The 115,252-nt window shown below is 38.5% G+C and overlaps 9 protein-coding genes and 2 long non-coding RNA genes across 17 annotated transcripts in view; 3 read left to right on the top strand and 8 right to left on the bottom strand.

Moving 5' to 3' along the window:
- Window positions 1-6,120: 6,120 nt before the first annotated feature.
- On the bottom strand, window positions 6,121-26,400 carry LOC106930887 (uncharacterized). 3 transcript variants are annotated; one of them, XR_001420953.2, is made up of 4 exons: window positions 26,312-26,400; window positions 21,532-21,619; window positions 8,011-8,116; window positions 6,121-6,941 (listed from the first exon to the last, which is right to left on the bottom strand). It is a non-coding gene; the product is annotated as an uncharacterized LOC106930887 (long non-coding RNA). The 3 variants fall into 3 exon arrangements; XR_015762905.1 differs by lacking the exons at window positions 21,532-21,619; window positions 26,312-26,400 and adding exons at window positions 11,079-11,171; window positions 11,272-11,501; XR_015762904.1 differs by lacking the exons at window positions 21,532-21,619; window positions 26,312-26,400 and adding an exon at window positions 11,079-11,482.
- On the top strand, window positions 11,550-58,637 carry ripor3 (RIPOR family member 3). Of its 4 annotated transcripts, XM_088005859.1 has the most exons (27): window positions 11,584-11,673; window positions 13,813-13,913; window positions 22,519-22,591; window positions 30,869-30,967; window positions 32,290-32,442; window positions 33,093-33,171; window positions 33,253-33,276; window positions 33,369-33,422; window positions 34,814-34,963; window positions 35,506-35,569; window positions 35,651-35,694; window positions 36,344-36,469; window positions 36,979-37,124; window positions 38,443-38,569; window positions 39,027-39,181; window positions 39,545-39,724; window positions 40,032-40,122; window positions 40,500-40,724; window positions 40,792-40,937; window positions 41,974-42,139; window positions 52,693-52,822; window positions 55,606-55,770; window positions 55,852-56,016; window positions 56,948-57,150; window positions 57,885-57,968; window positions 58,038-58,128; window positions 58,212-58,637. In XM_088005859.1, the coding sequence occupies exons 4-27, from the start codon at window positions 30,870-30,872 to the stop codon at window positions 58,310-58,312; spliced, it is 2,967 nt and encodes a 988-aa protein (XP_087861985.1). In that variant the 5' UTR covers window positions 11,584-11,673; window positions 13,813-13,913; window positions 22,519-22,591; window position 30,869; the 3' UTR covers window positions 58,313-58,637. The 4 variants fall into 4 exon arrangements, with proteins under 4 accessions (XP_014864194.2, XP_087861985.1, XP_087861984.1 ...); XM_015008708.2 differs by lacking the exon at window positions 13,813-13,913 and having other exon boundaries at window positions 11,550-11,673; XM_088005858.1 differs by lacking the exons at window positions 11,584-11,673; window positions 13,813-13,913; window positions 22,519-22,591 and adding an exon at window positions 28,879-29,030.
- On the bottom strand, window positions 43,578-45,458 carry LOC148159786 (uncharacterized). Its single transcript, XM_088005862.1, has 2 exons — window positions 44,178-45,458; window positions 43,578-43,636 (listed from the first exon to the last, which is right to left on the bottom strand). The coding sequence occupies exons 1-2, from the start codon at window positions 45,136-45,138 to the stop codon at window positions 43,578-43,580; spliced, it is 1,020 nt and encodes a 339-aa protein (XP_087861988.1). The 5' UTR covers window positions 45,139-45,458.
- On the bottom strand, window positions 48,426-49,292 carry LOC148159785 (uncharacterized). The gene has a single exon (XM_088005952.1). The coding sequence runs from the start codon at window positions 49,290-49,292 to the stop codon at window positions 48,426-48,428; it is 867 nt and encodes a 288-aa protein (XP_087862078.1).
- LOC148159784 (uncharacterized) lies at window positions 49,344-51,456 on the bottom strand. Its single transcript, XM_088005861.1, has one exon. It carries the CDS (start codon window positions 51,051-51,053, stop codon window positions 49,371-49,373), a length of 1,683 nt encoding a protein of 560 aa, XP_087861987.1. The 5' UTR covers window positions 51,054-51,456; the 3' UTR covers window positions 49,344-49,370.
- Window positions 58,638-60,479: 1,842 nt separating the features above from the next.
- On the bottom strand, window positions 60,480-63,512 carry blcap (bladder cancer associated protein). Its single transcript, XM_015008718.2, has 2 exons — window positions 63,349-63,512; window positions 60,480-61,414 (listed from the first exon to the last, which is right to left on the bottom strand). Exon 2 carries the CDS (start codon window positions 61,270-61,272, stop codon window positions 61,009-61,011), a length of 264 nt encoding a protein of 87 aa, XP_014864204.1. The 5' UTR covers window positions 61,273-61,414; window positions 63,349-63,512; the 3' UTR covers window positions 60,480-61,008.
- A 3,742-nt stretch (window positions 63,513-67,254) lies between these two features.
- Window positions 67,255-78,226, bottom strand: podxl2 (podocalyxin-like 2). Its single transcript, XM_088005998.1, has 13 exons — window positions 78,201-78,226; window positions 77,630-78,026; window positions 76,249-76,594; window positions 75,485-75,588; window positions 74,676-74,886; window positions 73,965-74,117; window positions 73,731-73,876; window positions 73,581-73,655; window positions 73,168-73,324; window positions 72,136-72,197; window positions 70,923-71,102; window positions 70,116-70,277; window positions 67,255-69,375 (listed from the first exon to the last, which is right to left on the bottom strand). The coding sequence occupies exons 1-13, from the start codon at window positions 78,224-78,226 to the stop codon at window positions 69,316-69,318; spliced, it is 2,079 nt and encodes a 692-aa protein (XP_087862124.1). The 3' UTR covers window positions 67,255-69,315.
- Window positions 78,227-82,715: 4,489 nt separating this feature from the next.
- mcm2 (minichromosome maintenance complex component 2) lies at window positions 82,716-93,076 on the bottom strand. Its single transcript, XM_015008717.2, has 20 exons — window positions 92,443-93,076; window positions 90,693-90,874; window positions 90,118-90,290; window positions 89,917-90,047; window positions 89,305-89,443; window positions 89,042-89,139; window positions 88,809-88,930; window positions 88,329-88,536; window positions 87,594-87,728; window positions 86,967-87,158; window positions 86,787-86,880; window positions 86,631-86,709; window positions 85,872-86,043; window positions 85,654-85,780; window positions 85,452-85,564; window positions 84,588-84,752; window positions 84,430-84,504; window positions 84,168-84,350; window positions 83,922-84,077; window positions 82,716-83,060 (listed from the first exon to the last, which is right to left on the bottom strand). Exons 1-20 carry the CDS (start codon window positions 92,446-92,448, stop codon window positions 82,950-82,952), a joined length of 2,661 nt encoding a protein of 886 aa, XP_014864203.1. The 5' UTR covers window positions 92,449-93,076; the 3' UTR covers window positions 82,716-82,949.
- Window positions 93,077-95,307: 2,231 nt separating this feature from the next.
- lmcd1 (LIM and cysteine-rich domains 1) lies at window positions 95,308-109,634 on the top strand. Its single transcript, XM_015008703.2, has 7 exons — window positions 95,308-95,463; window positions 103,322-103,395; window positions 104,431-104,689; window positions 107,304-107,453; window positions 107,959-108,189; window positions 109,092-109,310; window positions 109,396-109,634. The coding sequence occupies exons 1-7, from the start codon at window positions 95,437-95,439 to the stop codon at window positions 109,507-109,509; spliced, it is 1,074 nt and encodes a 357-aa protein (XP_014864189.2). The 5' UTR covers window positions 95,308-95,436; the 3' UTR covers window positions 109,510-109,634.
- Window positions 109,635-112,470: 2,836 nt separating this feature from the next.
- The window catches only part of LOC106930891 (E3 ubiquitin-protein ligase TRIM35-like), a 3,090-nt gene continuing 308 nt past the window's right edge, over window positions 112,471-115,252 (bottom strand). Inside the window, exon 2 of the mRNA XM_015008720.2 lies at window positions 112,471-115,252. This exon is cut by the window's right edge and continues 61 nt beyond it. Within this exon, the coding sequence (XP_014864206.1) occupies window positions 113,907-115,252 (1,346 nt within the window). The 3' untranslated portion in view covers window positions 112,471-113,906.
- LOC148159783 (uncharacterized) overlaps window positions 115,179-115,252 on the top strand; it is a 2,275-nt gene continuing 2,201 nt past the window's right edge. For both annotated transcript variants that reach the window (XR_015762903.1, XR_015762902.1), the window contains exon 1: window positions 115,179-115,252. This exon is cut by the window's right edge and continues 72 nt beyond it. This is a non-coding gene — a long non-coding RNA (uncharacterized LOC148159783).

Raw genomic sequence — 115,252 nt, 5'->3', positions numbered from 1 at the left:
TGCAATTGATGAAGTACATTAAGATACTAGACTGGTTTTTGACTGCACCAAAAATTTAAAGTAAATGTTTTTTTATTATTTTTAGAGTTGCTTATTATTATTATTATTATTATTATTATTATTTTATTATTATTATTATTATTATTATTATTATTATTATTGTTGTTGTTATTATTGTTCTGCATTTGCTTTATTTTCTTGCTTTTCTGTGCATGTACATGCTTTTTATCATTTTAAATAACTACATGGTCCAGCTGAATCAATGTTAGTAAGTTTTTTCAGTGAAGCAGATCATCTTTTGCAGAAAACACATTTAAAAAAAAATCATCCACAAGAGAATCAAACACAACTACAGAGATCGATGAATGAATTTCATGGTGGAAGGATTTCAGAGGGAAAAACTGAATCACAGCAGACAGAATATTAAATAAAAACAGTGAAAGTTTAATGTGAAGCTGAGGTTAGACTCACAGTAACACTGCTGCAGTCACAGTGCAGCAAATGATTCCTGCAGACGCCGTCCCTGCATACATAATTAGCAAGGCAGCCATTGGAGATGTTTACCCGACTTTCAGTGTTTTGTGACTCTTCCGGATGAAGACGGAAAAGCTGCACCATGCAGGAAAAAAAACAACAACTTATGATTAAATGTGGATTTAAACTCAAAACTCTTATCTGAAAAGCAACAATTTTTTTTTTTGTTTTTTAGTTGTCCTGATCTAATTTACTGCATAATATTGGTGAAAAAACCAACTACCAAACTGTGGTGTTTGAAGATGAAATCTCAGGGAATACACTGCAAAAACTACGAAATCTTATCAAATAATTTTTGGTCTAGTTTAGTGCAAAAATCTTAGTCAACTAAAAATAAGACAAAACTAACTTAAAGTGGCTGCATAGGAACCTCACACCAACAGGGGGCCCCCAAGAGCATCAGGCTAGCATGATAAAACACATGTATAAATTTAAAATAACAATAAACTAACTGCCATCAAACATGGAAAAACGATTTCTGTTATTTTTACAGTTGGTACATATAATAGATTAAACTCTCCCTGCTGTTGCCACTATTGAGGAAATATAAGTTATCAAACTTGTTCACTGTAAACTTAGTGTTTATCGGCTGATGTTACCTTTCAGATTATCATGGATCAGTAAATTCTCCTGTTATGAGAGACCGTTTGTAATAATTTCGTTTCATGTAATATAATTTATTTGTTAGTAAACATGTGTTTTTAATTACAAATTTCTGATAATCATTGAGTGGATTTTTTTTTTATTCAATTGAGATAAGGGATTAACAGTAAATAAACGTTTACTTCTTCCTACTCCTTTTCAAACTGAAAAGTAGTGATAAGCTAATTATTTTGTTATTGGTTATGCATTTCTCCTGTCCTACTGGTGACTTTTTGTTTTTAAAAATCTGTTTGATATAAATGACTAAATGCAAATAATTAGAACAACACTTAAATACCACTCTGACTTCAACCTTATCCCTGCTGCATAAAGTAGCTTAGGAATGATGAAGAATCTGATGTTGACATGTTGGAGTGGGGGGCCCACAAATGAAACTCTATGGGGCCCCAAAAGGTTTTAGACCAGCCCTGCTTAGAAGAAACTTTTACTTCTAAGCAATAAAGAAATAGAAAAAAACATTAGCTTCTTTTAAGATAATTCCTTAAAATGGATTTTTCCTAAGGTAGAGATTATTTCACTTAAAACATGAGAAAAATGTCTTAAAAGGTAAAAATCAATATTAATAAATTGTTGCCTTAAAACAAACTCCTATTTCTTGCTGAAAAGCTACTAATAAGTTAGTTTTGTCTTATTCGAGTGTAAAATTTGCACTAGAAACCAGACCAAAAACATTTGGGAAGATTTTGTGTTTTTATAGTTTGGTCACTGGATTCATTGCAAAAAACACAAAATCTAAGTATTTTTTTTTCTAATATCTTGGTACACTTAAAATGAGACAAAACTAACTTACTAGTAACTTTTCATAAAGATACAAGAGCTTGTTTTCAAACAATAATTCAATAACACTGATGAAAATTGTAAGTTAGTTTTGTCTTATTTAAGTGTAATTAGATATTTGTACTAGAAAATAGACCAAAAATTCTCGGTAATATTTTGTGTTTTTGCAGGTTGAGGTGAAGTTTCTGTTTGATATTCATCTGTTATTAGTAAAGAACAATTTTCAGCATTGTTCAAAGTCATTTTTTGCTTATTTCCTAACCTTTTGCAGTTCATAATAGTTATCTGAAAAACTCAAAACTTCCTCCATATTTTTGCATTTTCTCCTTAAAGTCCAAAATCATCTCCTCCTCCTCTTCCTTTGTTCTCAAACAGAGGACAAACAGTTGCTCATAATTGCTGCAGCGCTGCTAAAAACCAGCAGGTGTTTGCAGATTTTTTACAAGATTTCACACTCTAAACTCTGATTTCCTCTAAAGTTTCTGAACAGAACAGTTTTCCTTGGGAACAGGAGACGTTTTAATCACCAAATTGAAGGAAAATTTAATCGTAAAATGGGGGGAAGCTAAGAAAGAGGAGATGTTCTGGTCAGGAAAGAGTTAATGTGCTCCTGCAATCCCTGCAGATCCTGTCTGCTTTCTCCTTCCTCTCCTCTTCATCCCTCCTCCTCTGCCTCCCGCCTTCCTTCCTCCAGTCGCTTTGGCCCTGAGCCCAGAAAGAGCTGGAAGACCCAGCGCCGTTTTTTCTTTCTTTTTTTTTTTTCCGCTCACCACACTCCCAAAAATGTCCAGATTAGTTCAGAGAGTTTCCTTTTGAATTTCCTCCTCCTCTAGCACAGAACTTAGCAGGACGTCCGCATAAACGACCAAATAAAACTATTTCTGTATGTTTGTGTTTGTAGTGGTAGTCGTCTGACCTCGCGCTGTAACACCTCGTGAGCTAATGATCCGCCATGCAGCAGCAAACCTCCTCCTTTCTCTCATTTTGTGGTTTTAAAGATGCCTAAAGCAAAACCCCACTGCCATTTATTTAAAGGTTTGAGTTTAAGACGTAATGTTTAAACTGTGAAAAATTGTTCCCCCACCATAACAACTTTTTCTGGGCTTTTTTATTTTTTGGCGAAAGAGCGCGTTTAAAATTTTAATATCAGGGGAAAAAATGCTGAAAATGCTAGTCTGATTATTTTATTAATGAAAAGACAAATTATCCAAATCTATCTGACTTTAAGCTAAATCACCAGTTATTTTCCCCCAGACTCTGCTGGGGTTGCTAGGTGATGAGCGGAATTCTACTGGGGTTGCTAGGTAGCGGGCGGAACTCTGCTATGGTTGCTATGTAATGGGCAGGGCTTAGCTGGGGTTCCTAGGTCTTTGAAACAGCTCATTTTCCGACAGCAAAAAACATTAACATATTGACAGTGTTGACGATGTTTTTAAAGTGCTTGGGTTGTTTTTACATGCAGTGGAAACCCAAATGTAAGTACAAAGACGTGCAAAAGTGAATTTTGCTTATTACTTCCCCTTTAAAATGAACATGTTTGAAAACATGAAATGGGCTTAAACGTCTTTAAAGGGGCAGCATGGCGTGAAATCAACTGTTTTTTAATCTTTCCATCATGTTATAACGTCATCTAAAACAAACCTGGAGTGTTGCCTTGATTGTTTCATGCATGTTTGAGAAATCCTTTAATCTCCATGGCAACCATTCAGCTGTGCAAAACGCCTTGGTGGATGTAGACACACCTTCAAGGCGCAGCTCCTCCCCCACTCAGCTCCTTCAGACTAACCAGCAGCAATTAGCAAACACCTGGTGGATCTTTGAATCTAATTATACTGTCCACTTTTCAGTGAAATGCTGGTAAAAATGTCAGTGGGTTAATAGAGGAGCCATGTTGTGATGAATTCTTGAAGGCAGTGTTCCTGTAAGAACAGGAGTTTTTAAAGAGTCCAAGGCCCAACTTCAAGGAGTTAAGTTACAAAGTTATATTTCTTTTAAGTCATATTTGATATTTAAAGCATTTTTATAACATAGTTTCTTGATTCTTGCTATGTCCCTCCAAAATACAAAATAATTCCCCTTTAAGAAACAACATATTTTGCTCTGAAAAAAAGATGTTTCCATTGCTAAAATATATTAAAAAAAACAAGAGTTTTTCTTTAATTGAGGTGATTCCATTCAGCAAATTTATGTTGGAAATGTCAAATTGTGCAACTATGTGGTGAATGAAAACACATCTAGTGAAAATAACCGAACAAACAGGATATGTAAGAAAACAATCAAGAACTGACTGAGACAGAAAGAAAACAGAAACTAAAAGTTGAAACATCTTTGGATGATGAGGTCCTTCATGACTTGCATAAGAAGTATAACATTGACATACATTTCTGCTCATTTGCTCCTTTATGCTGTTTCTGATGATGAAATTTAAGGAGGAAAATAAAAAAACTGCAAATGTCATTTGAAGTAATCCTCTATATGTTCAAGCGCATCGTGTTTTGACTTGACTTGTTACTTTAAACATACAACATCTCATGTAAATGTTGATTTTTCTTCTGTTTTTTTCCAGATTGAATCCTTTTGTTCAGTCCAAAAATTATACTGGATCAGAAATTTGCATTTAAGTTCCTCCTTCAAAGTCACAAACTACTTGGAAAAACTTTGGCTGAACAAGATCTTTGAGATTTATTACACCAGATTACTAAACTAACAAAAAGCAAAATTTATTTTCAAATATTTTAGGTGATCATTAAAATGTGTACATGTGTAATTTTTATGCAAAACTTGCACAAAATGCAAACTGGAGCATGTTATTCTTAAACCTTTTCATAAAATCTTGCAAAAACACATCATCTCCAAAAGTTGGACTTTTGTTAATTTCCAGGTATAACCAGTCATATTTCAGTGGGCAAATAACGGTCAGATTCTGTCATGATTTGTTCCTTATCATCAAAATAAGATGACTTACTAGAAAAACATAGAGGGATCCCAGCAATGGGGTCGATAAAGTTTCTGTTTCTGCTACAGCTTTAGCTAACATGCTAAACCTGTAAAGATGAGCTCTCATGTTCACATGCTAAAAATGTTTGCAGTATTTTTAGTTGGCTGCTGCAGCTTTGAGCATCAACCTGGTGGCCTACTTTATTTTTACTCTGCAGCAGGAGCGGCAAACTCCTTTTCAATTTGGGCCATAAATGTTCTCAAAGCGCTGCTTGTGATAAAACACAACAAACTGTTAAAATTTTAGTAAATAACGGTCTCTGCAGTTTGATCAGTACTTCTTAAAATTAAATTATATTGGACATATTTTCACACTGATAAGTCCCTCAAGGATTTTATATTTGTTTTGATGAGTTTTTGTGATAAAAATGTCTGAATTTGTTGTGCTAATTTAGAAATATTTGCAAGGCATTTTGTAATCTTTGCGCTCATATAAATAACAGAATATTAAACTCATTCTAGATAGAAACAAGCAAATTAAGTTTTCTAAAAAAATGTAAATTAAATTTCTGAGTTTGAAAAGGCCAAAATTTGTGAGATAATTCTGAAATAAAGATTAATCTAAAAAAAAAAAAAAAAAAAAAGGACATTTTTGAGTTTGAAAAGTCAAAGATTTGTGAGCAAAACATTCAAAAGTCTTTTAAATTTCTGAGTTTGAAATTTTTTGACTTGAAACTTGCTGAGGCAGCAGAGTGGTACAATTAAGAAATACTGCCACCTGCAGGTCAGAGTTAGCATCACTTGAACCCAGCGATTTTGATAATTGTGTAAAATTTGCAAAAACAAACTCAGCTGGGCATAGTGAGAAAAAAATCTGAGGATCTGAAAATTTTGCGCTAATTTCTATCATCCAGAAATCGTGAAAAACTGCAGAGCTTGGTTGATGTAATTTGCCGGTAAACAGATAAATACAACTTTGATTTGATTGATAAAATATTTAAGCTCACAGCGGTTATCTGGATGGTTTTATTTATTCGTCCCTTTAGAGTTCAGAGGGACATAAAAGAGCTGAAAGGACTAATAATATTAATCGTGATTAATCGCTTATTAAAACAGTCAACTAAATTAGTAATCGATCAGTCATTAACTGGAGAATACAACCTCAAAAAGCCATTTGGTGAAAAAACCCCCCACCATATTCAGAGCGTGTGAGTTTTGGGTAAGTTTTAATTTCACGCGGTTTAAATTCTGGAAAAAAACTTTTTCTACCCAATTATAAACCACTTAATACAAAAATAGTCACTAGATTATCTGAACAATGTGCTGATGCCAGATCAGCCAGGAAAGTTTTTCACAAGTTCATGTCAAGCGTTCACTAAAGCAATGCCAATGTCGGGTTTCAGGCAATTAAATGTTTTATTATTTAAAAAAGGAACTGAACTATTCCTTTATTTGCATATTTTAATGTATTTCTAACATTGTATGAAAAATCTGCAGAATGTGGCCATTTTAACCAATTAATTGTCAGAATAATTGATTAATCGTCAAAATAATTGATTGATAGCTAAAATAATAGATGCAGCCCTGCTTTTATTATTCTATATATTAAATAGTTTACTTTTAACTATGTCAGTGTCCTTCCCCTGTAAATGTCTTTATTTACCCCAAAGAAATGAAGCTCATTTAGTCTATTTGACATGTTTAGTTGACTTTAAATGGTGAAAACCAGCAGCGATGAAACTCTGGGTTTAGTTTTTCAGGACAACAGATTCCACAGGGACATGAAGCTGCATCGCTGCTGTTTACGGTGCGAATGTAAAATAATGACATGCAACGAGTTTTCCTTGTGTTTCTTTAACAAGCGGTTGGCAGTGAAGGCGGCCATGTTTCGTCGCTCCTGTCTGAATCCGTGCAGACAGATGCTGCTCCGCTGCTGCAGCTGCTCTCGGGGAACCTTGGCCTGGTCCACGGCTGTTGCCACGGCAACGGATGCTGATGCGCCGAGTCTTGGGCATGTCGCCATGGCGCTGCTGTGGAGGGGGATTGAAACGTGCTCAAAACAACAGCAGAGAGAGAAAGACAGATGCATTTCAGAGGAATATGCTGAAATGTTTTGTTTTTGTATCCATTTTAATTTTTTAATTTTCTTTTTGAGAACAGTTAGAGAACCAATTGTTCTCTAACTGTTTATTTGTCAATCAATACCTCTCTCTGATAGTCTGTAATGTTTCCTTTCTATGCACAAACAAGTAATAATAATATTAACTATTTCTCAGAGAAATCCTGAACTACAAATTGTTGCTTTGAAAAGTTTCAGAATAATTTTCTGAGGTTTGGGGATTTATTTCTATTTACAAACAATGTTTGAATCCCGAAACAACAGAATTTCCACCCTGAAATATTACAATTTTCACAAGCCTGTGGTGAAATAGAAGGATTCATGGGTAACCCGTTAAATACTCTGTCTTTTACAACATGTAATCAAAACCATCAACTGGCTAAATGAGCACCTACTCAGTTTTATTGGCATGTTTACTGTTGGCAGCAGCAGAAAGAGAAAACTATCAGGATGGCAAATTATCTCAAAAGCTGCAAATATTTGATGAAAATCTGGTGATTTCTTTAATAACTAAACTGTAGATAGCATCAGTAAGTCAGGACTCCTAAAGCATACTGCCTCAGTTTACGGAGGAATATTAGTGCCATGAAGAAGTTCTGACTTTAATCTCAAAATCAGAATATTTAAATTGTTTGTTACATCAGGAAAATCTAGTCTTAAAGCTCAAATCAACAAATACATTTGAGAAAGGCAATTTTTAATAGTCCAATTTTTTAACAGAACATTTCTGAGATTAATCTCTAAATGTGGATAACATGAAGGATTACAAATCCTACCACAAGGAAGAGACAATTATTTTCACACACTGGCAACATAGTTGACACCTAATAATGTTTGGTTATTCGTTTGGATTTTGACATAGATTGGCACAGAATTAGGATTCTGAGATTAAAGTCAAAATTCTGAGACTCACCTATTTTTATGCAAACTTGTTTAACTTAAATAATTAATAATAAAAGACAAAGTAAAGTAAATTTCACCTGGACTTTTGTTTGTAGTTTTCTCTCTTTGCCTCTGAAACCTTGGATCCTCCCTCAGCTTCTTCGTGCTCCTTTTAAAGGGCCGGGCCCCCCATGTTGGGAACCACTGACATGAAGACGAAGTGATTATGTCAACAAAATCTAAAAATAAAACATGCAGATCTAATGACATTTACAATGGATGCATCATTTCAGAAAGCCTCTAGGAGAATCTGACTGATTTCTGATCTAAACAGAAAAACATTTTCCTGTTTTTTTATGAAAATCAAAGTTTGGTCTGATGGTAAAAATGTGTCATTCAGTAGCTAACAGCAGAGGGCATCATGATACAGAGGTAGAAAATATGTTTCTGTTTCTGCAGCACAAAAAACATATCTACATCAAAAATGGCAATAAAAATTCATTTTTATATCATTAAAGGTTTTTATTGCTTTAACCAAATTTGCAGCCCGTGTTTTTTCTTTCTAAAGTTAATTTGACTTAAGCATCTATTTTAGACTTATGAGGTGAAAAATAGAGAAATTATGAATATGTTTTGGGGGAAATAAGATTTTTATTTCAACGAAGGACCAACGGTGCATTAATAATATGAGTAAAGTTGCTCTAAAAACATAAAACCAACTCGAAGCATAGTTCAAGTCTGTTTGTCTCTGATTTAATGAGTCATCTGATTAATATTGTTTTAAATTTAACTTTTTGGTTGTGGTTTTTTAGCTTAGTTTTTTAGCAAAAGTTGTTGAACAATTTTCTTAAGACAGGATATGAGATAAAGATGCAAGTTTACCATAAAAAATGTCTTAAAATTAAGAGTAAAAAGTTGCTATATTGAGAAAAAACTTGATTTATGAATACAACCAGTTCCAGTTGTTTACCCAAACTTTCTTTCTGACAAGTGGAAAACCTTAAAGGGGCAGAATAATCTAAAGCCGACTGTTTATCTTTCCGTCATGTTGTGACTTTTTCCCTCATCAGAAACAAACCCAGAGTGTTGCTTTGACTCTTTCATGCATGTTTGAGAAATCCTTAACTACTCTGTCTCCATGGCAACCATTCAGCTGTGTAAAACACCTGGTTGAACCTAGCTCTGCCTTCAAGGTGTAGCTCCTCCCTACTCAGCTCCTTCAGACTAGCCAGCAGCAATCAGCAAACACCTGGTGTGTCTGCTGAGCTCATTATAGGAGCTGCTTCTCAGAGTAGCGCTAGTAAAACCATTAAAGGGTTAATAGAGGAGCCATGTTGGGATGACTTCCTGAAGGCGGAGCTTCAGAAAGAGCAGAAATAGAGACACAATTTCAAGGCGTTGAATTACAACGCCTGAAAACACATAATACTGCAGCTTTACACTTCATTCTGGTCGCAGCAGACGTGCAGCAGAAACACGCCCGTATATCCGATCACCAGCTGCTGCGTGTGCAGAGGGAGTGGAGCAGCATAAACAGGATGCCGGCGTCTCTTCGCTCTTATCTGTGCCTCACATGTGTTGGTGAGGCTGTGAACGGGCCAGCTGATGCAGCATGTGTGAATACCGAGTCTGTGTGTGTGTGTGTGTAGGTGTGGGTGTGTGAGTGTGTGTGTGTGTGTGTCAGCGTCTTACTGACCAGGCAGATTTGTATATCTATATTTATGTGTGTCTGTTTTCAGTTACACACTGGGTGACACTTCTTTTTATCAAACATGGTAACATTGTAAGCAGATTTAATGTTGAGATGAATAAAACGTGTTTAAATCACAGAGGCGTTTTAAAGGCGTGCAGTCGCAACACAAACATCTCCTGTGAAAACTAAAAGGTGTGTCACGGTGAGTTGTAATAGAGAAATGGCTGCTTTCTCAGATTCAGCTTTACTGGCCAGGTTTGTGTTTATAAACCATGAATTTTATTTCACATTTTCACAGCATTCAGACACTAAAGGTGACCAACAGTACTTTCTTGAACAGGTTAGGGTAGATTTATGGGTTACAAAACAAGTTAATTACATTTATTGCATAAAGGTATTCCTACATAATCAGATTTCAGTCTCTTCAGTTTTGGAAGATGCGTAATCAAACAACTGTGTGTCTTTGAAAAGCAGAAGTGGAGCCTCCAGCACAACAAACAAGGATCCACTAAGTGGTTTCAGGATGGTAATTTAACAACAAAACACTTGTCTTTGCCAGCAGCCATTGTAAAACGCATACAGTGTTAAAACCAGCTGACCAAACGTGCTGGAGCTCAGCTTAGAAAATCCATGTAAACTCTGGTGACGTTGAATGTATATGTGAACCAAGTGGACCAGACATCGTCCCAAAAGCAGGAAGTGGACTACAGAGCAGGGCATTCTGGGTAAATACAACTAAAACAAACACAGTAGGTTAATGCTAGAGGGAGAAATGGCTTGAGAAATCTGCCAACCACCAAAAATTAACCACTTCATTTTTGTTTGCATTTCACAAAGGAAGTTGTGTTCAGCGTCTTCTTCAGAGGTTTTTGTGTATTCTCCTTCAGTGGTTCTTGGTGCAGCGCCCCCACAGGTGAGGAGGGGAACAGGTTTTTCAAAGGGTTTGGTTGGTTTGACTCAGTGCAGCTGAAAATTTGGCCTCCAATCCAACCAAACCTACTGGACTATCAGGACTGAAGACATCCTGAATGAGGCTGTCAGGACGGCTTTAATTTAACTGCAAGTTTCAGAGACTGAAAGTCTGGTTTTCTCAGAGCCAGAAGAGAGAAACGGGGCTGGATGTGGTGGCTTTTAACAACTCCACATTTTTCTCTTCATTCTCATGGGCTGCGCATTTCTTCAAAATGGCCGTGTGAACCACAAACACGACTGCAATTAAAGCAATGCATACAACACAAATAATTAGATGCCCAACAAACATTAAACTCCTTTGTTCTTAATAATTGGTCTCAAACGCCTCCCAGTCAGGAACTAAGCATGTTTTAGGTTATTTCCAAACACACGGAGGTGGTGACCCTCCTTCCAGGGTGCAATATTTATTTGGAGAAATGCATGGCCATCAATCAGATCACTGATGTATGAGGTCTGAGTCGGAGCCAAGTTCTGTAGTTTAAAGCCAAACATGATACTCACCAAGCGGAGCCGGGGGGAAGGGGAAGAAAAGAGTGGAGGAAGGGAAGAGTGGGAGACCTTTCTATAAAAAAAAACCTAAAAATGGGAGAAGAACTTAAAAAAGAGACAAACAAAACAGCAGTTTAAATGTCAGAAAGAGAAAAAAGAAATGTAGCTGCATGAATAAATGACAGTTTGAAAAACATTCACTTACAGAGGATGTTAAAATAAAAAGAAATATAAAATATCTGTGGATGACAGAGGGAGAAGTGTGGAAAGGGCCGAAAGAGGAGGAGAGAAACCCAGAAAAGGGAGTGGAGGGACAGCTGAGAGGCAGAGCTAAGGCGAGAGGCAGAGCTGGAAAAATAAACGTTTCTCACACAACAAATGAGGAGAAGAAGAAGAAACAGTTTCCACATTGTTCTAAAACCCAGCAGAGCTTCTGCAAGACCGAGCGCTATCAGGACTGAACAGGCGGCTGCCAAACCCATCCACACACACACACACACACGCACACACACACACACACACACAGGAAGCAGCATCAGATATGACTCCATTCGGCGTTCTGGACCAGCGCTGACAGTTGGGAATAACTGGTTCTCCTTCCTGTACGGTGAGTTTCCTTTGCTTTCATGTGACTCGTGTTATTATTATATCACTGATGTTTAATCTGTTTAATGTCTCAATTCAAAGTTATGCTGAGTAAACAGATAGATTAGCTTACAGCAGTCAGTATCCTACCTGCTACAGACTACTAACAATTGTTTTAGTTATCGATTATTCTGACGATTAATTGGACACAAAAAAGAAAAAAAATCACCACATTCTGCAAGATGTTTTATTTAACTCTTTTTTATACAGTGGTAGAAATATATTATAAGGTGCAAATAAACAAATATTCAATTACTTCTTGAAATAAGAAAGTTTTTTTTTTACCTGAAATGGAATTAGGGCCAAGCCAAAAAACTGAAAATATAATAAAAAAATTTGTATTACGAGAAATTATGTATGAGAAAGTCATAATATTATGACTTTAAAGCCACAATCAGCCTCTACTGACATCAAACAGAAGCATATTTGTTTTTGTTGGCATCCAAAGAACAAACAAAAAGACAAACAACACAAGACAGCCTGAGGCTGCAGCCGTCTGGTAATCCAATGATTTTATTTTCACAATTTTATTTTTATTTTAACTTATTATTTTGGCCCTAGTACTTTATCATAATAGCATAGCTACTGACCAACTCGACAAGTTTTCTGCCAAATAGAAATAGTTTTGGTGATTTTATCTAAGCTAAAACAAGAAAATTTTGTCCAGCTTTAACTTCAGACACTGAGAAAAAAATGTGTTTGTGTCTTTTTATTTAGTGGACATAAATATTACGGTTCAATTGTATTTGCAGACAGAGGGTTTTTGTTCTAATTGCAAAATGTATATATTTTTTGGACAGTTTTGGCTTTATTGCTGCTCTGATAATGTTTTTTTTTCAGCAAATTGTATTTTTTTCAGTCTGTTTACATCAATTAATAATTGATTATTAAATAAAGTATTTTTCTCAACACTGAATCTGAGGGAGCAGGGACAGAGCAGCAGAGATGTTGGTCGTGGTTTCAGACTGGCTGGATGTGATTTTCAGTTCATGTCATTTCTGTTGTAACCTTCTGATCCCCCGTTAGTTTTCATGGCCTGCTGCTGTGTTGTGCTTTTATTTTCAGATATCAGGTTTCATCTCTGCAGAAAAGCTGCATCAAGCCTTCACTTGAGTGGGAACTTTGGCTGAACTCGCGTTGTTTTGTGGTTCAATTTCACAGTAAATCTTCAGCTATGCAGAAGAGTTAACTTTTAAACCTTGCCACATTTATCAAACACTAAATGGCTTTTGAGGAAGATTTAGGATGAAAGTCATTCAGCCAGTTTGCTTTTCTGAAAACTTGAAATGAATTTCAATGGTTTCATATTCATGTTGTTAGCAATGTGTTGCTTGTTCTCCAAATAACACAACGTGCCTTACTTTTCTTTTGTCCTGCTGTTTCTAAGAATGTTTTCCCCACCTGATAATTGAGTAGACATTTGTTACATGTTCTGCTGCTGCAGCTCTCTTGCTGTCAAAGAAACCTGTTCCCCTCCTCGCCTGTGGGGGCGCTGCACCAAGAACCACAAAAGGAAACAACACGAAAACCTCCAAAGAAGACACTGAACACTACTTCCTTCTTTACAAAATGTAAACAAAAATGGAGCAGCATCAGATTTTAGTGGCTGTAAGATTTCTCTTATGCCTTTACTGAAACGTTTCTCCCATTAGCACTGGGCTAATTCTGGGTAAATACAACCAAAACAAACACGCTAGTCCAGCGCTAGCAGGAGAAATGACTCATGGTTTTTACTAAAAAACATAAGAGAAATCCTACAACCACAAAAATCTAACGCTATTCCACTTTTGTTTACATTGTGTGAAAAAGGAAGTTGCGCTAAAACCTCTTCTTCAGAGGTTTTAGTGTCGTTTCCTTTAGTGGTTCTTGGTGCAGCGCCCCCACAGGCAAAGAGGGGATCAGGTTGCTCAAAGGGTTTGGTTGGTTTAACACAATGCAGTGTGAAAAAGAACCACAGCAGCTGCTGGTAGCAAATTTTGGTCCCCAATTGAACCGAGTGAATGCACTTTAAGTTGTTGTGTGAATTACAGAAGCAAATTTTTAAGTTAAACTCATCTTCCGTGTTTCCTCTCCATCATTCCTCCCGTCTTCACGTCAGAAGTTTTCGCTCTCAGAGCCAGAGTGTCGCTTTCTCATGAACCCATCAGTGAGTGCAGCTCAAACTGACTGGCTGCCAGAAAAAACATCAACGCAACAAACCGGGTCAGAATCAGCGCCCTCCATTATTTATTCCTCCTATCCTCCGTTATTTATTCCTCCTATCCTCCGTTATTTATTCCTCCTATCCTCCGTTATTTATTCCTCCTATCCTGCATCCTTTATTCCTCCTATCCTCCGTTATTTATTCCTCCTATCCTCCGTTATTTATTCCTCCTATCCTCCGTTATTTATTCCTCCTATCCTGCATCCTTTATTCCTCCTATCCTCCGTTATTTATTCCTCCTATCCTGCATCCTTTATTCCTCCTATCCTGCATCCTTTATTCCTCCTATCCTCCGTTATTTATTCCTCCTATCCTGCATCCTTTATTCCTCCTATCCTCTGTTATTTATTCCTCCTATCCTCCGTTATTTATTCCTCCTATCCTGCATCCTTTATTCCTCCTATCCTCCGTTATTTATTCCTCCTATCCTGCATCCTTTATTCCTCCTATCCTGCATCCTTTATTCCTCCTATCCTGCATCCTTTATTCTCCTGTCCTCTGTTGCGTTTCGCTGAACCGTTGCAGTTCGTACTGCAGGTTTAGTGAAACGATCTCTGGGGAACGACAGCGCCTCCGTTGGATTCACACAAACTGGCTCAGACTCTTAGCAGCAGCAGTTAGAGGTGAGGGGTCTTTTTCAAAGCCCATTAGGAGGTTATTACTGGCTGCCATTGTGCTCTAACGAAGCGTGCAGGTCTTCAGGGCTGTTGTCTTGCTTTTATTGCCCCCCTGACACGTGTTGATTGTTATGTTTGTGGATGCATCCTTTGCACTTTAATAGAGTGTGTAACTGATGCTAAAAAGAGAGGAATGTCAGAAGGAGAGGGAAATGTTCAGCCATAGAGTTTATTTCTCCTGTTTTGTCCAGATTTTATGAAAAAAATGTTTCCGCAGGTTAATTTCTTAGTGCAGTTTTCTGGATTTTATAATCAATCTGAACAACAAACTGATTCAGTTTTCAAACAAATTTTCAATTCAATTCAGTTTATTCATAAAAACAAATGTTTCGAGTAAAAAAAGTTATTTATTATTAGTTTGTCTTTTATTTCCAATGTAAAATTAACAATTCAAATGTTAATATAAACAAGAGTTTTGAATGAAAAGGAGTAGTTGGAAGAAAAAAATTGTTTATAAACTTTTTTTTTATCAAAAAGGACATAAATTAGAGGATTATTTTATTTTAGTAATCGATTATTCTACCAATTACTCAGACGATTAATCAGATTAAAAATGGGCACTTTCTACATATTTTTCAATTAACTTCACAAGATTTTTAAAAAGTGCAAATAAACAATTCAATTCCTTTTCTAAATAAGAAAACAAACATTTTACAGTCAAAAATGCAATAATATAGCAGTCTGGGTGAAACTAAACTGTATCACAGTTTCAGGTAAACATAAAAATATTTTTATCTTAAATGCAAAACTTATGTATTATTTGTACAGTTTTGTTTTAATTGCTGCTCTGATTATGTCGCTCTTTCAGCAAATATATTTCTTTGAGTCTTTATAACCCAGTTAACGATTAAATGATTATTAAATTAGCTGACAGTTTTTTCAATAATCGATTAGTCCGATTAATCGTTTGAACTTTGCTGTGGCTGTGGTCTCTTTGGTTTTCATCAGAACTCCTGGAGCGTTTTGGATCAGCTGAAGGATTTAGCTGCATTGTCTGGACTTTCATTGTCTCAGTTCAGCTCTTTACAGGCTAAAGTCGGAGTGAGTTTTTTTCTATTGTCGACTTTTTGCACCGAGCCTCTCCACTCCCTTCAGCTCAGCTGGTGTGTAAACTGGTTTTGGTCAGGCGTGCCAATCATAAATCCACATGTTCAGCGTATATGGGGTTGGACTTTCCCTTCAGGATAATTTACATTTTATATAAGCAGTCAGGGAAACTCTGTCAGATTCACTGGGTTGTGTTTTATACGATGCGGTTCTGAACTCTCTGACACCGTCTCGACATCCTCCGAGGGGGTCCTGTCAGCTCTCCGCTGCACTGACTAATAAAACAAGAATGTCGTAAAAATTCCTGGGAATAAAACCCCCAGTTCAAGGTAAATAGACTTATGCACTATTGTTATTATTAATGGACGAAAAAAAGGCTTTCACACAGACTTCTGTTGTTGATCTCTGTCAGTTTTATGAAATTGGTTGGACTTTTTCTGTTCTGTTGAAGCCCGTTAGCCTGATGCCACATAATCAGAACCAGTTTTATGAATTTGACATTATTTTATTCAGTAATTGGACTCTCGCTTTTGCCTTTCGCTCCTCCTTGGAACTGGTTCAGACTCAATCCACTGTGTAGAAAGGCAGCCATTTTGTTGCGTCGTTCACCATGTTGTAGTTTTACATCCGCAACATGGTGTCACTCTTCCCACAAAAAGCTAGCTGCGTTAACCCCCAAGGACCACTCATAAACATTAGCTCTGCTAACGCTAACTGGCTACATCAACATAACATTTAGCAGAAGCTAATGCTAACGCGTCAGCCATGGTGATTCCTCACGTCATCTGCTGCACCACATCACAGGTGCAGAATGTGGGGAGAGGAAACGGAGCTGCAGTGTAAACAGATTTCAAAATAAAAGCATGAATATAAAGGTAGAACTACTTGACGAATTCATAACAATTGATAACCAAAACTTTAAGAAAAATGTCAAACTTTATTCAAGTGAAAGCTTACAAAACAGCCAGGTAAATTTGTGCTTTAGAATTTAATTTAGCAGATGCTAACTGTGCTGCATGCTTTCAAAGTTAGCAAAAGTGCTAAACAAAAAAATTAGCTGATTATTAGCATTAGCAAATTAGCGGTGTACAGTGAAGTGAGAGATGAATAGATAGATAAATATCAAGACTGCCATATTGGAGGCATCGCTGCAGTCTGTTGAGGTGAAGGAAAATCTGACCCAAAAGTCAGAAGTCTTTGCTCAATGGTTCAACTATCTGAAGAGAAAAATCTCTTGAATAATCTTCCTGAGCTGGGTCACCAGCCAAGTAAACATGTTTTACTTATTTTAAAAAATATGTTTCCAAAAATATATAGCTAATTTAGAGCTAAAATCTGCCTCAAATTAGTTTTACTTGTGTTGTTTTAGACCCTTTTGCTGACATAATGCATAAATTAAACAAATTGTTTATCAATAAATATGGAGTCTTACAGCGTCTCAAGGTATTGCAAATAGTAAAGAAAAGTAATGTTTTAGTAGCTCTGATTTTAGACATTTTAGTCAACAGAAAATTTGGCATCCAGCTGACATTTTAACAATTATATTTAAGCAACTGAACAAGGCGCACGTTGTACTTCACATTAAAATGACGGCGGAGAAAAGTGGCCAGGGTGCAAACTGCTGCTATAATTCTGTCATAAATGAGCGAAAGCAGAGCTCATAGTGTTCACTTACTAACGATCAAGTTTTATGGCCAGAAAAGACAGAGAAACGTGTGATTTCCTTGTTATTTTTAATGTGTCCGATGAGGCTCAACAGGCAGGTCTAAAGCAGTACATGTAGCAATTATAATGGGAATTCAGTTTAGAAAGATAATAAATAATTAATACTGAAGTCTAATTTTCTGGAAAGGTTTTTTAACAAAGTCTTGCTTTAAGGTTTTTGTGCAATTATTCAGCCAAGTTATCATACTCGTAAAAACATTTGGTACATTTTCCCATTAGTATATTTGATTTTTTCATGGCTGAATTTTTCAGATTAAAAATGGAAATCAGAAAATTGTATATTTTTTATAAACAAATGACCAGAAAATGAGTTTTTTTTTTTTTTTTTTTTGGGAAATTACCCTAGAGAAGTTGTAAATTTACTACAGTTAAGTGGATTTACAGGGGACCCGTTCTCGTTATGCAAAATTGACATTCCACTGGCACTGGGCCATCACCTAGCAACCCCAGCCCATCACCTAGCAACCCCAGCCCGTCACCTAGCAACCCATGCGGGACTCCGCTACGTTTGGTCAGTTAGTTCTACTGCTACAACATGGCTGCTTCATTTCTTTAACATTACTTTAAATTTTAATCAGTGATCTCAGCTTAACTGGCATCAAGAAGAGACTCACTTGGGTGATAAATATTTTTTAATAGAAGTTATTCTTCGCTAAGAAAGAAAAAAACGTCCCTGAACACGGCTGAACGTGGTGAAACGTTTTATTTCTCTGGCTCGACTCCGGACTGCAAACCTGACTTGGGAGAGAATTTCCATTTCACACTCGGGTGAAGATTCAGACAGACACACGGGCCTTTCATTGGCTTATATTATGACAAGTGAAGTCAGTCATGTGAAGTGGAAAAATGAACGTTTTGCAAATGGTGAGTTAAGAGCAAAATAAGAACAGGTTGCAGAAACCTGAACTGCTAAAACATGTGTGTAACTTTTGAAAATGTTTCAAACATGAGGCTCTTTTTTTCCTCAAAGGGCTTCCAGGAAAATCCCAGTAAAAAAAAAAAAACAAGCCAAAACCTAGAATAAATCTATTTAAATCTATTTAATTTCCCTTTGGGGTCAATCAAGTATTTTAGGATTGAACTGAATTGAATCCAACAGTGTAGATCCCCTTCAGCAGGATTATTTCTCAGAAAGCCACCACTGTTTTTTGCAGCATTGCTTCAGTCCCTTGAGTTTTCCAGACTTTAGTTTCTGTACATGAATCTTTTTCAGCCATTCTGCTGCTGTGATTATGAGCCAGTTTGGGCCAAACATCAGCATTAGAAACAAAAAACAAGATGGAGACAAAACAAGTCCAAATCATCAGCCTCCCACCACCATGGCTGTCAGCTGGTTTGAGGCTCTTCAACAATTCCCCAGCGGTTTTGTGGTTTGTTCAGCTGGAACAATGCAAAACCAAGTTGTGCTGACAAAACATGTTTGCTCAGTTGTTTTCTATCTGTCCTGTAAAAACTCTAACAACTACACACAACAAGACTTGTAGATTTTAAAAGGGACCGATTATGCAAAATTCACATTTTGCTAATTTTTGTACTTCCATTTGGGTCTCAACTGTTTCTAAAAGCAGACCACGTGTTTAGTGGTTGAGGGGGATGAATGTTAATAAATGTTAAAAAATTACATTTTGCGTGACGGAGTTAGCTTTGTAGCACCTAGCATACGTCAGTGAGGATTTAGTCTTTTCTTCTTCTTCTGCTTTTTTATGGCAGTTGGCAAGCAACATTTAGATGTGCATTACCGCCATCTACTGGATCGGGTGCTAAATATATTAAATCTTAAAAATAAATAATAATAAAACAAAAATAAAAACTATATTCTGTCTATTAATTTTGTTTTCTTCAGGTACTTTAACAAAAAAAAAAAAGAAAATAAGATTCAGAAGTTGAACGTATTTCCAAAAAGTCTTTTATGTTCAACTGTAATTTATTGTTGTGTAATTAATTTTCTCGTTTGAATATTTGGGACAAAACAATAAGTTTCACTGTTTCTTCTTGAAAACAAAAATCATATTTTCCTGTAGAATGTTTTTTTAAATTAAAGTTATCGAATTAAACAGCCAAAAGTGTTTTTAAATCTGAAATAAGGTTTGTTGTTGCAACTAATCGTGGATCTATTTGGATATTTTTCCCTATTAATTCACCTGGTATTGTCTCTGTAAAATCGGTTTTCTTTTTATTGTTGATTCTTGTTTTCTTGTATCACATTTGGACTCTGAGACACAAAGCTGCCTCCTATCATCCGAAGAGATTATTATCCAAACTGCAGAGTTAAAGGAAGCTGAATGGAGTTTAGGTCCGAATATGAATTAGGGAATTCCCAAATTCCTGACATCTTTACATAATCACACCCACCTGCACTGCTTGGGTTTGGAGTAACAGCTGTAATTTCTGTTGAATCTGTGCAGCTGAAGCAGAGTTTTATTCCAGATCCATGTGTGATTTTTCCAGATGCTGCGATAAGCTTCAAGGAAGTAGCTTAAAGTTTTGTGAACCATTAGTTTCCATGCATCCTGCAGCATCTGCCAATCGCCATCTCATTTTAAAAATAAGTCCCATAACAATAATCTAGTTTATTTTTTAAGCTTAAAACTGTTCTAATTTATAGCGATGTTAAAAAGTGCTGATCTGCTGGCTTCGCCATGTGTTTTATATGAAACAATACAAACTTTGGTTCTTGGCACAACTCCTGTTTTTGGAGCCTGATGTTAGATTTAGGGGAGGAATGGAGCTTTGTTCAAGTTTGATTTATGCTCTGGATTTTTAAAAAGGTCCAAGAGAAGGAATATTAAAACAAGATGGGATCACAAACTGAATATAAACACAAGAACTTGATTATTCAAGATGGATCAGATAAATAAGTCTTAGTTCAGTAACATGTGCAGCTGTGCTCAGAGCTCAGAGCAGAGGGATGTAGATTATACGCAAAAGTTTATGCAAACTTGACAATGACAGTCAGCTGAAGGCAGCTGAAATGGTTCGAGTAAATGACAGGTATGACCTGGAACAGGTGAGCAGCCAGGTACCAATCAGCTGACAGAAAACATATTCAATCACCTGCTTTCTATTTATTTAGAACAGTTTCCTGCTCTAAATCACATTTCAACAAGTGGCAAAACATCAATTCCCTCTGATTTAGTCCAATCGGTGCCCTCCCATACATGAAGAACATGCATGTCAAAGTAAGTGAGGTTTTTATTTAGGCTTGGAAGCCCCATCAGGTCTTCCCATGAAATGCTGTGATATATCAGTTTTCCTCTGGAACAAACATTACAAATGAGTTCAGGTATATTCTAACAACCCTCGAGTGTTGTGTAAAACATTTTCTGCAACCATCATTTCTTCCAAGCGCTGTTAAATCCTAAAGTGTATTAAATCAAGCAACTCCACTGCAGAGAGTAATTTATGCAGCAAGTGTCTCAGGAGAAGTTTCAAGGTGGTTAAAATAACTTTAAAGAGCTTTGCAGTACTTTGTGGTTAACTTACAGAAATAAACAGCAAGCTTTGCAGCCTCCAACTATTAGTTCAGCTTGTTGATCTGTTATTTAGGACAGTATGCTGATCAGGTTAGATTTGTGAACTTCCAGAAAACACAGGAGAAATATTTACATCATCCCTTAGTTTAGCTTGCTAGTTAGCGCTACATGCTAACACAAATCTAATTTGAGCTCAAGAAAAATATGCTTCAGGAACTGAACTGAGTGTTATAATAGACCCGTATGATTTGCTTTCACAAAAACGGTAACATTTCCCACATTTACCTGCTAATTGATTAGCAAGTTAGATTTGTGCTAACAGACTAATTAGCTCTCAATGCTAATTACTCTGCAGGTTTGTATCATTTATGCTGATATGGAACAGTGTTGGGCTAATGGCTACTTAAATTACTCCTGGTTTTATCCCAAATTTATTTATAAAGATTTAACTATGAAAAAATATTACAAATTTGACGAAATACTACCAAAAAATTAATTGTAGGGGACGATGGAAGGCCTGTTTATCTCCAAAACACTGAAACAGTTCTCATAAGTAGCCTGCTTTTTGTGGTTTATTTTAAGTTTTATTGTATTTTGTGTGTTCAGCATGTTCTGGGCACAGGTTAACTGTTGCTGACAGAGAGGTTAATGAAGAGGGGGTAGCTGTACCGCAGAGAGTTGGTGTGATTACAAACCCAGAGCTCCTCTCCTCTTCCTCTGCAATCCTCATCCTGCTGCTCACTTCCAAAAGGCAAATAAATCTTCATCACTTGTCAGCTATTCCTGTACAGAAAGGGGCAGGGAAGAACAGATGCTTTACTTTTTCTTGAGTAGAAAATAATCTGGGATTTGGATTGGGAGGTTATGACTGTTTACAGGGCCGGTCCAAACCTTTTTGGGGTCCTGAGCAGATTTTCATTTTTGGCCCCCCAAACCAACATTTCACACCAGATGCTTTATCATTCCTAAGATACTTTGTATATGTAACATGCATATTATCATTAGCATCATTTGTAATCCTGCTAGTGTTGGCTATTGATTTTAATCATGCAGGAGTAACAGATGATAAAAAGGGGAAATTGAAATGCAGAGTGGTATTGACGTGCATCATATCATTTTATTTACTTGAAAGTAACATCAGCTGATAAACACTACATTTACAGTAAACAAGTGAAATTTGGTATATCTAAAAACAATCTAGAAATTGTTCTTGCATGTGAAGGTAGTTTGTATTAGTCAATGTTTAAATTTATTACAATCAGCTATTGTTTTTTTGTTTTTGTTTTGTTTTTAGAAAGATTGCAGCCAACATTATCTTACAATCTCAGTAGCATTTTAGTCGGAAATATCAAACTTCTTCAAGTCAAATTCGTTTGCCTGTTTTTATTTTTATTTCTTGGGCGAAAAACTCTTATTATTGTTGTCTGGAAGATCTCACAGTTTCCTGGCACTTCATCTGATTCTCTGAAACATTTTTCTCAGACTCTTAAATGGTAAAAAAAGCTTATGTGTAATATATAATGTGCATTATATATACAGGAAAACCTTTGGTAGTCATGTAATTTTGATGAAACCTCTAGACAAATACAACTAAATTTAATTTGCACCAGAAAATGCAGTGAAAAAATTAGAGAAAGTTTTTGGAATTGTAATAGTGTAATTTCTTGATTTATTTTTTGCAGATTTAGAGGATGAAGTGACACCAAAGTGACTCTCTGAGCCCTGACATCATTACAAACGGAGCAGAAAAACGAGGTAACATTGAGAATTGAAAACATTTTGACTGAAATCGGACCAAACTGCGGATATGAACAGCTTTACGTTAGCAGCTCTGAGCATCTGGACGTTGGTCTGATAAACACAAACAGTCTGGTTTTAATCCACAACTGGATTCCAAAGCTTTCAACATTTTTCAGATTTTTTCCTCTATTTTTATTGATAAACACAATCAGACGAGGATTATCGCTATCGACTTTCAAACAGATGTCGCCGTGGCACGTTAGTAGAGGACAGAGATGGATGTTGTTTTGATTTGTGTTGGGGGAAAAAAGAACAAAAGGAATTCATTTGGTCCGATTCGAGATGTTTGGATGTTCAGAGATGGATTCTGCAGGAGAAAAAGTTTATGTAAATAAATTGAGAGATTTAGTTGTTTAATCTTTAGACTTGGTCTGAAAACACAAGACCAGGTTGTTACCTCAAACACAATGTACAGCAAAACATCCTGGAAAAATGGAAAAAGACAATAACAGAAGAAAAATTCCTGACATCAATTTACAACACCAGCAATGATGGAAAACTCCTGACTTTGTAAAAAAGTATATATACATTTCCTTTATTATATGGTATTGGTTAATGTAGAGGTATGAAAAAGGACATGAAGGCCAAAAAACTTTTTTTTTTAATTAAATAAAACAATCAGATTTGTTGTTGGGAATTCATGTTTTGTTTTACAAAATGTAAAAAGGATTTTACAAAAACCAAAATGAGGAATTATGTTTATTTTCAAGGTATAAAAAAAGAAGCTATAAAAAAAGAAGCTAATTTAGTCATTTCTGTTTAATAAATTTAAAAAAGCTGATTAAAAAACAGTAACTGGATGTATGTGGAGCTTGCAAGACAATGCAAAAATTCTGGATGTTTAAAGATGAATAATTTGTGTTGACAATATTTTCCACTGTAATATGTTTTATGTGATAATTTTGCTCCAAAAAAATATTTTAATAATAGAATAATAAATTAAAAGTAAAATGTAAAATGTAAGAAATAAATTGACAAAGTCTACACCAAACATTTTGTACCTAATCAGCTGACTGACCATTGAAGATTTCTTGAAAATCTGGATAAATGCTGATCAAGTCTCATCCCAAAGCTGCCGTCTAACATTTTGAGTTTCCAACAACACAACTTCTGTAAATAAATAAAACCATAAACTAAAATAAAGCCAAAAATTAACAGAAAAGACTTAAAACAATGAAAACTCAGTCAAATTGAAGCTGACTGGTTGTTTACAGTACGAAGCACGGCCTGCTGAATCCGCTCTTGGACGAATTGTGTGAGTTTCCATCTACAACAACATATTTCTTCACCCCAGAGACCATGAGTCATCTGTGACCTTTGACCTCCTCTAATATGAGCCAGCGAATCATGTTTCATCGGGCCCAGAACTGGAGGTGAAGAGTGTCTGAGATGATCTAAAAGCAGATTCAGATTTAATTAATAAAAGTTTCATTGGATTTAGATGAGGGGTCCTTCTCACAGACGGGCTGCCCCTGGCTGAGCCTGCTGAAAAACCTTTGTGGACAAATAATTGATGTTTAAGATGTTTGGTTTGTGTTGCACAGATTTAGACCAAATAAATAAATATAGATAAAGCGTCAGAGTGCTGCTAACGCCACAGAAACCCAGAATAATTATGATTTTGGTGTTAAACTGGATCTGAGCCTCTGAATCTGGGAAACCAGCAAACAATTAATGATCTGGATTAAATCAGAGCCACTAATGATGAAATCAGTTTTCTCATAAAACAAAACAAAACAAAAAAAATAGGTCTTGAATCCATGTGTGTTAATTCTTTAGTTTTTCAGTTTCAAAATAAAAGTTTAGTTTTTGTCTTAAGATTTGATTAGAAAAATGACAATTTCAAGAATAAAAAAATTACATTTTATTCCCTGCATTTTTATATTATTTTATTATTTTAAGGAATATTTGGTTATAGTATTTGGGACTTAATGGTGGAACCCCAAATCATAGTCTCAAGTGTTTGTTCACAAACATTAACATGTTTGTGAACAAACTCTTCTTCTTTGGTGACTTCTGTCGTTTCCTTAAAAAGTTCATCTAAAACTAAAACCTTAAAATGTCATAAATACATTTTAAAAAGTAAGTTAGCCTTTAATATGTTAAAGACCAACTTTAATATATGAAACTTGCTAACTTGTCTTGTATGTTCTGTGTATTTTTATTTATTTACTCAGACATTTTCAATGTTCTGTGACTCGAGTCAGTTGAGGCTACCGCTAACTAGCTGCTAACATACATAACTTTTTCTTTTTTCTTTTTGTAAATGTATTACCAGTTGGCTGAATGAAGTTCTTGTATTTCTGTGAAGATACTGGTTTTAAATTCCATTCATACTTTTCTTAAAAAGGTTTTAAATTGTCTTAATTCAGATTTTTGAGGTCTTAATTTGGTGAAACCTGCAGAAACTGTTTCTGAATTTTTATTTTGGATTTAGATAGGTTAATCAAAAATCAGTTTAGTTTGCGTTTAGTTTTTTTTATTCAGGTTTTAAAAACTGAGTGGGGAAAAAAACACGGTGCTTTGTGCAATTTTGTTTTGAAAGAGAATAACCAAAGAACAAAATACATGAATTTTCTTGCAACATTTCGAAAAATGTTTGGGAAACATGACTTGCAATCTATCTTTCTGCTTCAAGGACTCGGTAAATATTTATATTCAATCATTATAAATGACTTGGAAAGGGTTTTTTTTCCCCTTCTTTTTTTGGGACAAATGATGGTGAGAAAACAGTTTGAAGGAAGTAGATAAAAGGGACTTTATAGGCGATCAGACTAATTAGAGGAAGCTAATGCTAAAGCGTCTGCTGAAGACACAACTTAACGGCCCCATAGGCTGCAGACAGAGGAAGGAAAACGCCAGAGAAACCGAATTCCCTCCGTTTCAGTGATTTTTGTGTCTGGAGCCGTTGGTGTGCAGCAGAGCCTCACAAGGGACGCACAGATCATGTGGCAGCAACCACACATGGCCTGCAAACACATCGCTGGCGAACACACACAGCCCTGACCTTTGACCTCCACACCATGGGGGACCCTGTAAATCACTAAAAGGTCAAAGCTAATTTTTTTCAGGACCACACAAACCCCCCAGTTTGCTTCCAGGCAAACCGCCCCCCTCCTGCAACACTTTTCATCACCTGAGGAATGTTAATGTCTCATTTCACTTTTTGCATCGGTGAAAATCTTAAAAATTCTTAAATCATAAAACTATTTCCAGTTTTTGTAATCCATGAAATGCAAGTTATTAATTAATGAGTTAATCTGAAGTTGATCTTATCAGCATTTTCTTAAAACCCTTTTTCTCTTATATCATAAGGGCTGACTGTGAAGAGCTGAATTTTTCATAATGTGCATAATTTTAAAAGGCACATCATCTTTTAAAGTTTTTGTCAGCTGTGTTAAATACCGACTGAATAAACAGAAAAAGTTGTGGTTTTCTCACATTATTAAACCTGGACAAATTTATAAAACAGGAATCTTCGACAGGTCATTGTAGAGAAGAAAAAGGAGAACATTTCTGCCAAAAACCTCAAAAATGTTTAGAATAATTTCAAAATTTCTGTCAAAATGTGTCAATAATCCACCATGAAGAGAGATGTGTTTACTGCCAGTGATGCGGACCACATTGAAGTGGACAGAATCTGAGATTAAACTTTCTGCCGTCAGGTCAGTTTACCTTTAATTTGTTAGTTTTCCTTTTTATTCAGCTTCTTCTTCTTGTAGCGCCTCTGAACACGTGGTTATGGCTCTTGAAGGAACGTTAAAACTTTGCGATAGCCCTCAAAAATCAACCGTGCTACCTGGCGTTAGCAGGTGATCCCTCCGCCTTTCTCTCGCATCATCCTCGCCTTCGTAGCAAATCAGTAATTTATGCTTTAGAAGTTGACGCATCTCCGCCGTGAATCAGCGCCGATAAGATGATGGCATAATGAGCCTGTCGAGTGTTTGTTTTTCACAACAGAACAGCATAAAGTTAATCTTACGTCCCAAACCGATCTTTGTTTGGACCGTTTCTATTTACCACAGTTTAGCTACGGCCGCCATCTTTGATGCTGTACCAATCAGCGGTTCCGTTTAAGGACGATCAGCGGCGCCCTCTGCTGATTGGCGGTCAAACTACATCACTAAAAGAAGATCTAAGCAGACTTAATCTGATAAAACATTTGATAGACAACTGTAAGTTGATTTATTTTTGCATTTCAAATTAAATAAACTTTGACTCAACAAATGAGTCAAAGTTACTGAAAACTCAGTAATGGTGATCGGAGATTCGTCCGATCTGAACAAACACAAGCATGCTTTTCTGTTTAATTAGAAAAATTGACATTTGATAATTATAATAATCCATGTATTTTTTGTAAATACATCTATGATCCTTTCCATAGTTCCAAAACTCATATTTTAAGGCCACAGAATCTCAAATTTACCCATCAGATCATTTTATTACTGTCATTTCTTTTTTGCTGCGTCTGATGTATAGTTTGTTTGTGTTTTTTTTTTCTTTTAATCCTCTGCAGATCCATCCTTTCGTGCAAACGCGTCTCTGTCACTTTATTTCTGTGAAACATCTTCTGCTGAGGTTGGGTCGGCATGTTAAACACTTTGTTTTTGCCACATTAACTTGTTTTCGGGGATAAATCAAGTTCTACTGATCTTCGTCTTTCTTCCAAACAGTAGATGTTTGCATTGATATTTTTGCCAGTTGTCTTTGTATTCCTGTTTAATTTAGCTTCATCTTCTGCTGTCGACGCACCACAGCTCCGCCTCTCCTGTCTGTGCTGCTCTGCTTCAGAACCACATGGGGTGGTTTGCAGGAAATCCCCAAATTCCTTTTGAGAAACACAAAGAAAACAACACACTACGCATATCCTAAACAAATGAACTAATTAAAAAGAGTTTTAATTAAAAAGTCAACAGAAAGCAAAATATTCTGTTGATTATTAGATAAAAGTAGCTTCTCTAAACTCCAAATTGAAAGTTTGACTTTTTGTGGCGCACCACAATGCACAGTTCCTTTGAGTCTTCAAAACAAGAAAGACAAGAAAACATGTCACTCTAGCAAGGAAGATGTTTTGATTTGGGAGAATTATTACATGGTTGCATTTTTGGAAGAAGCACACCATACCTGGCTTGTCTGCATGTTCAATCAGAACAAATTCAAATTTATAACAGCTGAAACTGTGAAAAACAAACTTGGAAGAGTTTAAAATCTCACATAGCAAAGCTTGGCATCAAATCTTCATGGGAACCATTAGATTTCCTACAATTTTTCCAAAAAACATCTAAAAAGAAAAAGAGTAGGAAAGAGAAGTTCAGCAACTGAATTATTTTATGCTGATTGATTATTTGAAGTGATTTAACTTCAGTTTATTACTCAAATTAGTTTAAAAGTTTTCTAATGGTGAATTATATTATTAAATATTTCAGAAAAATCCTCCACATTTGGATACAAGAACGTAACTTGGCACAGATTTTCCCTGGAGCTGATAAAAAGATGAAAACTGATTTAATTTGGTTCATAAAATAATATTTAAGCACTTGATTGTTATCTTATGCGTCCATTTGAAGTCTGCAGGGCCACTTTAAACGCTATTTAAAGTGGCCAAATCCAAGTGGCCAAATCCAGCCCGCTGTATACAGCGGGCTGGATTTGGCCCCCGAGCCTCGAGTTTGATGAAGTTCTAAATAAACAATCATTAAAATAGGTATTTTATCAACATTTAAAGATGATAAATCGTCCAAACAAAGTTCGGTTCTGATCTCTCCTATTGACTACTTAAAACAGTTTCTGGCCTCCGGTCCGGAGTATACTCGGATTCTGGGTCAGGACTACGACCTGGGTTGCTCTGACCTACTTCCATTGACAGCATGAGGCATTCCTGCCAGGATGTTTGTTCTTGATTTAGTTTATCTGCTTATAAACTCTAAAATGTTGAAGTCGTTTCACAAAAAAGAAAAGCTGGAGCTTCAGGATGTTTGTTCAGACCCTGGATTGCAACAGTCCGACCCCGCGGGACAAATTCACGCTGCGTTTCTGCTGAACAAAATGCATGAGAAAACCCAACATGCACACAAATCATCTCTATATTATCGACCATCTGGAATCAAAATCACGTTTGTATAAAAATGCATCAATCACAGAAATCTGTTTCATTCCTTTACATGATGAAGACGACGCATAAACCTTTACATTTTTTATGTTTCAGCAGTTATTCCAAGGTTTTAAGTGTTTTATTTTTAATCTTCTGCAGGACATTTAAAGAAGATTTTCTGCAGAAGAACTGGAATATGTTTGAAGTTTTGGTTTGGATTCATTTAGAGGGAAAGCAGATGATTACAATTAAGTTTTAATGTTGTTTTGGCTCCAACCAAACTGCAACGACCCACATGAAAAAGTGAGCAGATGTCAAACAGATTGTCTTACACAGCTTGTTGTTTTCTGGACATGGACTTTTTCTACTTTTATGTTATTTATATACATGCAAAGTAAAACATTTAATATAATTAAGTGCAGATTTTGGCTTAATTCCAATTTTGCATTTTAATTTATTTCTCTTTATTTGTAATCTTAGTTTGAGCTCTTTCACGTTTTCAAACCCTCTGCTTCTGTTTTTTTTTTTGTTTTGTTTTTTTGCTTTACTGTCACAGTTTCTTCATCAAACAAACATTCTGTCAACACATTTCTGTTCGAGTTTAGTTGTTTTTTCACTGCCTTTTATTTTGCTCTTTAAGTGGGCTCTGGCTCATAGAAAGGAAAATGTGAAGGTGAAAACAACTGAAATCTTTGTTTTAATTTTTTTAAAAGAAGCACCTGTAGCACTGTAGTCATTTAAAATGTGCATTTCTGTCATTGTAATCTTGCAGGACTGGGTCAAAACCTTGACTTTGGTCACACTTTTGTGTTGCTTTTCCCATATTATTCCGTTAATGTGGTCCAGAGATGCTGTTCTGGATCATCTGACTCCAGTCTGGTTCTCTATACTTGAGCTTTGGTGTTTCTGCTGAAGGCAAATGAGACCAATGAGAAACAATTAGACCCAAAAAAGCAAAACATTAGGCTGAAAGCTGCAGGTTTTAACCTGATTTATGTAAAAGTGAATTATTTAAAGTGGGTCAGATTCTCTGCTGTGCAGAGTGGGTGGGATCTCTAAAATGTGGAAAAATCTTGGTAATGTTTGCTGGTTTTGTTTCTAAAGGTTAAAGCTGTTGGTTTAAACCAGAAAAGTTAAAAAGTGTGGCCCAAATTTGGCCTGCCACTGCAAACATTTAACTTTTACAGAAACATTTTCCTTTAATTTCATTGTAATTCAGACAACTTTTGTAAAAAACAAATTTTACTGAACCCAAATCTGCTTTTAATTAACATGTTCGGTTTGCTAAACACAGCAGGTGTTTTCAGACTCGTGTTATTGATGGGAATACATAAAATCTTTTCTATTTTTTTAAATTGAACCTAAAAGGAATTAGCAAACTGTTTACACATCACTTGACTACAAAAAAAAATCAAATTAAAATATTACATTCTGAAGTTGTTGTCAATTAGGGAACTGAGGTAATCTAAAAATAAAAAAAAACATTTTGGGGCAAAAAAAACTTTATCATCCTCCCCATCATCATCATCAAATCTTTCTTCCAGATGCATAAAAAGGTCCGTAATAAAACAGATAAACAAAATTGATAGAAGGTTTTTAAACAGAAAAAAAGAAAATTGAACTCCATTTTTTTATTTAGTTAATTTGTTGCATGTAATCAAATTAGGTTTTTCATGGTTAATTTATTTACTTTTGTTTAACATGACAGTTTAATAAACTTCAGTTTATCCAAGTAAATTTATTAATTTGACTACTTGTAATAAAATAACTTCTTTTTTTAATCTGTTTTCCTTTTTTCACTTCAGCTTTTGAGCTGATCTGGAATCTGTGTTTTTATTTAATATGTGTCAAACATGAGGCTGGGGGGCCAAATCTGGCCCAACATGGCTTTTTATGCGGCCCCCAGACTCAAAGCATCACATAAATAGATCCTTCAAGATAATTATTTATTATTTTATCAATCAAATAGGGTTTTTTTATGCTGCCAAATTACATAAAAGTAATTGGTTTTATCAACATTTTGTGCCTTTTCAGGACATTTTTGATGTTATGACCTAAAATGAAAATGAGTTTGACCTCTCTGATGCAGAATCTGAACTACTCTGACATTTTTTCCTCTTTAAATGGATTTTGTGCTGCAGGATGTCAGTGAAGCTGCGGTTCAACTCGCCGTCGGATGGAGGTCTGATCCACAGAAGCCGCTCTTTCACAGGTTTTGGCTCGCTGAGTGGCCGGCCGCGGTGAGTTACCTGAAGCTGAAAGCGTCTGGAATAAACACTCATTAATAAATAAATCCATCCTCTGGTGTTAAGGAAAATAATGACAGTTATGTGGTCAGTTTTTGATGCCTGGCCACAAATATTTCATGATTTTTGGTATGAGCAGAGATAGATTTTATTTGTGATAAAACTGAGAGAAGCAACTTTTAGAGATGAGATTGGATTGAGTTTCTGCAGTAAATCTTTTTAGAAACAATCGGTGTCTAAGTATAAATGTAAGTTGCAAAAACAAAAATACTCCTAGAAAATGCCATGAGTGGCAACAGGTGGGATGTTTCTGAACATGAATTAAAATAAGGTCAATAATTTCCTTTTGCATGATTTATCATTTTTTTTCTCTTTCTACCAAAAACCAGATGATAAAAGTCTTCAGTCTGGTGCTTTTGTCTCAACTAGCCCTTTTTTCAAAGGACAGTTTTGTTTAGAGACCTCATCATTGTTGTTTCTGCAACAATAAATCGCAAACTCAAGCATGAACTTAAACACTTTGGCTGTTTTTTAAAAGATGGAAGTTGAAAAACATAAATGTGGAATTTGCATAACGAGTCCTTTTTAAACTGTTTTCAAAATTAAACTGTTTTCAAAATTTTCATAATTAAATATGCAGATGCAGATTTTTAAACGTGTTGCTCAAATAGACAAGATCTGTTACAAATTATTTAAATTTCAGAAGTTCATCCTTGAGTTTGACTCAGTTAAAGCTTAATTTTTTTTCGGTGAAATTTCACCCCATTGAATTTGTATTTAAATTTTTTTGCCAATTTCTGTCCGTGTTATAGTTGGTCTGTTTGACTTGTCCATCTTTCAGTTACACTCCTTTGTGAGGGTGAACAGATTCAATCAATCAAATTTATTTGTATGGCATATTTCAGCAACAATGCAACTTATATGATAAAATACAGACATAGAACACAGTTAATCATTTAAACGTTACACTTAAACGCTTTAATAACAAACGCAGACATGCAAACCATCTGCCTCAGGAGGCACAGAGAGGTTTTATGTTCCAAAATCAAATGTTTAAAATCCCAGTGCTGTTAGCCACTTCCTGTGTGTTTTTATACTGTACACAAACGCCAATGTTCAGTAAAACCTGCTGCGTTTCTTCAGTCTGCCTCCCAGGAGCCATCATGTCGAGGCTTTGATGGGAAACAGGAACATGTCACGAACGTCACAAAACGCTAAAACTCTTAAACCCTCACGAGTTTCAGTTTTCCACTGGAAAATCTGCAGATTAAATACTTTTTTGTTTGTTTTTTTGATCATGTTGTTCTGGTTTTCAGGTCTTCCTCAATACGTGGCTCTTTCCGCTCCAAAGCCACAATGGGAAGTAAACCTCCCAGAATGCACCTCTCCCCCCGCCGAGGGTCGGCCGCTACCTGGTCGCAGCCGGAGCAGGTGGACAGGGTTTTCCAAGCACTTCGCAGCGGACTCAAGTATGTAGAAACCGACATGTTTCACAGTCTGTTATGGTTTAACACCAGAAATGCAACCAGCTGCTTAAGATGCGTAACTTTGATTTATTTAATTAGACATTAATTTACAGAATATCGTAAGTGGTTGATTTAATCTCATTACAATGACATTTTAAAGAAAAAATGCAGCAATACCCAAACTGTGGCAGCAGGTGGCGATAGCATCAATCATGTGCATGGCTGAAGCTGATCTGGGCAGTCTGCTATTAGTCTTAAATGTACCAAAACAACGAAGGAAAATGCACTCAAAAGGTCAAATAAACATTTTTAATAGCTGTAGAAGTTGCATTAAATCTGAATTCTGGGCTGAAACCAGATTCACTCAGTTTTATTATAAATGAGTTTTAAGAAAGTACCTAAGCAAATTTTGGCTTTTCAAACAGATTCATTTTTAAGTAATTTTTATGGACCTTTTAATCGGTGCGTTTAAAGCAAAAAGGTCATTTGTTCACTTCCCTACTTGTCAATTAACTGGTAAAATGTCCTTGAGCGAGAAACTCAGATCTTTAACAAAACTTAAGTTCTAGTTTTGACCTAATAACTAAATAGTTGACTGACTTCTGTGACGTCGTAGTGTGTACAACTTAGATTTTCACTTGTTTTGTGTGCAGGGAATATTTAGAGGTTCACCAGGCAGAGATGGAGCTCCTGTTGTCACAGCAGAGAGAAACCAAGAGGAACTCCAGACTGGTGAGAAAAACTCAAACCATTGTTTTCTGTATGGTTGGTAACAATCATGGTGTAAATAATGGATTTTCTTTCCATTTCCAGGCATTTCTATACGATCTGGAAAAGGTAAAAATGTTTTCATGAGTTGTTTACTTTCATGGTATTTTGATTTACTGGTAAAGAAGAAAATTAAGATAACATAAACTCTGTTTTCACAGGAGATTAAAGCATTGGAGAGGTACATCCGACGATTAGAGTTTCAAATGAGCAAGGTAAACTGTTCTTTAAAGGTGACCTATTATGCCTCCTTCAACAGGTTAGAATAGGATTATACAAAACAGGTTCATTAAGTTTTTTGCATAAAATCATCCTTGGATAATGAGATTTTATTCTGCTCAATTCTGTCTATTTTGAGCTGTTTTACTGCGTCTTGTCACTTTAAATCAATATAATCTTCTGCTGCTCCCCCAACTCAACGTTTACATTCACTTATGAAAATGGCTACAAACAGATTATACAACAATTATACAACCGTACATCTTTGAAAAATAGAAGTGGAGCCTCCTGCACAACCAGCAAGAATTCAGCAGTCGGAACCAGATGTAAAGGACTTGACTCTTTGAATACAACAAGACTTGTGTTTTTTTGGCTCTATTTCCTTTTAAGTCATGATGTGCTGGGATTTCAGTTTTGCAGTACTCACTGCTAATGCTACATAGTGATACTGGATTAGCCAGTGACTAATGGTTGTCAGATTCTAGATATTTCAAAATAACAAGTGCAATAATGATTAACAGCATGATATATTAAATGAAACTTAATTTCCATCTGCCTGATTTATTTTCTCTTTTCTCTCTCTATCACAAACTGGATGATAAAAGTCTTCAGTTTGATGTTTTGGTCTCAACTAGACCATCTTTGAAAGATCAATTGTTTTAGAGACTTTGTAACTTTATTTCTCCTGTTGTTTAATTTATTTTGGATATTTAAAATGACTTCCAGTTACAGTGTTAAATGTTCATGATAACACATTTCAAAAAAATATGTTATCCTGACAGGACTAATAGCGCAGCGTTTTAGTGAACATTTTGTGCTTTCCTGCCATACAATGAATACTATTTCTACAGAATTTTCCTCTAGCCTCTTCCTTAAAATCCCACTAAATGTTGTGAAAAGCTGCCCAAATTTTAACAACCTGCCCAACGCTGTTTTTTTCCCAACCAAATGTGTTTAAAAAGCAGCCAGATTGGTTCCCGCCCAATAAGTGTGATAGAGCTCAGCTTGGGTTGCTAGGTGACGGGCGGAACTCCACGGGGTTGCTAGGTAACGGGCTGGGGTTACTAGGTCAGGGGCAGTGTCTGCTGATTTGTGGCATTAAATTCACCAGATTTTTTAAATGACTCTGTTTCCAAACACCAAAAAACATTAACTTGTTGCCACAACATCAATGTGTTGATGTTTTTTAAACACTTGGGCTGTTTTTAAAAGTAAGACACCCAAATAGTAGAACAGAAATGTGAAAAATGTGAATTTTTCTTAATACAGCCCCCCTTTAAGTGTTCATACTTTATGTTTTTGTAAATTTTGAAAATCCATGTGATAGAAAAAAATGTCTGCTGTTGAACCGTCATGACTGAGGGGTGATTTCTGTTTGTCTCCGCAGGTGGAGGAGTTGTACGAGACGTACTGCGTTCAGTGGAAGCTGTGCCAGGGAGCAGTGAACATGAAGAGGGCCTTCTCTCTATCCCCGTCTACCAGAGCCTCCAGGGAGAGTCTGCTGGAGCTCGGCCGCAGTCACCGGCACAGCCTGCAGGTACTGCTGACGGTTTGCTCCTGATCTACGGTAGAACAAACATGCAAAGCGTTTATAGGAACCACGTAGTCAATCTGAAGCATAGAAGGGACTCACAAGTTTGTGTTGTAGAAAGAAATGCACACAACGTGCATTTCTTATGCATTTTATGTGCATTTATTGTTTTTGCTGGTCTAGAAAAACTTTGAAGCAACTAGAACAGGATATAGGGTTCCAGGGCTGTTACAAGTGATTGTTTTAGTAATCTATAGATTATTCTGAAGAGTAATTGAGCAAAGAATTGTCTTGTTCAGTAGCTACTTAAGCTAGTAAAAGATAAATTCTAGTAAAAAGTAATTCAGTTTTGTCTTTGACGTGTTGTGACAAAGGTATGATTAGATGACTGCAGTGTTTCTTTCCATATATGGGGATTAGAGTTTAACTGCAATCATTTTTTGTATACCTGCATGTACGTCTGACTGTGTTTATACGTTAAAACGAAGTGTAGAATGAAGCTGAACCTCCTGATTTTCCCTCCTCCTTCCTGCCGCTGCTCCGTTCAGGACATGTCGACCATGGAGGGAGATCTGGAAATCCTCCTCGGAGAGCTGCACATCAAAATGAAGGGTGAGTTCTGGAGCAGACCGCAGTTTATCGGCTTCGCATCGTCTTTCAGTCCTTCGTCCAAACACACGTTTCCATTTACAGGACTGATCGGCTTCGCTCGGCTCTGCCCTGGAGACCAATACGAGGTGAGATTCCCCCTAAAACACTGAACATCTGGATCCCACTGGCTTAAAGGGAAGATAAAGATCAATAATAACATGGGAAGGAGCTGCAGGAATTACATTCCCTCTGATTCACTTTGAAATTAGAGCTAAAGTTGGTAAATGTAGAAGAAAGTGAGTCAAAAGTAACATAAACAAATTGTGTCAATTTGTTGATGTGAAGTGATTTTTATTCATAAAGAATAAATTAAAAACAGTTGATCAGAGTGTTTTGCAACACACTAAAATGACATGGCACAAAGAAAAAGGATCAATTCAGACAGGTTTGAAATGGAGTATAATAGAAATATAAAAAAATATGCCATACCATCTTCCTCCTACCACCTCCTGTCATCTTCTTCTGCGTTTCTGTCAGTAGTAACATCTGGTTTTTGATCATCAAGCTCTCAAGATCTACTAACGTTTAAGACAGGAGAGTTTCTAATAGCTTAATAGCAACTAAATGTTTCATTAGGTTTAAATTTGCTTAAGCAAAACGTTAGGCTGGAATCTTATTTTACACCTTAAATTGTTGTTTGGAGTTCTGTGCATTTCTCTGCTTCTGTTTTGGATTAAATCCAGTTATAAACATGTTTTATTCCAAGCTGATGCGCTCCTGTCGTCACATGACCAGGTGGTGGTGCGTTTGGGACGGCAGAGATGGAAAATCAGAGGAAGGATAGAGTCAGACGACTCTCAGTCCTGGGATGAAGAGGAGATGGTCTTCCTCCCCCACGTGTACCATAACTTTGAAATCAAGGTTGGTGCTGAAGGACTGATCTTCATCAGTGATGAATATCAGAAACTCAGATTAGATGAAAACTGTTTGTGATTGACTTTAAGTTATGAAGTTGTTTTCTTGTTGAAAAAACCTTACTTTGTGAAAGGCGCGTCAAATGAGAGTGAGCAGAGGAAGAGTTTATCCGAGTTGAGTTTGTACCAGAGCGAATGTTTGTGTGTGCTCACATCAGTCTCACTGCTCTCTGGTTCAGTTTTTGAGCCAAACTGGAGGAAAACTGACGGTTTTTAACCTCACTGGAAAATGATGCCATGCTGTGACGTAATTATAAAAAAAATGCAATAGGGAATTGAAAAATATGATCTAAACAAAAGATAAATGTATCTATGCTGCATTCCTAGAAACTCAAAGTACACAACAAAATATATTCAAGAGATAAAGTGGATTTTGAATGATATGTACTCTTCAAGTTTGTGTGAAAGAAAATTAACTGTGAAACCTGTGTGCCTGTTTGTACTCCATCCAATCAGGTGATGGAGGCGAAGGGCCTGGGTTGGCTGCTGGTTGGCATGGTAACGTGCGCCAGCGTGGACTTCTTCGTGGCGCGGCCGCAGCTGATGTTGGTGGACATCACAGAGCTGGGAACCATCAAGCTGCAGCTGGAGGTCACCTGGAAGTACGCAAACGCCCGACACGCAACATGAATCAAAACGCCGCCCAGGTGGAAAGACACTCAATCTGTTCCTGATGTCAGGGGTCTAACGGGGAGATGGCGAAGATTCAGGTGGATGGAGTAAAATTTCAAAAAGGCAGCACAGATTGGTGGGAACAGCTGGCTCTTATTGTGGAGTAAAATATGTCAAACTGTTGTCAAAGTGTTTATTCTCACCTTATGAGTGCGGCCTGCAGCTCATGCAAGCGCAGCTACTCGACACGAGCTGCAGAAACATTTGCTTCATAGCAGAAAAAAGAACAATGAAAGCATTTAATACAAGCAAACAGGACCCTCAGAGAGAAGGAATATGTTTATATTCAGCCCGTTTCATAGATTCAGCCAAAGAAATGGGAATAAACTCCTGCAGGCAATGAGGAACCAAACAGAAAATGTTCAAGTACTGGACTGAAAATCATTGAAAACTCAAAACCCTTGAAATGTGACTAAGCACCCGTTGAAAGCAAACCTGCGCCCCCTGAATTTTGGGGGGGGGAAAAGCCCATAAAGTGGGCGGAGCCAAACACAGAGGGGCGTGGCCAAATGTGGGGCTGAACAGGGATGTGGTTACAAGTATTTTCATCTAGTTTGTAGTGTAAAAATCCTATTGCACATTATAAAGGACAAACCTAGCTTAACCTTCTCAGCAATATTAGGAGCTACATTTAAGTAAAAAAAGTTATTTTTACTGGCAGATTTTCACTTGTAACGTGACAAAAATGTCTTGTTATAAGTGACATAATCTGCCAGTGGAACTAGAACTTTACTTAAACAAACTTATATCTTGATAAAAAGTTATTTGTAACTTATTTTTAAAGTGTCCCAAGATATTTTATGCTATAAACTAAACAAAAATACTTGGTAAAATTTTGCGTTTTTGACATTACTCAACAGGTTGTTGCTAGATAACCAAAGAGTGGTGAGTTGCTAGGAGTGAGTTGGTAAATTCCACCAACCTACGGTATCTTAACTGACAGTGAAGTTGAGCAGCTAATCTCTAATCCACCATGTTTTACCATCTAAGTGAAGGATTAATTTGGTTTTAATTACTTCTTACACTTTTTATGATCGTTTCTTTGTTTTGTATTTGTGTATTGATTGTATTTTGTGTAGTTAAGTCATTTTAACCTTGTTCGTATAGCCTTTGTTTGCCTTTAGCAAGACAAATTGATATTGATCACATGTCTGTTGTGATATCAATCATTGATTATCCAGCCCTACTGTATGTTGAATATTTATGAATGACTCGGTATAATCTGTTTGTTTTTTTATTTATTTGCAGTCCGTTTGACAGCAGTGAGAGGATGAAGCCGCTGTCCGTTAGCAAGCAGTCGGTGTCAAGCAGGAAGGGTTCGGTTTACAGCTGGACGGCACCGAATACGCCTTCATTCACAGAAAAATACTTTATAGTGAGTACAACAAACAAACTACATGGGAAAATGAAAATATTATATTTCATACTGTTAAGAAACACGTCTTTTTATTTCATGATGTAATAATTTATTTCACGTTCCTTCATGAATTATAAACTGTCAGCTTCGCCAATCAAACTCAACTCAGTGGGCGGGGCTAGAAGAAATCCTGACGTCTGATTGGCTGCTTCAAACAGCAACTCAAGACAACTCCCAAGTTTTCTATTATATGTTAAAAATTAGCTTTAAAATAAAATTGATATATTTTGAGACACATACATTACTATATAAAATTATTTCTATATTTTCATTTTTAATAAATTAATTACATATTTAAATTATTTCACAAGCTATTTTTATTGCAATTTGGCACTCTCACTCTTACACAGAGGGAAAACTAAACATTTGCCTCTTGTGGTTCAACTTTGTGTGAATGTTACCTGATTATTTTCAGTCGATGGTTCGTGAGCTGCAGGATCAGGAGGGATCCCTCCCGTCTCTGGTGGCTAAAAGTCGTTCTAGCAGAGGAGGCGTGTCGCTGCTCAGCTACCTGTCCGACACGTCACACACCTCCGCCACATCAGGCCCTCAAAGTCCGTTCCTTCCCAGGTAGGCTTCCAGTAAAGAACAATAAGTTTTCTTGAATGTAATAAAGTTTTAAAGAAGACCTATTATGAAAAATTCAGATTTTACACGTTTCCATTTGGGTTTTTACTTCTTCTAAAAACAGACCAAGTGTTTAAAAAAACAAAAAAAAAGTTTTGTGGCAATAAGTCGTTTCAAAAACCTCCTGATTAAGCCTCATTCAAAGGAGACAGCTGCGTTACCTAGCAACCCCAGCAGAGTTCCGCCCGTTACCTAGCAACCCCAGCAGAGTTCCGCCCATTACCTAGCAACCCCAGCAGAGTTCTGTCAGGGTTACTAGAGTTTTCTGTGATTAAAACAACCTTTTGATGTAAAATCTTCTTTCAGTCTCACTCGCGCTCACAGCTACCCGTCAACCAGCCTGGCAGGAAGTCAGACTCAGCTTTCCTTTGAAGAGGAAGAGGAGCAGCGCATTGAGGGGAAGGTGGACGAAGAGGAGTGGGGAGGCGTGTCGGAGACTTCATCAGCAGAAACAATTAAAACGACGTCTCATCTGGCCTTACCCAGGTGAGAAGGGAAGGGATTTACACTGCAAAAACACAAAATCTTAGTATTTGTCTAGTTTCTAGTATAAATATCGCTTATAGTGATTTTTCTTTTACTTTACCATGGAAATTGTTCCATAAAATAAAATTCTTTAATTGAAATGCATCTTTCCACCATTGCCATTCTATATCTAAATTTTTAAGTCTTTTCAGTTGTATTTGCTTTCTCGTTTTACAAATCTGTTTTCAATATAAAGTATGCACTTTGTACATTTTAAAATGTTGTACTTAATTATGAAGTTTCAATAAGTTTGTGAATGTTTGTGCAGGTCCAGCACTCCAGACATCCTGAGGAAGAATCCATCAGGAGAAACCGACACCGAGATGCAAAGTGCTGCTCTGCAGCAGCGAGTACAACAGGTAGGTGGCGCTGCATCGCCTTCAGATCCAGCATGATGGTGTACTGGAGAGACAACAAAAGGAGTAAATTTCAGCTAAGAAACTGACATTTTCGAGAAAACCTGGAAATATTGAAAAGTCAAAAATTGGGTAGGAAAAACTTTCTAGAAAAAATATGGAATCCTTTTAGTTTCAAAAGTAAAAAAAAAAAATAGAAAAATTTAGATGAAGCTCAGATTTTTTTTTTTGGAAAAAACATGGAAAAGGTTAGAAAACTTCCAAGTTAGAAAATTTCAGAGTTTTATCCAGCAAATTTTCAACTTTTCAAATTCAGAAATTCTTTAGATTAACTTCAAGAATGTTTAACACACATTTTCCTTTTCTTTTGTCTCTTGCAGGAATCCCCCAGCATCCCAGCTGTCTCTGAAGCTCCGTCCTCTCCGTCCTCTCTGTCCTCTCCCCCGGTCCGACCCGGGCTGAGCGGCGCCCAGAGGAGATCACAGACCGTCCGGCTGGCAGTCCTAATGGCAGAGCTGGAGAAATCGTTTGGCAGGGAGAGTGACGCTGAAAAGGAGCGGAGAGCTTTGGAGCATCAGATTCAGCACCTGGGAACCATCCTGAAGGTAACAGAGCATCAGCACTGAATGATCTGGACCAGAAACAGGCCTGATGTTCTGTTTCCTCCTGCAGAATGACCTCTCCCTGCTCCGGAGCTCCGCATCAGAGGAAACACTGGCTGTCGAGGAAGTCCTGGGCAGCTTCGACTTCCTGTCCAACGACTTCAACGCAGATGACGACACTTCCTGTTTGGGCAGCGTGAGGCTAAAAGACAGCGGGTGAGTTTACAGACGGACAAAATTTAAAATAACGCCACATTTCATCTGACTAGAGCTGAAATCAACAGTTTGAGAAGAAATATTATGGAAAACAAACTTAGTTGGAAGCTTCACATCGAATATATTAGAAATAAAACAGCAAAAAATTTTAAAATAACAGATTTAATAAAGGTTTTGTATATTATCCGCTCTTTATTTGTCATATTGCTCAGAAATATGGGGAAATATATATAAAAACAATTAACAGATTAGTTAAGTTATAAAATAATAGGGTTTCTAATAAAGTGGGATATGGTGAACCTATTAAATTGAAATACATTTTATTTATAAAAATACTGGAAATTGTGTAAAAAGCATTGAATAAAAATCCAGAAATGATTTAAGTTGAGAGTAAATATAATTTGATATTAAAGTAAAATCTAGATGCGTTTAAGTTATCGGTGTGAAACTTAAATTTGTCACAATTAATCAATTAACTGCATTTTAAATTAAAAGAATCTCAATAATTAATATTTGCATGATTTTTTTTTTGTTTCTCCCTCAACCAAAACTGGATGATAAATGTCTTGATTTTGGTGTTTTGGTCTCAACTTGCTCTCAGTTTTATTGACAGAAACTTCATAATTCACTTTATTTGTTTTATTTTGTTTTGTTTTTGTTTTATTTTGGATATTTAAAATGTCTTCCAATTTCAGTGTTGAATGTTCATTAGAAATTAAAGTCTGTTGATCTTTGAATATGTTCTTCCATTATTATGCCATTATATTAACCTAAAATGGTCTCAAAACAACAATGTTACCGTTTATCGCAATAACTTCTGGGACAATTTATCGTCCAGCAAAATGTGGCGTAATGGATGTAGTGAAACTCAATTAAATGATCTTAAATTATGTCTTAAATTGTTAAATTATAAAAGTTTACACAATTATTCAATTCAATTCGAAAATACTTTATTGATCCCAAAGGAAATGAAATTACGAAAATGTAGATGAATTTACCTGCAGCTGGTTCTGAGTGTTTCCGTTTCCTGTTTCAGCATCAGTTCGTTCCAGCAGAGCACACTGAAGAGTCTGGGCCTCCTGTCTGCAGGCAGCCAATCGTATTCAGAGGACGAGTTGGTCCTCACCCCACTGACTTCTGGGAACTGGGGTCTGGACCAAGCGCTGGAGACACACCTGGACATCTGCTGCATCCTGCTGCAGGTACGGGATCCTAACCCTGCCGCATTAGTCAGATTAAAGATTAAATTAACCACCAGATAAACATAAACAATTCAAAAACTAAAGATCACACATATGGAAGGCTGATCCTGCCAAAACTGGCAATAAATATGGAAATAAATAAATGTTATTAATGTGCCAAATATGGCTTGCAAAAAATAATTTCCCAATTTATTTGATTACATTAATTAATATAAGTTGTTTAATATATTATACATTGTGTAATATAAATTATCATTTTCAACAGTATTAATTTAAAAATATTTCTTCAATTTTATTTTATGTTTCTTTTCTTTTTCAAATTTTTTTCAAATATATTTACTGTTATTTTATTTCATTATTTCCAGAAATTTAATACTGTTGAAAAAAAATTTAAAAATGTGAAAAATAAATAAGAGAAAACTTAAACAATAAGATTGGAAATAAAATAGAAAAATAAAAAGTGATATTTTTAAATTAATACAGTTAAAAATGAAAAATATTAATTTATATTTGTTTAATCAAAAGGTTTGGGGAATTTTTTTTCTTGGATCCAATATTTTAGTTATTGTAGATGATAGGTACTTTTCTCGAACCTACATAAAAAGACCACAGACAACGTATATGAATTTCATAGACAAGCTTTTGCAAAAGGAAAACTCTCCATCAACAACCTCATCAGCCGTTCACAGAGAGTTCTGATCTGCTTTCACGTGAGCTCCTTCTTTTATTGTCAAAGAAAAACAGTCACAGGGGGCAGTCAGGAAAACAACAGAGGTCGTAAAACATTTAACCTAAACAAACTAGCAACTCAGTTCCAGGTGTGATATCTGATCTACGGTCTGAGCCCAGTTAAGCTCTAGGTCAAACTGTCAACAAGGAGGGAGGATAAACAAGAGACAAAATACGACTGCTCACAGGCAGTTAGGAGGTATTCTGGTTGATAAGAATTAAAGTCTGGGAAACACAGAGTTAAGTGTCTCACATAAAGATAAACAGACAGTCGTAACCTCCAGGTCAGTTTATACACACATAAGGAAGAGAACACTTTAAACTCAAAATCACAATAATACTGATTAACATTAGACTGAATATGAACTAAAGTAATAATGATAATACCAAAAAATATCTAACATTCCCCCCTTTTTATCATTTTACTATGTGTGTAAACTTTATGCAAAAGCCAAGCATAGAAAATAAAAGAAAAGAAAAGAAAAGAACCAATAAATGCAAGGTTTTTTTTTTTTTTTTTTTTCCTAAGCCAAACACAGAAAATACACAATGAATAAATGTAATATAATGAAATAAATGAAAATAAAAGAAACAGCAAAAATCAAATGCAGTTTTCTCATCACTACACCACTTGTTTCCACATTTTCGGTGTAGGAATCATTCAGCAAATGAATTTATCTGTTTATTGATTACAGAAATTCATCATTGTTCAGAAAATCGTCAGAAACTTGGAACAAGTCTTCTTCAGTCGTCTCATAAGATGCTTTTGCCAGCTGATAGTTGATAACAGTTGTGTTAACTGTTTTAAACATCATATGTCGTAGACAAGGAATAATGCAACTTGTGAAAAGACAGAACAGAACTAAAACAATCAGAACAGGTGTCACGAGCTTTAACAGCAAGGACCACCATGGTCCAGATGTAAGCCATGAAAGCAAATCAAAAGAGGATGAGCCGCGTGTTCCGCTCTCCACATACTGTTTTAAATCTTCCAGCTCGTATAGAGCGTCAGAAATAGTTCCTCCAGTTCCTGCTTCATCTGGCACAAAAGTACAGCACGTCGGGCCAATGATTTTGCAGACCCCTCCCTGAGGGGCAGTGAGAAAGTCCAGGAAAACACGGTTTTGCATAACCATGTTTCTCAGTTCAGTCAGTTCTTTCATGGTGCCATTGGCCAGCTGGTATGTGATATTGATTAGTCGCAGTAATCCGTACCTGTTTATCTCAACGTGGTCCCGAATCTCTCCTAGACCAACCCATGGAAAAAGGCTTTGCATGAATTTTTCTCCGCCGTTCCAAATCCTGAATTCCCATGGAACTCCAGTATGTGTTGTTAGGCCTCCCCATCTTTTGACCTCTGACATAACTGTTCGTTTGGAGCGGGTGTGTGGATCATTCTGTGCTTTCCTGATGAACGCAATCGGGTTGATTAGAGGTACCACAGCACACAGTCCTCCCCAATTTTTCGGCAAGAACATGTACGCTTCATTCCCGCATATGAAGTACCAGTCTGCCAACATCCGTGAGCCATAATCTCCTGGCACTATGGCGCTACACAGTGTTGTCACTTGTCTCCTCTTTGTCTTATGCGTGATGTTGAAACTCCTCTCCTGAAGCAGGTTGTCACAGTCTGGGTTGTCCTTCCAGACTTTGCAGTGTGGAGTCGCCCTTTGACCCCTGCAGGCTGTGCAGTCGATGAAATCCTGTGTCGGTTCGCAGTAGGTGTAAACTCTGTTACACAAGTTCCAGGGCAACGTCCCTAGAACAACATGTCCATTATTATAAACACAGTTCCTCAGAGATCCTGCTTTGGCTCCTGCTAACGAAATGATCTCTGGTATTTTCCATATAGTTTGTTGAGATGACGGAAAAGGAAGTACATCGTCTGCGAGTGAACAATTTAAAGATTGAAACAGTCCTTGCACAGCCTCTCCCATCCGGAGGTCAGCTGAATAGTCCTTCTCACGTGGTCTGTCTCCTCTTAGGGGTGGGATGCGGCGCGGTCTGGTGCTTAGAACATAGAGACACATCTGTTTGTCGTCAGTAATGTTACCTGGTCGGAGACCTGAGTTGTGTATGGAAACCGGCAGCTGCGCACACACGTAGCAGTTCACAGCATGTCCCTCATAAGCGGTTCTGTTCATCAGTTTCCACCACAGATTGGTACTGTAGTCGTGTGGGTGGAACTCAGGCTCGCTTCCTCCTCCAAACATCAGACATGCTGCAGTCACAGCGCAGTAGAAGATCCATCTGGCATATGGAGTCCCCATTGCTGCTGGGCGTGCAGAGATGTCAGAACCCCCAAACTAAAGGAGTGAGAATCTTAGCGTTTCTTCACCGGGTTTGAGACGAGCTACTACTATAAAGTAACTCCCCTTTGTACACCGGAAGCTCTCAGAAGAGCTCTCCTTCCTCTCTACTCCGACTTTTAGGGGTTTAACACTCTCTGCAGCTTGCAGTGACTGAGATGTATCCAGCTGGGTCTTTCAGCAATCTTTACAGCTGTTGGTGTGGTCATCAGCACTTGGAACGGCCCTTCCCACCGTGGACTCGCCCAGTTCTTTCGTTTGATGACCTTTATGTAGACCCAGTCACCAGGCTCTATCGGAGCGGCCTCCTGTGCAGGAAGAGAATCAGAAGGCAGTAAATTTGCACTGGACACTTCCTTTAGTTTAAGAGTCCTGATCATATAATCTGCTAATGTCTGTTCTTCATCAGCTTTTTGTAAGTCTGGAGCAAACAGAGGCAATCTGTAAGCTCTCCCATGAATTATTTCAAAAGGTGTTAGACCATCAGCTGTCGGGGTGATTCTCATATAGAGCTTCACTAAGTCTAAGCATTCTGGCCAGGGCCGGCCAGTATCTGCCATGCATTTTCTTAATTTGCTTTTCACGGTACCATTCGTTCTTTCCACCAGACCTGCACTCTGTGGATGATAGGCACAGTGGTTTTTCAATGTCATTCCCAAGTGTGTAGCTATGTTTTGTATCACTTGGTTTACAAAATGTGGTCCATTGTCACTATAGACAGTCTGTGGGATGCCATGTGTTGGGATAATAGTTTTACAAATAGCCTTAGCTACTGTCAAAGCATCTGCATGCTTTGCTGGAACTATTTCAACCCATTTAGAAAAAGCATCAATCATCACTAGACAATATTTATATGGCCCACTTTGTGAAAGTTCAATAAAATCCATATGCATGGTTTGAAACGGATAAGATGGTTTTGGGAACCCGCCTCGTTTTGGCCTTATGTTTCCCTGAGAATTGTATTTCACACAGACTGGACATGCAGTACAAAAATTTTTTAAGTAAGAATTTAAACCATATGTTGTGAAATGTTGTTGTATTATGGTTTCCATCCCCCCTGTTGACACATGGCAGCGCCCATGTGTCACAATCGCTGCTGCTTTAAATAAAGATTTAGGAAGGACTGGTTTGTTATTAACTTCAAAAATGTTTTCATCATTAATTTTCGCACCCTTAGTTATCCACATCCGTTTTTCAACCTGCGGTGCGTTGTCCTGCATGTCTTTTAGCACTGCTTTGTCTATCATTTGTTGTTCTCCTTCAGTCTGTGTTGAGAAAGTTCCTTTCCCATGCTTCCCTGCTGCAGCTTCTTTTGCAATTTTATCAGCTAGTCTGTTCCCATTTGAAACTTCATCTTGTCCTTTTGTATGAGCTGCGCATTTACATACAGCTAGTTTAGTTGGGAGTTGTATTGCTTGTAAGAGATCTTTAAGCAAAGATGCATGTGTTACTGGTTTCCCAGTAGATGTTGTCATTCCTCTACGCTCCCATTGTTTAGCAAAATAAAACAACGTAGAGAAAACATACTGGCTATCAGTGTACACCGTCAGGTGCTTGTCCTCAGCCAGTTCGCATGCCCTAGTCAAAGCAATCAATTCTGCTGCTTGTGCAGAATGAGTGCTGGAAATTCTTTCTGCTTCTATTATTTCATTTGGCAAAGCAACAACAGAATAACCTGTTTGGTTTTTACCCATAGGGTCCTTTGAACATGACCCATCAACAAACCAGACTTCTCCCATTGCTAATGGGGTATCCTGTAGATCTGGCCTAGGAAGCTGCATGTGCTCTGTAGCTTCTAGGCAGCTGTGTGGTGTTCCATCACAAGGTAATGGAAGCAAAGTAGCTGGATTCAGAATTGTACACCGTTTTATTACAATATGTGGTTGTGACAAAAGTATTGCTGTGTACGAAAGGTGTCGTGCTGGTGAGAGCAAATTCATTTTGCTCTGCAAAAGTAGAACATCTACAGCATGTGGAACTAACAGCTCCATTTTGTGAAACAAAACTATGTCAGCCGACATGTTTACTGCCAACGCTGCTGCACAGACTGCTTGCACACAGTCTGGTAAAGACTGTGCTACTGGATCTAACCTTTTTGAATAGAAAGCTAATGGTTTTAGCTTATCACCATGATTTTGTAGTAACACAGAGGTCATAAATCCATTCCTGCAGTCTACAGTTTGAACAAAGGTTTTTTTATAGTTTGGAAGAATCAAAGTTGTTGCCTGCATTAGTGCTTGTTTTAATTCAGTAAAACATTTTTCAGCTTCTGGATTCCAAATTATTTTGTCAGTCATAGCCATTGGGGTGCCATGAATCAAATCCTGTAAAGCCTGAGTTTTTTCAGCATAGTGTGGAATCCAGGCTCTGCAGTAATTGCAAAGTCCGAGAAAAGACATCATTTGCTTTTTAGTTTCTGGTTTAGGTGCTTCAGAAATTGTCTCTTTTCTCGCTTTTTGTATCTGCTTTCCCTCAGCAGAAAGTGTATGTCCCAAATAATTTACTTCTTGTCTCACCCACTGCAGCTTATCTTTGTTTACTTTGTTTCCTGTCTTACTGAGGTGGTGCAGCAGAGCGAGTGAGTCTGCTCTGCATGCTTCCTCGCTTTCAGATGCTATTAACAGGTCATCAACATAAATCAAGAGTTGACTTTTTTCTGATATTTGGAAATCAGATAAACAGACCATAATTGCCTCGCAAAATAAACTTGGGCTGTCCGCAAAACCTTGGGGTAATCTGGTATAAGTATACCCCTGACCTCTGTAGGTAAATGCGAACCAGAACTGTGAATCTGGATGAATGGGTACAGAGAAGAAAGCATTGCTGAGGTCAATTACTGTGAAGAATTTATTGCTTGGTTTTAGTGAGTTTAACAGCGTGTGTGGGTCTGGCACATTTGGTGCTCTCGTTTGAACTGCTTCATTGACTGAACGTAAATCCTGAATCATGCGCCAGTCTTTTTTGTTTGCCTTTTGAACAGGAAAAATAGGTGTGTTACAAGGAGAATCTGAACATTTTTTGATGATTCCTCCTTTTAACAAACCCTTGATTACTGGTTCAATCCCGTCCAGTGCTTCTGGTTTTAAAGGATACTGTTTTACCCTGGGCCTCCAGCTAGATTTTGCTTTGATTTGCACTGGGGGAATTGAATCAAGTAAGCCAACATCAGAGGGACCTTTTGTCCACAAGTTATCTGGAAGCTCAGCTAATTCAGCTTCCTCTTTTTCTGTAAGAAATATGTTCATGTGTCACTCAAATGCATGAACTTGAGCTGTGCCTGTAACAACTTCACAAAGTGATTGTTTCCAAACATCACAACTGGGGCTGTAGCTCCAACCATCTTCACCTTCTTTAAAATCAGTGGCTTCAGAAGCCATTTTAGTTCTGTTACCTACATCTGCCCATGTAATATTATGCGGCTTAAAAAGCGAGATGTGTGGGTTTGCAGGTAACTTATACAGCTCTTTTTGACTAGTCGGAAGGAGCACAGTCACAGCTGCATATGACCTTCGGTCTGTGAACATTTCAGTCACAGCAAGTGTCACAGGATTTGTTTCTAAAAACTTCTGCACATAATCATCCTGTGGATCATTTAGGATGTTCATTGTTACATGCAACTGATTGTAGTTCATTTCTGTTTCAGGTATGTCCAGTTGTCCTCGAGCCTCCCTAAGAAGCTTTTCTGGGACAAAAGGATTGTCAGCTGGCTTTAGATCATAAGAACAATAGATTTTTTCATCCTTATGAACTGTGTACAGATCAGAGTGTTTTAGTCTGACAGCCCTCATGCCATCTTGTACAGGGACTACTGCTATCCCTAGTTTTGTCATTAGGTCTCTACCTAACAGGTTTGTTGGACATTTAAGTGACATTACAACAGAAGCTTTTGCTTTAATTCCTGTTTCAGGATCTTTAAAAGATGTATTTTTTGACATATTTTCTCTATGTGTTTGTCCATCGGCAGACTTCACCCAAATGGACTCGTTTGTGGGGTTTACGCCTTCTATTTTAGTTTTTAGAACTGTTTTGCATGCACCGGTGTCACATAAAAATTCAACTTCTTCCCCACAAACAATCAGTGTGATGTAAGGTTTTTCTTTTAATGCATTTAACATATCCCAGGCTGCACATATGTCCACTATTTCATCCATTTGATCTAGTGGTAATTTTTGTTTGGGTGTGGCAGAGTCTAGTCATGCTGAGGAGTTAGATTTTTGTTTTTTCTCCCATCTGCCACCTCTATAGTCCTTTATGTTCTTTGCTTTACAATCTTTTGCCCAATGATTCGACCCGCCACAACGCCAACAGACATCTTTGTCTTGTGGTTTACGACTTAGGGGTCGCTGCCCAGGGTGACCTCCTTTGCCTCTGTTTCTCCCCCGGCCTCTTGAGGAGCCGTGGAAAAAGACAGAGGTGTCAACTTCTCCAAAATCCTCCAGATGAAAAACATCAGATCCTGTTTTTGGTTTTTTGACTACTTTTTCTGCATGACGTGCCCACGTCATCAGCTGTGGGACTGAGGCAGCATCATATTCAACCAGGTGTTTTTTGATCCAGCCCTCAATTTCAGGGCGGAAACTAGACATTAAAGCGTTTTTTAGTTGTTGTTGATATACGCTTTCTAGTCCTTCATCATAAGTGATCCCACTGTGAACTTTGAACTCCTTCTCAAACCGCAGACGAAAATCGTCCACGTCTTCTCCAACTTTTTGTTTAATCCCTGACAGATGACTATAATTTGCCTTTTTACGAAAATTTGTTCTAACTCTCTCACACAACGGATCCCATTGTGCTTTAAAAGCATCAGAGAGAGCAGGGTTTGCTCCTGGAGGGTATGGAATTGGAGCTAAAATATTATTATCAATTGCTTTCCCTGTATAATTTCCCCTCACTTTTGCCCAATCTTTTCCTAATGAGGACATGGCTGCTTCTCCTGCTTCTACCCCATTTAGTCTATATGAATGGATTAATCCAGTCATGTCTTCTATCCACTTATCGGGGTCTTCTGTTACAGGTGTTATTCCTTCTACAGCTTTTCTGGCCTCTTTTAAAGTCCAGGGTCTGAAAACATAAATGTTTTGCGGCTGACCATCTCTAGGATTAGGATTTGGGACCTCAATCATTGGATATTGTTCTGTCCCTTCAGGACTGTACATAACTCGAGGAGTTCTGTACTTTCTCAGATTATATGAATGTCCCTGACCACTTGGACCTGCACTTTCTTCATTGTATAATGGTGGTGGAGAGATTGGGAGAGGTGGGTAAATTTTGGTAGGTGTGAAAACTGACTCTGGATCTGTGGTCAGTTTGGCAGGTGGGGATCGTGTTAGAGTGAGAGTTGGAGGAGTTGAGGGTAAGGTTGCCTGCTTGCTTGGGGAAGGAGTTTGAACTGTTCTAAATATGGGCTCATTTTCTTCTGGTACTAAGACAGGAGCAGACGGAGCTGCTACAGCGGCCGGCGGAGGAGCAGTCGGCCGTACCTGCCCCCCCTCCTGCCCCGCTGGAGCATTCCATCTGGTCAACACCATTTCATTGTCTTCTGGCCTTACAAATAAGTTATTTGATTCTACAAGCTTTTTGTCTTTTACCTTTTTAATTTGTTCTTTCCTGTCTATGGCTGCTTTTAACCATAATTTAGCACACCTTAATTCATCCTCCTTTTTAGCCTTTTTTATCCCCTTTTTTCTTGCTACACTACTCTCCAAAATTCCCACAATTGTTTGCCATTGATCAATTTTTAGTTTTCCATCTATTTTATATTTCTTTTTCCATTTTTTCATGTGTACAATGCTACCAGGAAATCTGGACAGCATGTACTTCTCATCCCCATCGGGGCCCTCAACAAGTGAGGAATTACAAGAATTTGCATTTCCCATTATTCAACTTACTTGCAATTTGAGCTTTTATTTATTTAAATTTAGTCCAGATTCGTTGACTCCTAGGGAGTCCTATGAACTGGAGATCTTTTCAGTAGGCCAGCAATTAAAAATACCTTGTTGTGGTATTCTCCACTTCAACTCTTTTGAGTGGGAGAATCTCGCCTTTGCATCCACAAGAGGTTTGCTGCTTACAACCCTACTGTGTTATATGAGGTAAAATACTGAGCAGTATTTAAACCTCCAATCACTCTTTCACGCACACACACACATCAAAGCAGCAGACAAACCAGCAATGACAAGACAGCAAAATTCAAACATCCTATCTACATGAGGATTTACCCTTATGGGGTTTCCTCAAAAAGAGAAAGGTTCTAGCAACACTTCTCCTCTCCTGAGTACAGATTTTTAGTTAAAACGCTGTTTAACAAGGATTCTTAAACCTCAGAGTTTTAGTCAAATCGCTGTTTAACAAGGATTCTCAAACCTCAGAGTTTTAGTTAAAACGCTGTTTAACAAGGATACTCAAACCCCAGAGTTTTAGTCAAAACGCTGTTTAACAAGGATACTCAAACCCCAGAGTTTTAGTCAAAACGCTGTTTAACAAGGATACTCAAACCTCTAAAATAGCCATTTTAATTCACCTACGTTTCTGTAGTTTTCGGGTTGTCCAGTCGGATCTCGTCACTCCGCCGTTGGCAGACAAAGTCGGACATGTGTCGCTGGCCCAGCGAAGAATTTTGCTTCCTGGGTCTTTCTTTCCAGGTCCTGTTGACTCTGGCCGTGCACGGATTCAGCGCGTCTTCCTCTGCCTGACAGCGGGCGGGGAGAGATCCCGGGTTTCGGCACCAAATGATAGGTACTTTTCTCGAACCTACATAAAAAGACCACAGACAACGTATATGAATTTCATAGACAAGCTTTTGCAAAAGGAAAACTCTCCATCAACAACCTCATCAGCCGTTCACAGAGAGTTCTGATCTGCTTTCACGTGAGCTCCTTCTTTTATTGTCAAAGAAAAACAGTCACAGGGGGCAGTCAGGAAAACAACAGAGGTCGTAAAACATTTAACCTAAACAAACTAGCAACTCAGTTCCAGGTGTGATATCTGATCTACGGTCTGAGCCCAGTTCAGCTCTAGGTCAAACTGTCAACAAGGAGGGAGGATAAACAAGAGACAAAATACGACTGCTCACAGGCAGTTAGGAGGTATTCTGGTTGATAAGAATTAAAGTCTGGGAAACACAGAGTTAAGTGTCTCACATAAAGATAAACAGACAGTCGTAACCTCCAGGTCAGTTTATACACACATAAGGAAGAGAACACTTTAAACTCAAAATCACAATAATACTGATTAACATTAGACTGAATATGAACTAAAGTAATAATGATAATACCAAAAAATATCTAACAGTAGATTTATTGGTAATTTCATTAGGATTAGTCCTCCATACACAACCAGATGCATACAAAAAACTTTTTAAAAAAACCACTTATAAACTAATGCCTAATACCACAAAACGTTTTTTTAAATTATTATTCTGTTTCATTTTGCAGATAATTAAATGAATGAAAACAACATAAAAACAGCAGCCCAAATTGTACATTTGGCAGCCAATAAATTATTGTTTGTTTCCAGATGATGAAAACAAGCGACTTCAGTCTGTCTCGACGGGAGCTGCTGCAGGAGATGTCCAACCAGACCGCGGTTCTGGACAGAGTCAGCGGTCTGCTGCTGGAGAAGAGCGACAACATCACACCGAGAAACGGTCAGAGAACACGAAATCATTCTGCTCACTCCGTTTATTTAAAGGGGGCCTACTATAGGAAATTCACATTTTACGTTTTTATTCTTCCATTTGGTTCTCTACTGCTTCTAAAAACAGACCAAGCGCTTGAAAAAACAGAATCATTTTAAGCAATAAGTTAATGTTTTTTTTGGTGTCGTTTCAACAACCTTCAGATTAAGTCACATTTGCGCCGTTACCTAGCAACCCAAGCAGAGCTCCAGCATGTTTGGTCAACTGGTTTTATCATTGTATGCACTGGAAGAGACAAATGTTTGTTCGACTTACCATCCAGTAGGGCTGGACAATATGGCTGAAATAAGCGTTTGTCAGTCAATATCAATAACGATTGATTAGTTTTTTTGTGTTAATTATCTGAAATCCTGCCAACCTGGTGGCATGACATTTATGGTATTATCTAGTTTTCACCCAACTCCGCTGTTTTTTATTCTAAGCAGTTAGGAGGAAAAACCTGAAACTGCTGCTACACAAGTTACTCAACAGGTTGTTGCTAGGTAACCAAAGAGCGAGTGAGTTGCTAGGTAACCAAACAGCGAGTGAGTGAGTTGATGCCTCCAACTTTTCTTAGCTAGCTAAGAGGTTGATTAGCTAATCCTGCGCCTACATGTCCCAGAATGCTGTGCAGTTCAGTGAATATTTTATCAGATGTATCATCTATTGATATTGATAGTATATATATATATATATATATATATATATATATATATATATATATATATATATATATATATATATATATATATATATATATAGCATCATAGCAGCTAAGATAAGCGGGCACACCAACCTGTGCACCGCTTGGATTGATTACAAGAAAGCCTATGACTCAATGCCACATACCTGGATCATTGAATGCTTACAGATGTACAACATCAACAGGACTCTAAGAGCCTTCATTGCAAACTCGATGGGGCTGTGGAAAACCCTTGAATACCCTTGAAGCCAACTGCAAACCACTTGCACATCGACTCACTGATCCACACCACCAGGATCTACAGCACTGACATTGGGATGTCATTCGGACTAGAGAAGTGTGGCCGGATGGTTACAAAGAGAAGGGGTCTCACTCCCAGAGGGAACGATAGCAGACATAGAGCACAGCTACAAGTACCTGGGAATACCACAAGCAAATGGCAACCTCGATGAGTTCACAAGGAAAGGAGCCACAGCCAAATACCTCCAACGAATAAGGCAAGTCCTGAGAAGCCAGCTCAATGGCAAGAACAAGATCCGTGCAATAAACAGCTATGCCTTACCAGTAATCAGATACCCTGCCGGAATAATTAGCTGGCCAATGGAAGAGATAAAGGCCACGGATGTTAAGACTCGGAAGCTACTCACCATGCATGGAGGGTTCCACCCCAAATCCAGCACCCTGAGACTGTACACAAGCCGTAAGGAAGGAGGCAGAGGACTAGTGAGTGTGAGAGCCACTGTCCAGGATGAAACATCCAAGATCCATAAATACATCAAGGACAAAGCCTCAATGGACGATGTGCTCAGCGAATGTCTCAGACAATGGAGAACAGAGGACAAGGTGCTGGAGGAACCATCATGGGAAGACAAGCCCCTACATGGGATGTACCACCGACAAATAACTGAAGTGGCTGATATCAGGAAATCCTACCAATGGCTGGAGAAAGCTGGACTCAAGGACAGCACAGAGGCCCTCATCCTGGCCGCCCAGGAACAGGCCCTAAACACCAGAGCAATAGAGGCTCAGATCTACCACACCAGACAAGACCCAAGGTGTAGGTTGTGCAAGGAGGCCCCTGAGACAGTCCAGCACATAACAGCAGGGTGCAAGATGCTGGCAGGGAAAGCATACATGGAACGACATAACCAAGTGGCGGGCATAGTGTACAGGAACATCTGTGCAGAATATGGACTGGAAGCCCCGAGGTCAAAGTGGGGAACACCCCCAAAGGTGGTGGAGAATGACCGAGCTAAGATCCTGTGGGACTTCCAGATCCAGACAGACAAGATGGTAATGGAGAACCAACCGGACATTGTGGTGGTGGATAAAGAACAGAGGAAAGCCGTTGTGGTGGATGTAGCAATACCAAGTGACCACAACATCAGGAAAAAGGAGCATGAGAAACTGGAGAAATACCAGGGCCTCAGAGAGGAACTGGAGAAGGCCTGGAAGGTGAAGACCACAGTGGTGCCTGTGGTCATCGGGGCCCTCGGGGCAGTCACCCCCAAACTGGAGCAGTGGCTCAAACAGATCCCAGGAACAACATCAGACATCTCAGTCCAGAAATGTGCAGTTCTAGGCACAGCCAAGATACTGCGCAGAGCCCTCAAGCTCCCAGGCCTCTGGTAGAGGACCCGAGCTCAGAGGATGAAAGAGAGAGACCACCCGCGGAGGGTGAGAAGGGAATTTTTATTTTTTATATAGTATATATGTTGTTTTATTGTCCAGCCCTACCATCCAGAAAACACTTGCTGCATTCTTGTTGGTTGTGGAGGAGGCTCCACTTCTTCTTTTCAAAGATGTACGGTGGAATAATTTGGTATCTGTTTTTAGTCATTTTCACATGAGTGTTAATGTTGAGTTGTGGAAGGCGTGGCCAGCAGCAGATTATTTGGATTTAAAGTGACGAGACGCAGTAAAACAGCTCAAAGTAGACAGAGCTGAGCAGATTAAAATCTCATTATCTAAGGATGATTTTGTGCAAAAACTCTAATGAACATGTTTTGTGTAAACCTATCCTGACCTAATGCTCTTTGTGCTCTTGCAGTCCTCCCCAAGGCCCAGAGGTCCAGAGGTATCCTGCTGTTCTGGGAGGAGTGTGTGAACACCAGCGGCTCTCCGTTCTACTGCAATGTGGAAAACTTCTCCAGGACGCTGAAGAAGCGCTACACTCACAAAGTGAAGGCCAAGCTGCCTGGACAGTCAGAGAGAGGTACAAACCTGGAGAACAAACTGGCCTGATGGGTTCGTGGGGATGTTTTGTGCATTTCTCCCTGTGTTGTTGCCTTTGCAGTATTTTCCAGACTCCTGCAGCAGCTGCAAGCCCCCTGCAGGCTGCTGCCCGGCTGCCGGCCCGTCTGCAGCCCTGACAGGGTCACTCTGTTCCAGCTCTCCGTTTATCTGAAGCGCTGGAGCTTCCAGGATCTGGGGGAGCATATCTCCCGCCTGTCCAGAGAAGGTACAGCTTTCCCTTCTAAACACTAAACATGGGTGGTTGAAATCATTTAAAACGCTTCAGTTTCAATTACAATACAACAGAAACAGTCTTTATTATCCTGCAAAGGAGAAATTCAGGTTTAACAGAAGCATTAGGTATAAAGGTTCACACAAGGAAAACGAGTATCAAAAATGATTTAGAGAAAACAGCAGCAGGAATGCAATGAAGATAAGGCTTTTTCAAGGTTTGGAACGTGCTTGATTTCTCTATTTGACATCCAAACTGCAGTTTCGTAATAAAGTTCAATCTAATGAACTTTATTGCATTATTAACAGTTGAAGCCAGATATCTTTATACACCTAATAAAAAAATATTTTTTTTTTCTCAGCATTTGAAGTTAATCAGACTAAACGTTTCTTGTTTTTGGTGAGTCAGAATGACCTAAATTATTTCTGTTTTTAAATGCTGGAGAACTTGAACATTTTTGCAGAGATTTTAGTTTGTAACTTTCTTTGTATTTTGTGTTTAAACATTTAATTTGTTAGCAGTTTAACCAGCTGACTGAATGTTCTGGAGCTCCATTTGGGTTGCTAGGTAACGGGGCTGGGCTGGCTGGGGTTGCTAGGTAACGGGGCTGGGCTGGCTGGGGTTGCTAGGTGATGGGGCTGGGCTGGCTGGGGTTGCTAGGTAACGGGGCTGGGCTGGCTGGGGTTGTTGTAACTCGTATAATATCATATAATTGTGAATTGAAACTCTTTTTTCAGTTCATTAAAGTGTGGTACTGGAAAAGTTTGAAGAACTGCCTTGAAAATTCTTGAAGTGAATTTTACTGAGAGAAAAGTGAACAAACTGAATAAAACGTCTTTTACTTCTGCTCTGCTCATTAGCTGATTCACCTAGCTTCACATTTAGCTTGTTTTTTTAGCTCATCTGTTTTATGTGTTGTTTTTAGAGTACATCCTGTCGGCGCTGAACGGCCCCAAACGGAGGAAGTGTTTAAACAAGCTGAGGGGGCGGAGCCTGTCGGAGCTCCTTCCACTGCAGAGCACGCTGCAGACTATCGCCGCCCTACTGGTGGACTCCAACCACAAAGTCTGCAAAGCTGCAGCCAGCTGCATCAGCAGAGCCGCAGGCTGCAAGGCCTTCAGGAGCAAGGTGGGCCCAGCGGTTCTGAAGAACCGGACCGGTTCACAGTTTCTGTTATTTATACTTTTATTCTCTTCAATTTTAAGGATCTAAACTTCATTGTTTATTTACTTTCACATGCATTTTTGCAAAATGCTTAAAATAGACATTTTAAAATAAAATGACCATTTTAAATTGGCCAGAGAAATGTTGCATTAGGTTTCTAAATAATTTATTTATCTTTTTATTTAAATATGTAATTTTCTATTTTTTCCTACTGAAAATAATTTTGGAAATTAACAAATTTGTAATTTTTTTAAATCTTTTTTTTTTATCACAAATCTATTTAGCTGTTATCGTGTCTTTTTTCATTTAAGTTTTACCTATTTTTTTTTATCAATTTCTAAAAATAGATTTGGAAATGATAAAATTTTTGATCTTTGTAGTTCTATTTTAATTTTTTTATCACAGATGTTTTGCTATCTATACCTATTTAGCTATTCAGTATTTTTTTTTTACTGTCATTTAGTTGCATAAGCTTTACAACGTTTATTTTATCCATTTCTTAAAACAGTTTTGGAAATATGTTTAATTTTAAAATTTTACTTGAATTAAAAACATTTATTTTGACTCAAAATTCTGTTTTGAAACTGAAGTTTTAAATAAAACTGATTAATTAAAACATCAGTTTCAGTTAAACTTCCCATTAATCCCAGTTTAATCCCAGTTAATCCCTGTTTGTGTTTCTCTTGTTTTTGCTCCAGTCGGTGGTTTTCTACACAGAGAGCCTGAAAAGTTCTGATGTTCTGATCCAGACGGGTTCCTGTCTGGCTCTGAAATGCCTCCGGGTGAGCAGAACCAGAGAAGAATCAAACAGTTCTTTTTATCCAGTTCTTGACTGACTTTGTCCGTTTCAGGCGACGGAGAGCGTGGAGCGGATCGCAGATCTGTGCAGGTCGGCAGACGAAGATCTTCGTGGCGTCGCCAAGGAAACTGTTTTATCGTTTGGTAAAAACCTGATCGATAATCGTTCATCACCTGGACGCTTTTTAAAGGTTTTTGATGTTTCGTGATGTGTTTTTTTCTTTCAGGTAAAAAAGGATTTGAAGCTTTCCAGAGGATGGAGCAGATGTTGGCTGACATGCAGGATGAAGCGTATCAGAACCTGGAGACAGAAATCACCATTTTATAAAAGTTCAGAGACAAACTTTACCAAACACCAGCAGCGGAGAAGAAGAACCGACATTTTCCTGCAGAACTTTGAGCAGAACTTGAATTTATTATTTTTATTTTTTGGTCAGAATCTTGTTTTAAGACACTATCTGTTGCAGAAACATTTATTTAACCTGAAAAATGCAGCTTTCTGATGGCTGGGACTCTTTCATGTTGGAGAAATTTTTTTATTTTCATCATAATTGATATTTTTTAGTTTGTGATGTGATGCATAATGAGTAAAAATAAATATTTGGTGCTTATGAAGCCCAGAAGGACTAAATAAATCCAGGGTGATCCCAAAACGAGTCAAGTTGCTTCAAAAGTTTAACCGTTATTGAATGAAAAATAAAATTATTAGAACTGAAGAAATTCACAAACTAACTTAGATCGAGTACAAACATTCTGAAACTCAATTAAATATTTAGATCTTAAAAAAATAAAAAAAAGCTCATCATGAACTGAAGACAATTTAAGAAAAATATTAGGTAATGAAAATCTCAGTCATTCTGGCCGCATTTATTTTATCAGTGAAAACAAAAACATCAGAGCTGAGCTCCACGAATTTATATTAAAACAAAAAGATTTTAGCCATAAACATTCAGAAATATTCCAAATGTCTACATTTTGTGTAAAATGATCTTTAACTTATTGAATTAATCTTCATCGAATGGTTTTAACATTTTTTTAAATATTCATAAATTTTAGAAAATTTAAGGAAAAATATTAAATCTAAACATTTAAGGAATAAAACTGAATTGTTGCTTGTTAAATGACCAGTTTATAAAGATATATGTATGATTTTGATGTTGAAATTGATTCCTAAAACAGCATTTTTCTAAATCTGCATGTGTTAGAATAAAGCCCACTTTTTATTTAAAAGTTTTTTGTTTAATAAAATTTTTCAAAATTTCAATTTATACAAAATTTAAAAATTTCAAATTCACTAATACTGACTTGAATCTATTCCTTAAACCTACTATGGCAATGTTTTTTTAAATATTGAAAATAACCTAAGTTTGAAATTCAAACTACTGGCCTTCCTCTGGAAAGTTTTTTTTTTTAATTACAATATTTAAATCTTAATACTGATCATGTATTTTGGATTTTAGAAAATCTCCAAAGATTTCAGGAGAATCTTTAATTATTGTAGACAAAATGCTGCCCTCTGGTGGCTCAACCAGGAAACTTAAGCCTGGAGCACAAAAGATGTTTACAGTTCAACTTTTTTCCCTGTTTTTATTAGTTTTATTTAAAATTATTGAAAATTTCTAAGAAAGAAAAATCATGTTCAGGTGTTCTGCAGAATCTGTTCAGTTAGTTAGAAAAAGGAGATATTAAAAGCAAATAAATGTAGACATTTGGTACCAGAACCGGACCGGACGTTGAAATCTGATTCATATTCTTCCATGACTTGAGAGATGCTGATTGTTTGTGCTGCATTGAGCTACAAATACGAGCGTATGACTGCGTGTTATGGCCAAAATACAAGAAAATAATTATTTCTGCCAAAAAATAAAAATCTGATTTTGAGATCTCAGAAATTACTTTGTAGAAAATTTCTAAAGTTGAGTTTCAAATGTCAGAAGTTTGACTTTAATTTTTCATGTTTTCTAGAAACTTTTCAAACTAATTTCCATTTTCAAAAAGTCAATTTGACTTGAAATTTCTGTTTCAGAGCAAATTACTGAGGTCAGTCAAAAATGGGCGAGAAATTTAGAATCTCTAGAAAAATAAATTCAAACTGAATTTGCTAAAAAAAAAAAGTTTCTGTTTTTCAAATTCAAAAAGTCCCTTTTTTCTAGCAAATTTCTGAGCTGAATATCAAATGATCTACAAAGAGCAAAGTTTTTCTAGATAATTTGAAAACTGAAAATTATAATTAATAAAAATAGCTAATTTCTCCTTTTCAAACATTTCCAAGCTTGAAAAGTCCAAAATTGGCTAGAAAAATTACATTTTCCAGGAAATTTAATGAGTTTCAAAAGTCAATTTTTGATTTGAAATTTCCAGTTTTTTCTAGTAAAATTTTGTTAGATTTCACCTTAAACTCAAATGTACTATTTTTTTAATCAGAGATTGTCTCTGTAAGGGCTGCAGCGCTTCGTCGTACCACCGGGTTGAACAGAAACATGCGGCGGCGCCGGTCCAGGTTGAACACAGAGGAAACTTTATTTAAATTAAAACGATCCCATTGCACATTCTGCGCTGCAGCAGGCGACTCTCTCTCCCCCAGCAGGAACGAACAGCGAAACACCTGGAGAAACGAGCCGTCTGCAGGTGAGGGTCTCACCTCCTGTATTGCTTATGGTTGATAAAAATGGCCGACTGTTTCCGCTTTCACACGTCAAGATGGAAAAAAAAGAAAAAAACTCACAGCGTTTTGATTTCTGTTGGAAAGTTTCAGCATTTTGTTCAGAATTCATTAAAATCTGTGAGAACGTTTTGAAACCAGCAAACCATGCACAGGAAAAAAACAGAAAAAAAAAACTAAATGAGGTCAAAGGTGAACCGCGGAGGAACTGGGAGGAAGCTCAGCATGTGTCTGATGGACAGGAAGTGACTCCAGGCGGTGATTGTCCGGTCGGTGTGCAGAGTCTCACTGGATCCCTTTGATTCCTCCTCTTCCTCCTCCTCGCAGCGTGGCAGTATCATGCTGCGGGCCGCCGCCGCCGCCTAGGTCCCTATGATGGCGGGGTCGTGTGCGGCGGCGGGCAGCGCGGCGTCCTGGCAGTGGTACAGGAAGCAGTTCCCCCAGCAACTGTAGCAGATGAGGAAGAGCGCAGCGAGGAAGACGAGGGCGCAGATGGTGCAGGGCTTCCTCTCCAGTAGGAAGCTGAGCAGGTAGAAGCCCATGAACATGGAGTGGTTGAACCACAGCGCCGGGTTCAGCGGCTTCGGGATCAGCAGCACCGGCAGCAGCCACTGGAGGCAGTACATCGTCGCAGCAGGGGGGAGGGACGGGGTCAGAGGTCAGAGCAGAGGTCAGGGGCGGGGGACGATAAAGAGGCGGTTCTAGCCAACAGAACCGGGATGAAGGACGAGAGCGAAGCTGCTAGAGGTTTCTGTCGTCAGGTCATCCCTGGAAGAAAAGAGCATAAATGAAACCAAACGATGGAAAATTAACATTCACAATAAAAATGTTTCATTGATTTAAATATCTGAAATACTGTGTGATTATCTAAATTAATCAATACTAGACCGGCAGTTAAAACCTGTATAACAAGGCAGTGGTAAAAAAAAACCAACCCTGCTGCAACTTACACCTGGGTTGTTGTTAGGCACCCAGAGAATTAGTGAGTTGCTAGGCAACCAGAGAGAGTGAGTTAGTTGATTCCACCAAACTTTGCTCAGCTGGCAGTGAGGTCGAGCAGCTGAAGCCTTTAGCATCAGCCCAGTTAAAATCAAGATTAAATTCTTGAAATTTATTCTAGTTTTTCAAATTGATGTTTTGTCAAAGAAACACAAACTGTGATTAAAAAATAAAACTAAGTCCTTAAGTAGAAAGCTGCTGGACTAGTTTGACCCCATTTGACCTTTTATGCATGTCACTAACACTACTACTGATCTAGAACTATAAAGCTTGGGTGAATAGATGGGTTTAAATGAAGATTATCAGTTTTATGGCACAATGTGGCAGTTATGGCTAATTATGTCCACACCGTTTTCCATTTATTTATATTTTTTCATAACCACTCAAAGTTTAACTTAACTTCTGCTTTCAGTTCCCTCTTCAGTAACCAGGTTACTGCAACAAAATTATCGAAGCCCAACATAAAAAAAATGGCAAAGATCAAGAATTAATATTTTAAAAACAACTTAAAATGTTGATATTTAAGAATTTTAACTTAGCATTAGTTTTTAACTACTTAAATAAGCACAAAGGACAGGAATTTATTACTGGGGAGAAAAACAAAAAAGCTATTATGCCCTGCAGTAGATATGTTTTATAGATGTGCATTTCTAGTAAAATGCACATCTATAAAACAAGGTCTTATAACCACAAATAATCAAAATGATTTTCAGAAAAGTAATAAAATTTGCATTATTGAAATATTACCATCTCAAAATTCTGACTTAGTACTCAAAATGTTCATTCTTTATATAAATAATTGGCATTAAAATGAAATCACAGGATTGTGCTCTTAGCTCAAACTAATCTGTAAAATATAAATTAATGTCTCACTTTTATCTCAATTTCAAAGTTCTGGCTCAGGCCCCATCCAGCTGCTGCCATTTTAAACCAGATTTAGGGAGCTTTATTTTAATGACATGAACAGTCTCAGCCGGTAAAATGTCTGATTTCAGCAGGAAAACAAAGACACTGCTGGCTGATTTATTTCAGGCAGAAGCAGCTGTTAGCTCTTCCCTGTCTGCCACATGACCAGATAGCATTAAATACCGCCTGTTGGTTGGATCCAAACCCGGCCTGAGTTCACTACCCAGCTATTTGGGTTAGAGAGATTCTGTGTCAGCTGAGGTCACAAACCCAAAGGAAATTAAAGTTACACGTCTTATTTACCTCTTAATAAAGGTTTAGATAAGCTACTAGCTTGATTAAAGCAATCATCTACGTTTGCCTTAAAGGCGAAAACATCTAAAACACAACCAGTCTAAATAAACTGCGACATAACATTTCAGGAAGTTTAATATCAAAGTCTAAGGTCCAATTTCTGTTTAGGTGAATTAATGGACTCTTATTACTGATTATCACCAACTCTTAAGGCTAACGCTACTTACCACAATACAACACGTTAAAATCTCTAGCGCCAGTTCAGAAATCCACTGCGAACTAAATACAGTGGTTAGTTTCAGTTATTGTTTGAATTTGGAGGTGTTAAACGACGATCCGAGGCCTTTAACGCTTGGAATAAAACCCGAAACAACAGCATGATGGAAAGCTAACAACAAGCTAACACCGATTCATAAATACTTTCCCGAACAAACACAAGAGAAACGTCCATAACAACACGTAAACGTGACACGGTGAAAGTTAGAAAAATAACATGAACAAACCTGACATCGGTAGGGTTCATTCTCAGCAAATGGAAACCTCTCGTATTTAACTCTAACTGCTGCTGGACTGCGTATGTAGCAACGGCTAACTAACTGCCAACGGCTTTAGTAGTTCTTCTTCTTCCTCCTCGTCATCATCTTTTTCCCCTTCTTCTTCTTGCCAAAAGGCAATTGCCAAACCAACTTGCCGCCACCTACTGGACTGGAGCCTGAAACAAGCCCTTAACAGAAAAGTATATTCTGATTAGGTTGGTTTGTGTTTTTTTATTTTAAATGTCATTAATCGAGCAGATATTAACCAGGTGTGGCTTAAAGTCCTCTGTTTTTTAATCACTTTGTTTATTTCTTCATATGGAAGTGTTAAACTACTACAGCTAGCTGGAACACAAATAAAAGAGCAGAATCTTGCTAAGACGAGAAATTTATCATTATATTGACATATACAACTCGTTAAAATCAGAAGATATTGCTCACTTTACTTTACGATCTGGTAAAGTGCAATGCTGCCAGCTAACTTACTGAAGTGTAATAACAGTAGCCAATGAAACAAATGAAAAACTAAAAATACTATTTGCACCAAATTGATTTCTGTTTGGAGGAAAATAAGAACTAAACTAACCTTGAATGTTTTCCTCTGGAGTCTTGCTGCTTCTGGTTGGTATTGATCACATTCATTATTCATTATGCTGCTTAGTAAAATAGTTGAGAGCTTAAATAGCAGAATATGAAATATATGAAAAACATACTTTTATTCGTGTTATCCCAAATTTGTGTCGGTCTGTTGCTGTAAAACCAAATAAAATACAAACATATTTGTAATTATTAATTTTAAAACCTTAGAATCAGCAAAACTCCAAAACTGTAAATAAAGTGGATCTAAAATCAAAGGAGCTTTTATTTATTTTTTATTGTTTATGTTGTATCATGTACTAAATAGACAACGTAAAAACAAAATGTGTTTCAACACCACCTTGTAGTTTTTTACACTTTTACTGGCAATGAACAGGAGAATGATTGGCAATCGAAAATATCTATTAAACACATTATTAAGAAACCAAAATTACAAATAAATAAAAACAAAATGTTTAGTAAAAAAAATGTTTGTTGCTACAACTTGCACCTTTAATCCCATAAACTGCAAACATCAGCGAAAATCCTTACACAGTCAGAATAAAACTAGCAAGAGAAAACAGCAACATAAATTATATATAATGTGTTTTAAACATCAAAAATCAACTCCAGTGGTTTAGTTTATTTTGCTGCCGCTCTGAAAGCTACATGCTAGTTTGTTGTCACTTAGTCAATATCATCAACATGGCCGCCTGAGCTGAGAGTAGTGCTCTCAAGATGGCCGACCTTTGCTACAGGCGGCTGTACAAACAGGTTCAAACTGCTTTTACTTCATAAACACCTCACTGATCCCGTTTATCTGACAAAATACAGCCAGAATACTGTGGTATATATGAAAATAAACATGAAAACGTTAAGCAGTATCTGCCAAATGGAGAGTTTAAATAATTAGAAACAACATAAACATGAGATTTAAGGCCATGACAGTTTGATAAAGGGTCGGTTTTTATCTTCGAGGACTCAGTTTTGACTTAATGTGACCAACATAGCAGAACTGCACAAACATTTTAAAATCTGCCTAATTTATTTCTATTTTCCTTCCAAACATCCAAACTTTAAGTTTTTTTTTTTTAAAGTCTGGGTGAAGATTTTATTCAGTATTTCTGAAGGATTGGATTTTGAATGCTCTTCACACATCATACCATTTGCTCTAAAAGCTAAAAAAAAAAAAAATCTACAGCCCACATTTATTCATATCCCTGTTAATATTATATTTTTAATTATTTTCAGTTTTAAAGGTGAGGCAGGCATCTATCAACAGGCAAAACAAACATGTACAATGAGTAACAATTCTGAAAAAATACAATTTAATTTTATGTACCATCATTTATACCATTTATGTCATTTTTTTCAGCAATCCAACCCTTCTTTTAATTGCCCTTTGAGATTTCAATTTATTATTTTTTTCTTCTGCTATTTTGACAAATTCTCTTTGCAATTCCTTCAGATTCAAGATGTTTCTTGCTCCAAAGCAAGAATATTACTTCCAGTCAAAAGAACCATGTTTGTAAAAATAAAAACATTATTAGCCTGAATCTGGTTGCCATGGATTCCATGGGAAGCATATATATGTATATCCATGCACCACTGCTGCAAATCTGATACAAATGTTCCATAAATGTTGCAGTAATAACTTCTAAGTAATGTCACTTAATCTCTTGCTAAGCTATGCAGACACTCAGTCTGTGCAGATGAGGAACCTCTCACCTTAGCATGTCGAATGTTTGAAGTGACTGACTCAGCAGGGAAATTGGATGTATTTTTGAATTAATAATCTTGTAATTAATAACACACAGCCTTCAAATACATGAATGGACTTAATGTTTTAATAGATGTTCTCAGTTAATGGATTTAAAAACGCAGCCAAATTCTAAAGTGAAAGTTTGAACGACCTAAATAAGTTCGGATTAGTACTGATCAGGACCGCTACCTTATTTAGTGATGTTTGAGTCAGAATTGTGCGCAAAATTAATTTTTAATATCCAGATTGATATCAGTGCTTAAGAAATTGCATTTCAAAAAAGTGATCCTTCAAAGGCAAAACCCATTGGCTGAATAAAACATATATGTATTCATACAGTTTAGACACAATAACCAACAGTGATGCCATCTAGCTGTGTTTTGGTTACGCTACAGAACAACATTTCCTTTGGTCCTACGACTGAAGTGGGACTGGAAACAAACAAAATAGCGTACCAAACTGCACCGACCCGTGTTGTATCTATACGGTACCATTTGCGAAATTACAGTCAAAAATGATGAGAGATAAATTCAGTTATTTATTCTGTCATAGAAAAAAATGGAGGCTCTTTTCTCAGTCATATTTTAAGCCTCTTATTCATTCATTCATAAATGTTACAGTTTCAAACTAAATATTTAGTTAGCAAGCTAAGTTTTTAGCGCCAATCTAAATGTTTCCTTAGCAAGCTAAAAATTTAGCTAACATGCTAATTCACTTCAAACACCTGTTGTTTTAAGCTGAACTGTTGTACATGTGAAGAGGAAAATTAATGCAGAGATGACATGAACTACAATCCAAGCCAATCAGTTTCACCATCAGGAGTTTATTTAGTTTTACAAGACTTTTATTTTGATAGTCCAGTCTATGTCATTGGTAAATTTTGCATATTAGCTAAATATTTAACTCTGACCTAAATATTTAGCTGAGGACAAAATATTTCATTTGTAAACTAAATAGCCTGGTAGCAAAATATATATTTACTTAGTTTATCTAAGTATTTAGCTTAACTAAATATTTAGCTTGAAACTAAATATGTGGCTTGCTAATTAAACACTTAGATCAGAACTAAATATTTAGTTAGCAAGCTAAATACTTAGCCACAATTTAAGCAGTTTACAAACTAATTACTCTCCTAGGTAAATATTTAGCTCATCAACTAAATATTTAGCTAGAAGCTAAATATGTAGCTTGTTAACTAAACATTTAGCTTGTAGCTAAGTATTTAGTTTACAGGCTAAATATCTAACTCACTAGCTGAGTATTTAGCCTTCAAACTAAATATTTAGCCCATCGATTCAATGTTTAGCTAAAAGCTAAATATGTAGCTTGTTAACTAAATATTTAGCTTCGAGCTAAATATTTAGTTTACAGACTAAATATTTATCCCACTAGCTAAATATTTAGCTTCCAAGCTATTTAGCTTATTAACTACATATTTAGCTTCAAGCTGAAATGAATATTTACCTCCTTAAATATTTAGCTTGCTAATATTTATTTTTAAACTGTTCATTTTATGATTAGTGAATAACAGATGATTTATTTCATTTTTTATGTTCTGACTGGCCAAATAACCCAAAATACTGCTATACATTTTTGACCGTGTAACTTTGCAAACAGCTCCACAGGATGGCTTTGCTTGATTTTTCCCACCAGAGCAGTCGCCCCCTGCTGGCCGGCGGTATAAAGCACAGTGGCTTTAATGTTGGCACTGAGGCGATGTTAGTGATATTACCAAATGAGATAATATGACCACTGTGACTCAACTGTAATAAAGAGTTAGGCTTTACATTTCTAATGGTGAGATGTAAAAATAACTGCAACGTGTCCCGGCTGAGTTCAAATGATATAAACCCAAAACTCGAACTAAAGTTAGGTGACTCAACCTGGATGTTACAGCTACAGTACATATATATGTACACATAGATATATTCATGCTTTGGACCAGAATGTTGCCCATGTGTCACAGCCTCAACAGTAAGTCAGGAGCAAACTAAAGCGACCATTCCAGCACTATTTATAAAAGCACATCAGGCTAACAGAGCACAGGTAAAGCTTCATGTGAAGTGTTGCACTGCAAACAGTAAACTTCTTCAGCAGGTAAAACCACTACTAAAAGCAAAAATAGTGATATTCCAGTCTCTGTGTGTGGCTAAGTTCAACATGATGCAGCATCTCAGAGGTCGTCCTTCCAAAATGAATCAGTAAAGTGCCAAACTTTTCTTTCACAGTTGATAGAGGTGAAACCTGCTGTTCGGGGAGAAGTCACTGGTGTCGCACTTTAAGAGACGTTCCTGCTGGTGAAAGTGATGCTTGGCTAGCAGCAAATATTTTACTCTCAGTGTAACATTCATTTCAGTGGTAAAATCACTGTAATAAAACAACATACAGCAGAATTACAACATAATAGTGGATCTAAAAGTTTGCATCCGCTTGTTAAAATGCCAGAAGTTTGACGTAAAGGTGAGATTTAATTCACTTGATCAGTTAGAAACTTTTCATGCCTTTAATGTAACACACAATTCAACTAATAACTCATCTTGGTGTTGCTGTTTCTGCCCAATCAATCTTAACATGTCTCAGATTGGAGAAATTTGGCTCTAGGCTTTGACTAGGCCGTTCTAAAACTTTGAGTTTAGTCTGGTAAAATCGTTGTGGATCTCTACTGTTATTGCACACACAGTGTCAAAGAGCAACATATCGGACATTAGAGAAATTATTGTCACAACAGAACTTTATTTCTGGTTAATCTGACTGCATGCAATCATGGGAGGTTTGGACAGAAACAGACTAAATACTGAAATGTTTTTTTGAAAGTTGAAAGTGTGCATACTTTTTAGAACAGAATTTGAGTCACATTAAAGCTGAAAAAAGTTGAATAAAATTATTTGAAACAACCTGGCATTCAAACAGGGAAGGTTTACTTTCTGTATCCAGTCTGTTCACTACAGCGACAGCTTTACAGACGGTTTGCTGTTTTAAACTGTAACAACAACGATCCATACATACGACAGCGCATTAGGGACGCGTTGTAGACAAAAAATAGACAGGAGTAATTTTTTTTTTGTCTAAAAACTCTTAAAATTTTACATTAGAATCAGAAAGTTTCTAGAAAAAAATGATAAATTTCTGAATTTCAGAAGTTGAAATATTTTTACTTTTGAAACTCACAAATTTTCATGTTTTTTCCATAAAATTTCTAAAATTAATATCAAATTTTTTTATTTTTTTAGTGGAAATTTCCTCTTTTTCTGGCCCCAACACGCCGTCGTAGATACAGGTACATTCTGTTGCAGGTAATCAAACATTTGAGCTGCTAAAGCTTGCAGGAGGAGAGGTGATTGGTCGCTAACTGTGAAATTGTTTCGTGCAGCTTCAGTCCGGAGAGCTGAGAGCTTAAGGCACACCAAACAGAAGGGCTCTGATGTGATCTGGATAAATTTGCAGCGATTGATGAAGCTTCAGTGTTTGATTTTGACCTCAGTGACTCCTCCAGCTACAACCCTCATATTCCCAGTCGCTGCTACTCTTCTCCCCTCTGTCATCACAGTGATCTTTCTTCTAGACTCTTCTAATAAAATAAATCTCCTCTTCCTCAATCAGAGATGTGTGTCCTGCTCCTCTTCATCATCCTCAGTTGCTGCCTGGTTGACGAACGCCTGAAAAATAAAGACAAGAGATTGAAATGAAAATCAGCTGAAAGCATCCTGATTGCTGTATGCAACATAAATACAGTAGTAGATGTAAATATTAATTGATCCATGATCCAGTATGTCTGGATTTTCCGCAGAAATATATATATTTTAATTTTAAAATGTCTGACTTGAGGTTTTCAGCCAATTTTATGGCGTTCTCTTATACCAAAACTGCAATTTATGGTCTAGTTCTAATGCAAATATCTTCTTACACTAGAATTAAGACAAAACTAACAAACAAATAACTTTTCAGCACAATATAAGAGCTTGTTTTAAGTCAAGTATTCATTAATATTGATGAAAAAGTACTGGTTCCACTGTTTATTTGCATGAGGACAAGTGTTAAATATGAACAAAAACTAAGCTCTACAACATTTATAGCCTTAGCTAATTCGCTTTACACATCCACAAATGGGCCTCCGACAACAACAAAAAATCCAGATTATTTGTGGAGAGAATCAGGCTCAATGATTAATTTGATAAAATTACAACTTTCAGAATTTTCTTTAACCAGTTATATTTCATGTTTATGTCTTATTGCTCTATTTATTTAATGATTAAAATATATTTTTGAGATTTCAAACTGGTGGACTAGACCCAAATGTATCATGTTTTCCTCTCTTTTCTTTCATAAAAGTAACAGACATTAGATAGAAAAACAGAAATAAGTAGTTAAAAATAGTCTAAATCCATCATCCAATCACCTGCCAGCGACTGCTATCGTCCCCGCCCCCTCCTCCCGCCCCTGTGAGCCCATTGGTGCTCGGCTTCTTCTCCCGCATCTCAGCCTGGCTGTCATTGGTCACGTCCAGGGTGGGGTTGTCGTGGTAACCATTCTCCACAGAGTGAAGCTCCTCTGCAGGAAACTACCAGAATAAGGCAGATTTACTTAATATGACAGACTTCTGACTCAACTGAGCTTTTATCACATTTCAATCTGTATGTGGTCTAAAAAGAGAGGAAAGAAGAAACAATAAAACACCAGAAATAAGCGAGAGAGCTCAGATTTTATTATTCTGAGCCCATCCATCCATCTATCCATCCATTTTCTTCCGCTTATCCTGGGTTGGGTTGCGGGGGCAGCAGCTTCAGAAGGGAGGCCCAGACTTCCCTCTCCCCAGCCACTTCTTCCAGCTCCTCCGGGGGAACCGCAAGGCGTTCCCAGGCCAGCCGAGAGACATAGTCCCTCCAGCGTGTCCTGGGTCTTCCCCTACTCCTGGTGGGACATGCCCGGAACACCTCACCAGGGAGGCGTCCAGGAGGCATCCTTACCAGATGCCCGAGCCACCTCAACTGGCTCCTCTCGACCTTTAAGGAGTTTAAAGGCTCCTTAAACTGAATCAAGTAAAGTTGAAGATTGGTTTTTAATGTCTTTCTTTAATTGTTCCCTCACTAAAAATGATAAAAATCCAACAGATTTAATCTCTTATCTCACTGGTCTCATTCCAGATATATAATATGAATATTTAAAATAATTTATGCATCTATTTAAAACCACATTCTTGACCTACCATGCTCTTCATTCCCGGCAGCCGTCTCTGCCAGCAGATGTAGATGAAGCCGGACGTGATGATGACCATGCAGATGGAGCCGATGATGACCAGAACCACGAAGAGTTTTCCGTAGTCGCTGCGGGTCTTACTGGGCCGAGACTGGCAGCTGGTTGCTGCGCTGTAGTTCTGGATCCCCACCTGACAAACCAGTCAGGGAACGTTTTACTATCCCGCAGAACTCAAACGAAACAAATATCAACATACCAGACAGTGGAAGAAATCACATTTGCCATTTTTACAAAAAGAAAACTAAAAACTTATTTTTTATTTACAGAACTTTGATCAGTAACACGTCGTTTTTAATTAAAGGTGACCTATTATGCTTCCTTGAACAGGATGTTATAGATCTATGGTCTATTCAAAACATGTTCATTACATTTTTTTTTATAAAATAATTCCTAGTTGATGAGATTTTAGTCTGCTCAGGTTGATCCATTTTGAGCTTTTTTAGGGCGTCTTCTCACTTTAAATCCAAATAATCTGCTGCTGGCCATGCCCCCCCAACTCAACATTTATACTCGCACGTGGAAATGGCTGCCAACAGAAGCGCAATTATACAACCGTACATGTTAGAAAAGTAGAAGTGAAGCCTCCTGCACAATCAACAAGAATGCAGAAGTGGTTTCTGGATGGTGAGTCCACAACAAAACACTTCTCTTTTCCAGCAGCCATTGTACAGCACATACTGTGGTAAAACCAGCTGACCAAACGAGCTGGAACTCCGCTTGGGTTGCTAGGTAATGGGCTGAGCTCGACTGGGGTTGCTAGGTAACAGCGCAGTGAGTGTTCATTGTGACTAAACAGTTGGGAGGGTTTTGAATTGGCTCATTTTGAAAACACCAAAAATGGCCCAGTGGTTTTTTTTTAAAAGTCCACTGCTTGGACTGTTTTTAGCAACAGCTTTTAGAAGCTTCCAAATGGAAGAACAAAAACATGCAGAACGAGAAATTTGCACAACAGTTGTCCATTAAATGTCACTGTAAGGACTTAATACAAACATAAAGGGCGATCTAAAAACTGACTGCAGAGTATGTCAGCTGATTTTGAAGAAGTGAAAACCAGACAGAGCAAAACATCTTTGAAAAATTACAAGAAAGTCTGCTTGCTTAGACAGGGAACAAACCAAAGCTGTGAATTTATTTTTTACCAGATAAAGAACCTGTATGTTCACCTTATCGAGGCCTTTTTTGATCTCTCCCAACATATCCAGCACCTCCTGAGTAGCAATGACTCCTGAAAGACATCAGATGACGATCAGCAGTATTTACAGTCAACGTGTCTCTGACATCCGAATGCTTCAAGGCCCGACATGCTTCATACGAACTGAACAAAATCCGTTCTCACTGACGTAAACATGCGACGTCTGGCTAACAACTCACAAATTTAAAAGAATAATTTTACATACAAACAAGAAAATTTGGATAATCCTGAGCATCTTCTTCATGAGTGAGTTCAGTTGCTGCTTTTTATGCTGTCATCAGACTACCTTCTGTTTATTTGGGTCACTGAATGCTACCTTGAACATCTTCGCAAATATAAAGAGGCGTTCAATGAGCCAAATAAATGTTGTAAATTTCTACATTTTCACCATATTTTACAGTGTCCTAAGTCATAAATCGGCATTTTTGCGTGACTTTTAAACATGCAGTAAAAGTGGAGATTTGTGTCCACTCTGGTAGCAATGCTGATGTTTCTCTTCAACTTGTCTGCCGCCATAACCGGTTTTTGGATTTGTAGGTGATACAAAATGTTTAACTGATGCAGTGAGGAATTCTTTATCTTTGTACAATTCATAACTACTCTAAGACTGATGAATGGTTAAAAATTCATGGACAGAAATTGTAGTGTCAGTGTTTCCAGAAGAGGCTGCCTGCAGAAAAGTGTGGCAACAGCTCTGTGACTGTTTTTCTAGAAGGAAAATAGAGGATCCAAGCAGGGAAAATGTCTCCTATGGAAGACCAGAAAGGACACAAATGCTTGTTTGTGTTGTTGGATTTTTGTCATATTTTATAGAGTTCCAAGTCAGTGTTTTTTGTGTGAATTTTTAGCCAGGGTTGTAGTAAACGTGCTGATTTCCGTCCTTTCTGGCCTTCCGTACAAATGTACCATAACAATGTGACTGCGCGTCGACGGTTCAGATGAACCATGAAGGGCCGTTAGGCTTCAGGTGAGTCGAGCTTCTGTGAGGCTCGTATGTGTGTACCATGTGCAGACGCAACGTTCATCAGCAGCTGGTGTTGCTGGTGCGTCGGCTTGCTGAGGTAAAGTACCCATGATCCTTCAGGGCTGTTCATTCTGCGTGCAAACTCGCGCTCCAGGATCTTCAGCAGCTGGACGCCACCGCAGACACGAAACTCCTCCTGTCTCACAAACAAAACACGCTTTTTCTGCATAATTTTCCACCTGGAAACTCAAACTGATGAAAAGTGATGCTTCTCTAAAATCCATCGCGTTATTATGGCGACCGCTGATACACTGCAGCAGCGGTTTTGTTGCTTCCATGGCAACAGAAGCAACAGTGAGGATCCCTGATCTGTTCCTGACATAAAAACAGATCAGGGTTTTTGCTGAAACGTCGTTACTTGTTGATATTTTGGTACTTATTTCGATACTTACACAGTTCATGTTCTTCGTCATGTTGAGGACGACATAGCCCCGTCCGGTCAGCTCGTTCCAGTTCACACAAACCACCTGAACATTCACAGTGGAGATGTTTTTAAGTGTTCTTGTGTTTCCGGTTGAATCGTCGGGTTTGAACCAACCAACCTGCCGCGGCTCCTCCAGTCCGGGATCAAACCCGGTCGCCGTGAATCCAGTCGTATGGGACGGGTCTGTGGTCAGCGGGATGATTCCTCTGAATCTGCTTCCCTCTCTCTCCTCCCTCTCATCCTCCAACTCCTCACTTCTGTTTTCTGATCCAAAACAATAAATAAATGTAAAGCTTACTTTACGTTACTTCTCAATCCATTCCAAACTGGAAAAGAGTCGATGAATGCTAACCTTTTAGGTCATGTTCCCGTTCTTCCCAGTGTTCGTCCTGCTCCAAACTGGGCTGCAGAGGTCGTCTGCTGGGTGCCAACCCAACCTCTGGAGCTGTGGGATTCTGGGTAATTACACCTGCATGTGGCAGACCTGCTTCCTCCTCATCATCATCTGAAGTCAAACCAGAGATAAGAAACAAGCAGCTGAAACTCTTAATGTGGCAAAGTGGCACTGCCTTGGTGTTCCTCAAGGCTCAGTTCTTGGGCCACTTTTATTCAAAACATTTAACGCTTAAATTACCATTTGTAAAACAAAAAAAAAAATTAAAAGCAATAATTTGGATTTTATTTTTCAGTGTCATATTTTCACCATGTAATTTATTAAATTATAAATGTCATAGTTTCAAACCAAATATTTAGTTAGGAAGCTAAATGTTTTATTTGAAGCCAGATATTTTTGCTTGAAGCTAAATATTTAGTCTCAAACTAAGTTTATTCAACTCAAAGTTTACAGAGCCTCCAAGTAAATTAATGCTTTAGAATTTATCTAGAAAAGTTCATTTAGGGGAAGCTAAGTGCGCTTAACGTTTTCAAAGGTAGCTAAATGAAAATTTAACTCTGCTATTAGCGAATTAGTTAAAGTTTCCTCACTGCAGTCTGAAACATTTACGTGTAGAAAAAGTAACAAAAGCAAGAGAAAATGGGAAAATACTTTTTGTTTGGATTCTACCTTTTGTATAACTTCCCAGAAGTCCAAAGTCGGTTCCGGTGTCGGTCTCTGGTGTCGTCGTACCGTCAGAGTCTGCAGAAACGGCTGGGTCAGCAGGAGGTGTCGGAGAGGTCTGAGCTGCAGCGACTGAGGAGCGAAGGACGCCGTAGCCGCTGGACTGAACGTCTTCGTCCTTCTCTGCTATCCAAAGATCTTTCTCTGAAGGACTCAACTGGAGGTTGGTTTGAGAATAAAGAAAGAAAAAATGGATGGTGTAAGACGATGACATAGTTAATGTTTTAGTTGATTTATCATTGAAAGTTCTATAAGCAACCGTGATTTAACACATTCTAAGATGCTAGAACAGCCGTGTCCAACGTGTGGCCCAGGGGCCATTTTTGGCCCTCTGAAGGATTTTCTTAACTCTAGAATTGAGCAAACCTGGGCATAAAGCATAGTAGGCTCGTATTTTAAAGCGATCTTTTTACAGCGTGTCAACATGTTACAGTTGTCAAAGTCAAGCTAGCATACTTCCACCTCCCTCTCTATTTTTCTTTATCTTTCTAAAAGCTTTTTCCTGATCTTGTAGTGTTGACAATTAGTAGAAAAGGACTGCGTCCTTTTTTCTTTTATATATCATAGGCACATTTTAGATTTAGCGCATTATGTTGATAACCAAAGCTAGTCATCAAAGGCGAGCAGCTTATTGCCCTCCAGAAGGAAGATGGGGTGGGATCTTGCAAGTGTGTGTCACTTATAAGATTTATTGTTAAGATTTATTTCTGTAAAAACAAAATACTAAAACAGAAGACACATTTCTCTGTCTTTACCTCCAAGACTGAGGGACCGCGATGCTCTTGCGGCCTGAAATCGTGCTCTTCAGACAGGAAGGACCTGCTGGGCTCCTTGGACGGATGAAAGAAAGACCTGTAGTCTGTTTCAAAAACATGAGTGTCAAAAACACGTTTCTGGTTTTCCTTTAAAAGCAGTTGCAGTTTGAGACTATTCATAACATTCTTATGGGAAATCACATCTGTTGATAGTGCTGATTCAGAACATTAATGTCTGACTGGTTCCTGTCAAAACTGACCATTTCTCCCAGCCGTTCTTTAAAATGGGAAGTCTTTGAAGGGCGAATCCAAGTCAAATCTACAGTCGATTGTGAGTGTAAGTCAAATCTCACGTTTCTAAATCTAGAAAGGATGAGTCAAAGTCGAGATAAACATCTCCAAAGGTGAGAATCCAAAGACTCTGTCAAAATAAAAGCCCTTGAAGGATGACTGTAAGTTAAGTCTAGAGAGAATGACTCCAAGTCAAATCTCTCGCTTTGAAAGTTGAGTCCAAGCCAAATCTTGAGTCTTTTAGGAGCAAATCCAAGTCGAATTTCATGTATTTGATGGGCGAGTCCAGATCAAGTCAAAGTGGAGTCTGGTGACCATCAGACAGAATCTCTGTTCTGCTGGTTGAGCAGAGAAATAATTTCCTACAATCTGGATAATGTTGTCTCTTTTGTTGTCTTGCAGCAGCAACAGAAAGTTCTCTATGTTGGTTTCTGGGTAAATATTTGGCGTGAACCAGCATGAGCGTTACTAACCGATCAGAGCGTAGAGATCTGGAGTCGTGTGATTGACCTCCACGGCTTCTGTGACGCCGCGTTCGTCCGTCTCTCGTCCCGTTTTGTCCTCCTCTCCCCGTCTCTCTCTGTCCTCCGCTGCGTATCTCTCCCACTCGTCCTCCCCTATTCCTCCTCTCCTGTCCTGGTCCTCTCCTCCGTCGTCTCCGCGGTCTCTGTCCTCTGTGTCCGTCCCGTCAAAGCCGGACGCTTCCTGGGAGGCGTCGCCAGCTCCAAGCCCGCCGTGGCGCTCTGCTTCTGGCTCTGTGAGCTCCAGGTGTCCCCCGGCGCCGTCCGGACCCAGCGGCACCGCCAGGTGGACCATCCGCTGAAACATGGGACACATCAGGTAGCTTCCAGGAGGATTAAATTAAACTGTCTTAAACAATAAGAATCCTCTGTCAAATGAATGTTTTAACACGTTAAACTTTAACGTTTTGCACATCAGACTTTGTGCTTTTAATATAAGAAACAAGTCTCATCGGAAAATATGGACCCCCTGCACGTCGTTTACATCTGAAAATTTGGCGCATGCACAACACTGGAGGGGAAAAACATGATCAATCCATTAACAAAAGGAAACCTGGAGATGTAGGTATTATTTATGTAGTGCCGAGCACAATATTGTTGTTTTATGACCTTTTTCAAGTAATGCAATGTAAGAACACATTCTCAAAGATCAATAAACTTTAAATTCTAACTGGAAAACATATTAAATATTCTAAAAAATAAAAGAACAAAACAAATAAAATTAACTATGAAGTCTCTGGAAACAAAATTATCCTTCAAAAAAAGATCAAGTTGAAACCAAAACACCAGACTGAAGACTTTTATCATCCAGTTTTTAGCGGAAAAAGAGAGAAAAGAGAAAAACAATAAATCATTCAAATGGAAATTATTGAGTTTGTTTTAATTTATGATGCAATTAATTTATTTATTGCTTATTGTGACAAGCCTAATAAGAAAAACTCTTCCAGTTCCAGTGTTTAATGTTCATTAGAATTTAATAATGTGTTTTTGTATTATTGTGCTATTAGCATCATATTACTGGAAATGGTCTCAAAACAATATTATTGTTCATCACAATAACTTCTGGGACAATTTATTGTCCAACATTTGTTATAGTGACAGGCATAAGCATCAGAATGATTGACAGCGCTAAATCCCGCCTCCTGGCTCTGATTGGTTGTTTCTAGTTTGCTCTGGGAGGAACTGAGAAGAATTATTAGCTAGATTTTTTCACACATTAACTCATGTTATTCTGTCATCGTGACATAACAAATATGTAAAAAACAATTTAAAAAAATATATAAGTTACACACTGCAGTTTTAAATCATTTATATATTTGTTTTGAATCCTCACCTCCATCACTTCTTCCACATCCAGGCTTTCATCCACGGCAGCAAGGGTCCTGGCTACTTCCTGGTTCATGGCGGGCGGCGGGCTCATGGCGGACGTCGGGTTCACGGCGGAGGGATTCACCGGCTCCTGTTTGCTTTGTGAGCCGGATGTTTCGTGGATCTCCGGCCAGCCCATGTCATGAACCAAGTGAGGCTGGGCGCGGACTAACTCGCGGGCCGAGTGGCGCTTGGTTCTGACTAATTCCTTGATGAAACGCGACTGGCCTTGGACCTCACCCGGAAGCAGAGGAGCTGGCGGAGGTCCGAGCGGGATGACCCGTTGGGTCGAGCCCCGTCCGAAAGCTTCAGAGCTGGATAGAAGAGCTGAGGGACGGAGGGACAAAAATATACCTGAAGAACTAATTTACTTCGTCAAAACCTGACATTTTGGCCTTGTTTAATATTTATATGTAACGGGGTTTTATTTAAAAATATTATAGAAGTGATTTGTGTCAAAAATGTGTTTATTTATTCTCTGAATTTATTTCCTTTAGTTACGTACCGTAGTTGCTTCTCCAGACATTTATGGTTACGGCTCTTGACGGTTGGTGGTTACCATAGCAACTAATCGACAGCTCCGCCCCTTTTTTCTGTTGCCTCAGTAACATCGATATGTATTGGGATCATCTGTTTTTTTTTAAGTATTATGTTTTAACAAATATTTCAGACAAATTTAATCATAGTGTTTCGTGAGTAATTTTGCCATTTTTTTGTGTTTTCAACTCATTATTGTAATATTAATACAACTGCTAGCTGTTGCTAACTGATGTTAACTGCTGCTAAGTGCTAACTGGGAGATATTGCTCTGCAGTTTGTTTAGAGTTGTGTATTTTATTTAATGTGCAGGGCAGAAGCTGCTGAACTGAAGTTAACCACCAACTTGATTTGATCTTTTGTTAGAATAAACACAGTGAACCTCGGTGTGTCTGTCAGAAAGTCGACCTACTGGATCAGAGACGAACATGTAAATGTTGCTTTTACACCGGGCTCCTGACAGGGCCGGGACTAGCGGGTCTATTGTCCTGGGCCAAGGCTGGAGGAGGACCAAAACGTTGTGAACGTTTCTACAAGATGTGCCCATAAGCTTAATCATTAATCTCATATCTGTGGTCACAGTTCTGCATCTGAAGTCGGTCTCTGTCTGGGAACACAGATGGCTGTCTGAGCTTATTACACCATCATGTCCAACATGTCTGACACACGTTAATCTCTCAGGTCCAACACCAGAACCACAGGATCTGAGGGTGGAAATGATCCAAGAGTCTTCTTAAACTGGTTAGTAATTAAATTAAAATTAAAATATAACAGCAGAGCACTGTTGTCTTGCAGCTAGGAGGTCCTGAGTTCGATTCCCGGCCCAGGGTTTTTCTGCATGGAGTTTGCATGTTCTCCCGGTGCATGCGTGGGTTCTCTTCGGGTACTCCGGCTTCCTCCCACAGCCCAGGAACATGACTGTCAGATTAACTGGTCTGTATAAATTCTCCTTAGGTGTGAGCGTGTGTACGGTTGTTTGTTCTGCTTGTCTCTGTGATGCAGAGATGCCCTGTCCAAATCACCTGTCCAAATCACCTGGACAGGTGATTTGGGGTCACCTGTCCAGGTGACCCCAAATGTTTAGCTTGACACCACAATATTTAGCTTCCAAACTAATACTTAGTTAGGACCTAGCAAGCTAAATAATTAGCTCAAAACTAAATTCACTCATACATCCAAGCTTTGTAAGAGATGCAGAATGCTGATAGTAGAGATAAAAGAAAAAAACTCAAAAAGTGTTTGTAGCCAAATATTAAATTTTTAGATTGCCAGCTAAATCTTTAATTTGTAAACTAAATACTTAGTTTGCTAATGAAATATTTAGTGTGGAAGTCTGACATTTATAAATGTTTGGTAAAAATAAGAGTTTGAGAAACGAATCCCCATTTTTGTCTATTATGATCAGCTAAATAATCCAAACTGACATGTTGTTCTGTGGGATTGGTTCCGTCTCAGACCGGATTACTGGGTTCTGCAACCCTCCCCCAAATAACTCCCAAATCTGCCAGAAGAATTCATCCCCTTATCTCCTTTAGGCCCTAATCAGGCATTTCTACAATGTCAAACACATTTATGACATTAATTTAATCTTTTTACTTTAGTTTCGCAACACTAACTTTGGAAATAGGATTCCGATTTTGACAAGAACATGTTCGGGAAGTATGCAACAACTTCAGGTTTTACTGTTTTTAAAGTCAATGCTTCAAAACCACTAAAGTCTTGCATTACTCAGTCAAACCTCATGAAAAGAAGAATGTGGGATTCCTCATTAGGATTATATTGTAGTGGTTTTTCACAACTATTCAATTGTTTTTTACTTTACTTGATTGCATTTTTAGCAAAGTTTTTTATTCACAAAAAAATTCAATAGAAAAATCCCTTTCTATGTGACTTTTAAAAACTGATCTACTTAATTACTTTCAGTTTATCTCATTCAAAAACTGTAAGGCAACTAAAACTGTGTACGATATAACTTCAATCTCTGTACATTACACCTGGTTGATGTTGTTGCTACTATTATATGATATGCTGTCTCTCAGTAATAAAATAAAACTGGCATTTCAGCATGACAGAGCCCATAAACATTGTTTGCAATCACTCTGACAAACATAATTTTAAGCTTTACTTTCCACAAGCAAATACCACTTTTAGTTTACAGTTTCAGGCATAACACATAGCGTTGATATTAGCTACATTTAGAAGACACGTTTCCACCATTAGCTTGCTACCAATGATGCGAGGAGCGGCCATCTTGAAACGTGAGGACCCTGTTTCCCAGTAGGAAATCCGACTTCGGGGGTTGTTCCAGTTGATTTATCCGACTGGGAAAGTAAAAATTTTCCAATTCCAACTACAACTGGCGCAACTTCACAAAACAAACAAAAACGGAGTAGAGTCAGACTTTAGTGGCTGTAGGATTTCTCTTTGTCTTTGCACAAAGTCATTTCGCCGGGTAGCGCAAGCTTACCGCGTTAGTTTTGTTTGTATTTCCCCAGAATGCCTTGCACTGTAGTTCACTTCCCAAATGAACCAGACTTGAACAAATTGAAGCAGACTAAGCAGGGCTGGTGTGAATGCAGTGAATTACTAATCTCAATAACAAAATAAAACTTGAACTTGAAGCATCAATTTACAAAATCAGCAATGTGAACAAAAAATGTAAACATTTTATATCAAATCATCAAGATATGAGGATTGGGTTCAGTTAAACTGAGAATTTACTGGGTAGCTAGTGAAAACCAAGTGAAAAATTTAATCAAGCTGCTGAATTTTACCAGAAAGGACAGCTTCTTCCTCTTAATTAATAAGGTGCAATGGTTAACCAGACAGGAAGTGCAACAAAAACACACCAAGAGTAAATATTCCCCACAAAACACAACAGATGGCACATTTTTTAGAGAGGCTATTAAATGTAAATGTGTTTGATCTAAAACCATGCGTCATTTCTGGTTAATGCTGCACCACTGATGCTCTTTAATGCAACAGTTAAAACTTGCATGTCAGGTGAGATACTGCAGTGTGTGCTGCGTCCACTGTATTAAAACACTGCAGGCTACACCCTCCTCATTTATAACAACACAATGATTTATTCTGCACCATCAACATTAAGATTTAAAAATGTAAAGTTATCCGCATTTGATGCTCAGTAGACATTTTACGGTTCTCTGTTGTGCTTTTTAAAGATTTTCCTGCCGCATTTTTTTGTGTTTTTCTTGTAATAGTAATAATAATAAACCGGATTATTTCCTGTTTTTGTCCAAAGCATTAGGAGACAGAGACTGACCGATGAGCGTGATGATGAGGCCCGGCATGTCTGCTGCAGTGCTCTCCCTCCGCCTCCGCTCCGGTCTCTCGGGGGAATCAGCTGCGGATGCTCTCTGGATGTTCAGCGGGAAAACAGCGCCTTCACGGCCGCTTCATGTCCTGGCAGTGTGCGGGGAAAGGCTAACGTCTGCCAGGCTGCGGGCGGGTCACGCACACGGACGGGTTTGATTGTTCGGAGCTGCGGTCGGAACCAGAATCAGATCTGCTGCAGAGAAGAAGGGGAAAAAAGCTGGTTTGCGGTTGGTTGACGTTTCCGGACGTGCCCGCTAGATGTCGCAGTTTTATCCATGAATGCAAATATTCAAAGTTTGCTCCACTTTAACCTAATAAATTAACCTATCCAAGTATTGGCATAGCATCAGTTAAAATTAAAATTTTTATGTAATCAAAGTCTATATGACTTTACTATGATAAACATGTTTCCACCACAGCTTACTACTGTTGATGTGAGGAGCGGCCATATTGAAATGAGAAGACGAGGAAAATTAGGGGGATTGGATAGAAAAAAATAGTGTATTTAAGCTAAAAAAAAAATAAAAAAAAATCAGACATTTTCAAGAAAAAACAGAAATTTGAGTTTGAAACGTGTAAAATTTGCTTAAAATTTTTTTAATTTTGAGTTGATTGCAAATTTTCTAGAAGTTTCAAAAGCCAATTTAAACTTTTGGAGCTCAGAAATTTGCAAATTTTTTCTAGGGAATTTCTTAAAATATGGTTGACTAAAAATGTATCTGGCTGCAGTCTGTACTTCAAATTTCAGCTCATAATCATCTCCCATAGTCAGACAGTGTGGGAATATAAGACATTTTCTGAATCCTTAGTCTGTTGAGTATTTCAGTTAACTCCCGTGTCCCAGGATATCACTGGGCTAAAAGAAATGTATTGTTTGAGCAAAAAATGTCGGAAAATTTGCATAATTTCTGGTTTAACAAGCTCTAGTAAAACCTCTGATTTTGTCCTTTTAATATGAGTTAAAAGGACAAAAACTCTCATTGTGTTCAAGAGTGAAGTCCTTCGCAGTCCCAGTGGGATCTGGTTCTAGTCAGAAGTTCCAGCTGATTTTTAAGTTGTTTTTGGCAACCCTGGCCTCATTTAAACAAATGAGCCTTCAGAAAGTTCATAGGGTTACAGCAAAGTCTGCAACCAGAAAGACTCATGCAAAATCCTTTAACAGCTACAATCAAACAACATTTTAACTTCTTTAAATTCAGTTTTTATTTTTTTTTCCAGAACAACTACAGTCAGAAATCTTCATAAAACATGTACATGTATTTACAAACAGTGATGAACGTCGTTTATTTGGACATTTCAGCTTTTTTAAAGGCTCCATTCAGCGAAATGCGACGGTTTCCCATTACAAACGTGACTCAGCTGATGGGAGAACCAACACGCATCTCGGAGTCCAAATGTAGGACAGCCGGGTCTCAGAACTGCTGCAGGATGAGCTTCTTCTTGCCGTCGTGGCTGAACCTGTTGGAGCGGAAGAGCTCGCTGTCGTAGAAGGCCGACAGGTTGTGGATGTTGATCTGTCGCGCCTCGAGAAGGAAAAAACAGAAAAGGAGATCAGCCGAAGTCTTCAAAACGTTTTCTTCACAGGTTTCTGTTCGTCTTTCACACGAAACCCCAAAAATGACTTTAAAATGAGGCCTATGATCATTCTGAGTTTAAAAATCTACCAGATTTCCATGTTTTTATTTAATTCTAATTTTATTTTTTCTGTAGATACTTTAATATGTAGTTGCTTTACATGTATAGTTTTTTTATATATATATTTTGTATGTTTTTGTTATGTGCTGCTGTAACAACAATCTTCCATTGTGGGATTAATAATGAACTGCTCTAATCGTTTTTGTTCTTCCATTTGAGTTTCTACTGTTTCTAAAGGAACATCCTAAGACTTAAAGTTTTTTTGGCCATAAGTTAAAGTTTGTTGGGGGTTTCTGGAAAATGAGCCATTTCAAACACCTCCTGAATGTGAAGTCACATTCCAAAGACACTCCACCGTTACCTAGAGAAATCTGCTGAAATCTGACGCTCCTCCATTTTTACTAACATGTTGTGAAGAAGGATGCATCGTCTTCTTCAGAGGTTTTTCTGTTGTTTCCTTCAGTAGTTCTTGGTGCAGCTCCCCCACAGGCGAGGAGAGGAACTGGTTTTTTCAAAGGGTTTGGTTTGTTTGACTCAGTGCAGCTGAAAATGTAACTCATGGTGCAAGTTTGATCCTCAATCAAACTGAGACTACTGGACTATCAGGCGGGAAAACACCCTTACCATCCAGAAACCACTTGCTGCATTCTAGTTGATTGTGCAGGAGGCTCTACTTCTGCTTTTCAAAGCTACACAGATGTATAATTGCGCATCTGTTTGCAGACATTTCCACGTGTGAACCTCCTTACCTTGTCGTGCAGATCCTTCTCTGAGATCTCGATGGTGTCGTTCTGGACTCCGTATCGGCTCCTCTGGTAGGCGACCTGCTCGGCCACCAGTTGCTTCAGGATGAACAGCAGCAGCTCGTTGTTGTCCCTGCGGAACGCCAGGTAGCGGGCAAACGTCTGGCCAACAAACAGGAACCAGAGAATAGGTTAAGTTCCTCCTAGAAACCCGTTAAATATTGTGTTTCCAACTCCAAAGCAGCAGCAGACCTTCCTCATGCTCCTCATCACGCTGAACTTCTGCGTGTCGATGAAACTCTCCAGCATCACCCTGATGGCCATGTTCACGTCGTCCTCCAGGACATAGTCCCTCAGGTGCATCTTGGCGTGAGCCTCCGCCATCCGGATCATCGACTCGATGTGGCGCACAGTGATGGGGATGCTGCCTGTGGCCTGCAGGGGGCGCCAAAACAACGTCAGTTTCTACACCAACATGTCCAACATGTCTGAAACAGGACAGCAGAGGACTCACCATGGACTCTTTGCGGAGGTCGCTGTAGATGCGAGCCACCTTGTCCTGATCCATCTGATTCAGTTTGGGGTGAACCTGTGCAAAAAAAAAAGAATAAATACCAAAGATTCCACTGGAGTGGATCAACCTGGAGGTTCGCCGGTGGCGTGTGTTCGGACCCGCTCTTTGGCGTAGATGATGTACTTCCTCAGCAGCTCCTGAGGGATCGATGGGACGTCCGACGAGTTGGGCAGAACCACATCCTCCAACGCCACGCCCCCTTCCTTGTTGCTAGGGTGATGCTTGATGTGGGAGCCGACAACGAAGCGCGCCAGCATCTCATCCTTGGTTGACAAACAGCAGCAGATCAGACAGAGTTCCTCGACTTTCACTGATACAGCAGATTCAGCGCCACAACTAAGACCAGTGCACACCTAGCGGAGGCTATTCCAAAGCTAGCTACTGATCTGATTGATAAGCTAACACAGCTAACTGAGCACCTAGCGCTGGCAAATGGGGAGAGGAGTCACTTTGTGAGCTTCGGAAAGGCTCGAGACTAGATTGCCAAGGTAGGTCACCCACTGGATTCCCTACTTCCTCCAGCGTCCATTAGCACAAAGAGGCTAACACTGACTTTCAAGAAGCTAGTGCTAGCTTTCTAGAAGCTAATATTGACTTTTGAAAGGTTAGCACTGGTGAAGCTAGCATTCTCAGAGTGCTGGCATTCCAGAGGGTAGCGCTGGCTTCCCAATCCATTGTTACATCAACCATAATGCCTAAGGAAAAAGAGTCATGAGTGGCTAGGCATGCTAATCCTAACGCCAGCTTATCTGTGCTAATGGACAACACAGACAGTGAGTAACCAGCCTCTCCAAAGGTAACACCAGTGACTCTGTTGCCGGCCTCTTATCAGTAACTAGCTTTGGAAAGGATTCATCATCCTGCAATTAGCATGCTATACCCAATAGTCTTAATTTGATCACCAATAACACGACATGTTTCATCTTTTAATATTTTTATTAATAAACATGAAACTGCGGTACCTGCACAGGATCGACGGTGTCTCTAACGACGCACAGCACGTCGAAACGTGACACAATGGGCTCCGTCAGATCCACGTTCTCAGAGAAGGTGAGCGAAGGGTCATACCTGCCGCCTGGAGACACGGGGGAAAAACGGTTAGGAAAAAACGACACACCACAGGCGGCTGAACTGAACCTCCTTCGTATTAATTGGCATTCGCACCGATGGGGTTGGCAGCGGCCATGACGGTGCACCTGGCCTGCAGCGAGGTGACGATGCCGGCCTTGGAGATAGAGATGCTCTGCTGCTCCATCGCCTCGTGGATGCTCGTCCTGTCGGCGTCGTTCATCTGGAGGTCAAGACGAGATTAAAGAACGGTTTTATTATGCCTCGATCAGAAGTCGTAGTCCTGGTTGGGATCCGAGTGCATCTCGCCTCACCTTATCGAACTCGTCGATCAGGCAGACGCCGCGGTCGGCCAGCACCAGCGCGCCGGCCTCCAGCGTCCACTCGCGGCTCACCGGGTGCCTCTGAACGTACGCCGTCAGGCCCACAGCGGACGCCCCTTGACCCGTGGTGAAGACGGCACGGCTCGCCACCTTCTCCACATACCTGGTGAAGAAAACTCCTCCGTTAAACCGACTCTGGTTCGGATTAAACACAACTTTTAAAGGTGATCTGTTATGCTTCCATGAACAGATTAGGATTGGTCCATGGGCTACAAATCACAAAATCATTCTTTATTCATCAGATTTTAGTCTGGTCAGTTTTGCCAGATGCACCATTATACGACAGTACATCTTTGAAAAGCAGAAGTGGAGCCTCCTGCACAACAAACCAGAATGCAGTAAGTGGTTTCTGGAAGTTAAGTCAACAACTAAACACTTGTCTTTACCAGCAGTCATACAGTGGGAATACCAGCTGACCAAACATGCTGGAGCTCAGATTGGGTTGCTAGGTAACAGGGCAGGGCTTCACTGGGGTTACCAGGTTACAGCACAGCACCATTGAAGGTGATTTAATCAGGAGAATTTTGAAACAGCTCCTTTTCCAGACACCAAAAATGCCAAAAACCAGCGCGGTGTCTTGTTTTTAGAAACAGTAGAAACCCAAACAAAAACGTGCAGAATTTGAATTTTGTGTTGTAGGTCCCTTTAAACATTTGGACGCTGCAGGAAAACTTGTGAGTCGACTCTTACTTGAGGAACTGAGACTTGGCGGTTCCCGGGTCTCCACACAACAGAACGTTGATGTCGCCACGCACCTTATGTTTCCCACCTGCAGGAGGGAGAGACTCTCAGTTCATGGATGTTTATGAATGAGATTCAGTCGGGATCTCAGCTGGGAGTCGGTACCTGGGTTTTTAGGCTCTCCTCCGAACAGAGACAGCGCCAGGGCTCGCTTTATGTCCTCGTGCCCGTAGATGGACGGAGCGATGCTGGCGAAGATCTGCAGGCAGGAAAGTAAAGATTGGTGGTTTATTTAAACCAACAGAAATCAGTTTCAGTCTGGAAGGTGACGGCGTTCCTCCTCACCCTCTCCCCGATCCGCTCGTCCTTCGACAGGGCAACGATCGCCTTGACGTCCTCGTCTGTGAGCTCCGCCACGGCGACGCCCTCGTCCCGGCGGGTGATGTGATTGGCCAGGATCACAGTGGCGAACACCGGGAAGCCGTTGGCCGTGTTCAGAGAGCCGTCGTAGTTGTTGTGGTAGATTCCAGTCAACTCCTGACCAGACGAAGAGACGGACAGTTTCAGCAAAATGTCCTTCCATCAAGAGTCTCTGCCTTTATTTAGGGATCAGTTTGGATTTCTACACATTTTCATAAAGTTTCCATCAAGATTCCAGAGTTCTCAGTACCCTTTTAAAGGTTTCTTCTGCAGAGGTTAAGATTTAAATCAGACTGGAAATGGATGGATGGACAACAGGATGCGTAGACAATAAATGAGCAGATGCAGAGACTGATACAGAGATGATGAACAAACAGATGCAAAAGATTTATTCTTTCTGAATTCAGATATTTTTCCTCTCATCCAGGCCTGAAAACTTTAAAAACATGAAACAACTAAAGTGTAAAACGTCCCAGACAGGAACCTCATCCTTCCTGCATGCCAGGCTACGTTCTGCCACTTTGATCATTTCCTGAATGGAGTTGGACTCACGATCTCGTCTCCAGGCTTGCAGCTGTCCACCAGGTCGGCCAGCAGGACGGCGTCCTTGGAGCGCGGCAGGCGGCCCGCCGCCACCTTCCCAGGACTCTCCTGGATGGTGATCCTCTGGTAGTTCTGGTACACCGTCTGGAGGAGGGAGCGGCTGGTTAAGTCCCCTCTGATTGGTCTGACAACTTAAAGGGGCAGTACTTTGTTTTCCAGGCACATTCTGCCATTTTATAGCATAATAAAGTAACTGTGTTGCCTTGAGTTGTTACAAAAATATTAAGTTAATTATGACTTTAAAGAAATTTCACTTTCTGACACAATACCTTTAAATTGAGTCTCTGTCTCTTTAAGAAGCTCCGTCTTCACAAAGTCACAACATGGCTCCTTTATTAACCCTTTAAGGTTTTTACTAGTGCTGCTGTCAGGTAGCTCCTATAAGGAACTCAGCAGGTGTTTGCTAACTGCTGCTGGCTAGTCTGAAGGGGCAGAGTAGGGGAGGAGCTGTGCCTTGAAGGCGGAGCTAGGTTCAACCAGGCGTTTTCCTCAGCTGAATGGTTGCCATGGAGATTAAAGGATTTCTCAAACAGGCGAGAAAGAATCAAGGTAACACTCCAGGTAAGTTTTTGATTAAGGAACACAATTATAACATGATGCAGAGCTAAAAGGGTTGATTTTACATGATGCTGCCCCTTTAAATGCAGTCTGGATGTTGAGTTGGCCATCGTGGCAACAGCTCACCTCCTCCATGTTGACCTCGAAGGGCCCCTGGGACTGACACTCGGGGCAGGAGCCCGGCTTCACCTCCTGGTTCTGGGACTGGAAGAACGGCCCCAGAACGAAGCTGCACTTGCTGCAGTTGTACTTGACCATGCTGAGCTGCGGCAGAACGCCGGTGCAGCTGCTCACCACGCCGCTGGTCCGGATCAGCTGGTTCAGGTGGAGCTGCCTGAGGAAGAAGAGCGAAGAGGAGCAGACGCTCAACTGATTTCACTGCAAAAACTAAACATTACCAAGTATTTTTGGTCTAGCATTAAAGGCAAATATCTTACAATAAGACAAAACTAACTGATGAGATTTCAGCAAGAGTTAGGATCTTAATTCAGTCAATAATTCTGGTTCGGTTGGCAGGTTATTTGACTTGTAACAAAACAATTTATAATCATTAATTTTAATGAATTTCAGTTGTAATAAATGAGAAAAGGCGGTGAGAGGCGTTACCTGAGAGCCCGAATCTCCTCGACCAGAGGCAGGTTGCAGATCCGGACGTGGATCTCGTGAGCGATGCGGTCGTATTTCGGGTACATGGCGAGAACGACTTCTTTGGCCGCTTCATCAAAAATCTGAAAACAAATTTAGTCACGTTTACCTCCAAGATCGTCATTCAAACTGATAAAAGGGTTAGGGGTAACCCTACCCTACAAAAAGGAAGGGAAAAAAAACACACAACTCACCTTGAGCATCTCGGTTGGGGCCTCAGGCAGGAAGTAAGCCAGAACGTGTTCCCTGGCCGCCAGATCTTCGTAGTTCACAACCAGACTCTCCCTGTTCTCTGCACAGACCCGGAGAACAGGATCAGGACAGGAAGTGACCAGCGACTCATCGATCAGGACAGGAAGTGACCACACAGCTCATCGATCAGGACAGGAAGTGACCACACAGCTCATCGATCAGGACAGGAAGTGACCACGTGGCTCGCCTCACCATCCCCGCCTACCTTTGCACATGTCGCTGATCTTCTCCTTGAACACGTTGTGGCCGTTCTCGTCCACGTGGGTCCGCAGGAAGTTCTTGAAGCGGTTGTAGATCTCGAGGCGAGGTGCCGCCATGGAGACCCACTCCCTCACAGTGTGGCCCTGCAGGTCGGAAACCCGTTAGAAACCCGGAAAACTCAGAGAAATTCAAGCATTTCCAAGGTAAGTTTCCAAACTTTGACAGCACCACACTGCTGGAAGTGATAGCTTCAATTCACTGTTATATCACATCGTTTAAGACAGTTATTAATGAAATATTGTGGTAATACCACACATCCTACAGCAGGGGCAAGGTCGACATAAAACACTAATTTAACAAATAAAATCCCCAAATTTTCCATTTGGTTTTCTGCTGCTTCTGAAAACTAATTGTATATATTTTATTTTATTTTTTTGTCACATTTATCACCATCACAAAACATCATCATTAAACTTTCAGTGCACGTCGCTCCCCTCTAGCTGCACTTTATTACCAAACTGTACAGTTTGAACACACTTAGCACTTTCTAAACCTTGAACACATCTAACTGAAATTCAAGGATTTTCAAGGATTTAAGCACTGTCCGACCACAAACCTTCATGTCTTCCAGGTTCTCAATGCTCTCGATCATCTCCTCTTCATCTCCATCGGTGATTCCCTCGGCCGCACGCTCGGCGATCCGCCGCCGCCGCGCTCCGGGAGGACCGTCATCTTCATCTTCGCTGTCTGGAACACAAAGTTAAGCGTCAGTTTGGTCCCGTGGAGGTTCTGGGTCATTCTGAGCGGTTCTGCCCACCATAAAGCAGTCCTCTCCGCAGCCTCCCGCTCAGCCCCTGCTCCCGGTCACGGCGCCTCATCGCCTCCTCGGCGGCGGCGCGGGCTCCCGGAGACAGCTCCGACAGATCCTCGTCATCCAGGTCCAAACCTTCTGCCTCGTACCGATCCAGCTCCGGGATGGCGCGGTAATCCCTGGAAGAATAGCAAAATTATCTGGGATTACAACGAAACAAACACATCAACTGACTCCTGAGTGAACTAATGGAAGACAAATTGTCCCAAAAGTCGATAATGTTGTTGTTTTGAGACCATTTAATGGCAAAATGAAACATTCTCAAAGAGCAATAAACTTTAAATTATAATCAATATTTAACACTGGAACTGGAAGAAATTTTAAATAAACAAAAACAACCGAAGTGATCCTTCAAAAAATAAAAAATAAAAAAAGGGGTGGGGGGGATTAGTTGAGTCCAAAGCACCAGACCAAATGCTTTTATCATCCAGTTTAGAAAGAGAGAAAAGAGAAACAATAAATCATGCAAATTGAAATTACTGAGTTTGTTTTCATTGATTTATTGCGACAGGTCTAGTCACCTCTCCATCCCGTCCCCGATCAGTTCCTCCCCATCGTCCTCCTCCGGCAGGGGGCCGTCGCCCAGCAGCCCCTCGGACTCGTCCTCGAAGGGGGGAAGGTCGCGCCCGGGGCTGGAGGTCAGGTCTCCCCTCCTGGAGGCCCGGCTGGGGCTGGTGGCCATGTGGAACGACTCGGAGGAATCCTGGAAAGCAAAACCAGCCTGGTAACTCAAAACAAAACGCTCAAACACTGAGACTAGACCTTCACAGTCACATAAAGACGGCTACAAAGTCAGCCTTCCATCACCTGAAGGACATTTCCAGGATTAAAGGCTAGTATCAAAGCAAGTCCTAGAGAAACTCATCTGTGTATTTATTTTTGTGTTCTGCATCTCCAGAACCAAACATGGAGAAGCTGCATTCAGCTTCTATGCTCCACAAATCTGGAACAAACTTCTAGAAAACTGCAAAACAGTCGAAACACGGAGTTCCTTTAAATCAAGACTAAAACCCAGCTGTTAGAGCTGCTTTTGATTCATAGTAAATTAACCAAAAATATAAGACATGTATTGATTATTTTAATCCTGCAATCATCAAAATGTAATGTTTCTTACTGGTTTTCACAATGACTATCAGATGCATTTGATGTTTATCTAATTTTTGAGTCATTTCAAATTTTAAGGTTTGTATTTCAAACATTTCTCATTCTTTTAGACAATTACATGCTGACAGACCTAGTCATTAGTATTGAAGCAAAAATATAAAAAATACAGCTTCTATAACAACTTTAGTATTCGTTACAGCTTAAACTAAAAGCTAAAGTTGATTTAATGTTTGCCTGACATCTTTTAGATTAGTTTGGGGGTTTTTTTCTCTCTAATTTGGGACCTTCATAGATCATTTTCAGGTTTTATTTCTTCGTTTTGCATCCATTTGTGTTCATAAATGTGACTGAACAGAAAAGAACACAAAGAGCAGAAAAAGTCATATTTTGGGGGTGTGCAATATAAAGTGCATTTTGTGTGACATGGCTATTTATAATTTTGTCATTATTTCCTGTCTTTAAGACTAATAAAGACAGAACCTACTGAATAGAAGGAGGACAATATTTATGTGAAATAAATATTAAGTGGCAACTGATATTAGCAAATAGAAATAAGGGTAAAAAAGGAACTTAGCTTATGGAAAAGAGCATTTGAGCCTTAATTATCTCTAACTTTACCATTTTTATTCAGATTAAGAAATTTCACAAATACCCAAATAGGTTTGAAATATTCTGCTAGCACTGCAAAATAATCTAGTCCGGGTTTGAAAAGTCTAAGTATTGTGGTTTTTAATCTAGAGCAGATTAAAGATGAAATTAGGTGGAATCGCCCTTTATTAATTTTTCAATTCAGAAGCCAACTTCACCTTTGTTATATTCTAAATAAAAAACCTCAACGGCCACATGGCAGCTAATAACAGTCTAAGAGTTACTTAAATGCTCCATTAAAACCAACATTTACGAATTAAAACAAAAAACACGAAACCTATCTTCCAGAATATTGACGCTAGACGGATTTTAATGAGGATTCATTAAAGAAATATTATTTTTCTAACTGTAATAACTCTCCCCATCAGTGTCAATGCAGAAACTACAATACAGCAACACAGAGAAAAACTCAATTACTGCAAATAACCCTGAATTATTTATCTTTTATTTCCTTTTATTTTTTTACAGCGAACCCCAAACATTAGCTAATTTACTCGGTTTTAGCTCGTTTTCACTCACCGCCATTGATGCGCTGCTGTTTGTCTGCTGCTTCTTCTCCTTCCTGCCGGGAGTCACTTTTCGCGCGAAAACAACCACGTGACAGTCAAAGCGCGCGAAAACTCATGAATATTGAAAATGATCGTTGACGTCAAGATTTTCTATTGGGCTATTGTCTTCAATGAGGCGTGGTTTTGAGCTGGATTGGGTTTACTTTCATGAACAGGCGCAGTTGTCTGTTTAATGCGGTTGCAGTGGAAAGGAAACGGTGTACGCCTCGCAGTTAAACAAACGCATCTTTTTGTCTCATTTTTCAGTCCGGGCGGAGTTTATGACGCAACACGACCCCGGGAACCATTTTTTTTTGTCTTTCTTTTTTTTTATTTTTTATTTTTTATTTAAAACATCCTGTAATTTCTAACTTTTTTGTTTACTTTTTTCTGTTAAAACACTTCATAATATATATTTTTATTGGAAGCTTACGTAATTTACCAGAACAAAGAAGTGCATAATTATGAATGAAAGAAAATGACAAATACTCAAAGGTTTTGTAAATAAAAATCAGAAAATCTGACACCCATATTTAATTTTCACGCCATACTAATTGCCTAATTTGTATAAATAAATAAATAAAAAGGTAAATCTGTGTAGTCTGATGGCTTCAACCGTTTTTTCTAAGAGACTTTGGTGTGTCTTTCAGTGCTGTACACGATGCGAGCTACGATGCTAAGGGGTTTAAATGTGTATGGTTGATTTATAAATATATATAAATATAGTTTATATATTATTAGTGCAGATAATCTGTGATGTAAACAGAAAAGAAATATAAGCAAATATCTCAGTCTCTAGAGTCCAGATGTACAAAACTGGTGGAAGACTTTCTACAAACTATTTTCTGTATCACATAAAATCCAAATACAATGAGACCTGGAGCTGCAATTTGACAAAATCTGAACATGTCTAAACATGTGTAAATAGTTTTGTATGTCCAATGAGTTAATCTTAGACAGTTCAACTCAATGTGAAAATTTATTTTGTTTTTGTTGTGCTAATCCCTTTATTGAAGTAGAAAGCAAATTATCTCTTTACAATAAACTGCTGATTACAAAGAGCATGTAATATTGACATCACACTGGTTTACTGACCTTTTTATCTAACTGTTGCATTGAATCAGAGTTAAGTGGGTTAAAAAAATAATAAAAATAATCTTCAATGATAATATAGAGAGTTGAAAATGAATTAAAAAGCAACTAAAACCCAAAGAAATACTCCAGTAAAATCAACTTGCTAGAGATTTTTGCCTGGAAGAAGAATATAAAGAAAAGCAGGATGAGTCAAAAATGTGTGGTGCATAGAAGCTGAATGCTGTTTCTCCATGTTTGGTTCTGGTTTTGGGGATGGAGACCAGAAACAGAAGACCTGAAAGGTCTGGAAGGTTGACACAAGAATAGCAGAACTTTAATGTATTTTGATGGCTGGTGCGTTCACACCAGCCATGTTCAGTCCACTTTAATCAAACTCCAGTACTTTTATCTGGTTTAAGTTCAATTCTGTTGTTGAGGTGTGAATGCTAATTGAACCCTTTTCTCCTTGGTCGGTTGAAGTGAACTCTGGTGCGGTCTGAATACATATGTGAACACCAAGTGGACCAGACACTGCTCCACAAGCAGGAAGTGGACTAAAGTGCAAGGCATTTTGGGTAAATACAACCAAAACAAATGCTAGTGCTTGTGGGAGGAAAGGCCTTGTGGTTTTTACCAAAAGGCAAAAGAGAAATCCTACAACCACTGAAATCTGATGCTACTCCATGTTTTTTACATGTTGTGAACACAAAAGTTGCCCTCATGTTTTCTTCAAAGGTTTTTTTGTCGTTTCCTTCAGTGGTTCTTGGTGCAGCGCCCCCACAGGTGGAGTCAATGTTTGACTCAGTGCAGTGTGAAAGAAAACCACAGCAGCTGAAAATGTAGCAAATGTTGCCATTTTGGTCCCCAATCAAACCAAGTCTACCGGACTATCAGGTGGGGAAACACACTTATATAGTAACAGAAGAATAGCGAGAAAGCTGGCAGCCGTGTTCTGGATCAGCTGCAACTGTCTGATTGGTTTTTTAGGCAGATCTTTGAATCAATGCAGTAATCAATGCATCTAAATATGAACACAGATGTGTTTCTCTAGATCTTGCTGGGACATTAGTCCTTTAATACTGGAAATGTTCCCCAGGTGAGAGAAGGCCAACTTTGTAACTGTCTTTATGTGTCTCTGAAGGTTCTGGTTCATCACTACATAGAGATCTAATTAGTTTCTTGTTTCTCTGCTTCTTTCTTCATCAACTTTTCTTCTCAGTTGAACTTAAAACCTACTGAATAGGAGGAGGACAGATTTCTCAAGCTCGGATTGGTTGAGGAGTTTTTTGCTCTGTTCTGATTGGCTGTAATAGTTTTAGATGGAGTCATTCAGTCTTTATTCAAAACACAAACAGTCCAGTCCTGCCTCACTGCCCCAGGTAGTCCTGCAGTCCAGCACAGGGCCACTTTTAAAACCTTGCTGGTTTGCAAGTCCACTAACGATACGGCAAGCAGTCACTATATTTAACAGAGCAGCGCAAAGCTTTATGTTTGACTTTCCCCTCTGCATGTTGGAGCAAAATCAGGAGGCGAAGAAACCTGCTGGGTTCATGTTGCAGAGGGTGGAGAAGAAGAGCTGGCAGCCGGACAAATCAGGAGTTTTTTTGGGGGGGGGGGGGTGAACTAGAGCAAAAAGGTGGAAATCACAGATAAATACAAGAAAGGCAAGGTTACTGAGTTGATTTGAGTTTCCAGACAGGAATTAGTCAAAAAAGAGACGGTTAGTCAGAGGTAGTGAGTGGATAAAAGAGCAGACGTCTGAAAATTGCTGCAGGGCAGCGGGAGTGACTGTGGGCGGGGAGAGAGGAAGTGTGGTCGACAGGAGAGGAATTTAAAGTCTCATTGTTCTGCAAGAGCAGAGGCAGCGAGAGCCGAGGAAGAGGAGGACGACATGGACGCGAGCGCAGCCGTGGAAAAGGTACGGACACCTTCAGGCACGGCCAGATGTGGAGGTCAGGGGTCAGTCAGGCTAGTGGGATGTAGCGTCTCCTCCTGCTGGTGGAGATCCTTTTCATTATGGCCAGTAAACTTTAATCTTATTTAAAGGTAAAAATATTTAGCTGCTTAAAAATTCATGTAGCACCTGTTTGTACTTCCATTTTGGTTTCTATTGCTTCTAAAAACAGCTTAAGCTCAATAAGTTAATATTTTTTGGTGTCTGGAAAACGAGCAGTTTAAAAAAACCACCAATTGTTGTGCAGGATACCTAGCAACCCCAGCTAAGACTGTTACCTAGCAACCCAAGCTGAGCTCCAGCATGTTTGGTCAGCTGGTTTTACAATGGCTGCTGGAGTAGTTAACTTTACATCCTGAAACCATGTCCTGCATTCTATTTGGTTGTGTAGGAGGCTCTACTAATGCTTTTCAAAGATGTACAGTTGTACAAAATAGGCAAAACTGACCAGACTAAAATCTCATTATCCAAGAATGATTTTGTACAAAAAATGTAAAATATGTTTTGCATAGACCATAGACCGATCGTAACCTGTTCAAGGAAACACAATAAAACCAAGTTTACCTTCTGAAAACAATAAAATCCAGTCAGTTCAGTATCCTGTAATTTAAATAAACACTTGTTTTAGTTACATTTACAGCTAGAAGCTTATGTCCATTCACCATCTGCAGTAATATTATATTAATTCTGACCTTTTGCTGATGCATTTTATCCATTAATTTATAATTAAACAACAAACAACTTAAAAGACTTTTTAAAATAAGAACTGCATGCACACATTTTACCTTATTGTGGATTTTCTAATCCATAATAAGGTCATAAGGCTAAAATATATACAGTTAAGTAATCTTTTAATTTTATAAACATTTTTTTGACTGGTAGTAGTATAAATGTTTTAGAGTGGCCACTAAAGATTAGGGTGATGGCAAGGAGGCCTTCCGACACTAAAGAGCTCAAAGGTGCAAAAAGTTGCTAAGCAACTATAAGAAGGACTTCATAGATATAACATATAGAATGAATAATTTAAGCAACATGTTAATAAAACAGATTCATTATGAAAATGGTTGCTACACTGGAATTATTTTATCATCTTTTGAGAAATCTGTGTTGTTTCCTGTCAGAAACAAACTTCTTTTTTGATTAAAAATAAATTTTAAATCTAAATCTGAATGGGGTGTGAATAATTTTGGACTTAACTGTTCATATGTAGCCAGTAAAACGTATTGCCAATACAAAGCTATCAGGAAAACCTTGAGATTAATAAATGCAGCGAATAATAGTTAACAAGAAAATATGCTTGAACTTATTAAATATATTTTTATGTACTTTTCTCACAGCAACATTATGTCTTGCACATTTTAATTCATGTTTGTTTTCTTTAAAATGGAAGCAAATTAAAGTTACTCTGAATGGATGGTTGTTTAAATCTTACATTTGAAAAATAAAATACATATTTTTAATGGATATCTTTAAAATAAATCAATACATTTGTAAATTTGGCAGATAAAATCCTAATTTAATGGGTCTGTGCAATAATTAGAACCATCTTTAATCAAAAAAAAAATTTCTTCAGGGAAAACTTTTATTTTCCACTTGCTTTATGCTAAAATAAGCTAAGAATAGAATAGAATAGAATAGAATAGAATAGAATAGAATAGAATAGAATAGAATAGCCCTTCATGTGTCCTTCATTGTTTTTATTGGCTGGAAAACCCAGTGGGCCGATGCAGGAGCCAGGCGGTACACCTGGAGTAATCCTGAAGCTTGTTAAAGATACAACTATTATTTTACATCTCTGTAAATAAAATGGTAACAAAACATTTATTAAGTTTGGAAAACTTGCAAAATAATTGAAAGTCACAGGTTAAGATATTTTGTTTTGCTTTTCAGAAAAGACTACGTAATTAATTTATTAGAAAATAAACAGAATACATTAGGATTCAGGAAAATAACTTTTGTAGACTCATTTTTCTGGTGCCTTTTAAACGATGCCACAGTTTAACGTTGGAGCATGAAGCCTGTCAATGGGCCAGCGACCCGGCCAGAGGTCAGTCATCTGAAAACCAGAAGGATCAGCGCCACCTGTTGATGTTTATCTGTTTGTTTAAGCCCAGAAGCTTAAAAATCTTCCACTGCCATGATGGAAATAACTCCCAGCACTCCCAGCAGGGAATGCTCCGCTGGACCAAACTAATCCAGAGGTTTCCAAAGTGCGGTCTGGGGACCATTTGTAGTCCTCAGACTGATTTTTTTGTGGCCCCTAAATGAATTTTCAGAATGATACAAATTTGAGCCATTCAGTACAGGTGGCTGGTGCAGATGGAGACTTTTTATTTTTAATTAGGGTAAAATTATTGCTGACATAATTTTCCTACAATGGAAAATATTAAGTACAGCAGGAAATATTTGTCTTTAATAATAAGTAGAACCACGTTGATCCAGAAACTTTCTCAAAAGTCGACTTTACTACACCCAAATCTGCTTTTATTAAATTTATAAAAGGGTCAGTATTGTAATTCAAGAATTCAAGGATTTTTTTATTGTCAAACCATCTTACAAATACCATATTATGTAATATCATACCAAAATACCATATTATGTGTTTTCCAGGCACATAGTGCCATTTTACAGCAGAATCAAGTAACTATGTTAACTTCACTTGTGATAAAAGTGCTACATGTATATATATCAAACATAACATAAAAGAAATTTTACCTCTTAATTTAACGCCTTGAAATTGGGCTTGTGTCTCTTTAAAAACTCCAGGTTTTTCTGAAGCAACGCCTTCAAGAAGTCATCCCAACATGGCTCCTCTGTTAACCCTTTATCAACATTTTTGCAAGCGTTGCCCTGAGACGTAGCTGCTGTAATGAGCTAATTGTTGCTGGCTAGTCTGAAGGAGCAGAGTGGGGGAGGGAAAGTAGCTCTGAAACTGCAACACTGAGGAGGAGCTGTGCCTTGAAGGCGGGGCTAGGACCACCAAAGCATTTTGCTCAGCTGGATGGTTGCCATGGAGATTAAAGGATTTCTCAAACATGCATGAAATAATTAAAGCTGCAGGAATCACTTTTACATTTTAGATCCCACAAAAAATGAAGAAAAAAATGGACGATTTTATTTGCTTGATATTATTTTTATTTTTTGACTCATCAGTTTTGTCCCATGTGATGAAAGGTTTGAGCTCTTCTACTCTAAGCTGGTTTATTATTTATATTTCAATAGCTGTTGGAAGGAAACTGGTTAGTTTCTAGGAACAAATACTTACAAAAGATCACCAAACATTTAATTTAAAATAGGTTTTAAGTCAGTTTTTTAAGCTAGAGGCTACGAGCTAGTCCCCCACTAGGACAATGCCTTGACCATTGTCTCTATCTAGCTTTAAAATAGCTGCTGGAAACTCTATCTGGGTTTTGTTTTAGTTTCAGACCAACATGAAGCCCAGAGGATCTATGACTGCTGTCCCGCCTTTCCTGTGACCTCTAGCCTCTTATCTCTCTGCGTTTCCTGCGTTTTCCCTCCTCTCATAGCTGACATATTCAAAATAACTTGGCTGAGAGTGACCCCACCTAAATGCTCGCCTTATCTGATTCCTAAATATAGAAACGCTGAGCTATTTAATCCAGAAGAGAGGTTTTTATTTCCCTCTTTTTTGTTTAACAACGTGCTTATAAAGCGACAAAAACTAAATAAAATCTGCCAACATGTGGGAGGACGCGGCTCCATCGCCCAAACTGTTGAGACGTCCTAATGAGATGCAGCTTTTATTAAAAAACATTTCACATTTAGCATGACTTTTGGTCAAGAGTTTCTCCATTTCTGACATTTTTATTGTCTAAACAGTTAATAATAAAGATGATTTATTGACAGAATTTCCCAGAATAACACAAGACAGTATTATTATGATAAAGTGACTGTGCCGCTGTCAGTAAGCCGACTCCAGAGGAATGTAATTACAGCCTTGTTCTGCTGGAGCTGTTTTGACAACAAACCTTCACCACTGAACTTGTTTTATTACGGGCTGATCATTCACACCCAGTTTCAGAGACACTAGTCTTGTTTTGTCCCGATATGATGGAGAATTAGTCTTGCTTTCTAAACATTAACCCGCCGAGTAACAGCAGGAAGGAGAGAAGGCTTAAAGCAGGGAGTGGCTTGCTAGGTGACGGGCAGAGTTCTACTGGGGTTGCTAGGTAACGGGCAGAGTTCCGCTGGGGTTACTAGGTAACGGGCAGAGTTCTGCTGGGGTTGCTAGGTAATGGGCTGGATCAGTAGATGAATGATTTGTGAGGTTACATTCCTCAGGTTTTTTGAAATGGCTCATTTCCCAAAAACAAAAGAAACATTAATTTATCTACAAAAAAGGTCTTGGTAGGATTTTTTTAAAGCGCCTGATATATTTAGATATAATTCTATGTTTTTATTTTTAGAAGGTTAAATCTAAGTATGGAAATGTCTGAGGAGCGTTAATCCTGGAGCAAATCCCTCTGTCCAGGATTGGTTTCTATTATCTGAGAGCTCATGTTGTGTCCGTCGTTATGTAGCCGCTAACACCAGAGATGGACCCGGTAATACCTGGTGACAGACGGACAGGTGCGCTGACTCCCAGACAAAAAGCTGCAGATTGTTTTTCCTGTCGGGTTTCCTGCCAGAGGCTTTAAAGTCTCTTTGTCATTTCACATGTTTAGGTATTTCTGGAGCTGCTAAGAAACCTGATGACAGTTCCTATTTTTGATTTATAAGTAGCACATCAGCTTCTAAAAACTGGAATAGTCCAAAGTAGAGGGGCTCGGTCATGGCTTAAGGAGAATGATGTGATCCAGGAATAACAGATTATGTAATCTGGCAAAAAATGTAAATTCAAGTTCAGTGAATGTAATCTCTGTCACCAGGGGAAAATTCAAGAGCTTGATTTAAACTTGGTTTAATTCATTTTGGCATTAGATTATAATTTTGTTTTATTTTTCACAATTTTTGAACTAAAATGTAATTTTTCAGTCATATTGTCTGATCTGTAGTCCTTTTGGATGTGATCCAGATCATTTCACTTAAGAAGCCTTGCTCTCTCACGTTTTCTCTCAGCTTGAATGATCTGCAGACATGTGTGGACATCTTAAATACAGAAAATTATCACTTCTGGATAGTTTGCTTTGTTTCGGAAAACTAAATTTGCTGTAAATATAGTCAACATAAGCACAAAAGCAGGGAAGCAGGAATGTTTTAGACACTTGAATAAGATAAAAGTCTCATTCAAAACAATTTTATTGTGGTTTTAAAATCAAGAAAAAAAATTTTCATAGCTTTTAGTCAGCAATTCAAGAAAAATGTGGAAAAATTAGCTTCATCCTTAATTTTTACTAATTAGTCATGTTGATTTTTATAAAATAAGACAAATTCAATTTCAATTGACTGAAATTGAAATTGATAACCTTTGGAAAAATTGATCCTTAATCTATTCTCTGCAAAAAAACTAAATCTATTACAAAAGTATTTCTGGTTTACTTTCTAGTGCAAATATCTTTTCGCACTGAAATAAGACAAAACTAACCTACAAGTAACTTTTCAGCAATACACAGGAGCTTGATAAAAAAAAAACAGTGCTAGGTCCACTGGTGGATTATTTCACTTATAACATGGGAAAAATGTCTTATTATGAGTTTAATAATCTGCCATTGGAACTAGTATTTTTTAAAATCAATGTTATGGAATAATTGGTTAAAAAATGCTCCTATATCTTTCTGAAAATAAATATACTTACAAGTTAATTTTGTCTTATTTCAAGTATACAGATACATTTGCACTAGAAACTAGACCAAAGATACTTGGTAAGACTTTTGTCTTTGCGGTGTTAACCAGTTATCAATAATTTCATAATTATAATACCAAGAAAAGTGGATTAAATGGACAGATAATATAATTTTTGCTGTTTAAATGAACTAATTTAAATCCAAAATATCTTAAATAATAATACTAATTGTCTACTGCGGTCAGAAAATAGCTATTCTCTGGCTACTTTAATCTTATAAATTTAAACAAATAATCAACCACCTGCTGAAATTGAGACATTATATATAACACTATCATAATTAAGTATTGTTGATTGTCAATAAGGTAAAAATAAAAAAACATCCCTCAGTTTTTTGCACCTAAAAACATTGGTTGTGAAATCATGAATGGTTGAAATGAGTGTAGGATCTGAATCATGGGTTAATAAAACACAGTCAGCGCTGCAGACGGGGATCAGTGATGTTAGCAGGAACAGTCACTGGGTGGAGCGATGAGGTCATCCGCCCTGACCGCGCCGTTTGTATATGTGGACTCGGTTCTGGTGCCTCCACACCCGGAGAAAACACTCACCAAACAACCCTGTCTGTCTCAGCTAACACTCCTGCACACACACACACACACACCCCCCCACACACACACACACACACGCACACACACACACACACACACGCACACACACAACTTTATCAATGTGGCCTCAGGCTTTGAAGGGAGTCGGAGTTGTTAGTACGTCTAATGGCCAGAGGAGTCCTGACGTTTTGTTTGTGCTTGAGAACAAAAAGCTTTTGAAACAAGCAGCTTTATCCTGTTCTCTCATTTTAAAAAAATCACATTTTGCACAATTTTATATTTCCACTTGGGTTTCTACTGTTTCTAAAACATCATGTAACTTATATAAAAAAAACACCCAGCTGTTTTCTGGCAGTAAGTTTATGTTTTTGATGTCAGAAAAATGTGTTGTTTCAAAATCCTCCTAATTGTTTTTATGTTTCCCCCCCCCATTTTTTCTTTTATATTTAGGTTATATCTAAATTATTTAGAGTTTATATATATGTTTACCAATATTTCACACTTTGCATAGGAGTTTCTTTTTAACAAAGAAATTTCCTCTTGGGATCAATAAAGTATATTCCGAGTCTGACATAGGACTGGCACTGCGCCGTTACCTAGCAACCCCAACAAAGCTCAGACCGTTACCTAGCAACCCAAGTGGAGCTCTGCCCATTTGGTCAGCTGGTTTTCCTGCTGCATAATGACTGCTGGAAAAGACAAGAGACCCTTCAACAGCTCATTCTGAAAGGAAATGAGCAGGTTTTGGTTCTGTTTTACACCCAAATAGCCGTTCATGCAAAACGTCTGGAACCTCAACTATTGAAGAACGATTGCTTGAATCATTTGTAAGAAAGAGAACTGCAGCAGCTGAAAATGTTACAAATGTTGCAGCTTTGGTCCCCAGTTGAACCAAATCTACTGGACTATCAGGCAGGGAATCACTCTTATACAAACGTTGTCCACTTCCTCTGCTGCCATTACCAAACTACAACCACAAGCAAACTACAATTAAAAAAACAGAAAAAGCAGAAAACCAATGATATTTTCCACAACTCCTCCTTCTGGTCGCTGACTGGCCAGAATGAAATTGAAACCAATCTCAATAGGAGAAAGCGCCAAAGGGAGATGAGAATCGATTTGTGCAGAAATGTAACGGTGAGGCTACAGCCTGTGGACTTTCTGTTTAGAGCCAATGTGTTCATAACCAAAGTTACAAGTCGAGTTGTTTTTGTGTTTCAAGGGATTTTTATCTCACGTTCTGCTTTTGGGAATACTCTCCTCAGTAAACAAACTTTGTTCCTTTCCAGATGTTTGGCCTTGTTATTCCTTGCTATGCTGTTTTGTTTTTACCCTGTTCTGTTCCCAAATCTTTAAAACTCTGAATATTTATGCTGATGTTTCTAAAACATGTATATAGTCAAGCAAACATTCCATCTCAGAATGTGGGGTGAGGTTTTGATGTTTGTTTTTCTGCGTCTCCTCTCAGATGTCTCTCAGAGGTGCTGGGGCGTGTCTGGTTTGTAAAAGCAGCTGCTCTGGATTTCAGCCTCATTCCTGGAGGTACAGTTGCTTCATCTTATGCTTTTTTATTTTACTTTGCCAACAAAAAGGAAAAACAGTGAAAGGAATAAGAAAATCACAGCAACAATCCGTTGTTGTTGGCAGTCGTTTACTCTACAAACAAACTGATCAACACACAAAAGGAGTAAACAGAGTTGAGCAGTAAGAAGTTGCATTTACTCAGTAACTTTTTGAAAAAAGTTAGGCTTAGGAGTAATTTTACTTCGCTGAACTTTTTACTTTTACTTGAGTAATTTCATCACAAAGTATTTCTATTCTTACTTGAGTACAACTTCTGGATCCTGGTTAAAACAAAAATGTTTTCCTGGTTAAAACAAAAATGTTTTCCTGGTTAAAACAAAAATGTTTACCTGGTTAAACAAAAATGTTTTCCTGGTTAAAACAAAAATGTTTACCTGGTTAAACAAAAATGTTTTCCTGGTTAAAACAAAAATGTTTTCCTGGTTAAAACAAACATGTTTTCCTGGTTAAAACAAAAATGTTTTCCTGGTTAAAACAAACATGTTTTCCTGGTTAAAACAAAAATGTTTTCCTGGTTAAAACAAAAATGTTTTCCTGGTTAAAACAAACATGTTTTCCTGGTTAAAACAAACATGTTTTCCTGGTTAAAACAAAAATGTTTTCCTGGTTAAAACAAACATGTTTACCTGGTTAAACAAAAATGTTTTCCTAGTTAAAACAAACATGTTTTCCTGGTTAAAACAAAAATGTTTTCCTGGTTAAAACAAACATGTTTTCCTGGTTAAAACAAAAATGTTTTCCTGGTTAAAACAAACATGTTTTCCTGGTTAAAACAAATGTGTTTTGACCAGAAACAGACACACACCTGCAGTTTTTGTTAAAGCTTCAGAAGTTTTTTCATTTGTGAAATTTGTATAAACAATATTTTATCAGATGTAGAGTTAGTAAGGCATCTCAATCTTGTTTTTAAATAAATAATGAATGAAAACCCGTAAATTAAACAAAAGCCTGCGTGGAAGATGATGACCTCACCGCCTGTGTGGCTCTGTCCAGGAAAGCCTGCGTGGCGTGCGGCTGCAGCACCGTCGACCACGCGGCTCCGGACGGCGACGCGGAGGACGATCAGCGGATGGGACGCCTTCTCGGAGACTCGCCATGCTCCCACCTCACCGCAAAGGTCAAAGGGGGCGGCGGCCTTCGTGTGTACAAAAGAAACCGAATGATTGTGACGAACCCGGTGGTGTCGCGCAAAGACCCGACTTTCAACACCACCACGTATGACTGGGCGCCGGCCGGACTCAACCAGAAACTGGTGAGACGCAGCATGAAGCAGGAATCCAGTTAAAACTGTCGGTTCCTTGTGTTACATAATCATAACGTCGTTATGAAAAATTATTTTTTTTATTTGTTTCTGTTGAAAATGTTTTAGCATTAGCTTCTGCAAAATACCGTGTTTGTGGAGCATTTCGTGCTAGCAGAATGAATGTTTATGATCAATGATCTGAACTCTAACCCGAACACTTGTGCAAATCTTGTGCAATTTGCACAAGATGCTAATTACATTATTTACACACAGAAATTCACAACACAACAAACCGTACTTAATGAATCTCCTTTAGATTTATAAGGTCAGTGTGTGTCAAACTCGAGGCCCAGGGGCCAAATCCGGCCCGCCAGAAGTTTTTATGCGGCCCTCTAGACTCACAAATAGAACCTTTAAGATGACAGATGTGTTTTTAAATATTTTGTCAATCAAATCAGCAGTTTTGTATGTAGAGTACTAGATTACACAAAGGTAAAAATGTATTTCATATAATTTAGGGTAAGACTTTATTTGAAGGAGTGTGCATAAGACAGATGTAACACCTGTCATAAGTCTTCATAAATGTTTATGACTTACCATGAAGTGTCATTCAGTAAATAATGACACTTTCAATACAAAGTGTATTGAAAGCAACTCCGCATTAGAAGTGTTATTATTTACCAGTTAATGCAAAGTTGATACTTTCAATGCCCTTCATCTAAAATTTTAACTCATTTAATTTCAATGGGAACTTAATCAAATTTTAACAGTTTTTTGAAACTTTGCTTTATCAATACTTTCTGCCACTTAAAGACATTCTTGTGGCCCAAAATAAAAATGAGTCTGACACTCCTGTGTTAAAAGAGAAGTAAATTAAAACTGTTTGAGTGTTTTTTTTAACTCCTATCTTCTGTTGGAAGCACTAAAATGTATTCCTCAGCCGGCTCTTCTTGTCTGCTTTGCATTAAAATCAGCGCAGCCTGTAATTACATGACAGACATTTCTGCGGCTGAGAGGTGGATCCAAACCCAACAGAAACACCAGGTCTGCCTCGTCCGGGTTGGACTCGGCTTGCTAACTCCAGGCTGTTAGTCACCGTCTGTCAGCAGCGAAATAAGCTGACGACGCACAGCTGTATCACAGAAAAACACCTGGAGAGAGCGAAACCGAAACCTGCTGCTCAGGTTTCAGCGGCGAGAAGCTAAAACTGAGCCAAAGAGACGAAGATAAAACCAGAGATCAAATAGATCCACAACCTAAAAAGGTTTTTTAAGTTTAAAAATTTGGGGGCTTGATTGAGTTAAGTTATTCTCAGTTATATGAACGAGATTTGGGTCACTTTCTTTCAAAACGCTCGTTTTATTTAACCAAGTATAATAAACAAAATAAAAGCTGTTTGGGTGCAGCAAAGTTGCCTTTTCGAGCCGCGCTTTGGTGCCCCTGATATAAACTTTAAAATTAAACCCAGACTCAGTTTAGCTTTGTTAACGGGACTTTAAATAGGCCAAAGAGTCTATAACTACACCAAAACAATAAAACACCACTGCATTTGGGCTCATATTCATTAATATTTGTAGAAATTTCATTTTTTGTTTGTTTTTGAATTAATAGGATTGTCCACAAAACTTTTAACTTGGTAAACTATAAAATTCTGTTCATTTCAGTTTGTTTATATGGTAGTAATTCAATTTTCGACAATCAATTGCATTGTGTTGTTGACTTTACAGAAATTTTGCTTGATAATCCTCCTGTCGCTGATCTCCCTCCACACTTTTTCCTTCCACACAACTTTCTATGAACGTGCTGTAATTTTTCACAATGATAAAATTGTGAAATTTTTTAAAATCATTTTTCACAGTAAATCCACCTACAGGAGGTGGAGAGTAAATCACCCATTTAACACAGAACCAATACAGAACCAACACAGGGAAGAAAAGAAAATCTATAATGCATGCTCAATCTTTCTTCTGAAGTCTGATTAGAAATGAAAAATCAACTTCTATATATGTTTAAACTGCAGGAAGAGATAAATCAACACAGTTTCAAATCATATTTCACACATAATGTCAGAAAAATGTTTCAGTGAAGTTTTATTGTTAGAAATGAAAATGTGAGGTAAAAATTAACTTCAGATTTCCATAATATTCATTGTAGATCAGATGATCACTTGTGGACATTTGGAATATTTGGAGCTGAAAGTCTATTACTAATTCTTAGGGATTTTTTTTTCAATAGAATGATGTTGAAATAATAAAAAATATCTTTAAGGACAGTCATAATCAGCAAAATTACACAATTAGTAGTAGTATAAACAATAATATGCAAAATTATTTCACTTATAACATGGAAAAAATCTCTTATGAAATAATCCAATGGAATTGGATCTTTTTCATCAATATTAGGGAATTATTGGTTTAAAACAAGCTCCTTTTCAGTTTGTCTTATTTCAAGCTCACTAAAATATTTACACTAGAAACTAGGCAAAAAAAGTAGGTAAAATTTTGTTTTTGCAGTGAACTTTGCACAGTAAGATGCCTGGAGGAAGAATTTTATATTTTTATCATTATATTAAACTTAGCTGAACCCTATGTCAGTGTGTAAAAGTTGTTTTTTGTCTCTTCAGGCCATGCAGTACATGGAGCTGCTGCCTGAGAGCCAACGCCCCGTCTCTGGGACGCCTGGTGCCCTGCAGCGCCGCAGGCATCTCCTCAGCCAGCTCCCGGTCTACGATCAGGACCCCATGAAGTGTCAGAGTCTGGGCAGCGAGGACGAGGTTCGGCTCAGCCCGTGAATATGACAGCCCGTATTTATGGGCTGCAAATAGGAGAGGAGGAGTTCATTTCTGCCTAAAAAAACTTCTAAACTTTTAGATTAATCTCAGAAATTTCCTAGAAAAAATGTTTACATTTCTGAGTATGAAAAGTAAAAAAGACAATTGTGAGATTAATTTAAGACATTTTCTTGGGGGGGGGGAAACATCTCTGAAAAAAAATTCTTGAAAAAAAGTCGCAAAAGTCAAAAATGTTTCAAAGACTAAAAATTGTCTTGAAAATGTCTGAGGTTAATTAAAAAACTTATGAGTATTTTATAAGCAAATTTTAAACTTTTGTGGTTCAGAAATGTCTTTGTTTTTATTTCTGAGATTAATCTCAAAATTTCTGAAACTTTTGGTGGAAATTTCCGCATCCTTTCGTATTTCTATCTTTAATGGCCCTGACTCACCGATTCACACAGGCGACTTAAAGTGTCTAAGTTTTCTTTAACCGATTCACCTGCAGGTTTCGGCCATGATTCTGTTCGTGAAACAGTTCAAACTGGAGGTTCTGGGAGTCGGGGAGGTCGGCTTACCTGGAGAGGGCGGCGCTCTGAAAGAAGCAGCTGCTCAGCGGACAGCAAAAGAGGTCAAAGATCGCGGCGACAAGGCAGAGGCCGTGCAGCACCAGAATCAGAGTGTGAGCCGCAGCACCGCCTCCTCTGCTGTGAACGGAACCGACGACAAAACTGAATATGTAAGGAAATTAAGAAAATTAAAAACAATTTTTATATAAATCTAACAGAAGTGAAACAAAGAGCAGAGCTGGAGCATCAGTTTAAGATTTCTGAAACTCTACTTAAAAAAGAGAAACTGTGGGTTAATTTCTGCTTCAAGGTTTTATAGGTTTTATTAAAAAAATGTTTATTACATTTTTAGAAAATGAGAGTTTAGTTTTATGGTTTCTGTCACCTTAAATCCAACTAACCTACTGCTTGCCACGCCCCCAACTCAACGCTTAAACTCGCATATGAAAATGGCTGCAAACAGATGTGCAGTTATACGACCGTACATCACCGAATGTGACTTAACATCAGGAAGGTTTCTGAAACTGCTCATTTTTCACACACTAAAACCTTTTATACATATTTCTCATGTGACATCACATTTCGGGGTTCTTTGTGGCTGATAGCCATATTGGTAGGTATTGTTGCTATATAGTTGCTATGACAATAAACAAGTCACAGTATTTGTCTCATACAGTCGATCCTGATCAGCAGAGATTTTGTCGATGTTTATTTCTCTTGCTCGTTGGTCAACAGTGTCAATATACTTTCTTTCTGTTGGACTCGAAGTCATGGTTCATCTTTGCTTGGCGATGTTCTTGCCTACCAAGATGACGGTTCAGTGGCGCGGATCACTCCCAGTCCAGACTTGTGGAAACTATGTATAGCCAAAAAATGGCTGGGTGTGTTTTTAAGTACGTAGACCATCTTTAGAAGCAGATGAAAACCAAATGGAAGTATAAAAACATGCAAAATGTGGATTTTGCAAAAAAGATACCCTCCAAGAAACCCCCCAAAAATAATTATGCCGGTGATCAAGGTTTCCAGCTGTTTTCGTTTTATATTCAACCTTTTTTGTTCCTTTGTCCCCCAGCGGTGTACTGGCTGCCACGGAAATGTCTCGAAGGACAGTCCGGTTGTTTACGCAGAGCGCGCAGGTTACCATGACGCCCTGTGGCACCCCACCTGCTTTGTGTGCTCAGAGTGCGGCCACGGCCTGGCGGACCTGGTCTACTTCTGGTCCAATCAGAAGCTGCTCTGCGGACGGCATTACTGCGAGTCGGTGTGGCCGCGCTGCTGCGGCTGCGACGAGGTGACGCGCCTACTCTGAATGCATGATGATCGTTTCTTCACTTTCAGCTGCTGCCTTCGAGTCAACGCTGCTTCTCTGTCCTCAGCTCATCTTCTGCAAGTCGTTTATCACGGGGGAAGACGGACGGACGTGGCATCTGCAACATTACTGCTGCTGGAAGTGCGGCCAGAGCCTGGATTCGCCCTGTCAGCACCGATGAAACACATCACAAGCAGATGTGATTATTATTACTGCAAATCAAGTGCAACATGGCTCTATCTGTTTGTAGACAGTTTTAACATGTAAATTCTAAGTAATAAAGAGCTGAATTATGTTTTTAGCTGACATGTAAGGCTGTTTATTTTCTGGCTCCACTGACACAGACAGTAAAACGGTTTTGTTAGTGCATGAAACACTTGAAGGGACATTAAACTGTCCACAAAGCACTTAGAGACTCACCCAGAAATGTGTTTAAAATGGCTGAAGGAACTTCCTCTTGATCTCTCAGCTCTTAAAGCTCTGACAGCAGCTTTGTACGGAAGCCCAGAAGTGACATTTCAGGAAAACATCATAAAACCAAAGAAATAATATGTATAACAAGGAATTGCTGCATCCTTAAAAAGTCTTAAAATCATGTACATAAAATTAAGGTCTTAAAATGTCTTAAATTTAAGGCCAAAGTAAGTTGGCCTTAAATACTGTAATCATAGATCATACACATTTTGTCATGGCAGGACTGTTTAATGTTCTATATAGTTATTTATTTATCGCAGGACTTTTCTGTCAGACAAAGGTCTGAGTCACATGCAGAAATCTTCACTGCGTTCTGTAACTCGAGGTGGTTCAGGCTACTGCTGCTAATATACTCTAGCTAACCAGGTTTTATGCCATGGGTAAGTTTATCATCAGTTAGCTCGCTCAGGCTAGGTATTCTTGGGGGTTAGGGACTTGACACCTCCTCTAAAAACACTTGTAACTGCCCATTTTAACTATTTAAACAACAAATGTATCTTAATATGCAGTAATACACACAGTAGAATCGGTATTAGCACAAGTACGACAGGAGCTAGCGTTCGCTATCTCCACTCTGAGGTTCAGCCAATCACAGCAAAGGAAGATTAATGCCGCTCCTGGATTGGCTGCTTCACAAACGTCAGCCAATTGCATGTCAAGTAGAATTGCGCCTAAAAGTAGGCGCAGTTTTCTTTCAAATGTTTTACATATACTCATCAACAAAGCCTATTATTATTCCTCAAATAATTTGGAGTCTCTTTCCACTGAAATTCAGTGAATGCAGTAGAATGGGGGTCCACTGCTGTTGTCATTTTAAATGTAGGATCTTATAAGTATCTGTATTTTTAAAAATTGCGTTGTGAACTAAAAATGAATGTCAACTTTAGGCTTTAGCAAAAAACAAAGGAAAACGTAATGCAAGTGCTTTAAAGGGGCGTCAGGTTGGGTTACATACCTTCCCAGCGCTCAGCTGACCTACTCCCTGCAGGAATGCGAGGTATTCCGGTGGTCTCTGAGTCGACGTTCCCGGGAAGTGCCGTCACCCAGCTGATCCACAAAACAGGTTGGGTTATTTTTAGTCCTGAAGCGAAACGATTTCAGTTTGATTTGCCGAGATTTGTGGCTTTTAATAGAGTGCTGTGTAATCGTAGAGATTTTATGGAGGAGGTGGATGCATTAATCACTTCCTTTGGTTTTTGAAACATAAATTATACACCAGGGTTTGAACTAATATGGTCAAAATCAGACATCGAAGGCTTCCAGCTACATTATTACACAAATAAAACTCACATGTCATTGTTGGCAGCCATCTTAGGTCTTCACAGCACGTCTCTGCTTTCATTTAATGGAAATTGTGCCTGAAGTTTGAGTGGATGTTTGAATGTGATCAAACATTCAGTTACTGACTCCAGTTTACAGCTTCAGGAAAGACATCAGCAATGACCAATGGGAGTGATTGTTGCTGCCTAAAAAGTCTGAGAATTATTAGAAGGGTTTGTAAGCAAGAAACATCTTTAAAAAGCTGCCAGTCTTGAATCACATTTTACTTTTTTTGTTTTGTTTTAAATACAAAAGTCTCAAGCCGTAATCTTTGCATTGTTTCTGATACGTCGCTAACAACAGCGATGGACGAGACCATTTATCGGGTTACTTTCTGCTTCTAAAACCGATGGAAAAGACTGTTGTGATAAAGGGAGTTAGCCTAGCATCTCAATGCTAAACATGTAGCAGTAATAGTAGTGTAGTACTAAGCAGTAAACATGTAATGTTAGCATCCAGTCCACACTCCCAAGGTATTTTTGCATCACTTGAAAGTTGAACTTTGAACCAGTTTGATGGTTAAATAACCTAAATAACAAATTAAGAATTATAAATATTTCTTGTTCAGGCTATAAGTATACCTTTTTCAATAATTTAACAGCAAAAGAGATTTTGAATTGAAAATGTTGCTTATTTTGTAAACTCTGTTGGTTTCCATTAAAAAGTTTAATTGCAGTCCATGAAATCAACTCTAGTTATGAGTCCCACAACTAGAAAACCCAACAAATATGGAACCATCTGTCCAGCAGCTGCTGGCCCTAACAGCATCACCAGGGTCCAAAACACAGCAGCAGAACGGACCAGTCAAAGCCCAAACCTCAACCTGGTGGAAACGGTGGTGGAAGCTGTGGAGAAACTAACGTCTGCAAGAACAGTGGACCCAAATGAGTCAAATTTAGACAGAGGCTGCGCTTATTTATTCTCATCAGTTTTCTTTTAAGCATTTTTATGAGAAATTTGAAATCGAAAGAGAAAAGCTTTTATTTTAGGAAAAGTCAAAAATAAATTAGATTAACTGATAAATCTGGATTGTTGCTGATTTGCCGTAAGCAGGAAACTTCTGCTGCCAATGTTTTAATCCCCTCATTTCAGTTATGAAATGATCATCCATCCGTGGTATGTCCTCTGCTGTAAATATGGCAAACAATTAACCCATCAGACATGTTTTGGACTGGAAGAAGCTGGAGTACCTGGAGAGAACCTATGCATGCACAGGGAGAACATGCAGAAAGGCCCCAGGCTGGGATTTCAACCCAAGGCCTTCAAGCTGCAAAGCAAAACTCATAACTGCTCCACCATTCTGCCAAACTTTGATTTCATCACGTTATAACTAACACAGAAAAGGCAGTTTAAGATGTGTATACATATTTATTTCTTTTTTAAAATTAAAAATATAAAAAAGACAAACATATCCCTACAACAAAATGCAAACAATGCAGCAAGGCTGCTTCAAGCTGTTAATCCTCTTCTTAGGAAAACATTTTCAGCCATATGTATTATTTAATCAATGTAACAATATTAATCTTGGTCTGGAAAAAACATAGAAAAGGACAATTTATAATAATACTGTAATTCAAAGGAATACTGCTGTGCACTAAACAGCTGCTATTCATTATGGCAACCAAAATTAACCAAAATTAACAGAATAACTTCACTTCACTACACATTTGATAAAAGATTCTATAATTTTCCATAATTTTGGGGCCAGGGGCAATCTGAATTTCCAAAAAAGTCAGCATTCTGAGAGTAAAATCAGAATTTTATTTAAAAAATAAATTCTGAACTTTGAGATTAATTTCAGAATTATTTTATGCTGAATCCTTTTCCGCACAAAGGTGTTGACTCATTCATTGATAGGATTATTTATTCCTAATTTAGACCCACAGAAGTCGTCTCCCCAGCTGCTTTTCTGTTTGTTTTAAACACTGTAAACTCTGGCGGTGACGCACTTTAGGACACAAAAACATCCGAAGAATTAGACCCAACAGTTCTGTTTCAGCATAATTTCAGTGTAATTCACCATTTTTAGGATACCACTAGCTATGTTTCCATAAGCCATAAAATTGAAGTAACAAAAATAAATAAGTTTAATGGAAACACATTAATTTCCTCAAAAACCTCAAGTTTTTCCAAGACAGATTTTTGGGCTGGAATGAGGTGGTTTTTCAGCCATATCAAAATGTATGTATTTGGTCAGAGTGCAATGGAAAGGCTTTGTTGAACATCACACGTGACCAACAGCCGGATGTTACTGCTGGCAGCAAAGATGGTTGGAGGCTGATGGTTTGTTGTAGTCAGCCATTTTACATTAGAGCTATGGATTCAACACGATGGAATGATGCACAACTGTTTATGATCCATGATGCTGTGAGAACTATGATGGAGCCAGCTGCACATTGTTCTAAAATAAAATAAAAAATATTCACCATCCTACTACTTTCTTCTTCGATGTTGTCACCAGTAGTAACATCCGGCTGTTGATCACTAGTGCAATGTGTGGTGGGGGGCGGGGGTTGTTTTCATTGCTTTTTTGCTAAATACATCTGTTTCCATATGGCTAAAATTTCCCCCATACTTGGAAAAACTTTTTATGGTGAGTTTTTCAAAATTGGCATGTTTCTATTAAGCAAATTTATTCTCATAATTGCAATTCTATGATTAATGGAAACGCAGCAACAGACAAAGATTTGCGCACGTTTGTAATTTTGAAACGTCTCCTGATATGCTTTAGTTCGTTAGGATGAGCCACTTCATTTGCCCTGTGTTCTCATCCGTAATGGTGACCTACTCCTTGCTGTCCTCGTCGTCCGGCCCGCCGCCCTCTGACGGTAATATCTTCATCGGTTTGACGCCTCCCACGTAAAAGATCGGAAACATTTTCTCAGACCAGCTGTGTGAGAAGGTGCAGATGTGCTTGAGGGTTTTTGGGTCGGTAAAGGACAGTTTTCCCCTCTCCAGGTCCAGATGGATCCGGATTGCCTGAAGCTTTCCTGTAACGTGGAAGCTGGCGGGCACTCCGGGGGAGAAGTAGGAATATTTTTCTTTGGAAAAACAAACAGCCCACAATCCTGACTTGAACTGAATCGGTTTCTTCCTTTTGAACGACTCTTCTGCAACGCCAACGAACCAGCTGCTGCAGTCTGCCACCTCCACGGTCCAGAAGTGGACGCCCGCAGTGAAGCCCCTGGAGGCCGAAACGATCCCCTCCGACTCAAACCTCTCGGGATTCCCGGGAAGTTTCTGTCTGCTTCCCCGCCTCACCGCAGCGAGATCCTCACAGATGAAAAGTCCCGGTCCGGCCGTGTTTGGGTCCAAAATCACTGGCGTACGGGACACTACTTGTTTGACCTTCTTCCAGGTGTTAAAGCGCAGGTTGCCCAGGTGTTTGGCCACATCTATTAGTGCTCCGGCAGCCGGCTGGGGCAGCTCCGGTAGGGGGCGCTGCTGCTCCGTTCCTGCAGCGCTGGAGCTGCTGGAGCTCTGCAGGAACGCAGCATCTTTACATCTCAGTGTCCTCTCTGCAGATTTGATGGTGTCATAAAGAGCAGCCATGACTCCATCTAGAACCTTAATCTTCTCGTTCACCTTCAGACTCTTCTGCTCCTCTTCCTCCTTCACTGCAGCCACCCTGACCTCCTCTTCATCACGCAAAACCCGCTGCAGCATCCTGAACTCCTTCCGTATCCTGGCCTCCGTGAGTCGGGCCTGGGAGTGAATGTGTTGGGCGGTCAGGTCCAAGTCTTCCTTGACTTTTGTGAAAAGCTTGAGTTTCTCCTGGAGGGGCATGATGGACTTCCGCAACGCCTCCCTGCGGTCCTGCGCCACCTCAGCTGCGGGCCGGAAGACGTGGCCGCTGTGCTGCTTGGAGTCCCTGCAGATGAGACACACTGGCTGCTGGTGGTCCAAGCAGAACAGCTTCAGTTTCTCTGAGTGCAGCTGGCAGACATCTTCACGCTCCAGGAGGAAAGCCTCACACGTGTTCTTCAGCACCAGGTTGCACGTGGGCTCCTTGCGGTCGGAGTCGCAGTTGCAGACCGGACACTTCCGGATCTGTTTCTGCGTCCACCACGTGCTCAGACAGGCCCTGCAGAAGCTGTGGCTGCAGGACAGGAGGACGGGGTCTCTGAAGA

Source organism: Poecilia mexicana, unplaced genomic scaffold, assembly GCF_051168715.1.
Source record: "Poecilia mexicana isolate PSO_F unplaced genomic scaffold, ASM5116871v1 scaffold_5, whole genome shotgun sequence".
Taxonomy (NCBI): Eukaryota; Metazoa; Chordata; class Actinopteri; order Cyprinodontiformes; family Poeciliidae; genus Poecilia; species Poecilia mexicana.
This window is presented reverse-complemented; position numbering and strand designations above follow the sequence as displayed.

Bases quoted from the DNA above. Each gene is read 5' to 3' on its own strand.
- ripor3 (XM_088005858.1), top strand. The intron at 32,443-33,092 runs GTATGTAGAAAC...TTTTGTGTGCAG, and splicing joins GCACTTCGCAGCGGACTCAA to GGAATATTTAGAGGTTCACC. The intron at 37,125-38,442 runs GTACGCAAACGC...ATTTATTTGCAG, and splicing joins CAGCTGGAGGTCACCTGGAA to TCCGTTTGACAGCAGTGAGA.
- LOC148159786 (XM_088005862.1), bottom strand. From the start codon at position 45,138: ATGGGGACTCCATATGCCAGATGGATCTTCTACTGCGCTGTGACTGCA. The intron at 43,637-44,177 runs AATTCAGGATTT...CTATCAGCTGGC, and splicing joins ACATACTGGAGTTCCATGGG to AAAAGCATCTTATGAGACGA.
- LOC148159785 (XM_088005952.1), bottom strand. From the start codon at position 49,292: ATGTTAAATGCATTAAAAGAAAAACCTTACATCACACTGATTGTTTGT.
- LOC148159784 (XM_088005861.1), bottom strand. From the start codon at position 51,053: ATGGGAAATGCAAATTCTTGTAATTCCTCACTTGTTGAGGGCCCCGAT.
- blcap (XM_015008718.2), bottom strand. From the start codon at position 61,272: ATGTACTGCCTCCAGTGGCTGCTGCCGGTGCTGCTGATCCCGAAGCCG.
- podxl2 (XM_088005998.1), bottom strand. From the start codon at position 78,226: ATGGTAACCACCAACCGTCAAGAGCC. The intron at 75,589-76,248 runs GTTAGTAACGCT...TTTTTGAAACAG, and splicing joins AGATCTCTACGCTCTGATCG to ACTACAGGTCTTTCTTTCAT. The intron at 72,198-73,167 runs GTACACACATAC...GATGTCTTTCAG, and splicing joins GAACGTTGCGTCTGCACATG to GAGTCATTGCTACTCAGGAG.
- mcm2 (XM_015008717.2), bottom strand. The intron at 88,537-88,808 runs GTAACGCCTCTC...CTTCTTCCTCAG, and splicing joins GAGGAGATTCGGGCTCTCAG to GCAGCTCCACCTGAACCAGC. The intron at 86,044-86,630 runs GTAAGAGTCGAC...TTTCTTCACCAG, and splicing joins GCCAAGTCTCAGTTCCTCAA to GTATGTGGAGAAGGTGGCGA.
- lmcd1 (XM_015008703.2), top strand. From the start codon at position 95,437: ATGGACGCGAGCGCAGCCGTGGAAAAG. The intron at 103,396-104,430 runs GTACAGTTGCTT...GGCTCTGTCCAG, and splicing joins TTTCAGCCTCATTCCTGGAG to GAAAGCCTGCGTGGCGTGCG. The intron at 108,190-109,091 runs GTAAGGAAATTA...TTTGTCCCCCAG, and splicing joins CCGACGACAAAACTGAATAT to CGGTGTACTGGCTGCCACGG.